Here is a 141,292-nt window from a genome sequence, read left to right as displayed (position 1 = left end):
CCTGGGAAACGTTTGCTCTTGAACAGAGCACTTTTCTGAGCTTTTGGAAGAGTCCCAAAGAGTTAGTATACATGATCCCTGCCCTCGAAGAGTTTACAGTCTCCTGGGTATAGGGCACTGTTGTGAACGCTGAGGAGAATACAATACAGTCAGTAGACACGATTCCTGCCCGAGAGGCTCCCCCGGCTTCTCGGTTCCAGGGCCTTTGCCAGTTTAGGTCTCAGCCCAGAATCGCGGGGCCCAAGAGGAGCTTCTCAGAGCCCCCTGGGCCTCCCTCTGCTCTTGCCCAATGCCTTTTCGCCGAGTTAAGGGAATGATCTAATCGCACATGGATTCAATTTCCTCGGCAGAGCCGTGGCTCCAAAACCCAGGAGAGAAGGCCCTGGGCCCGGCTCTCCTGGAGACAGGCCAGGCCCCGGTGCTAGGAGAGGACCCCGGGACTCTCTGACCATCCCCCGGAAGGCCACAGAAGCGGAGGGCCACCACAGGAATGCCCACCACGGACCCGACGGTGGGGGTGACCGCACCGACCCGAAGGAGGGGCTCTCGCCTCGTTCTGGAGAGCCGCCGCACCCGGGAAGGGGCTGGAAGGAAATCGCTGGCTGGGGACAACCGCCCCTACTTTGGAGTAGGATGGTTCTTCCGAGTTTTTCCTCGAGGCCAAGGCCGCGCTTGGAGCTCGGAATATTATTTCTTCCCCTTTCAAAGGTTTAGAACTTGGCTCCCGGCAGCCGCGAGGTCTGGTGGGGACCGCCCGAACCGAGGAAATTAAACACAAGGCCGTGTTTATGTAACACGGCGCTCATGTCGAGAAGGGAGGGGCCGGTCGGCTCCGAGTTCAGACAGAAACTCATTTCCATCCCAGAGCAGAATCGGCCTGGGCCCAGGAGGGCCCCAGCTTCTGCGAGCGGGGCAGAAGCCAAAGCCACAAGCTGTAGCCTGGGTTTCCCGCTGCCCCTTGGCACAAGCTTTCCCATACGGGAGGTCGTAGGGGAGGAGAGTGTTTTTTTGCTCCCCTCCTTTCTCTAGTACTCCGAGGACTGAACCAGCCTAGAAAACCACTCTTCCTCTCCCAATCGACAGGTTTCGCCGAGGCCCTGCTGCTTGAGGACCCTGGGGAGAGTACACCAGAAGCAAAACACACAATCCCTAATAACACAGCCAAGGAGCAGGAGCTGGGATTAGAAGCCAGGTCCTTCTGACTCCCAGTTCTATCCATTCCGGGCACGCTGCTTCTCACCCTTTTTCCCACCTATTCTCACACTTCTTTTCAGGTGGAAAATGACCCTGAATTCCCCGGAGGGGGAATTCCCCACCAGGAAGGGAGGGAGGCAAAGAGAAGACTCGGAGGCCCACATTTTTGAGCCGGTTGGCGGTCGGTCCGGGGCCTGAGATGGGAGAGTCATTCCCTCATTAATCACTGCCCTCCCTTCATTCGTGTTAAATATAAAAATGATTAGGAAAGATCCCCATCACGGTTAAAAAAATAATTAGCTGCTACATCATGTTGCGCCCGGTAAGACGGAGAGGAGTGATTAAATTAGGAATATTAAAACCCCATTAATCTGTGCTCAACTTAAGCTCTGCTTGTTCACCCCACTGGGGGCACTACTTATTTCTGACACGGAAAGAGATCTGAACCATTCTCCGGAACGAGGTCACTATCGGGAAAGATGTCAGGTCAGCAATTAGTCAAAGGGTGGGGTGGGAGGGGAGACATGCGCCAGGAACCGAGGTTTGCACGTGTCACGGGCCCCTCTTGCCTCCAAGTCATCAGAAGAGGAGGTCACTGCCAGGACATCAAGTGACCCCGGGCCCCCAGGCAACAGGTGCCCGCGGGTAGATTTTTGCCCGATTCCCCTCCGCCTATCGATGAGAATACGATATAACAATAAACAGGCACATTCCCTGTCCACAATAAGCTTACTGTCTAGAGGGGGAGACAGACACTAATATAAATAAGTAAATTACAGATATGGACATAAATGTTAAGGGGCTGGGGGGGCGGATAAATAAAGGGTACATATCTACCAACTCCGCTGTATTCTCCCAAGTGCTTTGTACAGTGCTCTGCACATAGTAAGTGCTCAATCAATACCATTGACGATGATGGGGGGGCGGGAGAGAGGAGGGAGGGAGTAGAAGCGGGAGAGAAGAAAGAGGGGAAGAGAAGGAGGAGGGGCAACTAGAGCCCAGCTTGGCATCTTCATTTCCTTCTTACCTCCCGCCATAAATCTACTCCAAGTGAGTGACATTTGCCGAGTGTATTTTCACGGGTCTCCATAATCCCCTCAGAATATTACGGCCGCATTACTTTATCTTTGGTTACATTAACTTCAATTTTCCTTATGAGTAAGTATTTGGCTAAAAATTAATATAGTGAAGTTGAAAAGAATCTTATGATAGGAAAAGACTAATTTCATCTCTGACTGCACAGATACCAGAGTACACTGGGGTTAATGTAATTAACTTACAATTTTAGCCCGGGTTGTGTACATACACTGAATCTCCCCGCTGGAAACGAGATTAGATTTTATTACACTATATATCCTGGTTATCTTCACCGTGCCTCCAAGATTACTCCCCACAATGACTTCAAGGCTTCTCTGCCGCAATGAAAACACAGAAACCATCTGGTTCTGTGAGCTCTGGCAGTTTATTTAAGGATTTAATTAAATGTTCTAAATGGAGAGCTTCTCCGAATTAACATTTTAAATGTGACTTATTGCAGGTTTAATATTGTCTTAATGCCAACCTGGGAAACTCTGTGGCCCAAGTTGTTGACTTCAAATGGAATTCATTGGGGGGAGTGGAGGGGGGCCTCCAAGGGGGACCATTAATTAATCTAAACAACTAATGGGGATTGGTTCTGACTTTTGATGAAGATTATTTACAGAGACAATTTGCGATGAATAAAGAGTCACAGTAGGCAAATACTTAATTGAATTTGAAAAAAAAAAAAGAAAAGAAAAAGAAAGTCTCATTGTGTTTAATATCAGGGATGCATCCTTTGAGTGAGCTGGGAAACACCGGGAATGGGGTGATTGCTTATGGCCTCCTAGCTGGGCGCTAATAACAGAAAGAATGGGTAATTGCATTCTCCCGCCTAATTCGCTGCCACGTGCCTCGGGACCACCATGGGGAAATTTTCTCAAAACGGAACTACCGGCGCGACTAGCCGGCCGGGCAGGGGTCTGCGTGCCAGGACGGTTGCCCCGTACCCCACCCAAGGGGGATCTGCTTCCCCGGTCCCACAGATCTGCCCTCTGGGAACCCTGCCGGCAGAGAAATGATGGCTCTCCCCGGGCAGCGGCCCACTCAAAGCCTCTGCTGTTTGGGTTTAAGGGAATTCTGGGGTTCCGGGGTTCCTCCCGGCGGAATTCTCCCAGTCTAGAAATGGCAGCCACGTGGAGCTGTCACTGTCGTGGGCGGGTTACGCATGATCCCACGGTCCTCAACCACGGCCTGACTCCAGACCCAGCGGCTCCTAAACCCACCTCACCCGCAGACCCGTTGCTTGGGACCTCACTTTCCGAGTCCCGACAAAAAAGAAAAATTCCTCTCTCTAACAATGCTGAAAACAGGTTTTCCTTTCCCTGGGATTTCATCTCCTCTGGCCAACACTGGTTTTCATTTTTGGGCCTGAAGGCAGCTCGGGGTTTCCCCACTAGTCTGCCCGACTCTGAGAAGAGACGAGGCTCCCGGGGCCCGGGGAGGAGCTTATACGGAACTGATGCCAGAGTCCCGACGACCCGAGGGACTGCAACCCGTTCACTCTCCTTCTCTCCGAGACTCCTGCTGACAAGAGAAGCCTATTACGTCAGGGAAGCCTCAGGGAAGCCCTGCGGCTCTTCTCCCAAAGGGAGGCTCCCATCAGCGATCCCTCACCCCCTGAGCTGGAGATTCGAATCCAAACCTAGAAGTCTCAGGACCAGCATCCCAGGAAAAGTCCAGCCACGTGTCCCAGAGGCCTGAGAGAACTCGGGCCCAAATGCAGATGAGATCGAGCGACGGGGCCCCAGGCATCAGCTAAGCAGAATTTTCCTTGCGGGTGCCCCTTCTGGTCGGAGTTTGGGATGGGGCTGGGGTGGGATTCTCACAGTCTAGTGTAATGAGGGAAGGGGGTACGAGAGGGAGGGGGACGGAAGACACGATGGTGTGAGAACACGTGAGAGGAGCCAGGGCAAGTGAGTGAGCCGGTGGGCCCACAGATTTTACGAGCCGGCCGGGGAGGCTGCCTTGTTTTACGGCTTTTCCAGTCCCTCTCTCCCGCCTGGGTCACCCCGCCCGGGAGGTCCTCGGGGTCCGGCCATGTGCTAAGGGGCACCAGGCAGAAGTCTTCAGATGTCCCCCAAGGGGCCCCTCCAGAAGTGGAAAGGTGGTCCCTCTCAGCAAGGGACTTCCAACCAGATTTTCACCCAGGATCCTTTTCCCCACCTTCTCCTCCGCCCTGGAGGAGATCCTCCTGCAACGACCCAGCCCGGCAAATAAGAGAGAATGACGCACTTAAGCACCTGGTACAGTACTCTACACACACTAAGCGCACAATAAAAACCATCAGTTCACTGACTGATTGACACTTACCTGCCACTTCTCTTCAACCGCTTGAGTTTCTTCGGTTTGAAGCCGCTCCCTCCGGGTCCTGGAAAAGCCCGGGGAAATTCCTCAGATCCCATGCCCAGCGCCTACACTCCGACATCCCCCCCGCCACGATACCTCAGGGATCCCTGCCGTCTGCCCTCTCCTGTGGGGCCCACACATTTTGCCATCTCTCTCTCCTCACCCCGGCTTAATGCTCAGCCACGGGGAGGGTTCGGCCCCCAGAGAGAATTCCCCGCCCAGCCGCCGATGCTAGAGACTGGATTCACGTCAAATCTAGTGGAATGGGAGAAAGGGTGGGGTGGTGAGAGGTCGGCACTCTCGGCCGGACGCGGAGGGGAGTGGGTCACCGCCAGAGGTCTTGGAGGATGGGAGAAATGTGTGTAGAATGATGATTTTAGCAGGAAGTCCTGGGGGGTGGACTGGAGAGGGGAGAGGCTGGAAGCAGAGAGGCCAGAGGGGAGGCTGCTGCAATAGTCTATCTGGGATGTGACCCCAGACCTGGCCCTGGGCGGGGCACAAGAAAGAGGCGAGTAAGCTGAGGGGAGATGACAGTTAGCACCCCTCCTGCCAAGACACTTTATAACTGTAATAAAAACTGTGAGATTTGTTTAGCGCTTATTATGTGCCAGGCACTGTTCTAAGCGCTGGAATAGAAGGAAGACAGTCATATTGGACATAGTCCCCATCCTCCATAGGGCTCAGAATCTTAAAGCTAATTTTCCAGATGAGGGAACTGAGGCCCGCAGAAGTGAACTGACTTGGCCAAGATTAGCCAGCAGTCAAGTGGCGGAGCCGGGATTAGAACGCAGGTCCTTCTTATGCCCAGCCCATGCTCTATCCATTAGGTCACGCTGCTTCTGGACTTGCCCTGAGCTGGGGAGAGGGGAAGGAGGATGCAAGATTCCCCCATCTGTGTCACAAGGCCCAGCCTCTGAATCTGCTGGGCAACCTTGGACGGGTCCCTTAACTTCTCTGGGCCTCCTTTCCCTCTTTCGTGAAAGAGGGATAAGATCCCCGCTCTCCCTCCCTCTTAGAATAGGAGCCCCATGTGGGGCAGGGACAGGGTCCAATCTGATACAGCTGTTTCAGGACTCAGGTGTTTGGCAGAATCAGCACTTAATAAGTGCCATTTTTTAAAAAAAAAGTGAGTTTACCCTGGGCTCACGGTGAGTCAAGCGGCTTTTAAACGTCCACAGAGGCAGAGCCCGAGATAAAAATCACAGTTCCCAGCTACCGTGGGCCGATTTTATCTGAGTCAGATCGGTGAGGATAATGGGAGGGTGGCGAGGAGGAGGAGGAGAACCAGGGAAGATGATGAAATCGCTTGTGCGTCCCTTTCTACGGGAGAAAAATAAACACCTTTCCCATGCCTGGCGCTTATCAAAATCCTTTGATTTTAATCCATTATTAAAGCCGCTGAAACATCAAACTGGGTCCCTTCCTGAACATTCTGTTTACTGTCTCCAGGGTGGGGGGGGGAGGAGGGGGTCCAGCCACCTCGGGAAAATGGTTATCATCTGCAAAACTTGAGGCCCAAAATAGCCCCGCCGTTGCTCTGGCAACTAGCATTTATTCCCCCTTTCCTCCCCCCCATGCCCCTTTGCATATTGCTGCATATTTCTATCATCTCTTTCCAGGCACAGTTCATAAACACGACTGCATAATAAAGAATGTTATCGCCAATGACTTACGGCCCAGCTGCGGCAAATAAGATATGAAGGGACGGGGAAATACAATTTCATGCCGCTAGGACAACAGATTGATTGGGTGTCCTTCAAATGTGATGCCACTTCTTCAAGGCGGTCAGAATTCGGAGCCAAAGTTAGCCTTCCCCCTCCTGATGGAACCATCGGGATGGGGGGGAGGGGAAAGTGAGGACTGGCTCTGCTCCTGCTCCTTCGGCAGATGGGGAAACTGAGGCCCAGGAAGGGTAAGGGACTTAGCCCCAAGATGGTCACAGAAGAAGTTGTACGAAAAGCATTTATTGAGCTCCTTATGGCCAGGAAGCTGACTCTGTTGAACTGTCCTCTCCCGAGTGCTTAAAACGGTAAGTGACTCCCAGCAAGTGTTCTGGGAGTCAGAAGGTCATGGGTTCTGATCCCGGCTCTGCCCCTTGTCTGCTAGGTGACCCATGGGCAAGTCACTTCACTTCTCTGGGCCTCAGTTACCTCATCTGGAAAATGGGGATTGAGACTGTGAGCCCCATGTGGGACAGGGACTGTGTCCAGCCCGATTTGCTTGTATCCACTCCAGCGCTTAGTAGAGTGTTTGACACATAGTAAGTGCTTAACAAATACCACAATCATTATTGTGGATTGAGGGGGGATTAAGACTGTGAGCCCCAGCTGGGACAACCTGATAACCTTTTATCTCCCCCAGCATTTAGAACAGTGCTTGGCACATAGTAAGCGCTTAACAAATACATTATTTTTATTATTATTAGATAACACTGAATCCATTTATTATACTGATTCACCCAAGCTCTTAGCCTAGCGCTCTGCACACAGTCAGCACTCAAATACGATTGACTGAATGATTATTCTGCACACAGTAAGCACACAAGTAAGCCTTCTTCTAGGCTGTTAGCACACTAGGGGCTGGGAAAATGCCTACCACCTCTGTTGTACCGTACTCTCCCAAGGGCTCGGTCCAGTGCATCGGACCATGGCACCGGCACGCAGTTAGCGCTCAATAAATACCACTGACGATGATGAAGGAATACCACTGACTGATTGGGGGCACACTGGATTAGGATACACTGTACTAGGCCCTTGGGAAACACCGAATTACAACGCGACACGTTGCCTGCCCACGAGGAGCTTCTGCTCTGAGTGGGGGCCCGTGGCAAGGCTGGCACCAGAGAAGAACGTCAGTCTCCTGCCCCTTGGGCCCCTGTTTTTCCCACTAGGCCACACTGCCTCCTGCCTGAACGGGAAGCGTGGTTACTTCCAACGTTGACCGCTCCTCTCCGCTCTGCTCCTTCCACGAATGGCCTTTTCAGTCCTTTGGGAACGGTACTTCCAGGATAGACTTTATAGTGCCGTGAACTGAACTCTGATGGATCACTCCATCAATCAGTGGTATCTACTGAGCGCTTACTGCTCCCAGAGCGCTGGACAAACGCTGAGAGAGGGCAATTCAAGAGAGTTGGCAGGCGTGAGCCAGCAAAATCTTCAGAGGGAAAGGCATTTGCCATACTCCCCTCACAGGCAGCCCGGGTGAGACGGATGAACGGAGTAACTGCAGGAAGGAACTGGACAATATACTCCTTCATCATTATGGTATCTGTTAAGCGCTTACTATGCATCTGGCACTGTATTAGGCACTGAAGTAGATAGAAGATCATCGGGACGGACCCATCGGTAGCACATTCCTTTGCCCTGGTACGCCGTTAATCTCTTGAAGGGGAAGGTTCCCTCCCAAACCTGGAGGGGGGAGTTCATGAGGCTGAGATGATTTTTAATTTTCTTCAATGTCAGCATGCGATGAATGAATTCTATTTATCTTTCTCACCTTGAGTGAATTAAAAAAACTCTCCAACTTTGTATTCTCCGGCCCATGGGGGTCTCTGAAGGACCACGCAGTTCATATTTAATTTTTCCCTCACCTAAAACCCGAAACCCCCCGACACCATAAAACATCAACATGGCACATCGGTGACTGGGGCCCGTAATGGATGGCGACATTAAATGCAGGGAATTGGAGCTGAAAAATGACATCCTACTTCTTTCCTCGTCCCTGCCCCGAGCTGCCCCCCACCTCCAATCCCTTCACACACGCCCCCCCCCAACCTTCTCCGGTCAAAAACCCGCTTCCTAATGCCACCCCAGGGGCCTGACCCCACCCAGGTCAGTCTGGAAGTCACTGCACCACTGGGCCCGGGGCTGCTCATTCCCAGCGGACAAAGCCCCGGTCAGGGAGGGAGTCCCCCAACCCCAGCAGCTGGGGGGCCCTGGGTCTCGACGACCTTTTAGAAACCAATGACTGCTGTTCTGTTGTTATCCATAATTGAAAAAGCGGCAGAGATGGGAAAATTTATAGCCGTGAGATCTACCTGAACACAACCGTAAAGCAGCCTGGGTGCCAGGAAGGGGGCTGAGGGGGAGGGGGAGTCTCATAGGAGGAGCAGTTTGTCTCTCTCTCTCTCTCTCCACCTCCCCCATTCTGGTCTGTCCACCTGCCCTGGTTGCCCTGAGGCCCCGAGACGATAGCAGATCCTACCGTCGGGGAGTTCAAGGCACTATTTACCCTGTCAGTTCTGAGCGCTCCCTGGTCCGGGATCGACCAACTGGGCCGCCCCTCGCCCTCTGTGTGCCGACACTCCTGCCAGTGGGCAGCCAAGGGGAAAATGAATTTAGCAAAGTCTGTGCCGGGCAACAGGGCTTTTGCCGGGTCGGTGCCCACGGTGGGATTGAATCCCCCGGGGTGTGATCGGGGGGCCCGGGTTGGGACCCGTCTGGGTGGGTGGGTGCCTGGGGGCCGCTCCTCCCCTGGTCCAGCTGGCCCCGGGGGCCTCCACCCATTTGGGGTGACCATCGGTAAGCCTCCACCAGCCACTGACCCTTGCTGTTGTTCCTGGGCCCCGAGCCCTCAGTTCGCACTCTCCTGCCCTCAGAGGGGCGGTGGGGTGGAGGCCCCTGGTGCCAGTTCTCTCAGCGCAGTCGACGAGTCGGCCACTTTCTGGTCAACCGAGCCATACAAAAAATATACTGAGCGCTTTCTGTAGCCTTGAAGACCTACATGGTCAGTTCCTACCAGCTCTGTTGTACTGCACTCTCCGAAGCATTTAGTCCAGTGCTCTGCACGCAGAAAGTGCTTAGTAAATACCATTGTTCGATTAAGTGTTTGCAGAACACAGGACTCCACGCTGGAGAGAATGCAACAGAACTCTTAGGCATGATCCCTGCCCTCAAGAAGCTTTCTGTCTTCTACGTGCAAAACACTGTACTAGGCACTTGGGAGAGGTCAATACACTTCGTGGACCTGATTCCTGCCGTCGAGGAGCTTACAATCTAGCAGGGGAGACGGATGCTAAGACCACCATTCAAAAGGGAACCAGAAAACTGGGGCAAACACCTCGTGCTGGCATTTTTGCTCCTTGAAGCCCAGTCTCCCCGGTGGGAAAAGAGGGGAGGGGGCAAAAGCCAAGGCTCCGGGGAGGCCCGGCGGACTCTGCAGAGTCCACTTTGGGACACAGGCCAGGAGGACGGAATCCATGGGCTGACCCCCCAACCCCCACCCCAGGCCTTGCTGAGCATGCTCAGTCGGCAAACCCCCTTTCCCAGGAGATGCTCTCCCGCCCTCCCCAAAGGCGGATATTTCCAGTTGATGTCCCTGGACCCCCCAGGTTGTCCCTAGGAGAATTACCGGGAGAGGGGGGCAGAAGGGGAGTGAGAAGGGAGGGAGGGGAGAAGGGGGGAGGGGCCTCCCCGCTGCCTCTTATTTCCTGTTTGTTTTCCACACTGCCGCGCGCCAGCACAGGGATTCGGTTGCCAAGGAGACCGATGTGGAGGTGCCCGGGGGCGGCCGCCCGCACCGTGAGGGTGAAGAATGTGTGTCATCCGTAACCCGGTGTGCTCGGGCGGAGCCGGGCCAATTACCGCCTCCCGCCCGCCTGTCCACCCCTCCATCCGTCCTCCCGGCCCTAGCGGCTCTTCGCCGGAGCAGGGGAGAATCCGGGGGGAATGGGGGGCAACCCGGAAGCGGCTGGATGGCGGCTCTAATCCCCATGACCAGCTCCCCCGGTCCCTCGAGGTCACTCGGGCGGCACGCTGGCCCCGTGGCATCACCCTCCACAGCCGCCCACGTCGGCCCGGCGGCCCCCCTGCGGCGGGTAGCCAAGGCAGGCCGGCAGGCGGTGGAGGCGCGGGGCCGCGCTCCGCTGCTAATTATTTCCCGTGATGAACACGTTATTACGGCTCACAATCGAAATAATCAATTTGGAATCGCCACTTTGATGAGTTAATGTGCACTTGGCGGGTGTCACTTGAGAATCTCGCCGGGAAGCACGATTCTATTTTTATCGTCGCGCACCACAGGGCACCCAGCGGGAACAGCAGGCGGGGCCACCACACGGGCACGCGCAGGCGCGTGTGCACACACACAAAAACACACTCTCTCAGGGTCTGAGGAACACCACGCAGGTACCCCGCACATACCCTGAGTAACACGGCAAGCACGCGCACACACAAACCCATAAAACACACTTTCTCAGGGTGTCTGAGGAACACAATGCATGTGCATACGCGTATCTCCAGTGAAACACGGCACATATGCGCGCGAGCACACGTGCACACAAAATACACTCAGGGTGCTTGAGAAGCACAACGTATGCACACACACGGATACCGCCCCCCTCCACAACTAGCTCTCGGTTGACTGAAAAACACACACCGTGTGCTCTCGCTCTCTCTGTCCACCCCCTTTCCCTCGAGTACCACAGTACCTCGAGACATACAACCCAACTGAGGAACACAGGTTCTCCCAACCTGTAATTTATTTTTGAGCCTGTCTCCCCTGCTGGACGGGAAGCTCCTTGAGAGCAAGGCCCAGCTGTACCAACTCTACCGTTCTCCCCAAAGCGCTTAGCGCAATCCTCTGCACGCAGTTGACCGGAAGCTCGAGAGCTAGGACCAGCTGTTCCAAGTCTATTGTTCTCTCCCAGAGGCTCGGTAGGACACTCGGCACGTATCAGGCCCTCGAATGTGGCCGATGGCCCGAGGAGGAGAAATAGAGGCTGAGAAGATGATGTCAGGGAGCCCTCCCGGACCCTCTCTTTGCCCGGTTCCCTCCTCGCAGCTCGTCAAGTCTCCCAGCTGACGGAGACCACGTGCTCAGCACGCCTGGGTCTCAGAGCGGGGAGAGAGGGCGGGCACCGGGCTCCTCAAGGCCTCCTCAGGGCGCCCAACCGGGCAGCGCTTCCCCATCTCCACCGCCATCTTCCTGGCCGCCCATTCCCTTCTCCCTCTGCTTCGCTCCACACCTACCTCCCTATATTTCCCAGCAGCCTCCAACTTGGAAAACACCCGGGGGGAGGAGGAGGAGGAGGAGGAGGAGGAAGGGAACCGTGAAACCGGTTCCTCCGGGTGAAAACGTTCGAGGGCTCAAAGGGGCTCGACCCACCCCTCACGGCGCGACATTTCCGGCAGCTTTTCCACAGATTTCGGGCTGCTCTCCCAAGGAGGACCCCCCGGCTCTTCCACGGGGGAGAGAAAACGGAGTCGTAAATCACCATCGTCGTTAAAAAATAATAATAATGATAACCACCAGAGTCCCCTCCCCCTGTCAGAGAGCTGATTTCTCTTTTAAAAATACCCCTCTGTGCCAGAGGCTCTTCAGAAAAGAGTTAATTAATATCTCTCGCTGCGGACTAATTCTCTCTTCAACACGTGGCTGTCATTTCCCTGTCATCAGAGGTGATTTACAACAGGGTTTAATTAAATTCTCCCGTATATTATTCAGGATCCTCCAAAGACAACGCCAAAGACAGCCGAGGTATTTAAGATGTCACCTGCTGAGACATATCATCGCCTCCTAAATAAATATGACAGTGATCAAACTTGGGCTAATTACAGTGACTTAGTTATTTGTTTGTATGTTTTAATATTTAATTGCTTTCGTGTTCATCCAATTACAAAGCCACGGCAAATAGAAATTAACTTTTTATCGGCGGGTCCCCGGCCCGGCTAACAGGACCTTCGGAGGCCGCGGGCGACGGCCTTGCGGGGGACGTTCTCGGCCGGGCCGGCCGGTGAGTCGGGGGGTGGGCCGAGGTCTGGGGGACCCTCCCGGCCCCCTCCCCAGCCCCCTGGGGCGGGGGGGTTTGGCCTAGAGGAGATGGAGGGACCACTGGACCTCTCCACTGGGTGCCAATTCGGGGCTCTTGGGTCCCTACCGCCATCCCGTGGCGGCTGCAGGGAGCTCGCCCACCTATTGGGATTTCTTTGGGCCTCCAGCATCTAGGCAGGAATAATCATCATAATCGCGGTGTTTCCTACACGCTTACTCTGTGCCCGGCACTTTACTGAGCACTGGGGTGGGTACAAGCGAATCAGGTTGGACACAGTCCCCCGACCACATGGGGCTCACGGTCTTAATCCCCATTTTCCAAGTGCGGTGACTGAGGCCCGGAGAAGTGCCTTGCCCATGGTTACAGAAGAGATTATAATGTGGGTATTTGTTAAGCGCTTACTATGTGCAGAGCAGTTCTAAGCGCTGGGGGAGATACAGGGTCCTCAGGTTGTCCCCCGTGAGGCTCAGTCTTCATCCCCATTTAATGGATGAGGGAACTGAGGCACAGAGAAGTTAAGTGACTTGCCCAGTCACACATCCAAATTCAAACCCATGACCTCTGACTCCCAAGCCCGTGCTCCTTCCACTGAGCCACGCTGCTTCTCAAGGCGGAGTCAGGATCAGAACTCAAGTCCCCTGACTCCCAGGGCCAGGATCTTTCCACTAGGCCACCTTGTTTTTCTGAAGAGCATATTCTGCTTTTGGGGTTTTTTTTCTGCTCACTGTGAAGCGCTTACAGTGTGCCAGGCGCCGTAATAAGCGCTAGGGTGGATATTAGCTAATCGGGTTGGATCCAGTCCACGTCCACGTCCTCACAGTCTTACTTCCCATTTTACAGATAACAAAAATAATAAGTGTGGCATTTGTTAAATGCTTACTATGTGCCAGGCACTGTTCTAAGTGCTGGGTATCTGGGGTACCTTGTATCTACAAGCAAAACGGGTTGGACACAGTCCATGTCCCACAAGGGATTCACAGTCTTAACCCCCATTTTATAGAAGAGGAAACTGAAGCCCAGAGAAGTGCAGTGACTCGACAAAGGTCACAGAGCAGATAAGTGGCGGTGCCGGAATTAGAACCCAGGTCCTTCTTACTCCCAGGTCCTTGAACTATCCACTAGGCCACGTTGCGTCTTCTCTTTCCGCTCCTACATAGACTGGGAGCCCAAATAAGCCCCAGTGGAATCCAGTGGTGGTGCCCAGGGATCTCTCATCCCGGCAGGATGGTATCCAACAAAAGAACGGAGCAAGTGGCTTTGGGATTCAGCGGGAAGCACGGCCCTGGGTGTGTCTCACTGATTGGAGATGAGTTGGACCAAAGGCCGGAATCTTTTTTTTTTTTTATGGTACTTGTTAAGCGCTTCCTGTGTGTCAAACACTGCTCTAAGCGCTGGGGCAAATATAAGTTATTCAGGTTGAACATAGTCCCCGTCCCGGATGGGGCTCCCAGTCTAAACAGTAGGGAGAACAGGAGTACTGAGGCACAGAGAAGTTAAAAGAGACTTGCCCAAGATGACACAGCGAGCAATTGGTGGAGCTGGGCTGAGAACCCAGCTCCTCTGACTCCCAGGCCCGGGCTCTACCCACTAGGCCGTGCTGCTTTTCCTTCGTGCCCCCGGCTAATTGTGGCTCCACCAACAAGAGCCCATTTACAAGACTGATTGCTCCCGGCAAAACATGGGGCGGGGGGTGTGGGGCGGGGGGAGTGGGAGGTGGCGGGGAGGGGGACCGTGACCGCTGCTGTTATTTTGTTACACTAATTACTAATAATGGTCCGTACCAGGAGCCCGGCTCCAGCCAATTCATTTTAAAAGCTATATAATAATGTTTAGGATAAGGAATTAATTTTTATAGCCACTGGAGCAGATTTACTTCTACTGTAATACAGATTTATTACAAATTAAATTTCCAGCACCAGCGGTTGATGTGAGGCGGCCCCGGACAGGGGGCGGGAGGGGAGATACACTCTCCCCGATGATAACTGTGCTCCAGGGCTTCCCCCAACCCACTCTCCCAAGTGCTTAGTACAGTGCTCCGCACACAAGACACGCTCAGTATTATTGACTGGGTTCAGATCCCTTAGACCGTGGGCCTCAACGGGGATAGAGACAGGGGCCAATCTGTCAATCAGTGGTATTTACTGAGCGCTATATGTGCAGAGCACCATCCTAAGTTTGGGAGAGTCCAGTGCAACAGAATTAGCAGACACGCTCCCTGCCCATAATGAGCTTACAGTCTAGAAGGGGGAACGGACACGAATATGAATCAACGTCTACCCCAGGGCTCGGCACGGACTGAGCGCTGCACGGACGTGCCCACCTCCACCCCTCATACCAGTAGGGTGGCCCAAGCCACCATCATCCACAGGGGCATCCCCTCTGCCAACCACCCGGCCCACCCCAGGGGAAACCTGTCCAGTCTCCCCAAAACACCTCGCCTGTTCTCACTTCCTCAGAAGCCCCCCCTCCGCCTTTCCCCTCCTTCTGGAGGAGGGGGAAGCTTGACACCCTCACAAAGGGAAGTGCATAATTACTGAGCCTTTTTTTTTAAAAGCTGATTATTTACCCAGTCAACTGGAAAAGCCCCCAGGAGTCTTCCTCCTCTGACAGGTGAGAGCGCACTCATAATTGTTTTCCAAGCGGGTATTTAAATTCTGACGTGTTGTGTAAATACATTTCCTAGGGAACAAAATTAAAAATTTGTTAATAAATCCCTCTGGGGAGAAGGAAAGGAAATAAAGAGATGCCGCGGATGCCTTAGGAAACGTGACCTGCGGGTGTTGGTGACCGGGCTCCCCCCCGGACCGTCCCGCCCCCTCATACTTCAGCTACTTTCTGGTAGCTATCGCAGAGGTGGAGAGAGAGGCGAATTTAGAGACCGGTTTTATTTTCTAAGTCACAAAGCTGATCACCCCCTGGGGCCCGGGGAGGGAATGGGACCAAGAGACATGGTGGCTGCTTCTGGTCGACGTCTTTAAAATAAAAATCAGGAGAAACGAGACCCCTCGAAGGCATTTCCGACTGGGAAAGCGTGGGGTGTCCAGGCTGGCTGGCACAATGACATAGGCGTGGAGCCATCATGACGAACAGTCAATTGATGGTGCTGACTTAATGCTTCTTGTGTGTGGAGCACTGTACTGAACACTTGCCCAAGTGACTTGTTCACAGGGTCATGAGGTCTGAGCACTGTACTGGGCACTTGCTCACACGCACCAAGTCAGAGCGGCCAGGTTCCTCAGCCTCTCCAGCAAGCAGCAGATATTTCAGCTCACCAGCGACGGTTATCCATCCCGTGGGCATGTGCCTTTGCTCACCCTTGTAAGCGGGGTGAGCTGGGTCCGGGGACTATCTGACAGGTGGCGGGTTCCACCTCACGCCCTCCCCCGTCATCTCTGCTGCCATCATGGAGAACGAACGAGACATCCCTGGGGCCACCTGCCTTCGCTCTCCCTGGCCGCTCCTCCGGGCTTCCCCGCGGGCTCAGTGTGCAGTGATGGAGTGGTCCAGAGGTAGTTAGGACAGGGAGGGTAGGCCCCAATCCCGGTCCAAGGAGGTCCGGTGAGTCTTGCGGTCCGAAACCCCCGTGCCCTGCCCAGTGAGTCTCTCTGGGCCACCCTCACCTCCCCCGTCCAGCAAGGCCCCTAACAGTGTCTTTTCCATTTGGGTTTTTTAGGAACTCAGGAGGTGGCACTGCCAACCCTGAAACCCACGGCGGAGCTTCACCGAGTTCGCGATTGGGTCACCTCTCCTCTAGGCTCATGGGACCACCTGTGCTTGTGTTCACACATACGTGTGCGTTGGCATCTCGTCCAAATGCACCCGAGGAAAGGACAGTCTGAAGATGGAGAGAGCAAGAAAGGGAGAGCGCTCCTGCGCTCCGATTCCGGCCCAGTGCTTAAGCCGACGGGAAGTACAAGACGGAAGTGACCTCGCGGGTACGGAGGGGATGGGAAACGCCAACCCGGAGCCTGATGGCCTGCTTCCAGCTGACGGAGACGGTGGCCGAGGTCACCGCCAGCCACCTGCTGAGCCTGCAGCATGACACCCGCCCAACTAGGCCTCAATCGGGGCACCGTTCGGGGGAAAGGGGAGTGGGCGGAGAAAACGGTAGTGCAGGAATGGAGGTGTCATGATGGAACAGGAGGGAAGGCGAGGGTCAGAGCCCCGGGAGGTGAAGCCAACCTCTCCCCGACTCACTTCCAGATCCCCTAAACTTGGAGGCACCCCTTCCCCACTGTCCCCCCCAAGGAAGTCTCTGCCAGCAGCAGGCTCAGTGCGGGGGGGAGGACGTGTCAGGGCACCCACCGCACCCGGCCCTCCACAATACCAGACCACTCTCCGCAGACCTCCGTGCCCCTCCCGCCCCCCGTGGCGCTGGGTGGACGCGGGACTGTCCCGTCTGAAACCAGACAGATGGCCCTCGCCTCGCCTGCCATCGTCTCCCCCGCCCGCTTCTTCCGCGCCCACCCTGAGTGCGGCCGCTGTGGCTGCCGGTGCAGAGGAGCCGGGGGCGTCTGTCCATCTGGCGGGCCCCGGGGATGGAGAGGGGGGCACGGGAAGGGCCCCCGGCATCCTCACGGCAGCGGACGGACGTGGCCGAGCCGCAGCCCATCGGAGCAGTCTCGGCAGGATCTTTTCTTCTTGTAATCCTCATGTACTACAGGAACATGAATTAAGCTCTGATGAAGGCGATATTAATTAATTACATGAAGAAGCACGTGGGGGTGGGGGAGGGAGGAGCGAGCCTGGGCTATGCAAATGACCTGCGCCAAGCCTGGCATAGACTTCTCACCGCGTCTTCCCCCCGATGTGGGGAGCCCACGGCCAGAGGTGACATCCGGGGGTGGGGGTGGCCTCGACCGGAGAGGCAGGGGGAGTCGGGACCCTCCGCCACTAAAGCAGGAGAGGGAGGAGGGACGAGAAAGGGAGAGAAGGAGCGAGCAGGCAACCTGCTCGGATGCGGGGCCACCATTTTCTCCCACTGCAACAGACGGGTCCGGACTCGATTCCACCGGCTCCAAAATGGCCGCTCGGAGCACCCCGTTCTCCCCGAGCCTCAGGACACCTTCAACGGTTTCGTGTGCCTTGCCGGGCCACCGGGCAATCGGGCTTAAATCTCAAAGCGCCTCCCCCGGCCCCAGCGCCAATCGAAGAGCGTATTTGGCTTCCGGGGACGGTGCGTGTCTTTGTCTGATACGGACTGTGTGACTGCCGGCTTCCACGTAAGTCGGTCATACGAGGCCGCGGCCAGTACGATAGCGGTCGCGGACACGCTCCCTACCTTCAAGGAGCTTACCTGGGGAGAGAGCGCGGAGGAAGCGGGCGGGAGATAAATTACGGATGGGAGGAGAATGAGGAAGGAGCGATGAATAGATGAGTAAATAAGGGCTTAAACGATACAAGGCGTCAATCAATATGAAAAAAAAAATCCCGGGGATCGGGTTTAGTGAGGAGGTAGTTGAGGGGAGGCTCTTTGTAGGGAGAAGGAAATGAATCAGGGAAAGCTTCCTGGAAGAGGAGGGAGAAATTGAAGAAAGCTCCACGATGACCTTGAACCCACTCTCCCTTCTCCGGTCCTGACCGTCTCTTCTGGTCCAAGAGGATGAGCGCGTCCTAGTCACCATGGCAATCGGGGAGGGCCATCATTTTCGTTCCTCAGAAAAGAGTAATGACGGCACACCTGCTGTGTGCAGGGTACTGTACTCAGCACTTGGGAGGGGCAACAGAGTCAGAAGACACGATCCCTGCCCTGGAGGAGTTTCCAGTTTAGCAGAGGGGACTGACGCTAGAGTAACTTACAGACAGGAGGAAGAAAGAGGGCCAGCCGTGCATTACCGCTAAAGTAATCAGGTATGTGAGATATGTGTGGAACTGTGACAAGGACTATGAGTGTCTAGGAGTCAGTCTGCAGCTTGTATTATTTTGAGAGAAATTAGGGCGTCGGGCCGGGAGAAATTAACCCATCGATCCAATCGATAATATTTCCTGGGTCCCTACTGAATGCAGTGCGCCGGACTGAGCACTGGGGAGAGAGCAACAGAAGCCACGCGTAGGTTCCTTGCTCTTCGGGAGCTGACAATCCAATGGGGTCCGGTCAAAACGTTTCATTTTTCTCGGTTTCAACCCTGCGGCACCACAAGAAAGGTCGTCCACTTGAGGCAGCGGGGCCTGGTGGAAAGACCCGGCCGGGAAGTCAGAGGATCTGGGTTCTAATACTGGCTCCGCCGTCCGCCTGCTGTGTGATCTTATGCAAGTTGGTTCATTTTTCCATGGCTTAGTTTCCTCATCTGTAAAATGGGGATTCGATCCCAGTCCTCCCTCTGACTTAGACTGCGAGTCCCACGTGGGACAGGGCCTGCGTCCAACGTGATTATCTTCATCTCCCCCGATGCTTAGTACAGTGCTTGGCACAGAGTAACTGCTTAACAAGTACCACCGTTACTATCTCTTAAGAGCATTCACGAGGATGTGTCGGTACCATAACAACGCAAAAACCCCAAAACTTGGCCAGTCGAGTGACATCTGCAAAATTATTTTATTTTTAACGTCCTGGGTGTGTCACGCTACCCAGCCATGCTCCCTCCCTTCGTCCCAGAAACTCCAAAATCCTCGCCACAGCCCAGACGGGGAGTGGCCGGAGAAAACCGATCGGCCTAGTTCCTTCTGTGGTTTAGTTTAACGTGGCCAGAGAGAGGGGCGACAGTTTCAGACAGTTTCTACGTCCTCCCCATCGTTCGGAATCGCCCGGTTGCCCGCTCTGAGTTCTGAACGTGGGGAGGGGAGGACAGGCACCCAAAAGACCTCAGGCCAGAAAATGGCCATCTTGGGCCCCGAGCGCAAATTCTTGGGTCTGGTCGGAGCCTGGGCCGAGCGCGGCTGGGGGTGCCGTCGAGGGGCACCGAAGCCTGGGCGTGTTTCTGTCCGTCCCGCCTCCCTCGGTGGATCGCCAGCTCCCGGAGGGACAGGGCCGCGGCCGCCTCCTTCTCCAACTCCCTCCGGCCTATAAGAGCACGCGGCACACCGCCAGGGTCCGGCTCCCGTAGCTGGCGGACGACGAAGCACCCCTTACTGATCCGGGGGACGGGTCCGGGTGGCCATCTCTCTCAAGCAGCCACCGCCGGCCACGAAACGGGGCCGGGGGCCGGTGGTGGTGGGGCGGGGTGGAGGGCGGCCTTCTGGGAACTTAAGAGGAGGCTTTTCAGGCAACAGATTAGAAGAGGGCTAGAGAGCGCACGTAAGCAAGTATTTCCAGAAAACCCCTAAATTACAAGTGTGGGTTTCGGTAATTGCTAAATTATACAGCTCTGACTTCAAACTCAAATCCCGTGCGCTTACCCAGCATTCAGGGCCGGGGGGCCGCTGACAGAGATCCCGGCGAGGAGCCGCGGGGAGGTACTGTTCTAAGCGCTGGGGTAGATACAAGGAAGCCCTACCGGGGAAAGAGGAAGGAAACGCTGGGCGGACAGGCAAGTGAGCGCTTGAGTGAGAAAGACACGGACGCTCCTCCTTAATCGGATCTCTATTTGGGTTAATCGTTTAGTGGCAAATCCTGGGAGCGACTGAACCCGCCGGAGGCTACTGTCTGAACCGTCTGCCTCTCCGCTTAGCTGGGCTCTCGTCGGAAAGAACTGCCGGCTGCCGGCTCCCGCAGTAACTTCTAAAGGGCTGACCGCATCGCCGCTCTTCATGTTTTACCCAAATAAAGTTGCCTTGAGGAAGCGTTCCCCCTGCCCTGCCGCCCCGCCTCCCTTCATTTTTCTAAGAAGATCTGAACCAGAGCTGAAGGGCCCTGGCTCCCACCCAGGAGTGTGAGGATGCTAATTATCTTCTCCTTTTTTCCCTTCTCAGCCAAACCGGATCTGAGGATAGGCCAGTCACAGCGGCGGGCAGGGGGAGAGGCCTCGGCCCCCCTCCCCAACTCCTCACCTGGAGGAGGGGAAGTTCCTCGAGAGACCCTTCCCCCGAGTAAACTCCCTGGGACTCCCTGGGAAGACGCAATGAGAGAAGTGGCACGGCTTGGTGGAAAGAGCCTGGGAGTCAGAGGACTTGGGTTCTAATCCTGGCTCCGCTGTGTGACCGCGGGCAAGTCACTTCTCTGAGTCTCAGTTCCTTCATCTGCAATACGGGGTGTCACTACCCGGAAAGAGCATGGGCTTGGGAGTCAGAGGTCATGGGTTCGAATCTCTGCCACTTGGCAGCTGTGTGACTTTGGGCAAGTCGCTTCACTTCTCTGTGCCTCAGTTACCTCATCTGTAAAATGGGGATTAAGACTGTGAGCCCCACGTGGGACAACCTGATGACCCTGTATCTACCCCAGCGCTCGGAACAGTGCTCCGTACATAGTAAGCATTTAATAAATACCAACATTATTATTACCTGTTCTCCCTTCTCCTAAGGGCCGCATTTATCCCAGGAGAAAGGCCTGGGGGCCCCCAGGAATCTACCGCCAGATACCAGCCTGCTCTGGACCCTGGCAGCCGGCTGCCGTTTCCCTTCAGGCCGGTCTTCTGGGATGAAGTTATTAATCAGCGAGACAGAAGCCTCCACTGCAGTTTGCTACGTGCCCCGACTGACCGATCAGCCTGAAAGTCGGCGATAAGCCTGGCTTGAGGAGGAGGCGACGGAGGGCAGCATGGCATTGTGGGGAAACACACGCAGCGGCTCTCGGGCGGTGATTACTCTCCAGGTAATTAGTTTTTAAATCAGGCAGACGTTTCAAGAACTACTCGTTCTGGGCGGCTTTAATTATTTATACTCCCTTTTTATTCTGATTATTGATAGCCTCCCCCACCTGCCCCCCACAAGGGAAGGGCTTTTCTCCTGTGGTCTGCCCTGTGGGGGTCTCTCTGCTCTGTGGGGTTCATTCATTTATTCATTCAATAGTATTTATTGAGTGCTTACTATGTGCAGAGCACTGTACTAAGCGCTTGGAATGAACAAGTTGGCAACAACTGCTCCTCTGAAAGAGCAATGGAGAGGGAGGGGCGGCCTCAAGGAGACACCTGAGACTCCCACCAATCAATCAACGGTATTCACTGTGTGCAAAGCACTGAAATAAGCGCTTGGGAGAGTGCCCTAGGGGTGAGCCCCCTGTGGGACAGGAAACTTGTCTATTTCTAATGGAGAGAAGCAGCTTTTCCTAGTGGACGGAACCCGGGCCTGGGAGTCAGAAGGGCCTGGGTTCTAATCTAATGAGAAGCAGCGTGGCTCGGTGGAAAGAGCACGGGCTTTGGAGTCAGGGCTCATGAGTTCGAATCCCAGCTCTGCCACTTGTCGGCTGTGTGACTGTGGGCAAGTCACTTAACTTCTCTGTGCCTCAGTTCCCTCATCTGTAAAATGGGGATTAAGACTGTGAGCCCCACGTGGGACAACCTGATTCCCCTATGTCTACCCCAGCGCTTAGAACAGTGCTCGGCACATAGTAAGCGCTTAACAAATACCAACATTATTATTATTATTAATCCTGATTCCGCCACTCGCCTGCTGTTCATTCATTGCATTTCTTAAGTGCTTACTGTGTGCAGAGCACTGTACTAAGCGTTTGGGAGAGTACACCTTAGGCGTACTTCATTTCTCTGGGCCTCGGTGACCTCATCCATAAAATGGGGATTGAGACTGGGAGCCCCATGCGGGACAGGGGCAGGGTTCAACCTAATTAGTTTAGCTTTTATCTACTGGCAGATAGTAAGCGCTTAACAAATACCATACAAAAAAATTTCCGTTGTGTATTTTTTCCCAGTGCTCAGTAAGCTCTTAATAAATACTATTCCTACTAAAGAGGAGACTGGCAGAGGAGCCTGGGAGGATGCATAGGCAGAAAAGCAAATGCGGGATTAGCAGAGTACAGAATTGGATGTGTACAAAAGAGAAGGACCCCATTTCTCCCTGACCCCCCAAATGCATCACCCAGGCCCTTGAGTCCTCCCCCTTAAGTTCTTGGATCCTCCTCTTACCCTCGTCCCTGAGAGCACTTAGTTCAAACCTTTACACTCCACTGTCTCTCCCTACCCCGGTTACTTATTTTAATTTGGATCTCCACCTCTACATAGTGAACTCCCTGAGGGCAGGGACTGTGTCTGCACCCAGACTACAAACTCCTTGAGCATGGGGGTCATGTCTACCAAGTCTACTGGCCTCTCCTAAATGCTCATTACAGAGGTCTGCAGAGTAAGCGCTCAATAAACGCTCCTGTTATCAACCGACTGACAGTATAAGTTGGGAGGACAGTAGAGAAGCAGCGTGGCTCAGTGGAAAGAGCCCGGGCTTGGGAGTCAGAGGTCGTGGGTTCGAATCCCGAATCACCCCTTGTCAGCTATGTGACTGTGGGCAAGTCGCTTCACGTCTCTGGGCCTCAATTCCTTCATCTGTAAAATGGGGATTAACTGTGAGCCTCACCTGGGACAACCTGATTACTCCGTATCTCCTCCAGCGCTTAGAACACTGCTCTGCACAAAGTAAGCGCTTAACAAATACCAACGTTATTATCATTACCTGAGAAGAAAAACTAATCAGGGAAGGAGGGATTTCAGAAGTGCTTTAGAAATGAGCTGTTAGCCCCCCACATACATACACAAAAAACCAAAATACCTCAATACGATGCTGGTTCCCTGTTGGCACGCCAGATAAATCGACAGTATTTAAATTAAACTTGCCCTTTACAAGGATACTCTTAGGCCCCAGCCTTTCCAAAAAGCGTAGGAAGATTTAAGATGCTTAGCACTTCCTTTTCACTCCCTCTGAAGCAGCCCGCCTGATTTCACAGTGAGATTAAAACCCAGTTCCGTTTAACACCGGCGAAGCACAGCTAGTTTAGCATATTTAGCATAGATAATGGCCGATCCGCCAGCCAGGGGCCTCTTTGCAGAAAAGGAAGTGAAAGATAAGGGCTCGGGGTGAGGACCCTAGAAGGGTGAAGCACCGAATTTACGTATGTAGATGAAATCCCCCCCCCCCAGAAAGGGTCGGACCCGAGATTTTGGCCCACGCCAAAAATGATTCAAAATCCTTCCTTATCGTTCCCACGACGTCTGACTCCCCAGCCCGGGCTCTTTCGGAGAAGCGGCGTGGCCCTGTGGAAAGAGCCCGGGCTTGGGAGTCCGAAGTCAAGGGTTCGAATCCCGACTCTGCCACTTAGCTGTGTGACTGTGGGCAAGTCACTTCTCTGGGCCTCAGTTCCCTCATCTGTCAAATGGGGATGAAGACTGTGAGCCCCACGTGGGACAACCTGATTCCCCTGTGTCTACCCCGCCGCTTAGAACAGTGCTCTGCACAGAGTAAACGCTTAACAAATACCAAGATTATTAACAGTGCTCTGCACATAGTAAGTGCTTCACAAATACTAACATTATTAACAGTGCTCTGCACATAGTAAGCGCTTAACAGATACCAACGTTATTAACAGTGCTCTGCACATAGAAAGCGCTTAACAGATACCAACATTATTAACAGTGCTCTGCACATAGTAAGCGCTTAACAGATACCAACGTTATTAACAGTGCTCTGCACATAGAAAGCGCTTAACAGATACCAACATTATTAACAGTGCTCTGCACATAGTAAGCGCTTAACAGATACCAACATTATTAACAGTGCTCTGCACATAGTAAGCGCTTCACAGATACCAACGTTATTAACAGTGCTCTGCACATAGAAAGCGCTTAACAGATACCAACGTTATTAACAGTGCTCTGCACATAGTAAGCGCTTAACAGATACCAACATTATTAACAGTGCTCTGCACATAGTAAGCGCTTAACAGATAGCAACGTTATTAACAGTGCTCTGCACATAGTAAGCGCTTAACAGATAGCAACGTTATTAACAGTGCTCTGCACAGAGTAAGCGCTTAACAGATACCAACGGTATTAACAGTGCTCTGCACAGAGTAAGCGCTTAACAGATACCAACGGTATTAACAGTGCTCTGCACATAGTAAGCGCTTAACAAACACCAACATTATTATGATTCTGATGATTATGGGGGGGGGGTGGGAGGTCCTCGACTGTCCCCCGACCTTCTGAGACCCCCCTCCCCTCAGGGCTCCCCTTCTCCGAGGGTCCCGTTGACACCCCACGTTTGTCTCGGAGGCCTTACCGTCGTGGGGGCGGCCTGGGGGGCTTCTGAGGGGAGCCGGGGTCTCGAGGACCATCCCGTCGTCGAGGCCCCATGGCCACACTCCCGCCTCGCCGCAAAGGCGTCTGGGAGGGGCGCCTCGATCCCGCTAGGCCGCAGGGGTCACGCGCCCCGCCGCCTCCCCGGGACTACAAGTCCCAGCATGCCCCGCGCCCGGCCGGCCCGCAGAGCCCTCCCCATTGGCTGAGGGCAGGCCCGGCCGCCGGGGGGCGCCATTTGGCAGCTCCACCCACTCAACCTGAGAGGGTGGACCGGTCCATTGCGGGAGCGGGGGGGGGAGGCGGGTGTCCTAGCTTTTTCCGTCCTACCCCCCTAATAATGATGTTGGTATTTTCCAAGCGCTTACTCTGTCATAATGATAATACTGTTCGTATTTGTTAGGCGCTTACTACGTGCAGAGCACTGTTCTAAGCGCTGGGGGAGATACAGGGTCATCAGGGTGTCCCCCGTGAGGCTCCCCGTCTTCATCCCCATTTTACAGATGAGGTCACTGAGGCACAGAGAAGTTAAGTACCAACCACTGTTCTTAGCGTAGCTCAGTGGAAAGAGGCCGGGCTTGGGAGTCAGAGGTGGGTGACGGGTTTGAATCCCGGCTCTGCCGCTTGTCAGCTGTGTGACGGTGGGCAAGTCACTTCAGTGGAAAGAGCACGGGCTTGGAGTCAGAGGTCATGGGTTCGAATCCCAGCTTCGCCACTTGTCAGCTGTGTGACGGTGGGCAAGTCACTTCACTTCTCTGTGCCTCAGTGACCTCATCTGTAAAATGGGGATTAAGACTGTGAGGCCCACGTGGGACAACCTGATTCCCCTGTGTCTACCCCTGCGCTTAGAAAGGTGCTCTGCACATAGTAAGCGCTTAACAAATACCAACAAATACAAATACCAACATTATTGTTCTGTGCCCTCAATGAGCTTATAGCTGACTAATTGATTCAGGGGGCTCTCTCTTGGGAATCCCCTGAAATAGAGACTGCCCCTCTAGCATCCCCTGGGCAGCAATCAACCAATGGAATTTATTCAGTGCTTACTATGTGCAGATTACTGTGCTAGGTGCTTAGGAGAGTACAGAGCAGTGGTCACCTGCTCCCAGCTGGTGTCCATTGAAATGTCTCTGGCAGGGTGGCCAAAGTACTTCCAGCTGGTCTCTGACAGGACTAAGTGGCCAGGGGCTGCCTGCCACGCCCCCCCAGCCGAGGCTCTTCCAAGGGCCTTCGGCGGACCTTGGAAGAGTTTTCCAAGTAGCGGGTCCAAGGACAGGGCCTGGGGCTCCCTCTTTTTCCCTGATAACCTGCTCTTCTGCCCTCCGCCCTATGGGGATATGAGGGGGGAGGGGAGTGGGATGAAAGGAGGAGGGAGGCACGAAGAGGAGATGATGAGAAGCAAGATGAAAGGGGTGGATGGTGAAGAGGAAGGAGGCAAGGGGAAGGGGGATGTCAGGGAAGCCCCCCTCAGCCAGCAGAGACTGAGAAGGCGGTGCCGCCTCGCCCGGCTCCCTCTACGGTGCAGGGGGTGCTGCCATCTGGAAGTCATTTCTTGTACCAGGCACAGGAAACCACCTTTGACCCAATAAAGTGGTTTCCCCGGACTAAGCTGGAATGGGGCCGGGTTACATTCAGACCGCCGACTCCTCCCCCTCCTCGTCCTCCCCGCCCCGCAGCCCCAGCCTGGCCTCCCCTCCACCATCCCCCGCCCCACTGGTTCAGCCTTGAGGAGCCAGGGGCCTGGTGAAGTGGAGGGGGATGCGACCAGTCAGCGGTCTCGGGGTGGAGGCCTGACCAAGCCGAGGCCCAGGGTGCAGAGACCTGGAGAGGTAGAGGCCCGGGGTGTGGAAGCCCAGAGCGCGGAGCCCAGCGAGGCGGAGGCCCGGGGCGGACCGTGGCTGAACGCTGACCGGGGGCAGCCAGGTCCGAAAGGGATCTCGAGGGGCCGTGGCCGCAAAAGCCCTCCGAGACTGCATCGTAAGCAATGGCTCCGCTCCGTTTCCCAGGGTCACCTCCACACACGCACACCTCCCCCGGCTCCACATCACCGGGCCAAGAGGACCCGGGGTCCGCCCGCCCCCCCGAAACCAAAGAGAACGGCCAGGGCCGCCGAGGACGATCGGTGTGGACAAACTCACCGGCTGGACAGCGCTGGCACAACCCGGGCCTCGGCCGCCGGGCCGGGGATGCCTCGGGCTCACGGTCCCAGCGGAGGGTCGGACGCGGGACCGGCCGCGGACGCCCCGCCAGACCCCCTCCGGTCACGGGAGAGAAACACGCCACCTGCAGGAGCCTCTCGGGTTGCATTTGAAACATTTATTTCGGGAAATACATATTAAACACTTTATTATTTATACAAAAAAAAAGACTAATTTGTCATGATGCGTATACCATAATCTCAAAGGCCTTTTGGCTAGATCTCGGTGAAATTTCAACCACTTTTCCCAAATTCGATTACAGAGAAGAAAAGCCCAGCTTCCCGCTTGGCCCTGCGGCTGCATTGTTGCCGTGCGTGAAAACGGGACCCGTCTCCCCCCACCCCGGCCCTCCCCTCCCACCCCCCTCCCCCATCACCGACGTCGGAAACCGAAGTCGACGTTTCAGTTCATACGCTTTTCTTTTTTTTTTGCTACAACATAGCAAGTCAGCAAGTAAATAGATTTCCTCAACTTACAGTTCGGAAAAGACTCTGAGACTTCTCGGGAGGGAAGAAGAGTCACAAATGGAATTCGGACCATCGCCCTAGATGGACACGTGCGCACACGGACGGACACGGACGCACACACACGCAAGCACGCGCCACAGGGCAGGAACTGGGCACAGCTGGGCTCCTCGAGCATCAAAACCAGGGTTGCTACACGTCTCCACTCCTGGAGTAAGCAGGAAGGAGACCCTTCCGGCCAGATCTTCGACGAGTTCACGCCCGCCCCCACGCCACACCATACCGCCGGCCCCGTTGTCCCCTACAAACTGGTAGGTCACTTCCTGACCCTGGCCTTTTCTCAGAGGGCCTTGGATGGGAGGGGTGAAGGTGGACGGGCGCAGGACACTTCCCCATCCTCCTCCGAGAATGTGGAGAAAAAGAACTCAGCCAGGAGGGGAGGGATTTGGAGGGTGGGGTGTGTCTCCTTACAGGGGAAGGTCAAGGGAAGACCTCCACCCCCCAACTTTGGCTCTCAAATTTGAAAACAGAATCCACACCCCGCACACAGAACTCTTCCCTGCAGAACTCTGGGGGCCACGTCTCCACTTTTAACCCAGCGCCAGAAAAAAAACTTTTCCCTAAAAATAGAAGATGGGGCACTGGGGAAGTCGGACCTGGAATGGGGGGTGGGCTGCTGAAGGGAGCACGGAGAGCTGGGAGGCGTGTTGTTGCGTGTGGTCACACATGGGTGGCATGCATTTGAGTGTGCAGAAAAAGGCGGGGGGGGAGAAGGAGCGGAGAAGGGGACGGGTCACCACCAGAATAAAGGTCAACGGCACAACGGCCCAGGTCAGGGACCGGTTCCCTGGTTCCGACGAGTGCTCCCAGACTACCCGGTTCGGAAGTCGCAGTGCCTCTCCCCGGGACCCGGCCCCCTAGTCCCCTGCCTGCCTCCCTGGGGGGTGGGCCGGAGGGTCGGCTTTCTAGGCGGGAACCCCGCCAGGGGGCCCGAGGGATGGGGGTGTGGGGAGGAAGTCTCCACGGGATTCCCGTGGTCCCGCAAACACAGCACAGAGCCAAGACTGCGCTGACTGGCTGAGTTAAGGCACTTCTCTCCCCGAACCGCAGGCGGCTGGCTTCTATGGTCAGGGTGGGGAGGCCCGGAGGCCGGATGGACCCGTCTTTGGGTTATTTTGTCTAGGGGGGCTATTTACGCCGGTGGGGGGAGAAAGGGAAAGGGGAGAGAGAGAAAACATGACCTCTGACAGTACATACCTGAAGATCGCAGTCCCTAAGAAGCCCTGGTCTGGGGCGGATGGAGGACGGGGTACGTGCCAACGCGCAGACACACATACACACACACACACACTGCCAACCGGATGCACCCATTCACATCAACCCACCCACTCACACCTGCACACATGTGCCCACACGCAGACACACACACCTGAGGCTATTTGGCACTGAGCACACGTCTCTAGACAGGAGAGCAGATACAGATCCGACATGGAACACGAGCAACAGCCAGGACGGACAATCCCACCCCCGACCCCCTTGGTCACGGAGAGGAAAGCGGGGAGGGGGTGTGGGGGCGTAGGGGAGAAGTGGGCTTTGAAATGAGCTGATGGGGTGGAGAGAGGGCGGGCGAGGGGGTCCCTCCGAGAGGGCTGGGTGCCCCAGGGCCGGTGGGCTCAGGCAGACCCGGCCGGGCAGACGGACCCTGCCCCCGCTCCCCCGTCCCCTAGCCCAGGCCCGAGGCGGGGTGGGGCTCTGCCCTCCTTGGCCACCAGCAGGTGCCCGCCGTGGGCTTAACTAACACTCCACGATGGGACGTGGGGTCTTGTCATTTGGTCAAGGGAACACTGGCAGCGTGGAAGGAGTGGGATGGGTGGGGGGGAAGGGGGAATCACAGAAGATAAGATGGGGGCGGGGGGCTTCTACATCTCGTGGGCCACCATCTTCTCCTCCACGCCATTGGAAAGCGCGCCGCCGCTGGCGCTGTTACTTTCATTCAGACGCTTGACCCGGTAGGCTTCGAAGTGGATGCTGCTGGTGATGTCCTTAATGTTCTGCATGTGTGTCCTGCGGCGGGGAGGGAGGGGTGAGGGGGCGACACCTCCGGGCCCCGGCGTGGGAAGGTGAAACCCGGCCGACACCCTCGCCCCCCACCCCTTTCGGCTGTGAGGGGCAAGGGGGATGCGCCTCGCGGGCGGCACCCGCTCCCCGAGAGTAAGGAGACCGCGCCCGGCCGGCCCGCTCCCCGCGCTGAGAGCTGGGGGGGCCCTGGGTCCCCTCTGCCAGGCAGAGCCAAAGTGCTACTGCTCACTCACCTGATGAGGAGGTCCCGCAGGTAGGCAAACTCACAGTGCGTAGTATTTTCAACTAGGGGAAGGAGACAGAGCCCTCGTGAGCCGGAGACCCAGCGCTCGGGCCAGGGTTCGCGCCGGCTTGTTTTCCCGGGGGGTTACCCGGCGTGGCCAGATTGGACACGGTCCCTGACGCCCAGGACGGGGAGTCAGGTTTACCTCCCAAAGGGGCGGGTGGGCAGAGAGGAAAAGTTAGACTGGAGGCCCCTTGAGAGCAGGGATCGATCGTGTGTCCTCCCCCCACTGTACTCTTCACCTACACTGGGGTCGTTGCTACGTCCTGCCTGCCTGGCCCCCCTCCCGTCCCCGCGAAGGGGTGTGCGGAAACCCCTCCCGACCCAGGGCCCCCAGGCCCGATTCCGAACCGAGGATATCCGCCTGGTATAGTCGCTACCTCCAGCCTTTCCCCAAACTCAGGCTCGGGGAGGAAGACCCTCAAGGCGGGGTGGCTCAGCTCCGGGGAGGGGCACTAACAGCCAAGCCCCTGCGGGACAGCAGAAGGCAGGTGGTGATGGTCCGGCCTGGCTGTAGTCAGCGGGTCAGGAGGACACTCAAATTCCCCTCTGAGTCTCTTCAGAGGCCAGTGGCAGGGCCATGCTGCCGTGGCCACCGTCCACCCTCCTCCTCTGGCCCAACCATCCACACCATTTATCCCCTTCCGACAACTGGCACCGACCGAGCGCTCAATAGATACGACTGAATGAATGATTAAACCAAGAGCAGCAGTGTGGCCTAGTGCACGGGCCTGACAGTGGGAAGGACCTGGGTTCTAATTCCGGCTCCACCACTGGTCTGCTCTGTGCCCTTGGGCAAATCATTTCACTTCTCGGGGCCTCAGTTCCGACATCTGTAAAATGGGGAAAGACTGGGAGGTGGACTGTGCCTGAGCTGGTTAGCGTATACCTACTCCAGCTCTTACTAGAGTCTCTGGAACACAGCACACACTAGCAGCGTGGCTCAGTGGAAAGAGCCCGGGCTTGGGAGTCAGGGGTCATGGGTTCTAACCCCGGCTCTGCCACTTGTCAGCTGGGTGACTGTGGGCAAGTCACTTCGCTTCTCTGGGCCTCAGTTACTTCATCAGTAAAATGGGGATTAAGACTGCGACCCTCACGTGGGACACCCTGATGACCCTGTATCTACCCCAGCGCTTAGAACAGTGCTCTGCACATAGTAAACGCTTAACAAATACCAACATTACTATTATTATTCTCTGGGCCTCAGTGACCTCATCTGTAAAATGGGGATTAAGACTGTGAGCCTCACGTGGGACACCCTGATGACCCTGTATCTACCCCAGCGCTTAGAACAGTGCTCTGCACATAGTAAGCGCTTAACAAATACCAACATTATTATTATTTTATAAAATCAAAAGCAGAAACAAAAACCTGGCTTTGGCTCCGTCCTTGCACCCAACAGCCACCAGGGGGCAGCCCGCGCTGCAGCGAGCGGCCACCAGGGGGCAGGCCGCGCTGCAGCGAGCAGCCACCAGGGGGCAGCGGCGGCCCGCCAATCCCGGGAATTCCGGGGCTCCGTGTCATCCATTCCCTGGCTCTCTCCCTTCTCTCTGGGGAAAATCCCCAAATTCAGCTTCCAAAAAAGGAACCTGAACGGGAACAATCTCTCTGCCAGGAGGGAGGGCCATCGATCAGTGGTACTAACTGCGCACTCGTGCGTGTCTGGTGCCGGAGGGGGAGGAGAGGGAGCCGCGGCCATGCCAGGGCAGCGGGTTGCTCCGGGGAAGGAAGGAGGGGAGGAGACAGCAGACCCTTTCCTTCGGCAAGGCGGCAGGGCTGCAGTCGGGGAGGAGGGGCTGGGCTATAATTGCAGAGGAAGGGGCCAGCTGGATAAGCGTCCACCCCCAACCTCCCCGCAGCAGTGCCGGCAGGGGAGAGCCGGACGGAAGCGGCCGCAGAGATACAAGTGTCCGGGAGCAGGACTCTTCCACGTGGCAGCGGTGGAAAACCTCCCGGAGGCTTTTGGAAAAGAAAATCCCTTGTGGGAGGGAGGCGGGCCGGCCGGGAGAAAGCAGGAAGGGCCCCTCCCCTCCGAGCCCCAGGGCGGTGATCGCCCCCTCACCACACCAAGGTCGCACCCCTCTGCCCCTTCCCCACGGGCTGCCAACCCGGAGAGGGGTCGAGGTCCCCGGATTTCTCCGAGAAGGCCCGGGGCGGCTCTCTGTGGGGACGGCGGCACCCCCTTCCCCCGACGAGCCCGAGGCCGACGTCCGACTTGCGGCCGGGCGCTGGCCCGGCCCAGCCGGGCAGTCGGGCCAATTGGTGGAGGGGGCTGAGCCAGACGAGCCCAAGCCCATTAGGCGCGTGGCCAAAATGAGGCGGGAGGGGAAGGGAACTGGGCAAACCGGGCACTTCATTCTGCACCAATTAATGCGCTGGCCTCCACTGGCCATGCCAGCCCACCTGCCGTGTCAGGAGCCTGCCTCCCTTCACCGGAGGTCAGCAGGGGTCTCGCCCAGGGCATCTCCCCTAAGGGGGCCTCTTGGGCAGGGGAGAACGGGAGCCTCTCTGGGTCTGACAGTCTCCTGCTGCTAGCCTGGACCGTGCACCCCCTCGGGAAGAACCAGTCGGTGCCCACGATCTGTGGAGGACTGTATCGTGTCTGGGGGAGTACTGCAGACACGTGGCCCCTGCCTTCAGGGCGCAGCCAACCCATCGGGGTGGAAGGTGGAGGGCCGGGGCGGGAGGGCGAGGAGGGAGGGGAGAGGTTACCTTCGATGGTGCCCCACTTGGTCTTCCTGCCGAGAACCCTCTTCCCGTTCACCTGGTATTCGTGGTCACTGCCGACCACCGCGAACGGGATCATCTCCTGGGGACAGAGGGCATCCCCGCAGGGGTCAGGATGGGGGACGGACATCACGCGTGTCCAGTTCCCCCGCTACTTCCGGTCAGCTGTCAGAGGCCTCTAAGATCAGCTCTCCCTCCACCCCCTGTCCGAGGGCTCGGTCCGCCCATCCAAGGCGCCCCCGCAGCCCCAAGCCAGAGTGAGTCGTCACCCGGTGCCAAGGGGGATCCACTCACCCTGAATTTCTCATTCACTATCCTGTCCTCCGAGTCCTCATCGAACTCCTTCTGGGGGTACACGTCGATGCCGTTGGACAGCAGATCCGCCGTGATCTGGGGCCGGCCAGGGGGCGAGAGGGGGGCGAGTGAGGATCCGCGGGGGCCCCCAAAGCCAAGCTCTACCGTGTCGTCCTGGACCCACAGACCTCAGTCCCGGGACGGCCCTCCCCCACCCTACTCTGGGCTGCGGTCCCAAGTCCGGCGACTGGAAGGTGCCCGGGGGGTTCCCCCACAACCCTGGTGGGGTGGTGGATGGGGGTATTCCTGGTCTGGCTGAGACAGTGCCGTGGTTACTTTCCCAATCGATGGAGCGGGACCCAGTGGACTGGGCAGAAATGTCACAGGACCGTGCGGGTCTAGGCCCGGTTCCTCCAACGGCCTGATACGTGCCCCTGAGCCATTAACCCTGTAGCCCTCAGTGTCTTCATCAGTAAAATGAGTATTCTACCACCCACAGACTTGGGAGAGAAGGGCACGGTGGTGGGAAGAGATGGGGGAAAGGGCAAGGGGCACACCAGCGGGGCTCAGGATAGAAGTACCCGCTGTTTGAAGTAGTCCCTCTCCTCCAGCGTCAGCGTGTCGGCTTTGGCGATCACCGGCACGATGTTGACCACTTTGCTCAGGCGCCTCATGAACTCTATGTCCAGTGGCCGCAGTCTGAAAGAGGACAGTCCAGAGCCCGTCACCAGCACGGAAGGTGCTCCCCGGGGAGGAAGCAGGAAGCAGCTCCCCCCGGGCCAGGGGACCAGGGAAGGGGTGAGGAGAGGGCCGACCCGCTCCGGGGCCATGGGGAACAGATGGCCCCGTCGCCAGCTCCCGCGGAGTCTGGAGGCAAAGCGGGAGGGTGGGTGGCTGGGGTGTGACCCTCCTGCTGCCCCTGCCGCCGCCCCCACCAGATGGACCGGCTCTCGGGCGGAAATGCAGTGCTGCGAGCGGACGCCGCTGGGGGATTTGCCCAGGAGCAAAGGGGAAGGAGGAGAGGAGGGCAAGGAGCCCCGAAAGCCAGTGCCTCCAGGCCTCGGGTAGGTAATTTCTCAGGGGACAGTAGGGACTCCCTGCTGGGAAAGACATCCACCACCCGCCCCCCAACTCCCCAACCCCCACGCCCTCCCCCAGCCCGGGCCCTACGTACGAGTGGCCGGTGGCTGGGATGAAATAGAGGCAGCAGTGGACCCGGGTGTCCGGGATCCTCTTCTTCCTGTTGATGTTGATCTCCTCCTGCAGGTACTTCTCGTACTGGTCGTTGATGAACCGCATGATTGGCTGCCAGCTATGGGGGGAGAAGGGTGCCTGGGTCACCACTGCCGGCCCGCAACCTCGGTCTGACCCTCCTCCACCTCCCATCCTGGCCGGGGGATGACCGGGGTCTGCACCGGGGCCAACTGGGAGTGGAGTGGGGCTTATAATAATGATCACGGAAGTATTTGTCGAGTGCTTACTATGTACCAAGCACTGTACTAAGCGCCAGAGTAGATACAAGGCAATCATGAGGGACTGACACAGGGGCTCACAGTCTAAGGGGGAGGGAGAACAGGTATTGACTACCCCAGTTTCGCAGATGGGGAACTGGAGTCACGGAGAAAGTAAGTGATTTGCCCAAGGTCAAAAAGCAGGCAAGGGGTAGAGCTGGGGTGAGAAGCCAGGTCCTCTGCTTCCTAGGCCCGGGCTCTTTCTATACCTTTGTTCATTCATTCAATCATATTTATTGAGGGCGTACTATGTGGAGAGTACTAAGCATTTGAGAGAGGACAATATAACACTAAACACTTTCCCGGCCCAAAATGAGCTTATAGTTGGCGGGGGGAGGGGGCTGTGCTACCCACTCCCAGGAACTAGAGAGGATAGGGCAATGGCTTGGGGGGCTGTAGTGGCAGGAACGCGCCCCGCCTCCATCCGCCCTCCTGCTGCTAAGGACCCTGGCCCGGACACCTGGGTTGGGAGCCGGGAGTCTCACCAGTTCTCGTTGTTGATGTGGTCCCCAAAACCCGGCGTGTCAATCACTGTCAGCTTCATGCGGACGCCCTTCTCCTCGATATCTGCAAAAGAAGCGGCAGCCCGGCACGAAGGGGTGAGGACGGGCAAGGACCCAGGCCTCTCGATGACTGTGTGGGGAGCGACGGGGGCAGGACCTCGTCGGGGGCCAGAGTCTCGGGCCACCGGAGGAAAGGGCAAGGGGCTCTCTGAGTCTGGGAGGCCAGGGGAATGGTCAAGACCAGCCTGGTGTAGTGTCGGGGTCACTTAAGCATTTAATCTGTGCTCTACGTACACTTGGGATAAGCAGATCAGACATCATCCCTGTCCCCAAAAGGGCTTACTGCCAAACAGGGAGGGGAGCAGGACTCTGATCCCCTTTTGACAGTCTGAGGCCCAGAGAGGTGAAGCGACTTGAGACTAGAATCCAGGTCTTCTAAATCCGCTGGCCCACACTGACCCTTATGGTCTCTACGGGCCAGAGGGTCACACTTCAGATGGGGCCGGCCCCCTCCCAGGCCTCCGAGTCATCCCCGAATGGCACGTGGATCCGTGGGTCTGAGCAGCAGGCTCAGACTCGGCGGGCGGGGGCAGAACCCCAAGTGAGCGTAGGGGGCACGGTGGGAAACCTGCCAATACCTTCGGCCCCCGGGGGCTCGCTGCGCCCCGGGGCCGGCACTCACCGTGGGTGATGGACTTGATCTCGATCGTTTTGGGGATCCGCTCCTCGGGCGAGGGCTGCACCGACTTCCGGCTGACTTTGGATTTGAACAGGGTGTTGATCAGCGTGGACTTCCCCAGGCCGCTCTGCCCTGAAAGGGATGGGGGGAGCAGGGAGACCGATCAGATAGGACCTCGGGGGGGGTTGGCGGTGGGGGTCTCCCCGACCAAGCCGTGGCAGGGATGGCAGCGCAAGCCTGGCGGGACTTGAGGGGTGTCTGGCTGTGAACCGGGCTCTCTGGACCCACCTAGGCCGGAACGTGGCCAGTCTGTCCTCCGGCCTCTGCCCCTTCGATGCCCACGGTTGCGGCCAATGCTGTGAGGGACCCTGGGTTCAGGGGTCGCTCAGGCGGCCCCACCCGGGCCCAAACCCGAGACCCCGGTGGCCAGCCTAACCACCCGCACAATTTCCCTGGGCCGGGCCAAACGGTCTGCTGGGGAAGGATGCCAGGTATCAGGGCATACACGCTTGGAATGCCACCCGACACTCGGGTGCCACTGGGCCTGTTGGTTGGGGGAACATGACAGGAGGCAGGGAGGGGCTGTGGGTGGCCCAGCCCTGGGGCGGGCAAAAGGAAGCTCAGCCTGGAGGCGTTAGGGGCACCCTTTCAGCCTGCATCTAACTGCCAGGCCCCCAGAGAGTGGCCCACCCACCCGTCGCCCCTTAAGAGATCAGTCGTGCAAGGACCCAGGGAGCAGCATCCTCTGCAGACATCACAGCTCGAGTCACCAGGTCCCCACAGGCTCCGCCGGCCCTGTTCTCTTAAAGCTTCGGGGCCACCGTCCCCATCGCCCCTCTCCCCTCTTCCCCCCAGCACCCCTTCAGGGAAGCAGGCAAGAGGGATGGCTCTCCCCACAGCACCTAAGTGAGCTGGGCCGGGATTACACCTCACAGCCTCCACAGCTGGCCCCCGGATGCCCGCATCCCACCCAGGACCCAGGGGAAGCGAGGAGTGGGTGGGGGCCACCGGGAGCCACCCGCCAGGAAGGAAAGGGTGCTTCTCCCCAGCCCTCTATCCTCCCCAGCTCCCCGGCTTGCCAGTTCCCCTCCCCACTCCGTGGAATCCCACGCTGACCCACCAGCAGTCCAGGCAACAAAGGCAGGTCTGTGTCTGGCTCCCCGGGCGCTGCTACTCAGAATGCCACCCCTGCCGTTTCAATACGCCCACCTCAGACGGAAAGCGCCTCATCGCCAGTTCATGAAATCCGTCCCAAAGCCCACTCCACGCTGCCCAGCAGCAGACCAGGCTTCCTTCCCCTCACGCCTACCAAAAACGTGTCTCGAGGTCTGCTCCCTTGCACCACCCTCTCCCTCTCCACCGTAAGATAAGATGGCCGGCAGTGGGGGTCCCAAGAGGGGGCGGGTTATTGCGCTGAAAAGAGAAGCTGAGGCCCAGAGAGGGCAAGCAGTCAGCTCAGGGTCACACAGCCGTCAGCAGCAGTGCTAAGACTAGAACTCCTGCCCCCTCCCAGCTGGGGCCTCCTGCAGCTTGGACATCAACCTGGTCCACAGCCCCGGGCAAAGCCAACTGCCATCTCGGGGTTAACGACTCACCCCCTGGCCCTCGCCACCTGGGGCGATTCAGCAAGTGGGGTCTTTGGGCCCCCTTTCCTCATGCCCTTCCTCACCAGGTGCGAAACCCAACCCCGTGATGCATCTCCCCAGAGGGGGAAGAGAGGGGGCTGGCTCCGAGGGGCATGGCGGCCCTCCTGCTCGGCCTTGGGGCCCGGCAGCCGAAAGACGGCATTTCCTGCAGGCGCCCCTGGGACCACAGACCATGCGGGAGGGAAAGAGGGAGAGAGGGAGGGAGCCAGCCTGGGGCAGCTTAGCTTCTGGGCCCAAATGGGAAACCAGGAGCCAGAGGAGAATCCAAAATCATTTTTGACAGCCAGGGGAGGGGGATGGAGGAGGAGAAGAAAGAAAGAAGAAAACGAAGGAAGGAGGGAGGTGGATAGGGAAGGAGTAGTGAGAGGCAGGGAGAGAAAGAATGTATGGGCATGGGGCTGTGGGTATGTGTGTGCGTGCACGGGGTTGGCGGGGGGAGGCGGTTGAAGAAATGCATTTGACTCCATTTCCACACTGAGGAAAAGGGAGCAGTTGGCATGCTAGTCCTGTGTTCCAGGAGACTGGATGAATTTTGAAGATGGCTGTTTGAGGAGCTTGAGGCGAATTTTGAAGGCGGCTTTGATTGGAGAGGTTCCCCCGTAGCACTCCCTCCCCGACAGGGTGGACTGTAACTAGGAAACAGCACCCTTCCGGACCTCTGCCCTCCCCGGTCATCAGGCAACTGCAGGACGGGGAGAAGGGATGGGGGAGGAGGAGGAGAGGGGGAAGGGAGAATGAAGGGGGCGGGGAAGGGAGGATAGGAGGTCAGACAGTGAGGGTAGAGGGCAGACAGAGGGTGGAGAAGGCCATGTGGGGGATGCCCGGGGACGAGGACCAGGGTCGGAGGAGCGAGTGGATGACTCACCGACCACCATGATGTTGAATTCGAACCCCTGCTTCATGGCTTTCCTCCTCATCTGCTCCAGGATGGCATCGATCCCCACGTAGCCAAAGTCCAGGGTGGTTTTCTCGGCGCGCACCGGGGGGACCTGCTTAGGGCCGGCATCTCTGGGGGTGTCTGCCATGCTGCTCATGTAGCTGGACGCCGCCTCGGCCGCTGCCGGGAGGGAGCGAGAAGGACCGTCAGAGGCGCCCGCCTCAAGGAATCCTACCGAACGCCCACGGGGCAGCAGGCGTCGCTCGAGGGACACAGGTCACAGGTGGTGTAATGTGAGGACGTCAGCGGGATGCACGGGAAGGTTCTCTGAGAAAATCCCACTAAGCCCACAGCTTGCGGCCCCGGAGGACCCCTGGCCCCCTATCCTCTCCCCAGACCCGTAGCATCCCCTTCTCGCTCCCCGTGAACACGGGCACTGCCTCCAAGCTAGAGCACTTGGTGGTGGGAAGCTGAAAATAAGGGCAACAGACCCGGAGTTGAACTGGAAAAGGTCAGGCTGGCAGGACCGGGAAGGGGGAGGGGTCGGAGCGGTAGAGGGAGGGAGGGAGGGAGGGAGGGAGGGGGATTAGGAGGAGCTGCCTCCCTGGCTGACCCATGGGGAGATAGGTGGCACCCCCTCAGCCCCAACCACCCCCGCTGGCTGCCAGTCTTTCATCCCTCCTGTCCCAGCTCCTCTGAGCCTGTCCCCTTGCACTCCCCTCCCAGCCCCCAGCCCCCTCAAGACTGGAATAAAGCATGCACACACCCCTCCCCAACCCACACACACAGACACTTGGGCCAGGTGACCCAATGGGACCTTCTACATCCCTCTGGTTCCAGCAGATTTAGAGACCCCCCCCTCCCTGATATAGATTTCCTCCTGCCTCCCCTTTCCCACACCCTTCCAATGTCTCCCTGCCCACGATCTCTCTCTCTCTCTCTCCGTCTCTCTCATATCCACCCCAGAGCCTCCCTCTCCCCTCTGAGAGGACAAAGTGCAGCGGGCTGAGAACTCCGAGGTTTAACAGCGACCACCCAGCGTGAGGCCCAGGCCCTTCTCAGCCCTCCCCTGGCGGGTGAGCCTGGCTTGGAGAACAGGGTGGGGGCGGGAGGAGGGAGCAAAGTGGGGGAGGGAGGGGTGGTCCGTTAATTGCAGGGATCCTTCCTGCGTGCGTGTGGCAGTCAAGGAGGGCAGATGGCACCTGGGCATCTGTGGCGTCTTGTGACCGCCTCGGCTCTGCGGACACACCACCCTGGGACTGCAGCTCGCTCCCACTTGGCCTGGGCTTCCGAGGCAAGATCGGCTGCATTCCCGCTCTCAAGCTCACCGTGAGGAGAGAGGTGACAGTGAAGAGAGGGCAAGAGGGCGAGAGGGCAGTCAGGGGGGCTTCTCTCAGCCCCACAAGCTCTAGGCTTCTGCTGCCCACTGGGCCTAGTTCTGCTCCAAATCCCCAGGGGCCCAGACCTCTCCTTTCCTTCCAGCTCGGCCCAGCGAGATGCCATGGGCCTCGGGGAGGCAGGGCAGGGCAAGTGGGAGATGGAGAGGGAAAGGAGGGTGGAGCCGAGGGGTCGGGCCAGGCGGGGAGACGGAGGTTTTGGCGCTGGTTTCAGGAATACCCCTCCCTCAGATTGCTCGCATCTTGAAATAAACAAAGGAACGAGAAGAGCGCACTGGGGGCCTGCTCACTGAGACGGGGCCGGCCGGCTCTCCTGGGCCGGAGGTTCAAACCCAGCCCACGTGACGCAAAATCATTCCCATCTGTTCGCGGGTCCGGCAGACATTTTCCCCAGAATCTGGGCGGGCGCTCTCTCTCTCTTTAAGACCCTTTCCCCAAACTGTCTTTCTGACCACCAGCCGGGGAGCCAGGGGGGTCTTTGGGCTGCTGATGAGAACAGAGCAGGGAGTACCAGGCTTGGGTCTGTCTACCCAGCTGGGCCTCCCTTCTCAGTCATCAAAATTCCCTTCTCAAACAGAAGTAATGCCAAACACAGGGCCACTCTGCCCCGACCCTTTGAGAGCACATCGCCCCATCGCCGTGGGTTTAGGGGGTTCCCTTTCACAGTAGTTACAGTATTTATTAAGCACTCACTAAATGTGACACACTATACGGAGCATTCTTAGCCCTAAGAGAGCGGTTCTTTGTCTTAGTCCCAGCTCCCTCCTCACTGGTACCGGCAGGACCCAAAATAGACAAAGAAACTTGGTTCATAAATCCACCAGTTACCCCTGCCCACGAGCACTCCCCCAAAACCCCCAGACTGCTGACCTATAATTTTGGCATTTGGTACTGTGCGCCGAACGCTGAACTAAGCGCTGGGGTAGAAACAAGGTTATTACTCACGCGGGCCTCCCGGTCTAAGAGTGAGGGAGAACAGGTATTTCAATCCCACTGTACAGAGTAAGAAACTGAGGCCCAGAAAAGTAAAGCGACTTGCCTGATGACACAGAGCTAGCAAGTGGTGGGGCCGGGGTGGGAACCCAGGTCCCCCTGACTCCCAGGCCCAGACTCCAATCACTGAGTCCGCCCATATTTCCAGAACCCGTAGGCCCCACACACAGAGGATACAGTCCATCCACCATCTGCCCACTTAAACCCAGCCAACAGTATGGCGGTCCCCTCACAGGCCCCCGGGCCCGGAGGGGCGTAACTGGGAAGGACAATCTCCAGCCTCCTGTCGCCCAGAAAGCTCCCCAAGGGGCGGTGAAAACCACACCCCCGACTTCTTCCGCTTTGCGGGGAGACCCACATCCATTCCTGACTTCCAGGCACTAAGGACCCTGTTGACCCTCGGCCACTTCCTGTGGGACCGAGGGCAGCCGGGAAAGCAGCTGGTGGGTGACCCGCTGCCCCGGAACCCTGACTCGGCACACAACCCTCCCTGTACGGGAGGACTGGGGCGACAGGACCTGGAGGAGCAGGGGAGGCTTCTGGGGAAAAAAGCACAAGTCGGAGAGTCAGGAGATCTGTCCTGATCCCAGTTTCACCACCTGCCCGCTGTGTGACCTGGGCCCGTCGCTTCACCTCTCTGGGACTCAGCTCCCTCACCCGTAAAACGGAAACGAGAGGCCTGGTCTTCCTCCTGGTTAGGTTCTGAGTCCCACGTGGGACGGGGACCGGGTCCAAACTCGTAACTCTATACCTATCCCAGAGCTTGACAGATACGACAATTTATTATTAGCGTAATTGTTATTATTTTTGAAGCTGTGATCACGTTCTCTCCACCATCCGCCACAACCGTTCCCCAAGGGGAGGATCGAACCAACACTAACCCAATTTGCTTGTATCCGCCCCGGCGCTTAATTCAGTGCCTGGCACACTTGCTTAACAAATACCACAATTATTATTATTAAAGCAAGTCCCGCGCTAAGAGGCGGGGGTGAGTCAAGAGGACCAGATGGGACATGGTCCCGGCCCCCAGGGCTCTCATAGTCTGAGAGGGAGGGATCTTCTCCCCACTTTACATATGGGGAAATGGAGACCCAGAGAGGTTGAGTGGCTGGCCCAAGATGACACAGCAGGGCAGAGGTAAAGCTGGGACTTGAAGCCGGGTCTCATTCACTCATATTTATTGAGCGCTTACTATGCGCAGAGCACTGTACTAAGCGCTTGGAATGTACAATTCGGCAACAGATAGAGACAATCCCTGCCCAACAATGGGCTCCTGCCTCCTGGCTTCACTCTCTCCCCACCAGGCCACACTGCCGGGACCCATGGCAGTGGATGTTTCTAGAGGCGGGGCTGAGCCAAGCAGGAGTCAGCTCTGAAGCTGCTGTTGTTCTCCTCTCCGACAACACCCCTGCATTCTTGTCTCCCACGGAGTTCCTCCAGGAGTCCTCGGCCGGAGCAGAAAGGGAAACTGGAGGCCTCCCTTCCCACCTATCCCCACCCCAGCCTCACTCCTCTCTCTCTCTCCCTCTCCCCCTCCCTCCCTCTCCACCCCAGCACCCCTAACCCCCACCCCCCTCACCCCCCAGCACAAGAATCCTCCATTTGCCATTTGGGGACTTTTGCACAGAGTGACAAATTCCTCTCCCCCTGTGCAATTCCTTCCAACCAGAATTAAATTAGGAGATCTCGGCCTTGTGAGATTCCCCATCTGGTTTGGGGAATGATCAGCTGGGGAGGGGCAGCCACTAGGATCCCGAGGGGCTGACTTGTACCGGGACCAAAGAGGGAAAGCACCCCTGTTCCCGCCTGGTCCTTGCAGTCTCTTAAAGAGGGTCGCACCCTGCTGTTAGCTATACTGCCTGAAATGCTCCCCAAAAGCTTGAAATTCAAACCTCGATAAAAACAAAAAAAAACCCTCTCCGTGGCATTCTGGGATGGCAGAAGTAGTTACCGAGCAACCACTGGGTCAAAGAGACAAATTCCCTACCAACAGGGAACTTCCACTCTTCAGGGGTTTGGGGACCTGGGGGCTCTCCCAAGTAGGACCCATAAACTTGTTTCCACTTCAGGGCACGAGCCAGGAGCCAAGAGCCTTTCAAACTGTGCACGGCTGCCAGGAAGACACATGCTTTGCGGATGAATTTCCAGCTGCCTGGTCGGTTCGCCCGCTTGCCCACAGCCAACTCCGGCTCGAGCCACAAGGAAACAGCTTGTCAACAAATGCCGAGCGGTTAGGGCACGGTCGCCTCGGGCCTCCAAGATGTCTGAGGTCGGGGAGGACAACAGTCTGGACTCAAGACTCACCGGCCTCAGCCTGCCAGGGGGAGCATCACAAGCGCCCCGACACCCGGGACCCCAACAATGGACCCGAGAGAGACCAAGGCGGCGGGAAGGAGCAGCGGGCTCGGTGGAGAGAATACAGGCCTGGAGTCAGGAAATCGGGAGGAGTTCTGCCATTCCGCCCCTGAACAGCTCTGGGATCATTGGCAAGTAGTCGCCTAACCCCTCAGCCTCAGATGTCTGCTCTCCCCACCTCAGACCATGAGACACGTAAGACCTATGAGCCCGGCCCATGTTTGAACCAATACCTTGGTTCCACCCTAGGGCTCAGCTTGGAGAAAAGCCTTCCTCAATCCTGGGAAAATAACAGGCATCCTCAGGACATCCGTGGCTGGGGGTGGAGAGGGAGACTGTCAGGAGTCAAACAGATCTGAAGAAGGGTCGAGCGGGTCAGAACCAGCAGAATGAAGTCCGGGTCCGGGCAAGGGTCAGGAAATACCCATACGTCCGGTACAAGGGAGATCAGCGCCAGCCTCATCCACGCCTGGCAGAACCAGATCCCGGGGCCAGAGTGGTCCATAAACTGCCCACGAGGCAACAGAAGAGTTCCAAAGGCTGCCTAGATTCCCACTGTCCCATTTAAGTACTGACTCACCCACGAATCCACTCTTCTGCATCCCACCTCCTCCTGTCTATGTCTGTCCTCTGCATCTGTACCCAGCACCAGAAGCAGAGAGAGAGTTGGGATCGGTTCCGCCATGATCTGAGAGCACGGTCCCAAGAGGGCTTCTGCTCAGCGGGCAGGGACCAGATGCTCCCTCTCTCTCCCCTGAGGACATCTGCTATGTGACTTTGTGCAAGTCACTTCACTTCTCTGGGCCTCAGTTCCCTCATCTGTAAAATGGGGATCAAGACCGTGAGTCCCATACGAGACAGGGACTGTGTCCAATCCGATTTTCTCATAACCACCCTAGTGCTTAGTAGAGTGTCTGGCACATAGTAAGTGCTAAATAAATACCATTATTATTATTATTATTATTATTGTTTTTGTTATAATCGAGGAAAAATGCATTGAGGCAGTGACTCGGGCTCAGTGCGGGAGGAATTCTTGGAGACAAGGGGGCGGACGGGCACCGACACCAGGAATTCTTCGGGAATCCGCTCCTCGGGGATGATCTCGGGTGGAGACCTGGCCTAGAGGCCGGAGAAAAGTACAGGACGATGTGTCCGGTTTCCTTGCAGGTCGCAGAATCTAACCGTCGAGTGGGGTGGCCGTGGGGATTTCCGGCCTGGTGCTACTACGGAAACACTTGATGTCCCAGGCCAGGCTTTCCGAGTTTGTAAATGGGAAATAAAACCACGGACACTATAATCCAAGATGTCCTTGGCTCCCTGCCCTCACTAAATAAACGCGACTGGACGGAGCTGAACAGTGTATGGGGGCCAGGGAGGGTCCTGAAGTGCTGCTGGGGAGAAGGGTGAGCTTGGGGAAACAATAATAGTAATAATGGTATTTGTTAAGCACTTACTTTGTGCCAGGCACTGTACTAACTGCTGAGGTGGATACAAACACATCGCGTTGGAAACAGTCCCTATCCCTCATAGGGCTCACAGTCTTAATCCCCATTTTACAGGTGAGGGAACTGAGGCCCAGAGAAGTAAAGTGACTTGCCCAAGCCCAAACAACACACAGCCCAAGCCCACATAGCAGACAAGTGGCAGACCCGGGATTAGAAATCATGACCTTCTGACTCCCAGGCCCGGGATCTATCCACTACGCCCAAGGGATCTTCTCCAAGAGATCTTCGCCTCGGAGTCCAGGAAGTCTTGGGCTGACTGTTCCGGACAACGTCGGCTGGATGGGGCAACTCTCCTCTGGCGGTCAGGTGGCAATGGGACAAACTTTCTCCTCTCGCGCAGATGGGGTGGGGGAGCTTCTCAGACACCCTACTGTTGTATTGTCCGCTTCGGAGGCTCCATTCGCATTTCATCTATGCTCCTGAGCCTTGGACAAAATCCAGGCTCCTCCCCTTCTCACCCTTTTCCCAAAGACAGGCCGGGCAGCCCCTTTTCTTTCTTTCTTTTCCTGTTTCAGCCAGTTTGGGCAGGGTGGGGCCGCCCACCTCCATCGGCGCCCTTATCTGGCTCCGGGCCCGAGAAAAGATGGTGCCTGCTCACCCGGAAAAGCTGCCCGGGGGCTCCCCGTGGATTCCCGTTAACCTTTCCGGGGGCAGTCCCTCCCAGAAGGTCCCCACCAAGCACAGAGTCAGGAAAGCGAGGGATCCCTCGGATGGGACCCCAAAGCACCCCAACCTGCAAGATGTCCCGCTCCCACCTCCCTCAGCCACCCAACCTCACCTCCCCCTGCTGCACAAAACCAATTTTCCCCTGCAGTTTTTGCGGGGGGGGCGAATCCAACCTATCTAATCAACCAATCGACCGATAGCATTTACTCTGCGCAGGGCACTGTACTAAGCCCTCTGGATACTACAAATTAGTAGACACGACCCCTGGCCTCAAGGAGATTAGCATACTGTGGGCAGAGCACCACACTAAGTGCTTGGGAGACTTTAACAGAGTTGGAAGACATGTTCCTTGCCCTCGAGGAGCTTAAAGTCTACTCTGTGCAGAACACTGTACTGAGCATTTGGGAGAGTACAACAGTAGTAGAGAAGCAGCGTGGCTTAGTGGAAAGAGCCTGGGCGTGGGAGTCAGAGATCGTGGGTTCTAATCCCTGCTCCGCCACTCGTCTGCTGTGTGACCTTGGGCAAGTCACTTCACTTCTCTGTGCCTCAGTTACTCCATCTGTAAAAATGGGGATTAAAAAATGTGAGCCCCACGTGGGACAATCTGATTACCCTGTATCTACCCCAGCACTTAGAACAGTGCTCAACACATAGTAAGCACTTAACAAATACCAACATTATTAGTCGTAGTAATAGTACCAACAGCACTTATTAAGCACTTATTGTGTGCCGAGCACTGTACTGAGTGTTGGTGAAGAATACACAGGTGGGAAAAGATATGTCCATATCTGTAATTTACTTATTTATATTAATGTCTGTCTCCCCATCTAGACTGTAAGGTCGTTGTGGGCAAAGGCTGTTGTCTGCTATGTTGTTGTATTGGACTCTTCCAAGGGCTTAGAATAGTGCTCTGCACACAGTAAGCACTCAATAAATACGATTGACTGCCTGACTGGGAGCTAGTTAACATCCCTGTCCCTCAGAGGGGTTCACAATCTAAAGATAAAAGGAGGGGAAGGGCTCTGCCCCCCCACCCCATGACCTCCACCCTCAAGGCAGTCCCAGCCCAGGAGGATCTTATAGTCTAGGAAACCAGTTTAAGACCAGTCTGCTCCACCTCTGAGCTGATCTTTCCTGGGGTGGGTGGTGTCACTCCAGAAACCTTGTGAGGGGAGGTAGGAGGGAGGGGGAACAGTGGGGAGTGGGAGCCAGAACTGAGAATCCCAGGGGTCTCTGTGGGGAGCGAGGCCAGGCTAGATTACCAGCAGGGGATGTCACCGGAGGGCACCACCTCTCTGGAGGGCACACACTGGGGACTTCCAGGTTGGTGAGGATGTGGAAAGAAACGCCGACCCCCAGGGCCACTCTGAGTTCCGTCATCGGGAGGTCGGGTGGACGAATGGACCAATGGACAGATGCCTGGAGCGGGTTTGGGGAGTTTGACTCATTTCCTCTCACCCCAGCGATTCCACTGGGGCTTCCTTCCTTCCAGCTGTTCCATCAGGGCGAGGGCGGGAGGGACGGAGAGGGAAAACCGAACTCTGAGACCCGACTACCAAGCTGAAACGGCACCAAGGAGGCACCCCCAACCCTGCTCCACATCCCCAAGGGGCACAGCGACGGAGGTCGAGAGCCCACCCCTCCCTCGTGTGAAAAGGGACCCTCCGATCTCAGCCACCCTTCCCGAGGCCCAGTCTGTCCGCTGCCCAAGAACCCCCTGCCAAGTGTACATCAACCCTGAATGTGTCCAAGCCCTGGGGATCCATGGGAAAGGGGCAATATGCTCGAGCACCAAAAGAAAGGGTGCTCTTGCCTGGAAGACTCCAGTGCTCAAATACTCTTTACAATGCAAAAGGGAGGTAATGTGATCTAGTAAGAAGAGCACCAGCCGGAAGGCAGGAGACCCAGATTCTAGTCCTCACACCGACTCTGGCCAGCTGTGTGACCTCAGCTGGTAACTTCCCTCTCTAGGGCCTTAGTTCCTCATCCATGAAATGGGGTTCAGATTCCTTTTCCCCTTCCCTGTGTTTTAGAGGGAGAGCTCCGGGCCACTCCCACCTGCTCCTGTTTCCTCTACCAGATACTCTGAGCCGCCTGGCCACGTCCCTTCCCACACAGGACCAGGGAAGAAGCTGACCAGCTGGGCCAGCCAGCTGGGTTTATGCGTGGGAATCTCTTGACGCCTTATTATTATTATTATTGTTATTATTTGTTAAGTGCTTACTAAGGGCCAGGCACCCCATTAAGCACTGGGGGAGACACGAGCTTATCAGTTCTGATATGGTTCCTTTCCCTCATATGGCTCCCAGGCTAAGGGGAAGGGAGAACAGAATTAATCCCCATTTCAAAGTTGAGCAAATTGAGGCCCAAAACAGTGAAGTGACTCACCTAAGTCCTTCAGCGGGCAAGTGATGGAGTGGGGTTGAGAGGTCTGGTCCTCTGACTCCCAGGTGCTTTCCATTAGGCATCACTGCTCCTCTCTGTCGCTGCCTCCAGCCTGGCTGGGAGCCTACATTACTCCCACCCCTATGAGGGGGTCTGAGAGCCCCATGAGGGAAAGGGGCCATGTCAGAGCCTGGCACATAGTAAGTGCTTAACAAATGCCATTACATTAAGTCATAATAATAGTAGTAGAGGAAGAGCTCTGGACCCTATAGGGGATGGGAAAAGGGGCAGGGGGAACCACAGGGCAGCTCCTAAGTGCTTAGCAGTTCTCTGCACACAGTGCGTGTTCAATAAATACAACTGACTGACTCCCCCAGTTTGGCTTCAGGACTCCTGATCTGGCAGCTCCCCCAGACTGGCACTAAACTGCAGACGAATCACGCCCTGCCTTTGGGTGCCAGGGATTTATCTCCGACAGAGACAGAGGACTTGCTGGGAGGGTGACAGGGCTCACACGGGGCTCACACTCTACAACTGCCTGGAGCGCGGAGGGGAAGGGAAAAAATGGGCCCGAGAAATCATGCTAATACTCTTTCCGGTTTAGAGGTTCCTCCTGGGGCCAAAGACTCGTTTTTAGGCACTTCGGTTTCCGCTTTTAAGGTTTTGTATGTCTATACTAGGCCAGTCACTGAAGTCAACTCGCTTCCGGGGCTTTGAAGTCCTGGTTTGACTCTGGGTTCTACAGAAGGGGGAGGATTATTTAGTTTAGGAGGGCTGGCTCATTAGCACTGGGAATGACACTGTCCAGCGGGTTACAACAACTCAAGGGTAGGTTAACTCACTTCCAGAGGATGCCCCCCCGGGAGTGAGGGGGAGGGCGGGCTGGTGAGAAGCCATTTAGGAGGGAAAGGGCAGCAGAGGGATTCCAGACCCCCACCTTCCTACCTTTTCCCCACCCCCCTCATTGAGCCAAGTCCTCACCCTGGGCTGGGAAGACTGATTTTCCAGCCAGGTGCCAAACCTCTGGCTTGAAAACTTCCTCCAGGGTGTTAGGTCTATACTGGCTCAGCCAACTGGAAGGGAAAGGACCAGTCCCCGGGCTCGGGCTTGGTCTCGGGCTGGGAGAAGGGGCCTTAGGGAAGTCTCCCTTCCTTTCTCCTTGCCCATTCCCCCACCCCCCAAGCTCCTCCTCCTCCTCACCCCCAGCGGGTAGAAGGCAGAGCTGTATTCATATGGTAATTTCTCCCCTAAGGAAGAGAGGGAACAAGGCGGCCCCTTCTCCTCCTCCCCTAAAGGAGCCTGGGGCCCCTCCTGCAGGAGCAATTTGATGCTTCTGCAACTGCCTGAGGCTCTTGGAGGCTGGAAACGGGGGCAGGGGCTGCCTGGGGTTCTTGGGCTGGGGGGGCGGGCACTGCACAGATTCTGCTTTCCTCCCTTTTTTCACTGGAGGCCTAGCTCACAGGGGGGCAGTGCCATTGATGACCCCTTAGCTTGCCCTCCCCACACCCTAGAGGACCAGCCGTGGGGCGGGGGACAGGGGAGAGATGAGGAAGAGGAGGGAGAAAACTCCCTCAGCCCAGACCCTCTTCTCCATCGACTCCCGGAGACCCCTCCCCCGGGGCATTCAACCCACACACACCGCCCCCCATTTCCTCCGCTGAAATTTGGCGATGTGGGGAGGGGGAGAGGGAGAGGCAGGGGCAGACTCTCCCAGGATTAAGGAAGGCAGGAGGCCTCGGGACGCGGAGGACCCCTGGGAAAGCAGTTCTTTCCGAACGGCACAGTTCCCACTGCACGAATTGTCCAAGACCTCAGACCGGGGGTGGTTGAGGGAGGGAGGGGTTTGCGCCTGGAATTGAGGAGGAAAAAAAATGGAGGGGGGCATTTTCCAGCCGAAAAGATAAAAACTGGCTTCTTCCATTGATGGAATTCCTTGAATCTTTGCAGAAACCCTCCCGCCTCCCGCCCCCCACCCACCCCTCCCACTGCCGGAGGGGAGACCCTGCAGGTCGCTTCTGCACTTGAATCTGGGGGCCGTTCTCGCCACACCCCTTTGGTTTTTGGCCTGATTTAAAGCCTGTCCCTTGCCCCTTCCTTTCCCGGCCTGTCAATCAATCAATCGTATCTTCTGTGCACTTACTGTGCGCAGAGCACTGGACAGTACAAGGATGGTGGACACGTTCCCTGCCCACGACGAGCTTTCAGTAGGAAACTAATACAGTCGATTGTCCTATAACGCGAAAGCGACGTTCGTGAAGAAGTTGGCGTTTAAGAAAACACACGAGTCTTTAGACGCCCGACACCCCTTCATCTTGTTGCGTTCTATCCAGATAGGTGGGCGTTGTCGCAAGAATGTCCCCTGATTCCCTACGGCCTTCTCTACAAAGTTTATAGAGGGGACGTTGCTCCCGCCCTCTTTGAGGTCCATATAGAGGACACACAGGCAGATCTCCTGCCCCTCAGGAAAGAACTGTTAAATTTTGGCGTGTGACTGACCTATCAACTCCCTGCCTGGAATACCCTCCCTTCTCAAATCCGCCAAACAATCACACTTCCCCCGCCTTCAAACTCCTACTGAAGGCTCACCTCCTCCAGAAGCCCTTCCCAGACTAAGCCCCTCTTTTCCTCAGCTCCCCCTCCCCCTCATCGCCCCGATTTGCCCCCGTTGCTTTACCCCCCTCCCTCCGCCCCAGAGCCCTTGTGTATATATGCACATATCTAATTCTATTTATTTATATTAAAGCCTGTTTACTTGTTTTGATGTGTATATCTATAATTCTATTTATATTGATGCTTGTTTACTTGTTTTTGATGTCTTTCTCCCCCCTTCTAGACTCTGAGCCCGTTGGGGGCAGGGACTGTTTCTATTGCCTAATTGTACTTTTCATTCATTCATTCAATAGTATTTATTGAGCGCTTACTATGTGCAGAGCACTGTACTAAGCGCTTGGGATGAACAAGTCGGCAACAGATAGAGACAGTCCCTGCCGTTTGACGGGCTTACAGTCTAATCGGGGGAGAATTAGACTTTCCAAGCGCTCAGTACAGTGCTCTGTACACAGTAAGCACTCAATAAATACGACTGAATGAATGCCTCCACCCCTACTCCCGGCAGCAAGGAAGGGGCTTCTCCTCCCCTCAGGCACAGCAAGGTTTAACCTGTCTCGGGGGAGCCGGGGGGCACTTGGGGGCTTCCCCGGCCCCCTCCCCCAGCCTTACCCAGCTCAGCCCCCGGGCAAATGCAAGCGCAAACGCGCCCTGTCCCCCGGCCAAGAAGCGATGGCAAGTCATAGCCCCGAGCCCGGATCCCTGCAAGCCCGCACAGGCCTGGGACAACCGGGAACCACCCAGGCCTCGGGGGGAACTCAGTCCGAGAGCTCCCCACCCGGGGAAAGGAGCTCCAACCCTCCTCGACCTCCCTGCTCTGGGACTGGAAGTCAGGAGGCCTGGGTTCTAATTCCGACTTGCCTGCTGGCTCACCCTGGGCAAGCCTCTCCACCTCTCTGGGCCTCGGATTCATCCTCTGCAGAATGTTGTCCTAGTTCTATTGCACTCTGCCAAGCGCTTAGGACAAGGTTCTGAATAATAAATATTTCTGGGTTAGGGCTTAGTCCAGTGCGCTGCACACAGTAAGCGCTCAATAAATACGACTGATTGGTCAGGGCTGCCTGGGCTCAAAGGGGGGAGAGAGGCAAATGCACCATCAATCTTCCTCACCTACAAGTGAAGTGGATTCTTGGGGGGGGTCTCCGTTATGGAGAGCTGCAAATGGCATCAATGAATTCCTGTTCTGTTCTCCCTAACTTCTCTCCCCCAACTGCCACTTCAGCACGCCCACTACCCACTTGTCTTCTATATATACACGGCGCATACTGCCATTACTTAGCTCAGGCTCACACAGGCCCTCCTCCTTCCTCCTATCTAAATTCTATTTCAGTCTCTGTCTCCCCTGCTAGACCGCAAACTCCTTGAGGACAGGATTACGTCTGCTCTGTTGTGTTCCCCAAGCACTTAGTCCGGAGCTTGGCCTTCAGTAGGTGCTCCATATTCAATCGATCATATTTACAGAGCGCTTACCATATGCAGAACACTGTACTATGCGCTTGGGAAAGCACGATACAACAGTATTGATCGTTCAGAGGGGTGGGGAAGAGAGACTTTTACTTAAATGAATGGCCCCTAGCTAGGGGCTCTCATCTTGATCCTTCCTTACACACTTCAGCTCTGGGGGACAGAAAATCCTAGGGTCTTTGGAGGATAGGGGCAGGCAGGGGATGGGTCTGTCACGACAGGGGATAGGTTTGTCACGACAGGGGCAGGAGCGAGGCCACATCTGGACAGGGGCAGAGCCGGGAGCTCTGCTCAAGTCAGCAGAGAAGAAGCATAGCCTAGTAAGTAGAGCACATGGCTGGGAGTCAGAAAGACGTTTAAATCCTGGCTCTGCCACTTGTCTGCTGTGTAAACTTGTGAAAATCACTTCACTTCCCTGTGCCTCGGTTCCCTCATCTATAAAATGGGGCTTAAGACTATGAGCCCCACATGGGACAAGGACTGTTTCCAAAGTGTCTCGGCACATAGTAAGTGCTTAAATACCTTTTTTTTTAAAGTCTCTTCATACCCTGAGTTTAATAAAAACACTCGCAGCCTCTTACATGCACAGGAAACAACAGAAAAACCGAAATCCACCTTTTTGATCGCTCCAACACTTCACTTCGGGCCCTGAGGCAAGAGGCCTTTGATATGTTTAAGGTGGGAGGTGGGGGGCGGGGACGCTCAGGAGCCTTTTAAAAGCTACTTTTCTTTCCTCCACCTCAATCAGGAAGTCACCGTTTGTGCACGGAAACCTCATTCGGCCAAATCCCTTCCCCACTCTGGGCCTCGGTTTCCATGTCTGTAAAATTGGTCACCACAAATGCTGCCTCCAATTCCTTTCAAAAGGGACACGGTGAGGACAAGGGAGATAGTGAGATAGGTAAACCTCCTTCCAGATTGGGGTTCAGGGCAGTCTCTCAGCTTCACCAATACAAAACCCACACGCCAGCTGACCTGTTTGTTTTTTTCCCCCAACACCAATTCATTCATTCACTCATTCTTTCATTCATTCAATCATATTTATTGAGCACTTACTGTGTGCGGAGCACTGTACTAAGCGCTTGGGAGAGTGCCATATAACAAACATTCCAATCCATCCACCAAGGAAAAATAATTAATCGATCAATGGCATTTGTTGAGCGCTTACTCTATGCACAGCACTGTATTAGGCACTTGGGAGAGTCCAATATAACAAAATTAGCAGATACGTTCCCTGCCCATAACAAGTTTACAAGTCTAGAGGGGGAGAAATTAGCAGACTATTCTAGATACCTTACATATATAGAACTCTTTTCTTTTTTCCAAAGCCCCCCCTATTTCCTATCTTGTTTCTCATACCAGTAGGTTGTGAGTCGGATGTGGAACAGGGCCACTGTCTGATCTATTTTATAACCACCCTAATACAATTACAGTGTACAGTAAGCACTTCACAAATGCTATCATTATTAGAATTTGTCCTCACAAGCTCCCTGTGAGGTAGGAGAGGCAGGTACTATTATTCCCATTTTTCAGTTGAGGAAACTGAGGCCAGGCGAGGTCGAGTGACTTGCCCAGGCCCAATGGCAGAGATGATTTCAGGGAAGCACCATGGCCTAGTGGAAAGAATGTGGCCCTGGGAGTCAATCAATCGTATTTATTGAGCACTTACACAACTCTCACGTTCCAGGATGTACATACTACGACTGTGTCTCTAAGTGTTTTTTAATATACTAATGCTAGTATTTAAGCTTTTACTGTGTGCCGAGCAATGTGGTAGCGGCTGGGGTTGACGCAAGAGAAACGGATCCATTCCAGTGCCTACTCAGGGAGGGAGGCGGTGGGCATTTCATCCCCAATTCATGGATGAGAAAACAGGGATCCAAGGAGGTTCAGTGACTTGCCCAAGGCCACGTAGCAGATGTAACTGGCAGAGCTGGGACTTAGGATCCAAGTCTCCGGACTCACAGTCCCTTATTCTCTTCAGTGGGCTCACTGCCTCGGTGCTGTTTTTACACGTCTGGTCGCCTGTAGCCTGCCTGTATCCACGGTTACCCTGCTATACATGCAATTATTAATTCTGACTACTCTATTGGGAAATATTTTTATACCGTCCAGCCTGTTAAAGTGTCAACTCTTTGTAGGGAGAGGCGGGGGCGGGGGAACAGGACCTATCCATGTCTTTGTCTAGCACAGCATGCAGCGGGTGCTCAGGAAATACTATGACTATGCTAGTGCCTTCCAATCAATCAATGGATTGTATTGTGCGCTGACTACATCCGAACACTGTACTAAACACATCGGGAAAGTACAACAGAATTGGTGGACATGATCCCTCCCCACAAGGAGCTTACAGTCTACAGACGGCCATCACACATACAGTGTGACCAGCGGATAAACACAGGAAGACTCTGGAAGCTTCTGTCTCCCTCTCTCCCTCCCCCTTTCTCTCTTTACATTTCTCCTTTCCTCTCTCTCCCTCCCCCTTTCTCTACCTCTTTCCCTTTCTTTGTACCTTTCTCTCCATTTCTCTTTCTCTTTTCCATTTTTCTCTTTCTCTCTCCACTTCTCTCTTTCCCTCCTGCTATCTCCCCTACCATCAGCCAGGGAGGTCTGATTTATTCCCCTCCACACTTTTCCCCGAGGATGACTGCATATGTTTACTCCCCTAGTGAAAACAGAGAGAGATAAGGCTGGTATTTGTGCAGCTTTGTGGTTTGTAAATCAGCCCCTGTGTGAGCGCCTCCTTCCATCCAGTTCCCCCTCTCTCCCATCTCCCGCCTGGAGCCAGCTCCTTTGTGCCTGTGTTCTCCTCCTCCTCAATGCTGTTTCCTTGTCCTTCTTGTTTATGTTTTCCCTGTTCTCCATCTGTTTCCACCCTGTGGATCTGTCTCTCCTCTAATCCGGGGCTCTCCCTGGCCCCCGGCCTACTCTGGCCACCAGCCTACAGTCTGTGTAGCCATATTTCAGGCCTAGCAGGACCCTCCCCCTGGCCACCAGCCTTCTCCCCTCAGTGGCCCTGGCTAGACCAGCTCTGTCAGTCAATCAGTCAATCGTTTTTAGTGAGCACTTACTGTGTGCAGAGCCTGGACTGTTTGGGAAAGTACAGTATAATTCCCTGCACACCAGGAGCTTACAGTCTAGAGAGGGGGACAGACATTAGTATAAATAGATAAATGACAGATATGGACATAAGTGCTGTGGGGCTGAGAGGGGGGATGAATAAAGGGAGCAAGGCAAGGCTACCTGCTGAAGAAGTACTTGCTGAAGTCAGAAGAGAGTGGGAGAAGAGGAAAGGGGGGTTTAGGGAAAGTCTCTTGGAGATGTGACTTCAATAAGGCTTTGAAGGGGCGGGGGAGAGTCCTTATCTGTCAGATAAGAGGGGGGAGGGCGTTCCAGTCCAGAGATAGGATAGGGGCCAGAAGTCAGCGTGAGATAGAGGAGATAGAGGTACAGTGGGAAGGTTAGCATTAGAGGAGCAAAGTGTGCAGTCTGGGTTGAAGCGAGAAGAGCGGTGAGGTGAGGTAGGAGGGAGCAAGGTGATTAACTGCTTTAAAGCCAAAGGTGAGGAGTTTCTGGTTGATGGGGAGGCGGATGGGCAACCGCCTGAGGTTCTTGAGGAGGGGGGAAATATGGCCCCTATTGCACTGTACTATTATTCTGTACTCTCCCAAACGGTTACGAAACGCTCGATATATACACCATCATTTGATGGCTTGATCGGCCAACTGGTATTTTCCAAAATGAACAGTGCACCAAGAGGTAATTTAGTCCAATCCCCTGCTTCCAGGAAAGCCTTCGTTTAGTTCTGTGGGGTTGGAGCTGCCGGCATCTGTTTCAGATTCCCACAATGGTCTGTGAAAGGGGGTCTTTGCAAAACAGACGAGTAAGGATCTAAAGTGGGAGGAAAATCGATCCGGGGAATGTTGGCATTCCTTAGGAGAGTGGGAAAGTCCCGCTCAGGCCTGTCCTCGATCCTGAGCTACCTGTCATGCCTGTGGCGGGCAGGAGTCCAGGCCGGGAGAGTTTATTTTTCGTTCTGACGCGGCTCAGCTCTCCAGACCCTCCCCAACATCAGGTTCTGTCACCGAGTCCCGACTGGGAGGCGGACCTGGGGCTCCACATCAGGAACCCCCTTCATCTCCCCTCTAGACTGTAAGCTCGTTGTGGGCAGGGAATGTGGCTGTTATATTGTACGCTCCCAAGTGCTTAGTACAGTGCTCTGCACACAGTCTCAATAAACAGGACCGACTGACTCCCCTCCTCCTTCTCGCCTGGCAGAACGCTCTCCTCAACCATTAAACCCTTCTGATGCCACCTTATCTAAGAGGTCTTCCATGATTCGTCTCTCATCACCCCACCCTTTATCCCCCACAACTGCCACCCTACCCTAGGGAAGCAGCATGGCCTAGTGGCTAGAGCTCAGACCTGGGAGTCAGAAGGACCTGGGTTCTAATCCTGGCTCCACCTCAAGCCTACTGGGTGACCTTGTGCAAGTCACTTCACTTTTCTGGGCCTCAGCTACTTCATCTATAAAACAGGGAATAAGACTGTGTCCAACCTGACACAGTGCTTAGTACAGTGTCTGGCATAAAAGCGCTTAACAAATTTTAAAAAACTACCACTTCAACCACTCTGTGCCACCTAAGAACCTAAATTCTCATAACCCCTGCAGTTAGTCAAGGAATTGTGATTATTGAGGGATTACTGTATGCACTAGAGAGTACAAGAGAATGTAACTGTTTACTGTTGTACTGAATTTTCCCAAGTGCTTAGTACAATGCTCTGCACACTATAAGTGCTCAATAAATACGACTGAATGAATGAATACAATATAAGAGAGTTGGGAGATACCTTCCCTGCCCACAAAGAGATAACAGCTCTTATGCACACATCTTTTTAGGCTGTCACTCACCTTCATTTATAACCTTTTAAGGGTGTGTCTCCCCTGCTAAACTGTAAGCTTCTTGTGGGCAGTGTCCGTGTCTCCTGCATCTTCGGTACTCCTCCAAGTGCTCTGCCCACAGTAAGTTAATCAGTAAATACCACCGCTTAACTGATTGATTGACTGCCTGACTTACTCCTGCATGCCACCAGCCCACACCAGGCACGCTGCTGGTAGTGCTACCCTGTCCTCGAGTGAGCATGTTATACCTAATTTTTTTTTATGGTGTTTGTTAAGCACTTTATGTGTCAAACACTGTTCTAAGCGCTCAGGCAGGTACAAGTTAATTAGGTCAGACACAGTCCCAATCCCACATGGAGCTCACAGTCTGAGGGAGAACAGCAACGTGGCCTAGTGGATAGAGCCCAGCTCTGGGAGTCAGAAGGACCTGGGTTCTAATTCCAACTCCACCACATGTCTGCTGTGTGACTTTGGGCAAGTCACTTAACTTCTCTGGGCCTCAGTTACCTCATCTGTAAAATGGGGATTAAGACTGTGAGCGTATGTGGAACAAGGACTGTGTCCAACCTGATTAACTTGTCTCTATCCAACCGCTTGGTACAATGCCTAGTACACAGTAAGCACTTAACAAATATCATAATAATAAGAAGAAGGACAGGTACTTAAAGCGAAGGTCAGAGCAGGTTTCTGTGTTGTTCATTTCACGAGTTAAGGTCTTCGGCTCCTTGACAACCTGGATCCCAAACGCTCTAAGATCAGAAATGAGCTTACTCCCTTCTCTCAGTCACATCAGATCCAGGATAACCCCTGATAAAAACTCCTTTAGTGCCCGGATTCAAAGCGGGTACCCTGAGTTCAGAGAGGGGAGGGGCCTTGCCCAAAGGCACACAGCAAATCAAGGACAGAGCAGGATTAGAACCCGCAGAACTCTGAAGTCTGTTGCTCCCTGCTTTGGACTCCCTACCTAACCCAGGAAGAGGTGCTTTCCCAGTGGGTGTCCCAACTAACTACTACCAGCAGTTTCTGGGATGATTCTCCCCCTAACCCTAAAAAAGGGGAGGAGCTAAGCAGGACTGCTACACAGCAAAGTGAGTCAGAATCAAATTTCCACCTTCCTAAGAAAAATGGATTTGAGATCAAAGGCAATCCCTCCAGATCCTCCAAATAACAATAATGAGGGTATTTATTAAGCACATACTACTTGCCAAGCACTGTGCTGAACGCTGGGGTAGATACTAAATCGGAGCAAATGCAGTCCGCATCCCACAAGGGGCTCGTGTCTAAAATGAGTAACATCCCCATTTTACAGATGAGAAACCTGAGGCCTAGCAACGTTAAGGGACTTACCCAAGGTCACGTAGCAGGCCAGGAGAAGAGTTGGGACTAGAACCCAGGTCTCCAGACTCCCAGGGCTGTCTTCTTTCCACTGGGTCACACTGCCTCCTTCAGAAAAGCCCTCGGCTTGAAGCTGCCCCACCTCCAAAGACTGGGAAGCAATCCATCTCAAATCAGGCACTGTATTGAGCACCTGTCTACCCAAACAGCAGAATAAACCCGACGAACCACATAGCTTCCTCTCCTTTCATGAGTGCCCCCAGGGAAGCCTCACTGAGCCCCGGTTGCTGCAGGACTTGTGGGGGTGGAGGGGGGGGACGACAGAGCTGGTCATGGACTCAAGAGATGGGAGGAGACTGGACTGGAACGTGCAGGAGAGCCTGAGATGGGACTCCCCTTTCTTACTGTATCTACCCCTAAAATGCCCTTTTGGCAAAGAAGATGGAACCTCTGAAGTAGCAAGTGTTTAGTTCCTTTAAAAAAAAAACAACAAACCCCGGCACAAAAATAAAAACTGACTTCAGAGACGAGAGACCTGACACTGTAGAAAGGTGGATTGACGAGGAGGGGGCGAGGGGGCACATTGAAGGGGAGAACACTCAGAGGGGCAAGACTTTTGTCTTCTCCCCGGGAAACACGGCCCGGCCCACCCTGACCCCACAGCTGCTGAACAGCCAAGCGTTTCAGAACAGGAAGTGAAGGTTACTGTGCCCAACCGAAACTTGGAGGGGGTGGGGAGGGTTTGATCCACCAGACCGTTTGGGGTGTGGGGGAGGTTAATGGGGTGCATCTGGCCGGCACTAAAGAATCCCAAGTGCCCCTGGGACGACCCACGAAATGGACCGTAAGTAGCTTGTGGGCATCATAGGGACATGAAGGAAGAGGAACCCAGAGAGTCGTTGAGGGAGGGTGGGGGAAGTTCCCCACCCCGCCCCCCAATCCACCTGCCCCAGGGCCAGGGCCTTGAGGGGCCCAGCGAACACAGGTGCCTTGCACAACGTTGGGGCCTGAAGAGACACCGGGCAAGGCAGTGTCCGGTGCCCTAGAAGGCCGGGGGACGGGCCGGGTGCCCTAGAAGGCCGGGGGACGGGCCGGCTAGAAACTGGGGGACTGACTTCCCAGCGGTCAATCCTCTCACCACTGAGCTTAATCCAATCAATCAATCAGTGGAACTTATTGAGCGTTTACTATGTGCAGAGCACTGGACTAAGCACTTGGGAGAATACAAAAGGGGTAGAGGGGCTTGTAGGGAGTTAAGCCAAGATGGCTTCGGTTGAGAAAAAGAGGGGCCCGGTTTCAAATATACACATTGTATTTGTGCCCCATGAAGGTTCAGGGACAAGCAACAATCGGCGTCCTTTGGGGCGGGAAGCGCTGAGTTCCTAATAGGTGGTTGGGGTTTTCATCTCTCCCTCTTGGCTCTCCAATCCCCGTGCCAACTTGCACCAGCCGTGCCACTTGATGCCAAACCGAATCCTGCCGGATCGCCGCCAAACAGACCCTCAGGGTCCCCCTGTTAGCGCTCCCACCACTTCGGGTGCGGGCGACCATCTTTCAGGAAAGATCTGGTCCCGGGAGGGGCACCCCCTCGCCCCTTCGTCCCCGGCACCTACTGGCCGTTCACTTTATCCCTCGACAAAGGGAAAGCATTGGGACTTCTTCCTTCGGGGAGTGGGGGGTTCCAGTCACCGGGCGCATAGTGACAGTGAGTCACAACGCGGGCTTCAACGCAGGCTGGCATTTCGGGAGCAGATGGCGTGGGCGAACCCGCCTCCCAGGCTGCATTTTTGGGTACAAAGTGAGGCTCCTGGGCCCGGTCCCCGCCATGGCTCCATCCTGGGCTGGGAGCCTCGGAAAGCCCGGGTCCCCAGGACCCGCTCCACAACGTCTCAGCCCCAGTGTGACCCACCGCACATGGCGATGGTGGAGGGAGCAGGTAAGGTAGTGCCACCCTCGCCCAAGGTTACTTTCGCCTCCCGGGCACACTCCTCCTTCCCCCCTCAGGACCCTCTAAGTCCTCCTGCCCATCACCCGACTTCCAAAGTTTTCAGAGGGCGGGCGAGGGGGAAGAAACAAAGGTTGCCCACAGGGCTCGCGTCCTCTTGGTTTTTCTTGGTTCATTCATTCATCTGATCGTATTCATTCATTCATTCGATCGCATTTACTGAGCGCTGACTGTGTGCAGAGCACTGTACTAAGCGCTTGGAAAGTACAATTCAGCAACTGAGCTACAACTGGGCATCCCCCGTCAACTCCATTCAGTGAGCGCTTTCTGTGTGCAGGGCACTGTACTAAACGCTTGGATAGTACAATTCAGCAATAAGGCTACAATTGAGCAGCCCCCATCGACTCCATTCATTGAGCGCCGACTGTGTGCGGAGCACTGTACTAAGCGCTTGGAAAGCACAATTCAGCCACTGCGCTACAACTGGGCAGCCCCCGTCAACTCCATTCATTGAGCGATGTGTGCGGAGCACTGTACTAAGCGCTTGGAAAGTACAATTCAGCAACAAATCGGTTACGAGGGTCCGGGTTTAAACCCCCCCCACCCCGCCCCCCATCTCCCTTAGGGGCGAACCTTTCATCCCACCGGCGGAATGCGGGCTGCTAAGCGCGGCTTTTCTCCGTTAAAAAGAACGAAAACTGGAGAGGGGCGAGGGAGCTTCCGACCCCCCGGGAAGGGAGGAGGAGGAGGAAGGAAGATCCGGGAGGAGAAATCAAACGTCCGAGTCCGGGTGGCCAAATATTTAGAGAGAGGTGTCCGGGGGCGCACAAAGCCCCTTTCTTTGGGCCCGGCGGCGGCCAAGGCCGCAAGGACCGAGCAAGCCCCCCGGGCCGCCCCCGGGATGGGGGTAGGGGGTCGGGGGGCTCTCCCACCGTCTGGCGGCTCGCTCCGAGCCCCCCCCCCCCAGGTCCCTGGCCCGGACCCCCGGACGCCCCCCGCCCCCCTCCGCCCGAGGTCGCGGCGAGGACCAGCTGCGGGAGCGAAGAACAAAGGCGGCGGGGGGGACTCACCCGGCCCGCTGCAGCTCGGGATCCTGCGGGAGACGTTGGAGGGAGGGAGGGAGGGAGGGAGCGAGGGGCCGCCCCCCACCCGCCCCCGGCCCGGACCCGCCCCCTGCCCCCCGCCCCCTCACGTGGGCCCGGGTCACGTGGGCCCAGGCCCAGCCCGCCACCAAAGGGGGCTTTGTGGCTCCCCAGCGGGCCCACCCCCTCCCACCCCCCCAAATCTTCCCCGGCCCAAATAGGGGGCGGGGAGAGACCCCCCCCCACCCTCAAGCCCGCAGCAGACGAAAAGCTGTTCACCTGGAAGGCCGCCTGCCCGAGAGCTAGCGCCCAAAACCGACCCATCACCCCCCCCCCCCCACTCTCCCATCCGCCCGCCTTTTTAAAAAACACACACACGCAAAAACGGTATCTATTAAGGTCGTACTAGGTGATAATAATGTTGGTATTTGTTAAGCGCTTACTATGTGCAGAGCACTGTTCTAAGTGCTGGGGTAGATACAGGGTTATCAGGTTATCCCACGTGAGGCTCACTGTCTTCATCCCCATTTTACAGATGAGGGAACTGAGGCACAGAGAAGTGAAGTGACTTGCCAACAGTTACACAGCTGACAAGTGGCAGAGCTGGGATTCGAACCCATGACCTCTGACTTCCAAGCCCAGGCTCTTTCCACTGAGCAATGCGCACTGTACTAAGCGCTGGGGTGGACGCAAGCTAATACCGAAGCGACGGGGCTCAATGGATAGAGCACATGGCTGGGAGTCAGAAGGTCATGGGTTCTATTCTCCCCTCTGCCGCATGCCTGTTCTTGGGCTTCTCTGGACCTCAGTTACCTCATCTATATAACGGGGATGAACCCTATGTGGGACAAGGACTGACTACCCTTTATCTAGCCCAGCGCTTAGAACAGTGCTTGGCACATAGTAAAGTGCTTAACAAGTACCATTATTATCAGTTTGGGCACAGTCCCTGTCTCACAAGGGGCTCACAGCCTTCAACCCCATTTTACAGATGAGGGAAGTGAAGCACGGGATGTGAAATGACTCGTCCAGGGTCACCGAGTACACCAGAGCCGGGATTAGAAGCTGGGGTCCTCTGACTCTGGGGCCCATGCTCTATACACTAGGGTACACTGCTTTCCCACCGGCTCCCGCCCCATGTGGAGCTCAGTTCCGTCCCCTGACCCCGACCCGGGGTTGAATGGGGGAAGGGAGGGCTCTGAGATAACAGTAATCCGGCAGCGGAATCCCCCCCCGACCTCACCTCCTGGCCCAACCCGGTGTCCTTCCACCTGACCCCCCGACCCCAACTGCCTACCTTCTCCATTAGAAACTCCAGTTTTAAGTGTGTGTGTGGGGGGGGGTGTCAAGGTGAGACAATCAGATGGGACCCAGTTGCTCACAATCCAAGGGGGAGGGAGGGTGGGTATCACCCACATTTACAGTGGGAGAAACTGAGGCCCAGGGAGGGTCGGTGACAACCAAGGTCACCCAGCAGGGCGTCAGTGGGGCTAGAGCGGGATCCCTGAGCTCACTTAAGACTTCCCAGGCCTCCCCTCCCATCACTTCCTTCCATAGAGTCCAGTCCTTAAGGCTGCAAAGGCCCAAAGGGGCAGGACAGCATCTTCCGGCTGGACCCGAGGAGGTTCGGCTCCTCAAAGTTCGATCTTTCACTTCCTCAATCGATGGAGCTGACTGAGCACTTACTGCGGGCAGCAGAGTACTGCAGTAAGCACTTGGGAGAGGACAATACCACGGAGCTGGTAGACGGACCCCTGCCCACAAGGAGCAGCATGGCCTAGTGGAAAGGGCAACGGCCTGGGAATCAGTGGCCCTGGGTTCTCATCCCGGCTCTGCCCACTGCTTGCTGGGACACTTTGGGTCACTTCACTTCACTGTGCCTTAGTTTTCTCGACTGTAAAGAAGGAGGGTTCAATTCCTGTTCTTCTTCCTTCATCGACTGTGAGCCCCATGTGGGACAGGGATTGTGTCTAAACTGATTAACTTGTATCAACCCCAGCACTAGAACAGTGCTTGACACATAGCTAAGTGACTAAAAAAAAATAACAATAATAAGGAAACGACACTCTACAGTCTGGAGTGTCCCTGGTTTGTCGCCCCCGGAGTTTCATGTCTCAGTGTGAGACGTCTGTGCGTGCTTTCCACCGATATGATGATTTCCCCCGATATAATTGCCACCCCACCCCCAAGGATCTGGAAATGAGAACTGCCCCTTGCTGGTCTAGAAACTCCCAGCAGTCGATTCCCTGACTACCAAATTCAGTGCTGCAGGGCTGGGCAGAAGCGGGGGGGGGGGAACTGTCCCATAGGGAATTGTCCACCTCACCCAACCCTAGACAACCTTCCTCCCACAGTTGGCCAGTCCTTCACCAGTACTAACTGAGCACCTACTACAAGCCCGAGGTCTGTACTAGGGGACTTGATAGCATACAATGGATGGGGGTCCCTGTCCTTAAGAAGCTTACAATCAAATGGGGGAGGCAGACACAGGCAGCGAACACACAATGGGCGCAAGATGAAAAATAGGGAAAACTGATAATCAAAGTAAGCAAGAGATGGGTAAGCAAATGGATAAATGAAATAAATACACCCATTTTTCCATTAGTGCTGAGGGTGGCTGATAGGATGACAAGAGGAAGGGCAGGGACTTCTCAAGGAAAGAAAAAGCTGTTTCTAAGAAGGCTCTGAAGGTGGGGAGGGGATGCAACTCTGTGCAGGCGGAAGGATAAGGGCAGTGGGTTTTTTAATTTGTTTTTTAATAGTACTTACGCACTTAGTATGTGCCAGACACTGTACTGAGCACTGGGAGAGATAACAAGGTTGGACACAGTCCCTATCCCCTATGAGTCAAACAGTCTTAATCCCCATTTTACAGATGAGCTCACTGAGGACCAGAGAGGTTAAATGACTTACCCAAGGCCACACAGCAGACAAGTGGCAGTCTGCTAATTGATTGACTGATTATTATAGTACTTGTTAAGCCCTTACTGTGGGTGAATAACTGTTCTAAGTGCTGGGGTAGATACAAGTTATTTGTTAGTTAGACCTTAGATACTAAGGACACAGGTTGGGGGCAGTAGCCCTGGGGAGGAGAGGAGAGAGGAGATTGCAGGAGGCTGAAGTTGGGAGAGCCGGGGCATCTGAAGGGGAGGGGGAGTCCCAGGCCAGGGAAAGCACACTTCCCCCTTTCAAAGCCCTACTGAAAGCTCACCTCCTCCAGGAGGCCTTCCCGGACTGAGCCCACCTTTTCATCACCCCTACTCCCTCCCTCTGCTCTACACCCTCCTCCCTACCCCATAAGACTTGTGTATATAAGTACATATTACTCTATTTTATTAATGATGTGTATATATCTATAATTCAATTTACATTGATGCTATTGATGCCTGTCCCCTTTATTGTCTGCCTCCCCCCTCCTAGACTGTGAGCCCAGTGGGTAGGGATTGTCTCTATTTGTTGCTGAATTGTACTTTCCAAGCGCTTGGTACAGTGCTCTGCACACAGTAAGTCTAATAAATACGATTTAATGAATGAATGAGTGAAAGGGGTAGGACCTCTGCCTCAAAGTGTGGGGAATGGGGGGTTGGTTCTATCCAGGGGGACTGTGCACAGGCCCAAGAGGGGTGCTTCACCCCAGCTTGCCAAGACCTCATCACAATCATCTGAGCATGATTGTCGATGCTGCCTAGAATGGATTTACCTGACCACTGGCTCCTCTGGACCCCAGAGGGAGCACAGCTGGGGGTGGAGGGAGGGGGGTTGGGAGTGTGTGAGCATGGACTAGTGAAAACAGCTGGAAACTGCAAGTCAGGACACCCTGGATTCTAGCCCATGCTCCACCTACCATCAGCCAGCTGAGCGACCTTAGGCAAATCACTTCACTTCTCTGGGCCTCAGTTTCCTCATCCATAAAATGAGGATTAAGACTGTGAGGACTGTAAGTCCCATGTGGGACAGGGATCGTGTCCAATCTGATTAGTTTGATCTACCCCAGCGCTTAGTACAGTGCCTGGCACATAGTAAGCACTTAACAAATACGATTTTAAAAAAAGGTACGATGGAGGTCGGGGGCATGTGAGTGGGGGGGCACCAACCAAAATAAATACCATGCTTTGCTGATTAAAAGCCTGTGGAAATTCTGATGCAAGATAGTTAAGCTGCAAATTTGGGACTCCCACTCAAGGGTGTTTGCTGAGAGGATCCAAGGGATGGAAAGCAGCCCGGGGAGGGCTTCCCCAGGGCACAGCTCTCCGAGGGAGAGAAGGAGAGCCAAGGGGGGTGGGGAAAAGGGGAGAGGGTGTGTCCTGCATCCGTCTGCTTGCAGGGCTCCGGGGGTTCACACCCTTCGGGTCCCCGGCTGCCCCAGGAGAGGGATCGACCGGCTAAGCTGCTCTGGATCAGGACTTCGACAAGCAGAGTCCCAAACGAGTCAGTCAGTCAGACAATCGCATTTATTGAACACATACTGTGGGCAGAGCGCTGCCGTAATCTCTTGGGAGAGTACAACAGAACAATAAACAAAACACATTCCCTGCCTACAGTGAGCTTACTGGCTAGACTGGCAGATTTGGGGTTTTGGTGGGTGTGAGCCAAAAAAAGCCTTAAGGGGTCCAGGTTGAGACCAGAACTGTGCTGGGGCGAGGCTGCTCGCTGGTCGGACAGAGCTGGACGGAGCCGGACCGGAGAGCCGGAGCTGCACGCCCCACCTCCACCCTCCAAACAGAGAGAGAGGCTTCATAAATCTCGGCAGGACGGGGCTCTGGGCAGGCATGGAATGCGACCCTGAAACTTCCAAGAGCGATGGGGGCCTCCTGGGGATGCCCCCCCTCAAGGCGGGTGGAGGCAGGGGCAGCTGGGCCACGTCTGGCTTCCATCAGCCGGAGCGGGCGGTCCAGACCCTCGTGCCGAGAGCGTCGCCGGGGGAACAAACTGGCTTGGCAGGGGGAGCGGTGGTCCCCGCTTGGCGGCCGCCCAGTCAGGCCGAGGGCTCCCCGGGTCCCTGAGGATATCTTCCTGTAGACGCCCCCCCCGACCACTTATTTATTTCCTTTTTTTAAATGGAATTTGTTAGACGTTTACTATACGCCAATCAATGGTATTTAATAATATTTACCGAGCGCTTACTATGAACACTGTACTAAGTGCTTGGGAGAGTCCAATATAACAGAATTAGTAGACACATTCACTGCCCATAATGAGCTGACAGTCTACAGCTTACAGTCTTACAGAGCCACGCACTGTACTGAGCACTAGGGGAGATAGAAGCTAATCATGTTGGACACAATCCCAGTCCCACATGGGGCTCACAGTCTTAATCCCCATTTTGCAGATGAGGTAACAGAGGCCCAGGGAAGGGAAGTGACCTGCCCAAGGTCACACGGCAGACAAGGGTCGAAACCAGGATTAGAACCCAGGTCCTTCAACTCCCAGGCCCGAGTTCTATTCGCTAGCTTCCTCTCCCTATTTTTAGGGTCCATCTCCCCAGCTAGATTGGAAGCTCCTTGAGGGCAGGGATGGTATCTCCTACCTCTCTTGTCTTCTCCCAAGCTCTCAGTTGGGGGTTCAACCCAGAATAGAGGAAAAACTATTCATGGGTTGATTGACTATCTCATCCCAATTTCCCTTTCAGCAGGCCATTTTAAGGACCCTCACCCCTTCCTCGGGACTTCCGAAGCCAGCCGAGCTTGATCCTCCCGTGGGGTGACCCTTAGCCAGGCCCGGGACTCACCCAATTCCACCCCATGGGTTGGGTCCGGTTCCCTAGCCCACCCAGGTCTGGTCTAGTAGTGGACTCGATTGCCCAGTAGGCCTGAGCTGGACCCTTGGGGAGCTTCAGGCCAGGGGTGACCCAGATCCCCAGTTTACTCCAGACCCTTCCCAGGGCTCGGCCCTGCTCGTGCACATCCCGAGGCAGGGCCCTGCTTCCGGCTGGAGGTCCGAGTCCAGAGGTGGTGGTGGACCTCCAGGGCATGCGGGTCTCCTGCAATCCCCTCTGCCCTGGTTGGGGCTGAGAACCAGCTGGTATTGCCAGAATCACTAGTACTAGTGCAGTTTGAATAGATCCATATCTCTCCCGCATCCTCCCTGCTCCCTCCCCCACCAGCTGCCCCAAGAGCCCTTGCCGGGGCGGGCGGCTGTGAGCCGGAGAGGAGGAGGTTGGGCTGGCGGACGGGCTCCCCTCCAGCTGAGCGGGGGCCCAAGGCCCTGCACACAGGATGCGGCAGCAGCTGGCTCCAGTCAGCGGCCAAAAAACACCCCCACCTCACGGGGCTGTGGCCCTGGGCCTGGGGGAGAGGGCGGGTGAGGAGGAGTTGATCTGGGATCGAACAGCAACCCCCACCGCGCCCCCCTGCCCCCAGTCTCAGGACCCCATATTCCCCCTAAGTGTTACAATTAGGCGGTAAGCTCCTTGAGGGTAAAAAAAAACACTCTGTGTTTTGCGTCTGTTGCACTTTTCCAAGCACTTGATACAAAGCTTTGCCTTCCCTGGTCAAAAGGGAAGCAGTGTGGCCTGGTGGACAGAGCCCAGGCCTGGCAGAGGACCTGGGTTCTAATCCCAGCTCCTCCAATTTGTCTGCTGGGTGACCTTGGGTAAGTCAGTTCACTTCTCTATGTCTCAGTTTCCTTCTTTGTAAAATGGAGATGAAATCCTACTCCCTAGTTAACCTGTGAACCCCATGTGGGACAGGAACAGGCAGACATGCTGCCCTCGTTATCTTCTACCACCCTGGGGCTCATGACAGGGCTTGACATAATAATGGTGGTATCTGTTAAGCACTTACTAAATGGCAAGCACTGTACTAAGTGCTGGGGTAAATACAAGATAATCAGATCCCAAATGGGGCACACAAGTCTAAGCAGGAGAGGGAACACTTATTGAATCCGCCCTTTCCTCTCCACCCAAACGGCTACCTTACTATTACGGGCTCTCGTTATATCCCGGCTAGACTACTGTGTCAGCCTTCTCTCTGACCTCCCTTCCTCCTCTCTCGCCCCGCTCCGGTCTATTCTTCACTCCGCTGCCCGGCTCATCTTCCTGCAGAAACGATCTGGGCATGTCACTCCCCTTCTTAAACAACTCCAGTGGTTGCCTATCGACCTCCGCTCCAAACAAAAACTCCTCACTCTAGGCTTCGAGGCTCTCCATCACCTTGCCCCTTCCTACCTCTCCTCCCTTCTCTCTTTCTACCGCCCACCCCGCACGCTCCGCTCCTCGCCGCCCACCTCCTCACCGTCCTCGTCTCGCCTATCCCGCCGTCGACCCCCCGGGTCACGTCCTCCCGCGGTCCCGGAACGCCCTCCCTCCTCACCTCCGCCAAACTGATTCTCTTTCCCTCTTCAAAACCTTACTTAAAAATCACCTCCTCCGAGAGGCGTTCCCAGACTGAGCTCCTCTTCCCCCTCTACTCCCTCTGCCATCCCCCCTTTACCTCTCCGCAGCTAAAGCCTCATTTTCCCCTTTTCCCTCTGCTCCTCCACCTCTCCCTTCCCATCCCCACAGCACTGTACTCGTCCGCTCAACTGTATATATTTTCGTTACCCTATTTATTTTGTTAATGAATTGTACATCACCTCGATTCTATTTAGTTGCCATTGTTTTTACGAGATGTTCTTCTCCTTGACGCTGTTTAGTGCCCTTGTTCTTGTCTGTCCGTCTCCCCCGATTAGACCGTAAGCCCGTCAGGCAGGGACTGTCTCTATCTGTTGCCGACTTGTTCATCCCAAGCGCTTAGTACAGTGCTCTGCACATAGTAAGCGCTCAATAAATACTATTGAATGAATGAATGAATTTTGCAGAAGAGGTAACTGAGGCCCAGAGAAGTTAAGTGACTTGCCTAAGGTCATACATCAAACAGGTGACAAAGCCAAGATTAGAACCCAGATCCTCCGACTCCCAGGCCCTTCTTCTTTCCACTAGGCCACTCTGCCTCACAGTAAGCACTTAAGTACTACTATCATTATTATTATCATCATCACCATTAGTAGCTGAGTGCATTGCATGCAGTAGGCATCCAGTAAATATCATTATTACTGCCAGGTCTTTTACTTCAGTTGGATTCTCCCTAGTGCCCAGTACAGTACTCTGTTACCAGGCGCTCAGTAAATACCAGTGATTGCCCAGAGCGCTTGGGGGAGTCTAGTAATATTGTGTTTTAAGACATAATCCCTCCCCTCAATGGCCTTGCCATCTAGCTGGGGAAACAGACACTAAAGTACAGGGCAGAGGAAGCAACAGAGAGTAGAGAGAACCATAACTGGGGTACTTAAGCACTTAATACTAATGATAGTGTTTGTTAAGCGCTTACTATGAGCCAAGCACTATTCTAAGCGCTGGATATGTGCTGAGCACCATATTAAGCACTAGAGTAAAGATATGTCTATAACTGCTGCCAGAGTGGAAAGGGCGGGTGGAGGAAGGGGTGAGTATCCAAGGGCTTGGGTGATGAGGAAGTGTTTGAGCGGCAGTCGGGGGTGGGCAGGGGATTCGGAGTGGGAAGATGAGAGATTAATCAGGGAAGGCCTCCTGGAGAAGGTGGGCTTTCGGAAAGGCATCTAAAGACATTTTACACTTGTCCTTTCTCCTGCTATTGGTCAATCCTTTTGGTCCGTCCTCCTCCTCTACCTAACTCTAAGCCCCTTAGAGGGGCAGGGACAGAGCATTTGACTTCTGTTATCCTCTTTAAGGTGTTCAGTACAGTGCTCTACACACAACAGGAGCTGAGCCAGCACCAAAGGAGGACCAGGAAAGGATGGGAGCTGAAGGCGATGGGTCGGACGGTTAGGGCCGGCCCGGGATCTCCCTGTCCGGGGTAGGGGGGAGAAGGGGGGCTCCCGTCCAAGACCCAGCTGCCATCTGTCTGGCTGAGATTTTCCTCCTGACAGGCCTGTCCGAGAACGGCCCGTGAATGTGCAGTCTTTCCAGGGAGAGGCCCCCGCATCTTCCGGGAGTCCCGGGGGGGAAAGCGGGGGCATTGCTATGGAAACCACAGGGCTGAGTCGGGGGCCGATTTGGGGGCAACAGTGACAGTAGAAGACCAACTGACCACTGGACACTGGCTCCCTGTCCCCTGTGGGCCCATCCCTTAGTGGAAAGAGAAGCAGCGCAGCCTAGTGGAAAGAGCGCTGAACTGGGAGTCAGGAAACCTGGGTTCTAATCCTGACTCTTCCTCTTGCCTACCGCCCCCCCCCCCTTCTTTTTTGTAATATGTCTATTTGTGAGGTGCTTGCTATGTGCCAGACACTGTACTAAGCGCTGGGGTAGAGACAAGATAATCAGGTTGGACACAGTCCATATCCCACTTGGGGTTCACAGTCAATCTCCATTTTATAGTTAAGGTAACTGAGGCACAGAGAAGTGAAGTGACTTCTTCAAGCGGCAGAGCAGGGGTTAGAAGCCAAGTCCTTCTAACTCCCAGGCTTGCAGTCTACCCACTGGGCCACGGTGCTTCATGCTGTTTGCCTGCTGGGTGACCTTGAGCAAGTCACTTGGTTTCTCCATTTCCTCATCTGTAAAATGGGGATAAACTACACCATATCCCTCCCTCTTAGACTGGGAGTCCCGTGTGGGGTAAGGACTGTGTCCGATCTGATCATCTCATATCCTACCCCAGGGCTCAGCAGAGTGCATGGCACAGAATAAGCCCTTAGATATCAAAATTATTATTAGTAGTAGTATTACAGAGAGAAGCTGAGGAGGGAGATGGCTTGTAAGGGGCTGACAGAGACCTCTATCCTCCCCAGGAAGCTGGGGGAAATGGGTGCTCTGAGATGCCCTGTGGACTGTGAGATCCTTGAGAACGTGTCTACCAACTCCGGTGCACTGTCCTTTCGCAGGCACTTAGTCCAGTGCTCTGCACAAAATAAGCACTCAATAAATACTGACTGAAGGCTGCTGCCACATTTGGCTACGCCAAGACCCTGCTGTGTGACACGGGTCAGGCTGCTTTACCTCTCGGGGCTCCTTTTCTCTATCTGCAAAATGGAGACGACTCATCCCTTCCCACCCAGCAGGAAAAGTGGGATCGAATTTGAGAAAAGCCCACTGAACTTTTGGAAGAAGGGTGCTTCCGGAAGCCGAGACGGCATTGTCGATGATGCGGTCCTGGGCTGAATGACTGCTCTTCCTTGGTTTGGAGCAGGAGGAGCAGGAGCAGGAGGAGAAGACTGCCAGTGATTCTGGTTTGGGTTTTTTGGGGGACAGGGAGGGCTACATGGAAAGGGGAAGTCAAAGTCCTTGGGAAATGACTGGCAAGGAATCCCAACCCCCACCTTCTCCCTCTCTCCCCCTTGCCCCGGAGCTGGGTCTTGGGTTTTAGGGAGGGCCTTAGCCCCTAGGAGAGAGAACAAGCTGACTTTCTGGTGCAGCTCAAGCCTACAATTAATCCCATATCTCCCTCCTCGTCCCTCCACCTTCTGTTCTTCCTCAGAACAGCTGGTCTGCAGAAGTTGGTGAAATTAAATATTCGGGACGGCTCCAAGCCACCTCGGTGGAAAAAGCTCCTTTCTGTTCTGCACAAGGCAACCCCGCCCCCTTCCTCTGCTCTCTGTTGCTGCCCCCCTTCCCTTCCCAGAGAGAAGGAGGGGAAAGAGGAAGGAGGCGGAGGAAGAGGAGACATAATTAACTCTTTCATTGACTCGGACTTCCTGCAGCCTTCTCCCTCCTCAGGCACTGCAAGGTGATCTGTGTATTTGTGCGTGTGGTGGGGCGGGAAAGCAGTTGGACAGGGAAGCAGCGTGGCCTAGTGGATAGAGCCCGGTCCTGGGTCCTCATCCCAGCTTGGCCACTTGCCTGCTGTGTGATCTTGCCCAAGTCGGTTCACTTCTCCATGCCTCAGTGACCTCATCTGTAAAATGGGGATGAAGACTGTGAGCCCCACGTGGGACAAGGACTGCGTCCAACCTGATTAGCTAGGATCTACCCCAGCACTTGGTACAGTGCCTGGCAAAAAGTAAGCGCTTAACAAATACCATTTTTTTAAAAATGGGCAGAAATCCAGGAGCGGCAGAGGAAGGCGGGGGCTGCGCTTACACCTGTGCATCATAGCCTCTTCCTCCCCATGCCCAGATTGGGTCACCGGGACTTAAGGAGAACAGGCCCCGGAGCTTCTCAGCCCTCCCTGGTGCTGTCTGTCCGATTGCCCGTCTGTGGCAGGGACTCCGAGACAAGGGGATGGGAATCGGGCAGCCTCAGCTCTCACCTTGCCTCTCCTCCCAGCTTTCTCCCCACTTCACACCCCCTCACACTCTCCCTCCTATCAGGTGATGACTGTATGTGTGTTTGGAGGAGGACCGGATGCCCCAACCACTTCCTGTGGTATTTCTTCCCCCCTTCCTTCAGGTATGGCAGCTGTGGCTTCAGGGCCAGTGGTGTTACTTGGAACTTCTCGGTGACTCAAAGGGCTCCAGATTTACCTTAAAAACCGAAGCCAAGCAGCCAGCTTGCAGACCCTCCGGACAGTCAGAGCTTAATCAATCCACTGAACGAAATTCTCTGAGTCCCAGCGTGGATAACACACCCACACCCTCCCGCGCGTTCTCATTCACAGCCCCTGGCCAGCACCTCCTCCTTAACACAAACACATATTTCGCCCCTCAAACACTCTCACAAACAACTCCATTCACACCCCCGGCCCACAATCGCTGGACCCTTCCTGCAGTGCAGCAAGGAGACAAATTGGGCCAGTGGTCCCTGAAACTCAGCTCGTAGGCAGAGAGACGAGGGTCTCCCCTCCCCCAGTGGGGCCTCAGCGAGCGGAAGACCTTAATTAGGACCATACACAGGGAATCCAAGAGTGAGTGTGTGTGTGTGAGAGAGAGAGAGTGGGTGTGTGAGAGAGAGAGAGAGAAACTAAAGGCCCGTCCTCTAGTCTGCAGGGAGGGGGGCAGAGGAAAAGAGAAAATTCGGGGGAGATCCGAGCATCAGAGGCCTGCATCATCATCATCATCATCAATGACATCTATTGAGTGCTTACTATGTGTGGAGCACTGCACACGGAGTGGTTGGGAGAGTACAGCGCAACAGAGTTGGCACCCAGAAAAACCCCACAGGAACCCGTGGTTTGACACTCTCCACTGAGGGGCCGACTGGACCCTTTCTTCTTTCCTATGACCGAGAGCGAGGGGGAAGGGGACTCTGCCTTGGTCGGTGGCAGCAGAATCCTCCTGGGGACACCCCCCCCATCCCCTCTCTGAGCTCATTTCCCTCCCGCCTCCTCTCTTGCCCTTTGGTGTCACTCCAGAACCGGCCCCATGACTAAACCGCTGGCATCTGAGTGGCCCTCACCCCACGGCGGCCAGGCTGTACCCCCGCGGGCAGGGAGGGAGAGGGGCTCGCTCTCTCGGACGCACCCTCCCCTTGGGCAGCATCCTTCGGGCCGAAGGAAGGCTTGGCTCTCTCGCGTGATCCGTCCTCTGGCTCTCCTTCCCCTTCTCTGCCAATCCCATTGGGCTTCCTCAAGTCCCCGGGAACCGGGAATAATCACAAATTTGACATTCCTCAGGGGTCAATCTCCCCGTCTTCCTGCCTCGGGGTGGGCTGGCCACTAACCCAGCCAAGACAGACACGGAGGCCTCTCCCACGCTTCAAGGGCCTTCGAGGAAGGTGGATCCCCTTCTCCAGTCGTGGTTAGTTAGGACAGTCTGAATTCGGCCTCGTCGTCATCCCTCTCACTGCAACGATAGCCCGTTTTCCCCCTTGTTCTCCAGAAAACTTCCCGGTCCCAGTATCTCCTTCTCAACTTTGCGCGGTGCTCTCAGCCCTGCCCAAGAAAGACAAGACGAGGGGAGCCAGATCAGACCTCACCTGCCGGGGGCTCCAGACTCTCCGGTCAGCCTCTTGGCTTGAGGCCAACTGGCCCAAGAGGCCTCCAGTGGTCTCCCACCAGAGCCCCGTCTGGTGCCTGGGGATGGGGGAGCTGCCCCCCAAGGGCTGAGACCAGGGGAGACCAGACAACCCCCCTCCATCCCCACAGCAATGAGGTCATTCCCTGCCCTCCGCCCCAAACCCGGTTCCAATTCCCAGCAGGCTCGGAGGCAAGAGGAAGCGAGTTCAACCAGAGTTTGTCTAAACACGGATCCGCTTGATCCCACAGCCGGGTGGCACCCCGGCCTTTCCGGCAGCTACAGGAAGCGCTTCCCTCGGCTGTGGGGTAGCCAGGCTGCGGACACCCTGAGCCCACCCCAAAACGTGACTGACAACCCACAGGGGTTCCTCAGGAAACCATGTGGAATCTCAAGAGCCGTTGCCTGTGTCCCTGGTGTCGGGGGGGGGGCAGTCTCTGACTCCCCAACTTGCTCCAGAGTTGTCGGCATTCCCGTTCTGGGAGCGGGTGAGCACGGGCCCTGCTTCCGAGCCGTGGGATTCGGCGGAGGGGGAGCTGCCCGGGAAAACGGCAGACCGGAAGGGGCGTCCGATGCCCTACCCACGGCCGGGGGTAGAACAGTCGGTCACCAGATTGTCCCTGCAGGGCCGGGCCTGTCGATGGTGGGTTAGTCTAAGTGTCCACTTGGAACGAGAGCCCTGGGTGGGTCGGGGACCAGGTCCCACTTTGGTGCTTGGCATATATAACTACCACTTAAATGTCATTGGAAAACGAAAAAGATGGGGCACTGGGCTATTCAAGGTGAGGCCTACCCCCCACCATCGGGAGATTCTCCCAGGGCCCTCCCAAGGTGCTCTGGCACCTCCGCTGCCCCCTCCTCCGCCCCCTCCTCCTGCCAAGAGAGCGGCAGCCTCGGCCGGTGGGACGCCAGGCCTGAGCCACGTCCCGATCAGGAAGACCGATGGGAAAGCAGCAGAGGGAACGGGGCCGGCTAGAGGCCGGCACTTGCCCTCCTCCCCCGTCCCTCTTCCCTCCTGCCCGGTGGGCGTGGGCCGGAAGGGCAGGGGAGAGGGGAGGTACCATTGGCAGCCCGGCTGCTGTGGCCATGGCCCCCGGCCGGGGCGGGAGCGGGAGGGAAAGAGTTCCGCCCTCCTGAGTCAACAGCCCACCGCTTCCTGCCCCCCACCACCCCCGGGGTTCAACCTGCTGAGCTGAAGGCCTGGGGGGCACAGGCTGGCGGGGAAGGGGGGCGGGGGGGCGTGGCCGGCCCTGCCCTTTCCTGCCTCCTCCGCAGAACAACTCTCCCACGGCCTAGCAGCTGGCCGGGGCCGGCCTGTCCTTCCCCGACAGACTCCCTGACGGACGGACTCTCTGACAGGGCAGGCGGGCCCAGGGGTGGGGAGCCAACGGGGCCGGGAGTCCGGAGTTTTGGGTTCCGGTCCCACTTCTGGTCCTTCTCAGGCAAGCCACTTAACATCTCTGGGCCTCAGTTTCACCATCTGTAAAATGGGAATAAAAGTCTTGCTGCCCTTCTTTAAACTCCGAACCTCAATGTTGGACCGGGATGGTTTCTGATCTAGTTACCTTGTCACCCCACCAGGGCTCAGCACAGTGCTTAGCGGACAGTAAGTGCTCCCCTCTAGTCTGTCAGCTCACTGTGGGCAGGGAATGTGTCTGCCAACTCTGTTGTATGACGCTCTCCAAAGCGCTTAGTACAGAGCTCTGCACAAAGTAAGCGCTCAACTGATACTGATTGATTGATAACCACCGTAACCACCTAAACTAAACCGGCCTGCTCTTGGGCACTACCCAGATCTCCAAGCACCCCCCAAGGTGCCCATCTCCCAGAGCTGGGCTGCACCTGGGATCTCGTCTCCCCGGGACGGAGCTGGGGCACCGAGCCCAAGATGCTCTGCCCTCCCGGGGTTGGCGTTCCTAGACGGGTTGGCCCCCAGACCTGGGTGTAGGGGGATCTGGGGTTCAGCTGAGAGAAGCAGCAGCAGCCTGCACTGTCTCCCTGACTCAGGCCCACAGAACCGAGAGCAGCAGCAGGAAGTGTGAGTAAGTGATTCCTCACCCTTCTTTTTTTATGGTGTTTGTTGGGCTTTTTGTGCAGAGCACTGTACTAGGTGCTTGGGAAAGAGCCACCGCTAAATGCGGCTCCCGTGGGGCTGGCTGGCACGTGCCTGTAGGTGTGGAATGAGTCAAGGGGGCAGGATGGCAGCCCTGCTTTTGGCTCAGGCCCCCGCTCCTGAGAACTCAGTGGCTCCCAGGCCGGGGGCAGCACCCCCTCCCCCAGCCCTGGCTCGGGAGGTCTCCGCCTCCGCTGAGAGGGGTGGGATTCACCGGCTCCCCTCTCTAAATGCGGACCCCTACCGTGGGCCGGGAAGCCCATTCCCAGTGGCCCTCGTCCTCCCTCCCTGGCCCAGCCCGGCCCAGCCTTTTCTACCCATGAGTCAGGACGACGCAGAAGCAGGTGGAAAGTTTCCATCCGGGGACAGGAGTGAATCGGAAACCGCCCCGGGACAGGAGTGAGGTGGCAGTGGTGGCTGAGGGGTACTCCTGTCCATCACCTCCCCTCCAGGGGCCCCCAAACTTCAGCCCTCGAGGACCTCGGCAGTCCCCAGAACTGGGGACCAACAAGGTGCTCTCTGCCTGGCCTCCCTCCCTCCCTCAGCAGAACCAGGCCCAGGAAAGTGGCCCAGCCAGGGCCCTGGGAGCCAGAACCCCGAGGAGAGGTGGCCACGGATCTGGAGATTCGGGAGGCATCTACCACGCCATGCCCCCTGCCCCCTTCCGAGTGGAACGGCCCCACCGGGCTTGGGGTCCCCTCACTGATGAGTGGCTTTTCCTGAGCACTTCCCGTGGACAGAGCGCCGGGGACAGTCCGATACAATATACCGTCGGTAGATGCAAGCACGTCCTGCCCCGGTGGCGCCCGGGCCCCATGAGGCAGGGGCATCACCAACAAATGCTGCGGACGCCCCACCCCTGGAAGCTCATAAAGGGGGGCTGGATTGGGGACAGAACCCAATTGCTCCCTATGTACACAGACGCAGGAGGGTCTGCCGTTTAAATATCCCCCGGGAGACCTCCGGCTCCCTCCCGTCCAAGGCCCGGATCCAAACCAGCCTTGAACCCTGGGACCGGCACTGCCCGGCCGGGTTCCCAGACCCTGCCGGCCTGAGGATCTCTCTTCCAGCAGCACCAAATTCCCTTCCCAAAAACCTCCCTCCCCTCCCCAGCCCGGGCCCCCTCCCTCCTCAGGGGACTCCTAGGGCAGTTGTCAATCTTTCCAGATGATCTCATGTTTGGCCCCTACCTCGCCTACACACACACACACACACTGGGGCTTCCGGGCTCTTTCTCCCTCTCTCTCCCCCCGCCCCCGGCCCTGTCCCTCTGACGTCCTTCTGACCTCCCGCTCCCCAGCCTGCCCACCCTCTCTTCCAACTCCCAGGCTCAATCCTGCTCAGAAACAAATAATGAAGGCCAAACGTGTCAGCCGCTTCGAAGGGAAGGACTCCCCCCCACGCCCGGTCCCTTCCTCTTCTCTCCCCGGCCCCACCCCCGGCCCGGCTCTGCCAGGGGGCAGTCCGACTCCCAGCCGGCTGGTGGGGACTGGGAACGGCTCCTCGTGGCCACTCCACGCTGCCTCGGCCTCCTTCCTTATCTGGGGGCCGGAGCTCTGGACTCTTACCTTCTCTAGGTCCGTCCGGTCCCGGATCCCTCATCCCCCAGGCCCACAGACTGTCCCCAGCCCCCCAGCTCCCTGGGACATGTGGCCCCTGGTCTCTCCCCAACCCGGCTCTAACGGCGGCCCACCTCTTTCTTCTCCGCCATCTCTGCTCCGGATCCGAGAGGGCTTGGGCAACCCGGGGTCCAGCTCAGCCCTCCCCCTCCTCTGCACTTTTTTGCTGCTGTTGTTGAATGGTATCTGTTAAGTGCTTACTACTTGCCAGGCACTGCACTAAGCAATGGGTAGATACAATGCAGGGAATATCACTGTTTACTGTTGTATTGTACTTTCCCAAGTGCTTAGTCCAGTGTTCTGTGCACAGTAAGAGCTCAATAAATGCGACTGGATGAATGAATGAAGACAAGGTAATCAGGTTGGACACAGCCCACGTCCCACATGGGGCTCAAAGTCTTCGTCCCCGTTTTAGATGAGGTAAACTGAGGCCTGAAGAAGTGAAATGACTTGCTCAAGACTACACGGCGGACAAATGGCAGACTAGGGATTAGAGCCCAAAGTCTTTGACTCCCAGGCCTGAACTCTGTCCATTAGGCCGCCCTGCTTCTCTACTGCTTCTTTCGTCACACCGCGCTTCCTGCCTGGACTATCAGCCCTCCAGGCCCTAGTTCTCCCCCAACTTCACAGTCCTCTTGCGATCCCACCTCCTCTGGGAAGTCTTTCCCAGTCACATCCAAACTGCTGCTTGGAACGGTGCTCGGCATGTAGTAAGCGCTTAACAAATACCATCATTATTATTATTACCTCTGCACTCACAACCCTCTGCAGCACTTTTGCACACGGCCACTTTCGGACTACGTCCCTGAACCGATCGGCGGTAACAGAGCGCTCACCGTGTGCAAGCACTGGGCCAGCGCTGGCCAGAGTACAGTACGATAATCGTTCGATCACTCGTATTGATTCACTTATTCATTCATTCGAAAGTTCGGAAAGGGAAAGTTCGGAGCGCCTGCTGTCACTTCCCTCAAGACTGGGAATGATCCGGGAGAGGGCTACCGTCTCCGAGCAGCATCCTGCCCTCAGAGGGAAGGAGAATCCGGGGAGACTCGGGGGGCCGGGAGAGCGGGAAGGAGGGAAGGGGAGAGACTGAAGGAGTCAGAGGAGGCGAGCCCTGTCTTGCCACCAGGGGGCACGTCTGCCTTCCACATGCCGTCTTTGGGCCAGCGGGGAGGGGCCCGAGGGGACAGAGGAAGGTCCTTCCTCTCGGACAGCTGGACACGGGGACGGCGGAGAGCAGGGGGGCTGAGGGAATCACCTGCACCCGCCTTGGCACCCTGGTGCCATGGGCCAGCGGGGAGTGGCCCAAGGGGACAGAGGGAGGTCCTCTCGGGCGCCATGGGCCAGCGGGGAGGGGCCCAAGGGGACAGAGGAAGGTCCTTCCTCTCGGCCAGCTGGACACGGGGAGGGCGGAGGGGCGGAGGGATTTAGCACCCCGGCGCCTGTCACAAACCCGCCTGGTTCTTCCCAAGCCTTCGGGTCCGGAGTCCCTGTGGCACGGGGATGGAACGGGTTGGGGGGCGTCAATCAATCCGTCAGAGAAGCAGCGTGGCCTAGTGGATAGAGCCCAGGTCTGAGAGTCTGAAGGACCTGTGTTCTAATCCCGTCAGTTTTGCATCTGTAAAATGGGGATTGAGACTATGAATCTCATGTGGGACACGGACGATGTCCAACCCGATTAGCTTGTATCTCCCCCAGGGGTTAGTACAGTGCCTGGCGCATAGTAAGCACTTTACAAAAACCATTTTAAAAAAAAAATCAACTTTATCTAATGAGTGGCAGAGCATTGCACTGAGCAGTTGGGAGAGTACAAGACATTACAGTACGTAGGCGCGATCTCAGCCCACAAGGGGAGACCGATACTAAGATAAATTACTGAGAGGGGAAATGACAGAATGTAAGATTATGGTACATAAGAGCTGTGGGACTGAGGGTGGAGTGAATATCAGGCACGTGAGGAGTACAGCCCCAAGTGCTTAGTACAGTGCCTGGCACATAGTAAGGGCTTAACAAATATCATTATTATTATTATTATTGAGTGCATAGGTGACGCAAAAGGAAGGGCAAATAGGGGAAAGGAGGGCTTAGTTGGGGAATGTCTCTTGGTGGAGATGTGATTTTAGGAGGGCTCAAAAGGTGGGGAGAGCAGTGGAACATTAGATATGAAGGGGGAGGGAAACCCAGGCCAGGCAGAAGATGTGGGTAAGGGGTCAGAGGGAGGACAGATGAGAACGAGGTACGGGGGTAGGTTGGTGTTAGGGGAGCAGAAGGTGTGAGCCGGGCTGCAGTAGCGGAGCAGCGAGGTGAGGTAGGAGGGGGCTTGGAGTCAACAGTGCCAGCGAGCTGCTGGTGAGGGGTTTCCGTCGGGCTTCACCCACTAGTCCCCGGGAAAGGCCCCGGAACTCCGCTGGTAACTAGCTGGGGGAGGCTGGGGTGGAGCCAATTCCACCGCACTGGAGGTGTTGGTCAGTCCTATTTATTGAGTGCTTACTGTGTGCACAGCACTGGCCTAAGAGCTTGGGAGAGGACAACATAACAATATAACTGACGCATTCTCTGCCCTCAGTCTAGAGAGGGAGACAGACATTAATGAAAATAAACAGTTACAGATGTGTACGTAAGTGCTGTGGGGCTGGGAGGGGGGATAAATAAAGCAAGCAAGTCAAGGTGACACAGAAGGGAGAGGGAGAAGAAGAAACGAGGGCTTAGACAGGGAAGGCCTTCTGGAGGAGATGGGCCTTCAGTAAAGCTTTGAAGGCTGGGGGCAGGGGGGAGAGAGGGATGGTCTGTCGGATATGAGGAGGGAGGCCGTTCCAGGGCAGAGGCAGGACATGGGTGAGAGGTCGGCGGCAAGATAGACAAGATGGAGATACAGCGAGAAGAGATAGACAAGATCGAGATACAGTGAGAAGGTTAGCATTAGAGGAGCCAAGTGTGCAAACTGGTTGTAGTAAAAGAAGAGTGAGGTGAGTTTGGAGGTGAGGTAGTAAAATGCAGAACACTGTGTTGTGGGGAGTGGGGGGAATTGGGGAGGTTTGGATGACAGTAAAGAAGCGTGAGAAGCAGCCTGGCATAGTGGATAGAGCACAGATCTGGGAGTCAGAAGGTCATGGGTTCTAATCCCAGCTCGGCCACTTGTCTGCTGTGTGACCGTGGGTAAGTCACTTCACTTCTCTGGGCCTCAGTTCCCTCAGCTGTAAAATGGGGATTAAGACCGTGAGCTCCTCGTGGGACAGGGACTGTGTCCAACCCTATTTGCCTGTATCTGTCCCAGCGCTTGGTAAAGCGCCTGGCACACAGGAAGTACTTAACAAATAACACAATTATTACTATTATTATGAGGAGGGAGGGCGTTTCAGGCCAGAGGCAGAACGTGGGTGAGACTGAAGTACAGTGAAAAGGTTAGCATTAGAAGAGCAAAGTATACGGAAGAGGGGAAGTCCAGCCTCCACCGAGCCTGCCCTGCCCAGCTGCCTCACGGAAGAGGAACCTGCCCCATCTCCGGCTCCCCTCAGGACATGTTAAGTCCCATAAGCTCCTCGCTGAGGTCGGGGACGGAGCAGGTCTCGGGACGGAGCAGGTCTCTCCGATCCAGTCCATACTTCACTCTGCTGCCCAGATCATTTTTCGACAAAAACATTCAGGACGTGGTTGCCCATCCACCTCTACATCAAGCAAAGACTCCTCACCCCTGGCTTTAACCCACTCAATCAACTTGCCCCCCTCCTACCTCACCTCACTACTCTCCTTCTCCACCCCAGCCCACACACATAACCTTCTCACTGTACCTCGATTTCGTCTATCTCACCGCCAACCCCTCGCCCACGTCCTGCCTCTGGCCCGGAATGCCCTCCCTCCTCAAAATCGATAGACTACTCTCCCCACCTTCAAAGCCTTATTAAAGGTCCATCTCCTCCAAAAGGCCTTGCCTGAGCCCTTCTATCCTTTTCTCCCACTCCCTTCTGCATCGCCCTGACTTGCTCCCTTTATTCCTCCCCCATCTCGGCCTCAAAGCGCTTATGTACACATCTGTAATTTATTTATTTCTATTAACACCGGTCTCCCTCCTCTAGAGGGTAAGTTCATTGTGGGCAGGGAATGTCCCTGTTTATTGTTCTGTTATACTCTCCTAAGCACTTAGTACAGAGCTCTGCACACAGAAAGGATTCAATAAATACGACTCAATGAATGAATGAGAGAATGAATGTCAAGCCAAACCACGAGCCCCGGGTGGCGGCCACGGCATAAGACCATTCATCCGCTCAACCAGGTATCTCTATCCGTCGGCTAAATACCCCCACGCTCAACTGTGTTTCCCCCCACCAACCCCCTAGGGCTGGCTCTGCCTAGGGCGGAGGACCAGGAAGAGGAAGGTCAGAAAGGCCCAGGGGCTTGCTGGAATCCCCGCACGTCAATCTGAGCTGGACGTTCTGCACGTTTACCAGCCCCCCCTTTTCCCAGCCAGCGAGGCAGTCGGCTCTCTGGAGTAGAAAAGTCAGCCCGCCTCAGGACGGCCCGGACCCGTCCGGTCCATCCCGGGGTAGGAAAACACCCGTAGGGCCGCAAGAAACCCGTCTCTGTTGACTGCCTGGGAGAAATCACCGCTCAACATTTGCTTGGCATCTTTCTAGAGCAAAGCTGGGCGACCCAAACTCCGGGAAGCTTCAACTCACCTCACCACAAAACCTCCATCAGTCCACCATTTCCTGCCCCTTCGACGGCCTCCGCCGTGCCTGGGTCCGCCTGCTAAAGGAGGGGGGTGGGTGATGGGTGCAGAGAGAAAAGGGAGAGGTGCCAGGATGAGGGGGAAAGGATAACCTCAGCTTCGGAGGGCTCTGGGGTTGGGGTCGGCGGGAGGAAGACGAAGGGGAGGTCATCTGGGATTTAGGAGAGGAACGTGACCACACTGATGTCTACTTTGCGAACCGGTTCTTATTTCAGACCCTGGAGCCGAAAGACAGGTGAGAAGCAGCATGGCCTAGTGGAGAGAGCCCTATCCTAGGAATCGGAAGAACCTGGATTCTAATTCCTGCTCTGCCACTTGTCTGCTGTGTGACCTTGGGCATGTCACCTCACTCCTCTGCCCCTCAGTTACCTCATCTGGAAAACAGGGGTTAAGACCGTGAACCCTAAGCTGGACATGGACTGTGTCCAACCTGTTTATCTTGATCTACTCCAGTGCTCAGTAGAGTGTCTGGCACATTGTAAGAGCTTAACAAATATTATTCAAAAAAACAATAATAAAGACAGTTTGTGGCTGTCTTCTCTATTCTCGTTGCTGCCTCATCCCAGTTGCAGAGCCAGGAGGAAGGTTAAAAAAAAGACAGGGCAAGTTGGGCGTGCCCTAAGTCACACAGCAGGCTTCGGGGGGCAGAGTTGGATCTAGAACCTGGGCCCGTGGTTCCCGGCCCTGGGGTTCCATCGGCTAGGCTGCTCTGCTTACTGTATCCACTTCACAGACGAGAAAATTGAGGCCTAGAAAGGGCAAGCAATTTGCCCCAGCTCACCTAGCAAGCTAGGGGCCAAAAACCCCCGTCTCCTGACCCTCGGCCCGGGGTGCCTTCCACCGGCCCATCCCACCTGCCAGCACTATGCCTGTCATGCCCCTGTGGGCACATCAGGCACTGCCCCTCTGCAGGGAGCTGAAATTTAAAAAATCGCTCTGCATGAGGCTAGGGTGGGTAGAGGAGATGGCGGGGGGCTCTCCCACCTCCCCAAGTGACCCCCACATCCTCACCCAGTCGGTTCCCCCAAGCCAGGAAAACACCACCCCAGACATCAAAAACAGGAAGTAACCTGAGGCTCCAGTCCTAGATAGAGATCTGCCCACAGAACAGGCTCCGCACAGAACAGGCTCCGTCGTCATCCGCTCTGCTCAGCCCCAACCCCCTGCCGCCCCCGAACGGGAAAGGGCACATCCCACCGGGGGCCAGAGAGAAACGAGGCCCGACCTAAATGAAGGCAGGCAGAGGGGAAGACTCGCTCGCTAAGAACCGGAGGGGCGGACCACGACTCGGACCCTGAAACGGGGACGGGAGGGTGCGATGTCGCCGTTCCTGGAGGTGGGGGAGGGCTCCGTGAGGGGGCCCTTGTGGAACAATTTCGCTATCAGCTCTTCGCGGGTTGGCCAGTTGGTGCCCTGCCCCCTGGGTGCCCCCCACCCCCGCAGAGGAGGGGCGGCGGCTGGGTCTCCCCACTTCCTCTCTGGGGTTGAGAGGGCTAAAACTTGCTCTGGGCTAGGGGATCCACAAAGGCAGCGGAGGATTCCCAGAAACGCAGCAGTGTCCTTTGCCTGGACCATTGTCTGTCTCCAAACTCCTGAGTCACAGTGGGCAGGGCAGGGCAGGGCAGGGCTTCCCCCCCAGTGTGCCAAGGACACACAAACACGCAAACACATATACACACACACACCGCCTCTCCCCCTCCGGCCACCGCCACCCAGCCTGAGGTGGCAGGGTCTCACCGCCGGCCGGCCAGGGGCCCACTATCCCCTCCGTCCCCCTGGCAGACACACGCCCGTGTCCCGCCCACGACCAGCCGAGCAGGTGGGCCCAAACCCTCCCCGTCCCGCCCGCCTCGCCCCCACGTCGCTCTGCTCCATCTCGAGGCTGCCCCGGGGCCGCCCACCCGTCCGTCCGGCTGAGCTGGAGCAGCTGGGAATGCGAAGGGCCCGGGGAGGGCCAGGCGGGTGGGAGGGAGTCAGGGAGGCCCCGGCTTAGCGCCGCAGCATCTGGTGTAACCCGAGCCCGGGATTGGGGGGTGGGAAGCTGGGGCAGGGGGCTCCTCTCTGCCGCTCCTCCTCCTCCTCTTCAGCGAGGCACCGCGAACAAAGCAGGGCTGCGACTTGGGGCCTGGGAGTGCCCGGAGTGGTCCAGAGGAGCTGGCCAGCCAGGGCACGGGCCAGGGCCTAGGTCCCTCTTTCAGAGCACCCAGTGGACTGTAAGATCCCTAAGAGCAGGAATCACGTCTACTAACTCTATTGTGCTGCCCAAGCATTTATTACACTGCTCTGTACGCAGGAGGTGCTTAATAAATACCATCAACTGATTGCCAGTGCAAGGCACCTGTGGCCTCGGAGCCCCGGGCTGGCCCAGAAGGGAGGCACCCGTCGGCTCGTAGCAGCCCGGTTCTCCTGCCCGGCGGGTTGTCGGCGGGGGATGGCGCAGAGGGATGGAAGCATTGGTTCCGGCTGGGTGGGTGAGGCCGGGGTCCTTGAGCTCGCTGGAATGGCGGACGAGGTTCAGGCCCGAGGGGCCGGGAACCCGCACCGCGCTGGAGGAGCCGGTGCCCGTGCCCTCCTCCCCACCCGCCGGGGCCCCGCCTGCCGTCTGCAGTTTTATTTTAGTGTCTCCCCCTCTAGACTGCAGCTCGTTTTGAGCAGAGAACGTGTCTGTTAGATTATTTAGACGCTCCCAAGCACTTAGTACAGTGCTCTGCGCTCAACAAGCACTTAATAAATATCACCGACTGACCGACAAGCGAGCCGGTGGGCGGAGGCGGCCCATCGTGAAGCTCATACGGGCGTCGGACGGGTCCCGCCGGCGGCCAAAGTGACCGCAGCTCGTGCCCCTCTTCCTCCACCGGCGGGTGGTTGTCCCAGAAGTCGAGAAACCCCCCGGGTGTTGCGCAAGGCAGCCGGGCCTGCGGGCATCCTGACCGTTAGCTGACTGGCAGGGGAAGCGTAGACCCCCACGGTGGCCGAGTCAGAGTTGGCCTCTGCCCAGCCCGAAGAATGCCACGGTCAGCTTAGGGGCTTCCGGCTTCCCACCGCGCCCATCAGGAGAGCTACGTGGACACGCTCTCCGCCCCCTCCCCCGGTGCCCACTTAGAGGGGCAGGGCTGGCCTGGCTCGGAGCGGGGCGGGTCTGGCCCCGGATGGGCCCCCCGGCCTCCCCCCTTCCAACCACCCCCAACTCCGACCCTCTGTCAGCCTGGAAACTCCGCCCCACCCAGGTCCGATGCCCACCCGCCGATCGCCCAGGGCGAGGTCCAAGCCGGGCACCACACCGCCGGGGGTGGAGAAGGCTGCGGGAGGAGGAGGAGGAGGAGCTGGGGGAGGAGGTACCCCCCGCCACGGCCCCCCGACCCCCTCGGGGAGATTTGGGATGGAATGCGAGGGCGGCTCCCTCCTCCTCAAAGTCCCTTTTGTCTGAGTCTGCCGGTCCGGCTGTCAGGGGCGGGGGGGAGCAGGCGCTGGACAGCGGGGCATTGTGACGGCCGCGGTTTGGACTGTACCCCTAGCTGTGCCCACAAAGCCCCGGGCCTTTGCAGACAGCTGAGATTTGGTGTGGTGGGGGGGAATCAGAGGGAATGGGGCAAGGGGCCGACGATGACCAGGGTTTCCTCGTTTGGACTCTGGCTGCCGCTGACCACCCGCCACGGCTGCCGGGTGGTGCCAGCTAAGCCATCCCTCCCCGCGTTTCCCCGAGCACAGGAGCTGGAGCTGCTAGCAGGGCAGACTGGGCCCTGGCAGGGGAGGACGTCGCAGGCGACATTTCCTCAAAACGTCCCCACGGGCCAGGCACTGGGGTGGTTCCGGGATGAACAATCAATCAGTGGTATTTACTGAGCGGTCACTGTGTGCAGAGCACTGCATTAAGCCCTCGGGAGGGGGCAATATCTGACCCCGGTCCCTGTTCCGCACGGGGCTCGGGGATAGGATCCCCGGGGCCCCTCGTGAGACTACGCCGGCCCAGATGACACCGGCATGCCTGACGACCCTCGGGGGTGCCCAGGGCGTCGGGCCCACCCTGCTGAGGGTCCCCCAGCCCGCGGGCAAGCGGTACAGCGCCGGGGGCGAGCGGTACAGCGCCGGGGCCGGGCGGTGAGGTGGAGGCGGGAGCCCTAGGGGCTGCCCGAGCCACCAGCCCAGAGTCTCCCAGCCCCAAGCTTGGCCCGGTCACTGGTCACCGGGCGGCGCCCGGAGGGGAGAAGGCAGAAGAGGCCGCCTCCACGCCCGCCGCGTCTCCCGGCCGTCCGGAGATAACAGAGCGGCCGGTCCGGGGAGCCAGGAGTTCGGAAGACGCCGCCTTATAAGGAAGTTTGGCTCAGCCTGCGTGGGCTGGCGGCGCCCGGAGCCCAGAGACGGGGCAGCCCCTTGGAGTCGGGCTCCCCGGGGTTGGTCGGGCTCCAAGTTCCCAGGAGGGATCTCTCTGAGGGCCTGGGGGGGGGGGGCCAGTAGCCCCCGGGGAGGAACGGGGACAGGAGAGGTGCCCACTTTCCTGGCGGGCTGTTGGGGGGACAGGCTGGGTAAATGAGGATGTGGAGATGTGGAGTCTTAAGAAAGGAAGGACGGGGTTGGGTTGGGGGTCGTCCCCATTCTCCGGGCCCCCCATCTTGCCGCTCCCCAGAGTCAGGACCCAGCAGCAGCCCCACGAGCCCACCGTAAAGCAGAGACACAGAGGCAGGCAAGCAGGCCAGAGGGGGGCCCAGATCCCCGCGCGCCAGGTAGCCGAGGGCCGGGAGGAGCCGATTCCCCTCCCGGGGGAGAGGAGGCAGGGCCCAAGCAGCAGCCGAGGAAGCGGCCCACCCAGGGAAGGTCCGTCCACGGGAAGGAGACGCTATAAACTCCTCGAGGTCAGGGACGGTGCACCCTGAAGGCGGCGCTCCATCCCCGACCCACCACGCCGCACCACCCAAGTACCACCGCCCCCGCTCCCTCCTCCCGACACGGTGGCGCTCTGTATTGATCGTCGCCCCTGACGTTTATGTTTTTAACCTCCTCTTTCCTCCTCCCCGGTTTACATTTGGACTGGGAGTCCCTTGGGGGCCAGGGCCTCTCTCCCCTCTGGGTACCACCTTCCCAGAGTCCGGTACAGCGCCGCACACGGTCGGCCCGTGACAGACGCCCATCACCGTCGCTCTGTAACCAGGAGCTCGGCCCGTCCCAACGCTGATGCCGGCGATGGGGCTGTGTGGGCCAAAGGGCGTTTCGAGGTGGCGGGGGGTGGTGGAAGGGGGACGGGGCCGACATGACCTGGAGGAGGGTGAGGGGAGAAGACGAAGGCCCGGGCCACGGTCTCGAGCCAACTCCCCAACTCCCCTGCCCCAGGAGTGGTCACTGGCCCTTGAGGGTGGGGCGGTGGGACCGCATCCCAGCAGACCGAGCCGGGCTGACAACTCTGCCACAGCCACCGCCGCCGAAGGGAGGTGAAATCCACCCAGAACGTAACCCGGGCCGCGGCCCATGAGAGCCGCTTATAGGGAGGAAGCTGTGCCCCCGACCCCCTGCACTTGCTGGGAATCCCCTACCTCCGGGCTTCTACTCAGGGACACAAGGACGCCCGTGGTCCCATGTGACCAGTGCTGGCCTCGAGGGCTGGAAGGGACAGGACGGGAAGTCACGGGAAGCCTCGGAGATTCTGGAAGGGACCTGTTGCGGGGAGGGCAGGTGGCAGGGGATGCAGGGCAGAGCAGAGTTCGAGGCCCTGGAGACTTAACGGGCCAGAGAAGACCCTGCGGGACCTGGGTGAGGAAGGGGAACGGCATGCTAGCCTTCTGGACCTCCATTCAAATTGGGGGAGTGGCTGGAGGGAGTGGGGAGAGCTCCTCTCGATGCTCCGAGCCTGCTTCCCACCTAGCTTCCACCCCTGCAACTCAGGCCCCGGGGCCCGCAAGGCATCCCAGAGCTGCCCAGACCCGGTTCGAACGGCACCCAAAGTCAGGACACGCTTGCGGCCCGATCGATAACAACGATAATAAACAATCGGCGACCGGTGCCTTCCCTTCAACCCTTACTCCGGGACCGGCATCGTGCCGAGCGCCAGGCCACAGAACAGGGGAACTATAGGATGGAACACGGCCCCCCACCTCACCCAGGGAGATGGGGAGACAGGGATCTTCTCCCCATTTGACAGCAGGCCCGGAGAGGAGAAACGCACGGGCCAGGGTTGCCCAGCGGGCCAGGACCAGAACCCGAGTCCCCTGACCATCAGCCTCGTGCCGCCGTCCCCTCTCTTGGGGCGCCACCGGCGGCCCCCCACAGCCAGCCCTGCCTCTATCCGCTCGACCCCGCCTCCCGCCCCAGTCCCCGCTACTCACCCTCGTGACGCTTGGGCAGCGCCTCGGGCTCCACGGGCGCCTGGGGCTTGAGTTCGGGCTGAGACGGCGCGGTAGGGCCGGGGTCTGAGTTCTCCGCCGTACGTCCGGGCGGGGCGGGGCCCTCCGGCGGCAGGGGTGACGGCTTCGGGGCCGGGGCCTGGGCCTCGGCCCTCCTGGCGGCCCCGTCGGCGGCCTCGGGCTTGCGCGACGGCGGCAGCGGTTCGGGGATCTTGGAGGCCGGGGCATCCATCCTGCGTGGCCCCGGCAGCTCCGAAGCCTTGACGAGGGTGATCTCCGTCCTGCGGGGGGGCGGCTCCGGCGTCCGGTGTCCCGGCGCCTCGGCGCGCTTGAGGCCGAAGCGGGACAGGCTGGCACTACCGGCGCCCTCCACCTGCTTGGAGGAGATGTCGATGGAGATCTCTGTCCGCCGGGACACGGGCTCGGCGGACTTGGGCCCGGGCGGCTCAACCCGCCTCAGCGCCGCCTTGGGGGACCTCTGATGGGGGACGTCCACATGGCGGCCGAGGGGCTCGGCGGGGGGCTTGGCGCCCGGGTCCTGGAACTTGTGCGTGGAGCTGGCGACGGCCGTGCGCAGCAGGGGGGGCTGGGTCCGCCGCGGCAGGCTGGACGAGTTGGGGGCCTCGACCTCCTCGACCTCAAAGGACCTCTTCAGGGCTGGAACACAGGACAGCAGAAGGGGGAGGGCAGGTCAGTGCGGGGCCCGGACCCTTCCCAGACTTTCCCCTCTCCGTCCCCGACTGTCCCTGAGGTGACCCGACACAGGCCGCACAATACCCGACTCTCCCCTCTTCACGCCTAACTCTCTCCTCCCATGACCCAGGAGGGACCATCCAGCATCTCTGACTCTCCCCGCCCGACTCTCCTCCCTGCGGTAATCTACCACTGACCCTTCAACACCTCTCGGTCTCTGACTCTTCCCACCCTAATGTGGCCCCTCTGACACCCTTGGCTCCCTCACCTGATCCAACACGGACCGCCCGACACCCCCGCCTCTCTTCTCTTCGTCCCCGACTCTCCCCCCAGTGACCCAGCACGGCTCATCCCACGCTCTCAGCTCTCCCGTCTCCATCTCCGACTCTCTCCCCGAGTGACCCGACGAGGACTATCCCACACTTCTGACTCTCCCCTCCCCATCCCTGACTTTCCCTCAGTGCCCCTACAGGACCACCCCACACGCCAGTGGAGACGCTGCGTTCTCTACGGGCAGCATCCCGCCCTTCCCTCGGCCACCTGCCGCTTGGCACCCGAGCCCACCGCCATGACTATCGCCGAGGCCCCGGGGGGGCCGGAGGGGAGGAGGAGGTCCGCTTCTGTGCACCGAGGGGTAGGGACCAGCCCGACCCCGGCACACATCGGGGGCGCGTGGTGGCCACTCTCTGTGACGACAAGTGGCGGCTGCCATTTGGCCCAGCTCCACCCACACGGTGGGAGCCCGGCAGCCACGGCTCCCGCCAAATGCACCTTGGGTCCTCCCCCCACGAGGTAACCCGCCCCTCCCCAAGCAAGGACGGCGCAGAGCGGCGGCGACAGGAGGGGGTTTGGGGGCGATGCCTGGGAGAAGAGGCTGGCGGCCACCACTGGGAAACTCAGCAGAGAGCATCCGGCCATACTGGCTTACCCGGAGGACAGAGGAGACCGCCACCATGGTCCCGCTCTGGGCTGGGGGTGGTGGGGGGTGGTCAACACAGGGGCTACCGCACTGTGGGCAGCAAAGGGTCTCTTGGGGTTGTGGGGGGCAGGAGATACTAAACCCTCCTTCAGCTACCCTTCTCAGGGCTTCCAGGCCCGTGGACACCACCACCTCCACTCCCAAACAGCCTCTCCATGTCCATCGGAACCCTTGGCCCCGGGGCTCCCGGCCATCCACCTCCTCCTCTATCCCATCCTGCCCCAGCTCAACCCGCATCCGCCCGCTCGGGTCTCCCCCAGGCCAGCGCACGGCCCGTGTGGGTCTCCTCTGGGTATGGGGCGTGATGAGAAGCCACCACACGCACAACTGGGCGGATGAGGCACGGGGGCCACGGGGCGGCTCTTCTCCACGGGGTTCGTTCATCGGAAACCTGACCCCCGCATGACCGGAGAACCGACGATACTCCGCTCTGCCCCCTGCCTGGAACTCTCCCCAATCCCCACTTGAATCACTCAATGCCCAACGCCCACATTTTTGAAGCCTCCAAAAAAGTCACACCTGCCAGGAGGCCTTCCCTGACTAATCCTCACCTCCCCAGGTACACCATCCCACAGTGTCATTACCGCATTTATTAAGCACCTACTGTGTGCTGAGTGCTAGGGTAGACACGAGGCTAGCCCTGCCCCACATGAGGGGGCTCACAATCTCTCTTCTCTCATTTTCCAAGTGAGGAAACAGAGGACCAGGGAGGTGAAGTGACTTACCCGAGGACGTACAGCAGGCCGATGGGAGAGCTGGGTTTAGAACCCAGGTCTCCCAAATCCCTTTCCTGAGCAATCGTAAGCCACCTTCATCGTTCATGTGTATATCTGCCTATTTATTCCATTGTGCTCTATTTATTTATTCCGTTTATTTATTCCTTTTTGGCTTACTTTTGTTTTCACCAGTTCGTGTGTGTTCTCTCCCTCTCTCCCCTAGTTCTTATGTTTACTGTACAGACACAACCCAGGCCTTCCTGTCTCCTGCCCTGAACCGTCCACTCCTCAAGGTCTGGAGCGGAGTCTCCTGCTTTTATCGTATGGAGGACACGGAATGCGGAGCACCGTACGGGGCACCTGGGATCGTACGAAGCAGAAGACGTGCGTGCTCCCAAGGGCCTGGTACAGGGCTCGGTGCCCATTGGGTTCTCAAACGACGGAGAGGACGCGGAGGATCAAGTCTAAGCCTCTGGGTTTCCTCATCTTCAGTCCTCAGTGGATACACCCACAGCTGGAGGCCCCTAACAGGCTTGGAACATTTCATCACCACCTGGTGAAACATTTAGTAGGGGCCTTGCTAAGTGCTGGAGTTGAATCTAGGTTATCCCGTGGGACACGGGCCCTGGCCCACGAGGAGCTCCCAGCCTGATTGGAAGGATTGCCTGCTCTGTCTCCACCCCCTTTCCGTCCTCCTCGGCCTTCCCTTGTGCCTATCTCCCTCTGTTTGTTGAAAGTCTTCCCTAGGCCAGGGCGCTCTGAGGAGCCGGGCGGAGGGCGGGGGGCCGGTGGGGGGAGTGGAGGGACGGAGGAAGAGCGAAGGCTTTCAGGAAGCCAACCGGTCCAAAAGAGAAAACGAGAGGACTTAAAAATAGCTGAAGCCGAAGAAAGCCAGGCAAAGGGAAGTCGGCAAACAGCGCGTGCCCCTCTCGGGCCCGGCTCCCGGCGGCTCCCGGCTTCCTTCGGGGAAGCGAGAGCTCGATAAAGTTCAATCCAAAGCAAGGCCACCGGGAAGGCCTGGATACAGGCACGGGGGTGGGAGCGGGGGATCCGCTCCAAGCCAGCCCAGGATCTCCAGCCTTGGGCAGAAGGCCCCGGCTCAGGTCCCGGTTCTCGAACAGCCCGGGACTTCGGGAGGCGGCCCCGCTCCGGTCCGGTTCTCGGCCAGCCCGGGACCTCGACAGAAGTCCCCGACTCTAGACTCGGTAGCGTCTGCAACTCCGTATTTTGAAGGATGGCACGGGACCAGTGGGACAAGGCAGTGTCAAGAAAGCATTCCTCTGCCCGCAACCCCGACCCCCTTCCCGCCGCTCAGCTCGGGCCTGCCCTCTGCCCAGGGGTCCAGAGCATATGCCAGGAAGTGAGCCTGGAGCTGACCCCGTGACAGGAGAGTAGCGAGGTCGGGCCGGCAAGCAACCTTGCCCAGAGACCGCATCTCTGCTCTCCTTCCCTCTGCCCTTCTTCCCTCCCTCCCTCCGTCCCCTTGATTGCTCCTCCCAGAGTGCCGGGCTCAGCCCCACGCAAATCCGAAACCCTGCTTCATTTTGGCATCCGAAAGACACGCCACTTCAGGTCGCCGAGTGCTGGGAATCACCGGCACCACCGGCCCAGGGTAAACAAAGGCAAGAACCATCTGGAAACCGGGCTCTCCTCCGGCCCAGACTAGATTCCCTGGGACCAGTACATTTCAGTTTCGTTATTTATGAGGTGACCGAGGCCTCGGACCACCTGACTCGCCCGGGGGGTCAGAGGGGGTGGCGGGGTGAGGCGAGAAAGTATTCGACCATGGAATATTTGCAAGCGCCGGAAGGGAGGATTCTCCTCGCTACCTTATGGGAGAGTGAGATTCTGTGCTGCCGGTGAGACAGGAACGAGAAAGCAGAGCCTCTGTGACGATTTTCCAGAAGAACCCTGAGAAACCCCAGAGGGTCTCCTGGTCACCTGGGGAACCAGAAAAGCTGCTCTCCTTTCTTGGTCACAGATGGAACCCCAAATCTGATTTCAGGTGCAGAAGGAGACCCACAAGCCCCCAACTGGACTCCAAAATGCCTGCTTAGCCACAGAAAGGCCAGGAGATGCATAGCAGTATTCAATGTCTGCCTGAAAACCCTGCAGATAGCTTTGCAGTTAAGAATAAATTTACCAGCCTGCCCACCACCCCAACTTCGCCTTCCTGCCGATTCATTCGGTCACTGACTGACTATAAATCTGTCAGGCGATGGGACTTACTCTTTGGAGACTAGCTGGAAGTTGGGTGGGAGGGGGCCCAGAAGGGGGTCTTGCCTGGTCATTTTCGCCAATTTTCTAAGATGTTGGATGGATCCTGACCTCTTGGTCCCCCCCGTCCAGAGGATGACTGCAATACCTTGCTGGGGAGGCTGACCGGGTCAGGGAGAAGTCCACACCACAAACTCAGTCACTCCCTTCCTCAATCAATTCGTCATACTTACTGAGCACTTATTGTGTTCAGAGCACTGTACTAAGCATTTGGGAGAATACGATATATCAGAGTTGCTAGGTCCCCATATGCTAACAGTGAGCTCACAGTCTAGAGAGGGAGACAGACATTAATATAAGTAAATTACAGATATGATAAATAAATTACATATACGTTCACACATCCCCTGAAGGGGGTCACCTTCCTACAGACTCTGCAAATGAACACTCCCCCCGCCCCCCGAGCCAGTTGCTTCACTCCGGCCTCCAAGATGACCCTGTTGCAGCCCATCCTCTCGCCAGCGCCTGTCAACACGTGACCTTTGGCTCGGCCGGCGGAAACAGCCCCCCAGGGAGTCGGGATCGGGGCATCAGCCGCCACTCGGCACCCAGGCCCCATGAAGATATTGTTGTGTGGTACTCTCCCAAGCGCTCGATACAGTGCCCTGCACATGATAATCACTCAATAAATACGACAGACTGATGGATTTAGGAACCGTCACCCAGAGACCATCGCTCCCAGAAACGCCTGCTTCCCCAGACCCCGGACACCAAAACGCACTGTCTGATCCGAGGCCATTTCTGGCAAGTTCCGGGGAAGCCTGACAAGCGTAGCCCTTTCCCCGAAGCGTCGGCCGGGCCTCCGCAGAGAACTGATAATGACGACGGTATTGAGTGCTTACTACGTGCCAAGCCCTGTGCTAAGCACCAGGGGTAGGTACAAGATCATCAGATCAGAACCAAGTCTCTGTCCCAGAAAAGACTCCCAGACCTAGCCAGGTGGGAGAGCAGGTTTCGTTCTCATTTCCCAGCTGAGGAAACGAACTCGCTGGGAAGCTGAGTATCCAGGTGTCCTGGCTCTCGGCCCCGGGCTCTTTCCACTAGGCCTCGCTGACACATTATAAAACACCACCCTTCCTCCTTCCAACTTCAAGCCAATCCCCTGCATTTCAGTCTTAGCCTCTGAACCGAAAAGCTCTCAGCTCTTCCCCAAGTTCCTTCACTTTGGGGCTGGCTTCGTTGTCTAATCAATATGGTACTCTCAGCTGCTTTAGCTCTGGCTTTTTTTTTTTTTAAATAAGGGTCCGAATTCTCCCACTGTCAGTTTCCCCTCCCAGAGCAGAGGCAGTAGACAGGAGGATATTGTGAAGAAAACAACCGCCCCCATCCCCGTCCCGTCCCCCAAAAGGTGAGGAGTCAAATATCAGGGGCATCCGGTGCCGACGGAGGCCCCGCCATCAACTACCCGGAACCCAGGGGAGGAGGCAGCTGGGACTCTGTGGCCCCAGGAGGGCCGGCAGATGGACTTGGGCTTAATTACAGAGGGGGTGATCCCGGGCGGCCAGAGTTCGCCCTAGGTCAGAGCGGGACCGGGAGGGTGGGCCGGCTCTCCGCCCCTGGAGTCCGAGAGGCGGGCCGGGTTTAAGGCTCCTTCCAGGTTCCCGCTCCGTGCCCCACCCCTCTCCTCTACCCAGACCCCAAGGAAGGGCACGGGGATTGGGGGTGCCCGGGTGGGGCTCCTGCCCGCCCTGCACACCTCCAGATGGACACCGACAAAGACGCAGCCCTAGTTTGATCAACTCCCCTACGCGACAAGCATCTCAAGGGCAGGGATGGGGCCTACTGACGGTACTGTGTGACTGTGGGCAAGTCACTTAACTTCTCTGTGCCTCAGTTCTCTCATCTGTAAAATGGGGATTAAGACTGTGAGCCCCACGAGGGACAACCTGATTCCCCTATGTCTACCCCAGCGTTTAGAACAGTGCTCGGCACATAGTAAGCGCTTAACAAATACCAACATTATTATTACTGAACTCACCCAAGCGCTTAGCCCAGTGCTCTGCAACCAGGAGACTGGAAGATCCGTAAGGACTGGGATACTGTCTCCTAATGCTCTTGGACTCTGCCGAGCGCCCAGTACGGTGCTCGGCACCCAGTAGGTGCTCAGTCAATATGACTGATCAACATAACCTAATCACCCTACAGGTTATGTCAATGGCCCTTCCGACCCAGTCGTCTGTCCCCAGGGCAACAGGATGTATGGCGGCTGTCCAGACATTGCCCACCTTGGCTAGGAGCCCATCCACCTGCATCCCCTCCCCTCCCTGGCTTTCCCTCCGGTGACCCATCACGGACCGCCTGTCCACAGATTAATCCTGATCCCTTCTGGGCCCGCGAGAGCCGGCTTGGGGGCCGTGTCCCGAAGCCTGCTCTGCCCTTCTGAATGCTCACTGGGGGTGGGGAGAGTTGAAAGAGACCCCTGACCAGCCCGGCCCGATTTTTTTTATGGTATCTGTTACGCGTTTATCATGTGCCAGACACTAATAAGCCCTGGGGCAGGTACGAGATCATCAGGTTGGAAACAGTCTGTGTCCCACATGGGGGCTCCCAGTCTTAATCCCCATTTTACGGAGGAGGGAAGTGAGGCCCAGAGAAGCGACTTGCCCTAGGCCACACAGCGGACAGGCGGCGAAGCCGGGATTAGAACTTGGATCTTTCTGGCTCCCAGGCCCGGGCTCTATCCACTTGGCCACGTTGCTTCTCTTCCCATTGGAGGCATCCTCGGGAAGAATCCTTCTCAGTAGCGGTCTGCCCTCACCCGTGAGGAACAGGCACCGTGTTAGACTAAACTATTCTGAGCCGCCCCGTTCTCCGTGGTATTTCCCGGTGGGTGCTCATTCATTCTCTGGGTCTCCCCCAGCTCCCCCCTTCAGCTTCTTCCAAGGGTCTCCTCCCACCGCCCAGAGGAGTTCCTTTCTCGGCTACTGATAACCTCTGACCCGGGCCTGGGCCCTTCCCAGCTGAGGCCCTGCCAATCATCACTGACCCCGGCAGAGGAGCCCGCCCAGGGGCCAGACTCCCACCTTCCCTGGCGCTGCCGGGTTCCGCCCCAGCCGGGACGGCCCGCCGCCACCCCCCACCCTCCCCTGGACCCCTCCCCAATCCCCACCCAGGCACGCCGGGCCCCCTCCCGGAGGGCCTGGAGGGGGAGGCTTCCTCGAAACACCTCTGTCATTCGAGAAGCAGCGTGGCGTAGCGGATTGAGCCCGAGTCAGAAGGTTGTGGGTTCTAATCCCGGCTCTGCTACTTGTCTGCCACGTGACCTGGGACAAGTCACTTCACTTCTCTCGGCCGCAGTTATCTCATCTGGAAAATAGGAAGTGAGACTCTGAGCCCCACATGACACAGGGATTGTGTCCAACCTGATTTGCTCGCATCTACCCCAGCATTTGTACAGCGCCTGACACAGGGTTAAGTGCTTAATAATAATATTTGAGCGAACGGGCAAAGGGGCGACACCCAAGGTGAAATCAGACCACTGGCAAGAAAGACTCAAGTCAGGGTCCGGATGGAGGCAGGGGGACCTGCGGGGAAGAGGCTGGGGCCCAGAGGCCGCAAATCTGGATTCCAGTCCCGCCTCTGCCACTGGACCGCTGTGGGACTTCAGGCAGGTCACTTGGCCTCTCTGGGCCTCAGTTTCCTCATCTGTGAATTGAGGATAAGTTACCCGTCCTCGTTCCCTCTTAGACGTTGAGCCCCGGGTGGGGCTGGGACCGGGTCCCATCTGACTGTCCTGTACCCACCCCGGTGCTCGGCCCACACAGCTGGTGCTGAACTGACACCGAAATAATGGAAAATTGATCCCAGAGGCTCCTCCTGTCCGACTACTGGGTGCCGCTCGTGGCTGGAGGCCGGGGAGAAGGCGGAACGGAGTGTGAACTTTCTGGGCCCCTCCCTCCCCGCCCAGTTCTCCTCTGCATCCAGGTGCTCGCTCGCTTTCCACTCTACAGCCCCACCAGCTCCAGAGAGTCCTGTGGGGAATCGTAAATCACTGTCGGAGGGAGAGTCAAGGCTCAGCGTGCTTAGCTAAATCCCGACCCGCCCAGTTCCGCAGCCACGCCGTCGTCTTGACGCTGTTTGGCTACGACGCGAGCCGGGTCTGACCCGACCCGCTCCCCTGAGGACCCCTGGCTAGATCCCACGCTTCGGTGGTACCCTACGACACAGAGAGCGCCCTGGTGGGCAGGAGGCTACAGGGAGTCCGCCCCAGGGTCCCCAGGCCCAACCACAGACCGTGCTAAGATGTGTCCGGCGCCGCGCTGCCCCACGGTGACGCAAAGGTCCCGTCTACCGATGGACCGACACGGGGGCCCCATCCACGCCCCGCCGCAGCCGTCTGACCTGGAGTTCCTGACGAGGACCTCGGGGGTGTCCTCGGCCGGCCATCTCCACATCCTGGGTAGTTCTGAGCTTGCATCTACTTCGACGATTACTATCACCCTTGCTCCGCTGTCAGAGCCCAGAGGAAGGGGAAAGCACTAATTGGGCAGGGAGGGTTGGCTGCTTTGCCTGCTCACTGGTTTGCAAGCCTCTTGATCTTGTCTATTACCCCCACCCAACTCCCCCAAGCGTCGAGTTACGGTGCTCAATAAATGCCACTGATCGACTGATGGTGAACCACCAAAGTCTCCCAGGCACTTAGTACGGTGCTCAATAAATATCACTGATTTTGACTGCCGGCGAACCGGTTATCACACTCTTCTAATCGGTCGGTAATAGTGATTGAGATCCTGCTGCGTGCACAGCACTGGTCTAAACACTTGGGAAAGAACAACAGAGTCGGCAGCCGTGACTCCTGCCCCCATTCTACTTCTGGGGTGCAGAGCACTAGACTAAGCCCTTGGGGGAGAGTCCGGTAGAGTTAGTCGACACAAACCCTGCCCTCAAGGAACTGCCAGTATAACGTGGGTGATATTAGACACTGAAACAATTTAGAGATGGGGGAAGACTTGTATATGACTTAGCCCTTCAGAAATAAGGTTTCTCTCTCCAATAATGAAGCTATCAAGTTTAGCACCCCTCGCGGGCCGTCTCCCAGGCTGCTGGTCAGAAGACCTGGATTCTAAACCCCCTCTGCCACTCGTCTGCTGCATGACCTTGGGCAAATCACTTCACTTCTCTGTGCCTCAGGTACCTCAGTGGAAAATGGGGATTAAGATTGGGAGCCCCATGTGGGATAGGGACTGTGAGCTTGTACCTACCCCAGAGCTTAGTACAGTGCCTTGCATAGAGTAGGTGCTTAAGAAATACTATTTAAAAGAAAAAAGAGGCAGGCACCTATTTGCAAGTCACTTTTCCACACACACAAGCTAATGTTAACGCCGGCTAACCCAGGGTGTCCTGTCCCGGGCACGGATCCAAGGGCCGGGAGCACCCCATCTTCCAAAGGAAAACACGCCAACCTCCCACCGGCTCCCTCAGCCCGCGCGGTAGGAGGAGTTCCCTTCGGACGCTCTCGGGTCCAAGGCGTTGGCCCGCAAAGTTTTTCCACACGAGCTGAGGGAGCCACATGCTGTCTTTGGAGGAGGAGAGCTGCCCGCTGACCCAATGGGCCAGGTGGCCAGCCGGGAACCGAGCTGCGCTTCCAGACCCCGGGGCCCGGGAAGGCAGGCGGAGGGTCGATTTTGGAATCCAGCTCCGGGGAGGGTGGGAATCCAGCCCGCTTTTTCCCCTGTGCTCTCAGCAAGCCAATTAACAAGGCCTGGGTCAGCGGCCCCTTAATGGGCGCCCCAGGCCAGCAACATCTGCTGGAGTGAACCCCGGGAGGGGAGGGGTAGGGCGGCCAAGGAGGCGGGGAGGGCAGAGAGAGCACAAAGGGCGGCCTGGGTACACGTGTCCCAGGCACACGCGGCAGCTCCCCGGTCCAGGGCCCAGGTGGCGGTGGCCCCGCACCCAGCTTCCAGCTGGTCTGCCCCGCCCCGCCCCGGGTCTGCGGTTTTCCATGCCCGCCCACCCACCCTCCATCCGGCTGGTCGGGCGGCGGAAGCGATTGGGGATTTTGCTGGGGCGGGGGGGCGAGTAAGGAGAAGTTCTGGAATGAGAACGGGGTGGTTTTGTTTTGATTTTTTATGGTATTTGTTAAGCGCTTCCTATGTGCCAGGCATTGTACTAAGTGCTGAGGTAGATAAAAGTTTATCAGTTGGATTCAGTCCCTGTCCTACATGGGGCTCACAGTCTTAATCCCCATTTTACGGAGGAGGTCGCTGAGGGCCTGAGAAGTGAAGTGATTTGCCCGTGGTCACACAGCAGAAAAGTGGCCCAAGAACAGGGGGATTAAAGGGAAAGAGAGGGAGAGAGGGAATATGTGTGTGTTTGGGGGCTGGGGGAGGCAGGGAGAGGAGGAAGGGCACACCCTCCCTGATCTTGGGCCCTGAGGACTCCCGTCTCCACATTACATTAGGGTGGGTGGCGCCATCACGTAACACTGCGGACAGGGGGGTTCATTCGTGTCCTCGCTCGGGTCACGTGGACCCCAGGGCTCAGACCCCCGTGTCCAAGATGTCCAGCCAGGGGCCGGAGGGTGACTCTTCTCCCTCTCGTCCTTGGGATTGGGACTAAGCCAGCCCCACAAGCCCAGGGAGTCGGGGCCCGGAGCCAGGCTTCTTGGGCCACGAGCTCCACTGAGGGGCTGGGAAATCAGAGGGTGGGTATCGGGAGGGGGCGAGGCCACGTGCAGGATGGGCGAGGGTGGACCCTGGGTGCTCCCCCAATCCCACCCCAGGGGTGACCACAAGAGTGAAGAGTGACAGCTGCACAGATAGGCTCGGAGAGAATGGGGACCCTCCCCCAGGTCGCCCAGTGGGGGAATTGGGGCCTGAAATCCAGAGTCCGGGGGGGTCCCTCCATAGTTTTCGTTCACCTTCTTATTTACCCTGAGGGGAGGGGCTGGGGGAACAAGGAGGGCTGGCTGGCAGGCAGGCAGGGACTCCCTTGAAGCAGGTATGACTGCCACAGCCAGGTCACCCCCCCAAGGCCAATCGGAGACCTGAGAACTGGACCGCAGAGGTGTGAGGGGCCCGGCCATTCCCTCTGCTCGGGAGAATCCACGCCTGCTGCCTTGACTTGCCCAGCCTCCTTGGGTCCTCGGCACTGCATCTTCTCATCTGGTCAGAGGAACGGGAGCCCCGGGTCACGGGGCGGGCGTAAGCCCCGGGACGGACTGCGGCACCTCCCCTTCGCCTGGTTTCGGAAGCTTCCGGCAGCACATCCCCCACCGCCCACCCCCCAGAGAAAGTGAGCAACTTAGAGGACAAGTGATGTGTGTGGGGTAGGGAGGGCGCAAAGAGGGGGGGCTTGCGTGTCAGGGGGCTCCGGCCCACCTTAGCTCAGCCTGCGGAGCTGCGGGTTCGGCCGGGGGCCGGAATCCTCCCAAGAGGCCCGGAGCAGGTGCCGAGGATCTCCCTTGCCCAGCTGGGATCCGGCTCCACCGTCTCTTGGGGACGGAGGGCAGGGGGAGGGCATCTCGCTGCTGCCGCTGCCAAACTCTCCCTGGCACCGTTCCGTGCTCCGCCCGCAGGAGGGGCCGAGGAAGCCCCGCAGTCCGACGGACCACTCGCCCCAAACCCAAGCCAACGTCCGCTCCGTCCTATGTTGCCCTGCCAACCCCCGTGCCCCCAAGCTCCTCATTTCGAAAACCTGACCGCACCGAACATCGGAAAGATGGTGCCAATCCGGCTGTTCCCGCCGCCCGCTGCTTCGAGAGCCAGTCTCACCTCTAGTAAGGCCGGGCTTACTGCCCAAGAAATTAGCTGTTGGTGGTAATTGGTGGGCGTTCACTAGGTGCTGGGAGGAGGAGGTTGGGCACGGTCCTTGTTCAACTTGGGCCTCCCAGTCTAATTATGGCGCTGGGCTCTCTGGGGGGCATTTCTCAACGTCAACAGTTGGCATGGAGAGCCTCTGGGGGGAGGGTACTCTCCTAAGCACTGGAAGTAAAAGATACGGTGCCAACCCACCCAGAGCTCACAGTACCTAACCGGAGACGGTAAGGTATAAAGTGACAGATAGACCGTAGTTTTTATCGAAGGGAAGCAGCGTGGTCTAGAGGAAAGAGCTCGGATCTGGGACAGGACCCAGGTTCTCAACCCAACTTTGCCACTTGCCTGCTGTGTGGCTTGGGGAAGTCACTGCACTTCTTCGGGCCTCAGTTTCCTCATCTGTATAACGGGAATTCAGGACCTGTTCTCCCTCCTACTTGGACCACATGAGCCAGGGAGTCTGACCTGATAATCTCGTAATTTACCCCAGAGCTTAGTACAGTGCTTGGCACACAGTAAGCAGTAATACAAGAATCACAATAATAATAATAATAATCATGATTAAGGCGCAGAGGTGGCTGCTGGGATATTACAGGGAAGATGATGGATATTGATGGGGGAGGAGGGAAAGTGTCCCAGGTGGGCTTTAAGGGCTGGGAGAAGACAAAGATGTCATAGAGGCAGCGTGATATCTATGCCCCGTCCCCTCAAAAACACCCACCCAAGGGACAGGGGACCCTGCCTAATTCCCACTTGGGTACTCTAACCCACCTCTTAGTCCAGTGCCCTGCCCACAGTCAACACTCAATAAATACTATTCCTGTTACTTCCAATGTGGAACCTTCTCTAACCCTGAGGACCAAGCTGGGCACTCAAGGGTGCTCAGCAAATAGCCAGGATGGACTGGGGCCCCCTCAGCAGCCCCTCTAGCGGGGGCAGGGACAGGAAGCGTGAGGTGTGAGAACTGGAGAAAGGTGTCATCCACCAGGTAACACAGTACCCAGCTCCCAGTCTCCAGGACACCGCAGTAGGCTTGAAGGCAGCCGGGCCCCTCTCTGGGGAAACTGACGAATCGTTGGCCAGGGAGAGAGAGACGCCCGAGGGCTGCTGCGGTCCCCGCCCGCCAGCCTGGCATCCCGCCACGCTCTCGCCGCTCCCCGTGGTGGCGTCACTGCCCTGGCCTTGCCCGGCATTCACAGGATGCCGTCGTTCAGCCGCTCCGCCCCCCGGGTGCCCGGGATCTGTGGGGGTCGAAGTGGCCCGGGGTCATGTCCAGGACGAGAACCACCGTGGTTCCGGCTCTGGGGAGGGTGACCGGACCGGGATCCCCATGGGCCACGACCTCACTAAGGCGGGGAGCTTGGGGGAAGGGGCCAGGGTCACCCGGCTGCTTATTGGAGGACCACCTCCACCCCTCCAAGCCGACCATCTCCCATCGCATCAAAGACGCCGGCACCGGACGACCCGAGGAGACCTCTGTTTGACCCCAGCAAGTCAGTCATCCTAGGAAGGGCCTGGCCATGGCCGTAGGCCACACAAACTGGCTTTCTGGCATGTCCTCGTGGGTCTTAAGACAGGCAAACACATGCAAAAGATACATAACGTGCCAGTCTCCCCATCACATTCAACTCTCTCCCCCCGGCCCTACCCACTCTCTTCTCCCACCGCACCCCGGCTCACATTCTGCTCCCTCTCAAGCTCAACTTTGCCCTCTCTCAAATTTCGAGCCTTTGCTCCGTGCCCTGGCTCTCGCCCTTCCTCCTGCCCAAAACTCTCTTCCTCCTCCAAGCCGCCAGACCGCAGTTCTCCCCGCCCCCAAAACCCTTCCAAACTACCACCTCCTCCACGGGGGCTTTTCCTGATTCATTTTTCTTGCCCCCTCGTGGTCACATCCTCCCTACCATCATCTCGGCGCTTCTGTAGACATCAGACATACTGCACTATTTGTGTATTCCTTCCTCCTATTTACAAGCTATTTTAGGTCTCTTCACAGCTAGACTGTAAGCGCCTCGTGGGCGGGGATCGTGCCGCCTTCTCCTACATGTCTTCCGAGCTCTCAGTCCCCAGCTCCGCCCACCCTAGGTGCTCAATAAGTACAGGGTTGGAACTTTCCTGGTTTCTCCACGGGAAGCCCTTTCCCCTCTGCCTGCAAGGGGGCTGGAAGACAGGGAAAGGGAAGGCTGAAGCTTCTCCCAACTGTCCATCGTAATCGGCCCCAGACCGACTGGGTCATGGGTTCAAATCCCGGCTCGGCCATTTGTCAGCTGTGTGACTTTGGGCAAGTCACTTTACTTCTCGGTGCCTCAGTTACCTCATCTGTAAAATGGGGATGAAGACTGTGAGCCCCACGTGGGGACAACCTGATTCCCTTGTGTCTACCCCAGCGCTTAGAACAGTGCTCGGCACATAGTAAGCGCTTAACAAATACCAACATTATTATTATTATTATAACACCAAGCTCCAAGCCCACCCTCCGGGATGGCTGGAGGGACCAGGCTCCGAACACCGGATCCCCGCAGCCCGTTGGGGTCCGGAAACCCTTCTCCCCAGAGGATCTGTCTTCCAAGGGGCTTGTCGGGGCATCCTCTTTCTCCCACACCGGCGGGGGGCTAAACCTCTGGGTCTCTGGGACCAGTGACGACGGGTAGACACATGAGGCCGGCTGCTTAAGAGTCCTTTATGCCCACCTCTCCCTTTGGAGTTTAAGCTCACTGAGGACAGGGACATGCCCTCTCGTTTTACTCGTACTTTCCCAAGCGCCTTTATTTCTCGGGAATGGTAAACGGTATGTGTTAAGTGTGTACTATGCGCCACGAACCGTACTAAGCGTTGGGTCAGATACAAGCTAATCAAGTTGGGCACAGTCCAGGTCCCACATGGGGTCTACCGTCTTAACCCAGTTTTTTTCAGGTGAGGTAACCGAGGCCCAGAGAAGTGAAGTCACTTGCCCAAGGTCACACGACGGACACGGGGAGGAGCCGGAATCAGGTCCTTAGGACTCCCAAGCTCTATCCGCTAGGTCACACTGCTTCTACTGGCACAAGGCACCGCACCCGGAGGCTGCTCAATAGTGTCACCGCTATTACTGAGACCACCCTTCCGTGTGACCCTGCCCCTGGATTCGCCCAGCAAAGCCCAAGGCCTAGGCAGGCCTGGGACTCATGGTGTGATGCCAGCCCTCCCCCAACCCCCACCCCAAACTGGGATCTTCCTGCCCCAACCGTGGGGAGGGGTCCGACAAGCCAATGAGGGCAAGGACACCCCCTTTCCTCCTGCCCCCGTCACCAGAGCCCCAGGGGGTCGGGGCGTCCAAAGTTGGCAGAGTGAGGGGCAGGACAGGAGGAGTGGGTAGGGATGACGCCCACCCCGTGGTCCCACGGCGCGGGAGGGTGGTCCCGGCCCGCGGGCCTATTGGGAAGCAGATCGAGGTCCCGGGGATGAGGAGCTCAATTCGGTGGAATCCGCATGAAAAGGAGACGTCGACAGGGCCGGTCCTCGCCCTGCTCTGCACTGCGCTGTGCGCTGCGGCCCCTCGGAGGGAGGCCGACGGAAAGGAGCCCGCGGCCGTCAGGCCCAGCCCCCGCCCCGGCCCCGAAACTCCTCCAACTACGCAGTGTTTCTCACTGCAGCTGCTCCTTGGGGCCCGCTCCTATTTATCCCTCGGCGACGGGAAGGCCAGGCGCCCCACGCCCAACACACACACGAAACCCACGCAGGACACGCACCCCACCCCCGCACCGAGCTCGATGGCGGGTCCCCTCGGCGGGAGAGGAGCGGGAAAAGGCGCAGCAGGGTTCCCGCAACCGGGGGGGGGGGGGGGGGGGGGGGGGGGGGAGGGACACGGGGGTCTCGTCCCGGTCCAAACGGGGGTTTGGAAGTTGGGAGAAGGGAGTCCGGGGAAAGAAGGGGGTTGCGAGGGAGAGGTGGCCCCGGGCCAGGACCTCCCCCCTCCCCAGGGGACCGTTCCCGTTGCCCGCAACGGAGAAGAGAAAGTCCGGCATCGAGAAAATCCGCATCTAGGCCGGGGGGGGGGGTTGGGGGAGGGGGCGTCCGGGTCCGGCCCTCAGTGCGGGGTGCGAGGTCGGCTCCAAACTAGCCCCCCCGCCCCCAGCACTGCGCTCATTTGCATATATTTTTATTACCCTATTTATTTTGTTAATGAGGTGTCCATCCCCTTGATTCTATTTATTGCTATTGTTTTTGTCCGTCCGTCTCCCCCGATTAGACTGTAAGCCCGTCAATGGGCAGGGACTGTCTATCTGTTGCCGAACTGTCCATTCCAAGCGCTTAGTCCAGTGCTCTGCACCTAGTAAGCGCTCCATAAATACTATTGAATGAATGAATTGGGCAGGGACTGTCTCTCTTGCCAAACTGTCCACTCCAAGCGCTTAGTCCAGTGCTCTGCACCTAGTAAGCGCTCCATAAATACTGTAGAATGAATGAATTGGGCAGGGACTGTCTCTGTTGCCGAACTGTCCATTCCGAGCGCTTAGTCCAGTGCTCCGCACCTAGTAAGCGCTCCATAAATACTATTGAATGAATGAATGAATGGGGCAGGGATGGTCTCTCTCCGTTGCCGAATTGTCCATTCCAAGCGCTTAGTCCAGTGCTCCGCACCTAGTAAGCGCTCCATAAATACTATTGAATGAATTAATTGGGCAGGGACTGTCTCTGTTGCCAAACTGTCCACTCCAAGCGCTTAGTCCAGTGCTCCGCACCTAGTAAGCGCTCCATAAATACTACTGAATGAATGAACTGGGGAGGGACGGTCTCTGTTGCCGAACTGTCCACTCCAAGCGCTTAGTCCAGTGCTCTGCACCTAGTAAGCGCTCCGTAAATACTACTGAACAATAAAACGCGGCGACCGGACAGTGCGGGGGGAGGAGGAGAGACTGGGGGGGGGGGGGGAGGGCGACTGTTTGAGCGTCTCCATATGTGCGCAGTTTAAAGCCTCCCCCCGGACACCCACCTTCGAAGTCCGAGATGATCCCGTCCAGCTGCGCGTTGACGGTGGGGTCGGCCATGGTGGAAGGGGGTCGGGGGGGGTCGGGTGGAGCCCCCGGCCGAGGGCCGAGCCCGAGCGGAGCCGTGAGGACCGGCCTGGGCCCCGAGCGCCCGCTCAATGAATGGGGGCCGAGCCAGCGCGCCCCTCCCCCTCGCAGGCCTCGCCCACCCCCCAAGCCACGCCCCCTGCCCCCTACCTCCGGCCCTATTGGTCGCTGCACCCGTCCGTCACGGCCGACGCGGGGGCGGGTCCCCCCAAGAGGGGGGGTGGTCACCGGGAGGGGGGCCCCCAGCCTCCCAGCGGCGGCCCAGATGTGGCCTGCCTTTGCCAGAGAATAATAATAACGTTGGTATTTGGGAAGCGCTTACTCTGTGCAGAGCACTGTTCTAAGCGCGGGGGGAGATGCAGGGTCAGCGGGTTGGCCCACGTGGGGCTCACAGGCTTCATCCCCGTTGTACAGAAGGGGTAACTGAGGCCCAGTGAAGTGACTTGCCCACAGTCACACAGCTGACAAGTGGTGGAGCTGGGATACGTTGGTATTTGGGAAGCGCTTACTCTGTGCAGAGCACTGTTCTAAGCTCCGGGGGAGGTGCAGGGTCATCAGGTGGGCCCCCGTGAGGCTCACGGGCTTCATCCCCATTTTAATAATGATGTTGGTATTTGGTAAGCCCTTACTCTGTGCCGAGCACTGTTCTAAGCGCCGGGGGAGATGCAGGGCTATCAGGTGGTCCCCCGTGAGGCTCACGGGCTTCATCCCCATTTTAATAATAATAATGATGTTGGTATTTGGTAAGCCCTTACTCTGTGCCGAGCACTGTTCTAAGCAGGGAGATTCGGGGTCAGGTGGTCCCGCGTGAGGCTCACCGACTTCATCCCCATTTCCCAGATGAGGGAAGTGAGGCACAGAGAAGGTGACTTGCCCACCATCACCCGGCTGACAAGTGTCAGAGGCGGTATTCGAACCCATGACCGCTGACTCCCCAGCCCGGGCTCTTGACATCGAGCCACGCTGCAGATGCAGGGCCGTGGAAGCCCCGCCTCCCCATAATAATAATAACATTGGTATTTGTTAAGCGCTTACTATGTGCCGAGCACTGTTCTAAGCGGGGAGATACAGGGTCAGGTGGTCCCGCGTGAGGCTCACCGACTTCATCCCCACTTCCCAGATGAGGGAACTGAGGCACAGAGAAGTGAAGTGACTTGCCCACAGTCACCCAGCTGACAAGTGGCAGAGCCGGCATTGGAACCCATGACCTCTGACTCCCAAGCCCGGGCTCTTTCCACTGAGCCACGCTGCTTCTCTCTTAATAGTGATGATGATGGTATTTGTTACACCCTTCCCAGGTGCAAAGCCCTGTTCTAAGCGCTGGATCCAAAGCCGGGCCCAGGCCCGGCCTCTCCGCCCTCAAAGGGTGAACGTGGCCCCAAAGTTGTTTTTGGAGAGGAGAGTCCGGGGGCTGCCAGGGGATGGGATAACAAATAGGCAGCTGGGGGCGAGAGTCCACCCCCCAGCCCCCCCACCCACAGCCGGCACCCCCTCATCCCTCCTTCCACATCCACTCTCCCCGGCTCCTCCCCTGCACACACACCCGTGGCTTCGTGGCAAGAGCCTGGGTTTGGGGGTCAGAGGTCGTGGGTTCTAATCCCCCCTCCACCACTTGGCAGCTCTGCGACCCTGGGCAAGTCACTTCACTTCTCTGGGCCTCAGTTCCCTCATCTGGAAAATGGGGATGAAGAGTGTGAGTCCCACGTGGGACAGCCTGATTACCTCCTATCTACCCCATTGCTTAGAAGAGTGCTTGGCACCTAGTAAGCCCTTAACAAATCCCATCATCATCACTCTCTGCAGCTCCCACGCCCCACAGTCCTGCCTCCATCTCCTCGCCCACCCTGTGCCCCTCAGCGTGGAACTTCCTACCCCACCTCCCTGCCCAGATCCGCCAGACCCGCGGGCAGAGCTGCAAGACTCTCTCCCCACCTTCAAACTACTCCGACATTAATAATCATCATCATAATTGTGGAATTTGTTAAAGATTTACTTTGTGCCAAGCGCAGTCCTAAGCAATCGCACGGTACTAACCACTCGGGGGCAGGGGAAGGGGGAAAGGAAATCAGGTTGGACAGTCCCTGTGCCTCACAATCTGAGGGGGGAGGGAGAAGAAGTATTGAAGCTCCTTTTTACCAATGAGGCCCAGAAAAGTGAAATGACTTAAGGTCACAGAGCAGCCGAGTGGCAGAGCCGAAAGGAAATAATAATGTTGGTATTTGTTAAGCGCTTACTATGTGCAGAGCACTGTTCTAAGCACTGGGGTAGATACAGGGTCATCAGGTTGTCCCACGTGAGGCTCACGGTTAATCCCCATTTTACAGATGAGGTCACTGAGGCACAGAGAAGTTAAGTGACTTGCCCACAGTCACACAGCTGACAAGCGGCAGATGCGGAATTCGAACCCGTGACCTCTGACTCCCAAGCCCGGCCTGTTTCCACTGAGCCACGCTAGTCCTCCGACTCCCAAGGCTGGGGATCTTTCCTGTGCTTAGAGCGGGGCTTGGTACGTGCTTAACAAATATAATTGTTATTATTTTTTATAATTAATAATTATTATTATTATTTCCACACCATGCTGCTTCTCTGTAGAATTTATTAAGTGCTTTCTCTGTGCAGAGCACTGTACTAAACATTTGGGAAAGAACAAGAGTCGGTGGGCACGACCTCTGACCTCAAGGGGCTTACAGCCAAGCAGACGCCAAAATAAATTATTGGGGGGGTTGGCAACAGAGTTTAGGGAGAGTACCTAAGTGCCGGGGGTGAGGAGCGGAGGAGGAGCGAATATATCCGAATGATGGGAGAGATGATGGAAGTGGGGAAGTGGCAGAAGGGGCGGGGAAGGGGTGGGAAGATAAAAGATCGATCAGGGAAGGGCCCAGCGCAAAAGGGCCTTGAAGGTGGGGAGCGGAGAGGGAAGTCTGCCGGATGTGAAGGGGGAGGGAGTCCCAGGCAGGACAAGAGCAATAGGTCAAAGCCCCCATAAAATCCCACCTCCTCAAACAAACCTTCTCTGATTAACTCCCTCTCTGCTGTTCACAATAACTCATCGGCCACCAGCCCTTCCACACTTATCTATTGATATTCTTCCTCAAAACCTTAGGTGGGTGGGGATATATATATATATATATATATATATATATATATATAATGAATACATGTACATTACTCAGTCAGCCCCATATGAGGCAGGGACTGTGTCCAACATAAATATCTTGTACCTATCCCAGGGATTAGTACAATGGTTGGCACATAGTAAGCGCTTAAAAGAGAAGCGTGCCTGGGAGTCAGAGGATCTGGGTTATAATCTCGACTCCACCACTCATCTGCTTTATGACCTTGGGAAAGTCACTGCACTTCTCTGTGTCTCAGTTACCTCGTCTGTCAAATAGGGATTAACACTGTGAGTCCCATGTGGGACACGGACTGCGTCCAACCTGATTGGCTTGCATCTACCCAGGGTTTTGTACGGTGCCTGGCACGTAGTAAGAACTTAAATACCATCTGGTGGGGATAGCACGGACCTGGGGGCCGGGAGCCCCAGGTTTTAGTCCCGGAGCTACCTCTGACCCGCTGGGTCACCTGGAGCAAGTCCCGCCACCTCTCTGAGCTCCAGTTTCCTCATCCGTAAAAGGGAGATCAGATGGCCGCTCGCCCTCCCTCTGAGCCTGGAAGCCCGCGGGGGATGGGGACCACCCCCAGGCCCCGGCCCGGCTGAAGAGATGGTCTCACCAGCCAACTCCGAGAAGGGCGGGCTCACGTGGCCGCCCGCGTGCTCCACGGAGGCAGCCGGCTCGGCCTGGGCCCGTGGGTCCGGGTGGAGCAGCGACACCTCAACGGGAATGCGCTGTTTTGAACATAGAAGGGAATGTGGGACTCTCCTCGGCCTCCCCCCTCCTCGAGGTACCGGGTGGCCACCGCCGCCACCACCTCCTCCTCTTCCTCTTCCTCCTCCTCCCGTCCCTCCCCGCTGCCCTCGTTGTGCTTCAGATTTTGGGAGCTATTTTCAGCCGAGCGAGTTTGCGGAGAAGGAGGCTGCAAAACCACAGACATCTCAGTTGCTCCCACCCCGGCCCACTTCGGATCTCGGGTTGGACCAACGTCGCTGCCCTCCTCGGGCCCGACCGCGCCCTCCCATCCCTTGCCCGCCCTGGGGGCCCTTCCCGGACCGTTGCGTCTGCCCGGGGATTCCGCAGCTCCCTCCATCCACCCATCCCGCCAGCGTAGACACATCCACGGGAGGGATGAGCTTCTAGTGGGCAGGGCCAGCCGCGGGCAAAATCGCAATCTGAACCAGAGTGGCCCTGGGTGACGAAAGCGTGGTCTGACGTGCCCCCCTCTGCACTACGGGTGCCCCCGCGGCCCGGCCTACGGTCTCCGGAGCGAGGTCAGATGGGGCAGGGGGCTGGGACCGGCCTCCGGCCACCAGGCTGAACCAGCCGAAAAGACCCCTGGAGGGTGAGGGGGTGGGCAGATCGGGGGTCCGGTGAAGCAGGAGGTCGGCTCTGGGACCTGTCGGTAACCACAGTGACCCTAGAGGGGTCACCCGCTGCCCACCCCGGTGCCCGGTCCTGCCCTGGGAGACCTCAAGCGAGCCACCACTGGGCCTGTGCCGGCCGGCCCACACCCCTTGAACCAGGCCAGTCTCTCCAAGCACGAGAGCTGGTCCAGGCTGACCAGGCCTCAGTCACCCCCCCAGGGCCGAGCCCAAGTCCACCAACAGGAGGGTACCCTCCTTCCTTCCCACAAGAGGAACTGCCGGGCCCGGAGCCAGGCCCTGGAAGGTCCTGCCACTCTGAGGGGGGCCCTGTGCCTGGGAGGCTCTGCACGGGATGCCCAGTCCACCTCAGGCCTCCAGGCCATTCTGGTCAGACTGGACCAATTCACCCCTCTGCTGGTCAGGAATTGCTACTTGGATCACCACCATCATCATCATCATCACATTACTGTTGTTATTACCACGTGGTGCCAAGCACCGGAGAAAATCCAAAGTGACCAGATCTGTCCCACCTGGGGTTTGCAGTCTAAAATTCTAATTGTGGTATCTGTTAAACGCTCACTAGGTGCCAAGCACTGTACCGAGCACTGGGGTGGGTCCAAGATAGTGGCAGAGAGTAGAGAAAAAGGGGGAGCTGGATATCCCCCAGGCCAATCTGCCCGATCGCTCCCTCGCTGGGGCCAGGGGAACTACCGAGAGATTCCATCTTCTCCTAGAATGCTCCTTGCCCACATGTGGGAATGAGCCCGGGGCTCGGAATCGACTCCGGATCACAGAAACCTGGCCCAGGTGACCCGTGAGGCCCCTCCCGGTCAGAGGTGCGCAAGGGGTCATCGGGGTCAGCTCCCTGCCTTCCGGCAAATGAACACCTAACCTACCCAGACAGGTGACTGCCTCTTCTTCTTGGTTACGCTATCAGAACGCTTACCTAGTGCCAAGCCCTGTTAGGAACACTGGGAGTGAAAGGGGATTATCAGATCAGACACAGTCCCTGCTCCATGCGGGCTCACCAACAGGGAGGGAGGGAATGGGGGAGAGCCAGTGTCTTCTTAGCCCCCTTTAACAGAGGAGGAAACTGAAGCCCAGAGAGGAACTATCTGTGTGTTTTGTTAAGCGCTCTGTGCCCAGCACTGTACTAAGCGCTGGAGTGGATACAACATCAACAGGGAGGACAAAGTTCCGGGCCCACATGGGGCTCCCAGCCTGGGGGGGGGGGGGCGGGGGCAGTACATTTTCCAAGACCACCTTCCTTCAGTAAATTCCGTAGATTGATTGATTGAAGTCCCTCCCTTCCCAAATACGCCAGACCACAGTTCCCCCCATAATCAAAAGCCCTCCGGAAAACCCACTTCCTCCGGGAAGCCTTCCCCTGTTAATTTCACAGCACCCAAATCCATTGAACGCCTTCCGCCAACCCTACTATTCCGGAATGCTGGCGGCCTGCACCGAGGGGGTACTCAAAAAATGCCGATGCAACTACTACTTATTGAGCGCTCATGTGCACAACACTGTTCTGAGTGCTTGAGAGAGTACAGTATAATAGAAACGAGGCAAGAGGTCCCAGCCCTCAGGGGGCTTATGGTGGGGGCTTATGGTTCAATGAAAACAATCAATCAATGGTATTTACTGAGCGCTTTCTATGTACAGACCACTGTACTAAGTGCTCAGGAGAGTCTAATACGAGAGAATTAGCAGACACGTCCCTCTGCCCATAACAGTCTAGAGACGAGTTACCATCACCCCAAGTTCTCCCCTCAGGCCAACGTCACAAGCCTTGATCCAACTCTGGTGGCCCTGGAGCATACCAGATACCCTTCGGCCACTCCCCACGAACACCCTCAGGTCCACACACAAACACAAGCGCACACGGGACCGGGCTTCTGAAAACCGAGAGCCCGGGATGAAGGCAGAGGAGCGTCCGCCCTGCAGGTCGGCCTTCCCGCAGCCGGGAGAGAACAATGTCCGGCTCGGGCGCAGCATCTGGTCGGGAAGTAGAGCCGATCCCGCCCCTTCCTTCCTGCCTCGCACCTTGCAGCCAGGGACCCACCGCCCCCCGAGGGCCGGGAAGCTCGGAGAGAAAGGGGGTGGAGATTCAGGCTCCCGAGCCCGACCCGTGCCATCCCATCCCAGCCCCCTAGAGACCTCCCTGACTCCTCAGAGCCCTAGGGTGATTGGACAGCCCGGGAGGTGGGATCCAGGAGGTGCTGACCGGGCCACCGCCTTGCCGGGCCACTCGGCCTGAGGGTAGGCGCCCTTCCCCCAGGGTGTCCCTTGAACCCAATACTCAGGGTGCCCCAGGGCCCACGGGAGCCCGCCTGGCAGGGAACGAGCGAGAGCAAGGGGTTGTGAGGATGAGGCTAAGAGGAATGCTGCCAATATAGCACTTAAAACTGAAATCAATCCAGGGGATTTAGTGAACGTCTGATTGCAGAGCACTGTACTGAGAGCTCGGGAGCAAACCACAGGATCGCCAGATCCACTCCCTGACCTCGAGGAGTCCCCACTCTAATGGTTTCCCAGGATTCCGGGTCTGGAAAGCCACAGGGCCGTGTACCCCAAAGAGCACCCCCGGCTAGAAAGCGCAAGCCCTAGGGTGGGTGACGGCAAAATAGAAGAGGGAAGTCACTTGCAGCAGCCGTGGTAAAAAAGCAGGAAATTATTTTAGGAGAGCACGCCATTTGAGGGATAAGAATTCCACTTGTCCCCGAGCACAAGACATAGAGAAAACGTGTGCACCAGAATGTGTCTGGGGGCCCGGTCCATTCGGGATAACTATAGCAGAGACCATGACGGAGAGGTAAAAGAGTGTTAGCCCCACATGGGATGGGACTGTGTCCAACCTGATTTGTTTGTATCCGCCCCAGCGCTTAGTACAGTGCTTGGCACCTAGTAAGTGCTTAACAAATACCACAATTATTATTATTATTATTATTATTAGAACACCACATTATCAAATATGATGAATAACAACACTACTCCTGCTAATCCCAATTGATGTCATAGTCATTATTCACCGCTCGTTCTGTTCCAAGCCATGGGCCGAGCATCAGGGTAGAGATGGGATGACCCCGGTCTAAGAGGGAGGAAGGAGAGCAGGGATCCGATCCCCATTTTACAGAGAAGGAAACTGAGACCCAGAGAGATTCGGAGCCTGCCCGATTCCCTCGGCTGAGCATTTCATTCATTCGATCGTATTCATTGAGCGCTGTGTGCAGAGCACTGTACTAAGGGCTTGGAATGTACAATTCAGCAATTGAGCTACAATTGAGCAGCCCCCATCGATTCCACACCTTTGGGAGCCGGCAGGGCCATAGAGGGGATGGGTCGGGGGAGCGGGCAGTCTCTCTTTAGTGGGGGCGGAGGTCACCCCCAAGGGACACAGCTGATGGTGGGGAAGGAGCACAGGAGAAAGAACTGGCGGGGTAACTCTCCGCATCTGCCCTCAGGATGGCCCCACCGGCAGAGGTCTGCCCCGTTGGCTGCGGGTCCACCGGCGGGCCCAGATGGGTGCCCCCTGCAGCCTCGGGAGCCCCTCTTCCAGCGAGAGGCGGGAGCCGGACCCAGATCCCGGTCCTGCCCCGCTGGGCCGAGCCCTCAAGCGCGTCGGGAGCCGAGCTTTCTGCTCCTTCTCAGCCGGCAACAAAAACAGGTCCCGCTGCCAAAGGTGGGGCCAGAAACATTCCCGGACCCCCGTTTCCTCTCGCTTCCACAGTGCGCGTGTGCGGGGCTACGTGCCTATGTGCACTAGTGCGCGGGTGCATGTGACTCTGTGTGTCTGTGTGTGTGCACATGCTTGTAGATGTGTGTGAGCATGTAAGCGTGGGGCGGCACCCAGAGGGGAGAAGGGTCCGGGGAAGGGGCGAGGTTAAGAGTCCCAACCTGCGGAGAGAGGACGTTTGCGGATATCCCCGGTAACGAGGGCCCTTCCAACGCAGAGAGCGGGGGTCTGCGCACCCCAAACTGGGCTGCTGCACCCTCGTCTCCCTCCCAAAGGACGGGAGAGGGACAGTGCCTCCTTCGGCCTGGGGGATGGGGCTGAGCTCTGGCCGGCCCTCACGCGGACACCCACCCCGCGTCCCTCTCCGGCCTGACCCGGCCTGACCCGTTGAGCGGCTGAGGAGGAGGCCTTTGCGCCTGATATCTGCTCCAGCCCCTCTTTCCTCCCTCCCGCTCCCGCCCTCCTTTTCCTTTGGTAAACTCCAGTAACCCTTGCACTGCCGGGTTGTTGGCATCCAACCTCTCGGGCGGCAGTGACTCATTTCCTGTACAGGAGAGCACAGCAAGCGCACACACACGTGTTGGGGGTGGGGGCAAGGCATCTTCTTCTGGATTGGCTATTGCTGGTGTGTGGGGTCTTGTAGACCCTGGGAACAGGACTCCCCACTCTGCCCTGCCCTGGGAGTTAAAGGCCCAGGGCCCGGAGAAATCCACCCCCTCCCCGTTGGGTCCGCCAGAGAGAGACCCGGGTGGAGACCGGGGAAGAGGCCGGGTCCTGATGCCCCATTACAGCCGGGCACCTCAAGGGCTGCTAAGAGGGCTACCTCATCCCAAACCGCTCTCTCGGCCTCCCTGCCCTCCAGGGCCTCCGCCTCACCACCCAACCCCGACAGGTCTCTGAGCTGGGCAAGAGCAGGGACCCCCTCCCCTCCAGGGCTCCCCCCGGTCCGCTAGCTCTGCGGTAGGGGAGGCTCTCTTGCCAGGGCCCAGGTTGAGGTAAAAACAAAGGCTCAGCAACAAGGGATCACAGCTTTCTGAGAGGAAGTGCCTTGAGTATTCCACAGGCATGGCACGCAATAAAGGCTCTCCGTATGAGGATACGACAGGAGTCCCTCCATACGACATACGACAGGAGTCCCAAGATGGGATGGAGATGGCGGGGTGGGTTGGGGAGCCAAACTCAGCACAAACTTTCAATCCTTCTACAGGCCTGGAAGGTGGCGGGTGGCTGTGTACGCGTACGTATGCGTAAACGTTCAGTACGGTGCTCTGCACGCAGTAAGCGCTCAAGAAATATGATTGAATGAACAAAAACATGCGTGTTAGCACGTTTGCATGCATGTGTGTGTTTGTGTAGTATTATGATGATGATTATATGGCAGAGGACCCACTCCTGTGTCCCCAGCAGCCCCGGCCACTGCCCATTTTGCAGATATGGTGGCAGACCCACCCCACTGCCCACACCAGGAGAGAAAGAGCCCCATTCTCCGGGCCGGTGGCCGAGGCTCGGAGAAGGAGACGAGCCGTGTGGGCGATGGCGGTGGGGCGGTCTGCGCTGCTTCAACCCTGCCGAGGAAACCACGGTTCATTCCCCGCCCCCGGAGCTCAAAGCCGCAGGAGCCCCTGACCTGGCCTAGCCCCCTCTCCCCGACCCCAACCCTCACCCTCCTCCGTTATCGAGGCGCCGGCAGGAGGGGCCCCAGACCACTCTAACATCGGAGGTCCGGGCTTCCCACTGCCCCCCAACCCCACATCTCTCTAACACAGTCCCTGGTCTCCCTCCTCCTTAGACTGGGAGCCCCATGTGGACCCTGATTTACTCATTCATTCATTCAATTGTATTTATTGAGCACTTACTGTGTGCAGAGCACCATATTAAGCGTTTGGAAAGCACAATTCAGCAACAAATAGAAACAATCCCCGCCCACCAACGGGCTCACAGTCTAGAAGGGGGTCTGATGGTCTTGTGTCTACCCCAGCACTTAATACAGTGCTTGGCACATAATAAGCGCTTAACAAACACCACAATTATTCTTACTAAGCGCTTGGGAGAGTCCAGCAGAAGCAAGACACCCACTGTCTGTCCCCATATTGCTCCAAATGTAAGGCCTGCCATGCATACTTGGGGGGGGGGCCCTCCTTGCGGTGCTCGGCGCATAGTAAGCGCTTAACTTATACCGCAATAATTATTCTTAAGCAATAAGGAACGTCTACCGGAAGCAAGACATCAGCCGCCTGCCCCCAAAGCGCCCCCAAAGTCACGCAGGCCTGGCAGGAGGATAGATGCGGGGTTTAGATTGCGAGCCCATTACTGGGCAGGGATTGTCTCTGTTGCCGAATTGTCCATTCCAAGCGCTTAGTACAGTGCTCTGCACATAGTAAGTGCTCAATAAATACGACTGAATGGGGAAGCAGCGTGGCTCAGTGGAAAGAGCCTGGGCTTGGGAGTCAGAGGTCATGGGTTCGAATCCCGGCTCTGCCACTTTTGTGACTGTGGGCAAGTCATTTTTGTTTTCTGTGCCTCAGTGACCTCATCTGGAAAATGGGGATGAAGACTGTGAGCCTCACGTGGGACAATCTGATGACCCTGTATCTCCCCCAGCGCTTAGAATAGTGCTCTGCACAGAGTAAGCGCTTAACAAATACCAACATTATCATCATTATTATTATTATTAAGTGTCCTGTCCTTGCCTGGTGCGGATTGGGAATCTCGCACTGCCACCTGCTGGCCAAAAGGCGCCTTGCGCTCGATTCCCCTCCAGAACTGCCCCGGGGGCGATGGGGAGGGGTGCGGGGGGAGGTAATAATAATGTTGGTATTTGTTAAGCGCTTACTCTGTGCCGAGCACTGTTCTAAGCGCTGGGGTAAATACAGGGTCATCAGGTTGTCCCACGCAGGGCTCACAGTCTTCTTCCCCATTTTCCAGCTGAGGTCACTGAGGCCCAGAGAAGTGAACTGACTTGCCCCAAGTCACACAGCTGACAAACGGCGGAGCCGGGATTAGAACTCACGACCTCCGACTCCCATTCCCGTGCTCCTTCCACTGAGCCACGCTGCTTCTCTAGTATCTACCCCAGCGCTTAGAACAGTGTACTGCACATAGTAAGCGCTTAACAAATACCAACATTATTATTATTACAGGGTCATCAGGTTGTCCCACGTGAGGCTCACAGTCTTCATCCCCATTTTCCAGATGAGGTCCCTGAGGCAGAGAGAAGTGAAGTGACTTGCCCACAGTCACACAGCTGACAAATGGCAGAGTGGGGATTCGAACCCATGACCTCTGACTCCCAAGCCCGGGGTCTTTTCACTGAGCCACACTGATCAATAACTGCACTAAGCACTTGAGAGCGGGGGTGACAATACAATCAGATGGGACAGTGGCCCCACAGCACTTACGTATATATGGATAAATCTATTATAATTCTCTTTATTTAGAATTGAATCGTTTAGACTGTGAGCTCGTCATCGGGGAGGGATGGTCTCTATCTGTTGCCCAATTGTCCATTCCAAGCGCTTAGTACAGTGCTTTGTACATAGTAAGCACTCAATAAATACTATTGAATGAATATTTATTTATATCAATGCCTGTCTACTTGTATTGATGTCTGTCTCCTCCTCCACCCACCCAGATTGTGAGCCCCTTGTGGGCAGAGACTGTCTCCCTTTATTGCCGTACTGTACTTTCCAAGCACTTAGTACAGTGCTCTGCACACAATCAGCTGTGTGACTTTGGGCAAGCCGCTTAACCTCTACGTGCCTCAGTTACCTCATCTGTAAAATGGAGATTAAGACTGTGAGCCCCACGTGGGACAACCTGATTACCTTGTATTTCCCCAAGTGCTTAGAACAGTGCTTGGCACAGAGTAAGCGCTTAACAAATACCATCTTCATTATTATTATTAATAAATGCAACTGAATGAATGAATGGGACAGAGCGACTGCCCAAGTCCACGAGGGAGCGAGAACCTCATTGTACAGGTGAGGGAACTGAGGCACCGAGAAGCAAGGCACCCCTCCTCAGCCCCATGGGGACTCTCCAATACCGTCTGTCTTCCCGGGCTCTTCCTCCAACTGCCCCTCTTTATTCAGAATCGGGGGGGCGGGGAGGGGGCGTCTATCTGGGTCTCTCCCAATAGACCATAAGCCTCCTGGGCGCACGGATCCTGCCTTCTGCTCGCCCAAGCACTGTGAGTTCAGCGCTCTGCATTCAGTTCATGAGCAATAACTACTGTTTATCTATCTTGAATAGATGGAGTCAATCAACCATTTATTGAGCACTTACTGTGTGCAGAGCATCGTACTATGCACTTGAGAGAGTACAATATAACAGTAATCAGACACCTTCCCTGCACACAACACACTTACGGTCTAGAGGGAATTTACCAAACTCTGTGCTGAGCACTTTGCTGGGTTCAAGATCATCAGCTGGGCCGCAGTACCCGTGCGGCACAGAGGGAGAGGGAGTAGGGATCTTATGCCCATTTGACGGATGAGGCAGCTGAGGCCCTGAAGTTCAGTGACTCGCCCAAGCTCACCCAGCAGGCCAGAGGGAGAGGTGGGACTAGAACCCCCGAGGCCCTGACTGGCTGGTTCAGGGCTCCCGGACCAGGCCCAGCTTCTCTGCCGCAGTGACGTCCCCGGGGGGGTCCTCGGGGGTCCTCGGCACCTCTGGCAAACCCCAGCGAACCCCTCCTCTGCCCTCCAGACAGGTCTGGGGCCCACACAGGCCAACGCCTGAAGAAACCAGCCAGCCCCGCAGCCCGAGGTCACTGGCGCGCTTAGAGCTGTCTCGCCATCGGCCGCTGCCCGTTGACCCAGCTCCGTCGCCTCTCCTCCTCCCGACGGTTCCGTCCGCCATGCGGGCACGCACACCCACTGGTGCACACGCATGTACACGCATATGCAGTGGCCCCTGCCAGCGGGGCTGGAGCGGCTGCCCTTCTGACCGACCGGCACAGCTCTCGGCTCCCAGAACACGCTCCCAAACCAGGACGCTTCCTCGGGACTCCCCGAGGAGAGGAGCCTGCCTCCAGTGCCAAAAAAGGGGAGCTGCTGGGGGGTGAGAGGGGGGCGGGGGTGACCGAATTGCCGGCCCAGTCGCAGGCAGAGAACTCCCCAGAAGCCCTGGGCTGGCACCCCTGCCCCCAGCAGGGGGTCTGGCAGGGCAGGCCCCAGGCCCAGTCCCCAGCCCAGGTGTGCAGACCCCGACTCGGACCTGTCCTCAGCCCAGGCCCGGTTCCTGTGGCAGTTTCCGGCCCGCTTCGCTTCGGGCCCGGCCCTCCGCTCGCTCAGGGAACCCCGGGGTACTACGGTCACCCTCCCCACCCCAACCTCCACCCCCAAAAGGATTTCTCTCTCACCGGGCTAGAACCCCCTCGCCCCCCGACTCGGCCCTAGCCCCAAGCAGATCCCCCAGATTGGCTCTCTGGGGGAGAGTGGGTGGGCAAGCGAGCCTCCCCAGAGCCCGGGCCTGGGGAGCAGAGAGGCTCCCTCCCTCCCTCTTGATCCGAGCTTCCCAGGAAGGGAGAGAAGGGCTATTTCAGGAGTGGCTGGGTGGGCGGGGGGAGAACGACAGAACACGGAACAACCTTGAAAACTGCCTTTGGCCCTGCTGGCCGCCTGGCCAGCCAGATACACGCAGATGACCGACCAACCTCCCAACTACAAAGGATCCTTAAATCCAAGCAGAATCCGCCTCTCTGACCGCCCCCCACCCCCTCCTCCGCAGTTAACGATCTGAGGGGAGAGACAGAGACAAGCAGAGACGGAGAGGGCCGGGGGTGGGGAGAGAGGGGGGAGAGACAGAGAGAGAGAGAGAGAGACAGACTCAGGGCCACAGAGAGCCAGACAGACATAAACCAAAGCCAGACCTGGAGACCTGCCCCACACCCCTTTCTGGAACGACACTCAGAGAACCTACTGGGATCCAACAGAAAAGGGGGGGAAAAAAGCGAACCTTTTTTTTTCTTTTAAATGGAGTAAAACCGGAGCTCGGCCGCTCCCGTTCACGTGTGAAAACCGTAAGTCCGGGGAAGGAGGGAGGGGACGAATAAGAAAGAGTCGTTGGCTTACCTGAAATCCGGTCTCTCTCCATTACTACGGGATATATTTAGCAGCTGAGTGTCACGGCCGCCCCTGTTTCGGGAGGCGTCCCCTTTCTCACCCCCTCCTCCCTCCCTCCTCCCTCCTCCCCCCTCCCTCCTCCTCCACAAAGTTCTTTGTCTGGTCTAATTTCTTCAATCTGTTGCAATCATGAATGCATCCAAATTACCACATTTCCATGTGCTGATCATATGTTTGTGCTCCAAACTGAAGCAGCATTGTCTCTTTGAAATAGGGGAGAGAGATGAAGAAGAAGACAAGAAGAAGAAGAAGAAGAAGAGGAGGAGGAGGAGAAATGAGGAGGAGGGGTGGGAAGGGAGGGAGAGGAGGCTGGACATGTGACCTGAACACTCCGGCGGCCCCCACAGCCCACCCCAAGCAGGCAGGAGTCCCGACAAGTCCGATTTTCCGTGAGACCGTCTTAAAGCGACAGCGCTCGGTTTCCGCCGGTGGGGATCCCCCCGCCTCCCGGACCCCGCCCCGCAGCTCCATTCGCCTTTCTTCTTTTTAACATCCACTTGGAGATGCTTAACTTAGCTTCTTGGAAACCGACACGCGGAGTCCAATTCCTGGCAGACTTCCCGAGGCCTTTCATTTTCCCCCACGGAGCGAGCGGGCCTTACTGTGAGCTCCTCGGGGCTCCTCGGGCCTCCTCGGGCCTCGGCTTTCCCCGGGCCTCGGCCTTCCCCGGGCCTCCTTCCCGCTTCCTTGGGCTCCCTCCGTCACTCCCTCAACCCCCTGCTCCACACCCTCCGACTCTTCACTTTGGCCGGGTCCAACCCGCCCGGCCTGGGGGATGGGGGCCACCGGCCGGGGCCCCGGGGCGCCCTGGAGGGGAGGTGGCTTCGGGACAATCGCCCTTGCCCAACCCTTCTCCACGGATGCCCCAATTCTCTGCCTGGCAGCTCTTTGGGGGCTCCTTGGGGATTGGCAGGCGGGGCCTTGGAGGAAGCTTCCTGCCATGTGGCTGTGAGTCACTCCAGTCCGTCTGTCCCCCTGGAAGGGGAGGAGAAGGGGTAGAAAAAGAAAAAGGGAGAGAGAGAAAAGGCCCAGGGAAGGCAGACAAACTGTGTCCCCAGGCAAGCCACAGGCTCCCTGGGCCAAGGGTCCTGACCCCTTCGTGGCCCAGGAGAGGGTGAGGGTCCCCAGTGCCCTCCGGCTGCCCCATCCTCTCGCTGTCACTCAAGGAGACCCTAGGTCAGACGCGACCCCAAGTAGGGGGAGGGGACTGCGGGCACATCAGTTGTGCGCACACACATACACACACCCACACACGCATGCGGCACCCTGTCCCCTGGGTAGCCTGAGCTCTCTTCCCTCCTCATGCCTGCTCGCTCCCACTAGAAAGATCCCTCAGTCCGTCCGAGAGCACGCAGGGCACAGAGACGCAGCCCGGGCACAAGGTATCGGCCAGCGGGGCCCTGAGGGGTGGTCCGGAGAGGTACCGAGAGCCCAATCCGAGCCCCTGGCGGCCCGCGTGGACACTGGACGGGCAGGCAACCGGGGCATCACGCGTGTTAGGCGCGGCACGTCGAATGACCCAACGACATCGCACGCACTTCAGCAGAAGTCCGCCCGAGTCCCGACTGGACCTAGCGGGCTTCGGCCCGACGGGACCCCGGACAGAGAGGGGCCGGACTGGCTGGGAACCGGCCGGCCAGCCCTCCGGGGGACCCCCTCTCACTGCGGCCGGTCTGCCGGGCTCCGTTTGGGCTCCCTGGCTTTGCCCGCTCCCCCCTCCATCCCTCACCTGCCTCCCAGGGCTTCGGCCACCACCTCGAGACAGATAGCCCTTAAACTCACCTCTCCTGCCCTGACCTCTGACCCCACCTGCAAGCCCTCATCTCCTCCTGCACCGTGAAGCTCTCCACTTGGGCGACCCGCCAGCCCCTCCAACTCGGTCCATCTCCTCCGCCAGACCCACTCTCCCCCCTAACTCCCCCGCTTCAGACGGACCGGACGCCACCCCGACATCCCCCTCAAAGCCCCCCGGTCCTTGGGTTCTCACAATCTTCCTGCGCACCATCTCCCGGCTCCCTCCGTTCCTTCTCCGCCCAACTGTGGCCAGCTCCGGATGGAGCGTGACTAGGCCCCGTTACACGGTCCTCCTGGCTCCTACCCTGGGAGCACCCCGCAGGCCCCTCTGCCTGCCGGTTCCCTCTCCTAGTCCCCCATCCCCACCCTATGCCCCCAGCTGCCACACGCGTGTATCCCAGGAGCTGCCGCGGCCCCCGGGCCCAGAATCACCTCCAAGATGGCCCAAAGGAGAATGTGGCGTTCACCTGCTTGCCCCATGGTCCAGCCTCGAACCAGGCAAGCCTCTGGCTGGCGCTCGTGGCCTCAGAGAACACGGAAGATCACCTGGAAGGTACACGCACACACATGCACACATGCACACACACATACGGCTGTAACCTCTACCGCAACGAACCGCTGTTTTCCAGGACCACCCAAAGGTGGGTTACCCAGATCCCCGTATTTGGGGAAGGGGGATGTGGGCCGACGGCTCCTCTGGGCCAGGAAAAATGGCTGGCTCCTTGGAAGGGGGAGGTGGCCGGACCGGGTTGCTGATAGGGAAGTTTCCGATCTCCTGGGTCCAGGCTCTCCCTTCCCCCACCACCCGGACCCCACCGGTCTCCACAAGCCCAGGAAATGGAGAAGTGGCAGTTGAGGGACGGTTTCTCCATCACTTTCCCCCTCCCCAAAACCCTGCATCCGGAGATCCGACTCTCTCTTCTCCACTGTCAGAGACGAGGGGACAGCGCAGCCTCCCACACCCCTCCCCAACCTGGCCCACGCTCCCCACGCCCGTACCTGGTGCCGAGTGCCCGGAGAGACGCCGCTGCCCCCTTCTCCAGCCCCGCCACCTGCCGCCCCCCAGCCACCTCTCCGGTCCCGCCCCTTCAGCCTTCCGCCCCTTGCTGCCCTTTGTCTCCCCTTCCCCTGCCCAAGGTCGCGAGTCCCGAGACGGATACATTTGGGCTCATCTCAGCCCAAGGGAGCCTGGGGTTGGCTTGTTACTGTGTCCGAGCCGGGCGGCCTGTTTCGCTGGGGGAGGTTTTCATTCTTCAACGGAATGAACGGACGCCACAGAACCTCCCTCCCCCAGCAGACTAACCCAGGCGGTGCTGAATCCGACTTGGGACTGTCCCCGGAATCCATCGCCTGGGGAGAGCTGAGGCGTGCACAAGGAAAGGGGGTTCCAGAACCTAGCAGATGGGGCGGCTGCAGTTGTCCCAGGTCGCTGGTTAGAGAAGCAGAGGGGCTGAGGGCTTGCCCTGCTCAGCAGGACTGGCCCTTGGCAATTGGGTGAAGGGTTTTGGCATCTCGCTCCCTGGGCCTGCACACATACGCACGCATAAACACAGGCAGGGAAGATGGGATGGGCAGGGCAGCCAGGGAGGGTGAAGCAAGCAGGTGAGGCCAGAGGGTCAAGCAAACAGATGGTGCCAGTGTCAGCCTGGACATGAATTTCCCAAGCCTGGAGGCTGAGGGATGGGAATTGGGGAGGGAAGGGATGGGAGAGGAGACACCAGAAGGAAGAATCAGGGCCCCAGAGGAGGCTGGAGGGAAGATTTTGTACTGTGTGCACGTGGTCCCTTCGGCGGCGAAAGTAGCTGGCCGGACGGAAACCCGGGGAAATACATCCAAAAGCCTCGGGGCCTTGGGGTGGACCCTGGCCAACTGCCAATAGGGCAAAGAACCTGCCCTGGCCAGTAGCTCGCCAAAGGGAGAGACCGGATGGGTCTGAGCCATCCGCCCTCTGTCCAACCTGCTCACCGCACCTCCATCTTATCCCTCTTGCCACCGACCCCTCGCCCTCGCCCTCCCTCGAGGCTGGGACTCCCTCCCACTTCCCATCTGACAGACCACTGCCCTCCCCACTTTCAGAGACTTACTGAAATCCCATCTCCTCCAAAAGGCCTTCCTCATTTCCTCTCCTCCCTCTCCTTTCTGCATCATTGCCCTTGAGCTTGTATCTGTCCCCTTACAGCACCTGAGAGTCACCCCCCACAGCACTCCCATCCATCGCCATAATTCATTTATTGATATTAACGTCTATCGCCCCTCTAGACTGTAAGCTCCCTGAGAATGGGGAACGCTTCTACCAACTCTATTGTATTGTGCTCTCTGCACACAATAAGCGTCCAAAAAATGCCAGAAATGGATCAATATGCCGGTCCTCCCAGCTCATTGGCCGCCTAAGCCGGGGCGGCCAACCACGTGGCTCCACCCCGCATCCAGTGCCCAGCCCTCCTGCCCCCCGCCCGGCACGGCTGCGGCCCCAGACTCCCTTCCGTCCAGCAAGCATACCGTCCACCGGCACCCAGCCTCCGTCCACCGCCGCGGCTCCTGCCGTCGAGTGCTGAGGCTCAGAAGCGGCCCCCACGTATATGGGGACCCGGTGAGGGGGGGGCAACACCTTCGGCTCTGGCGCGAGCCAGGGAAGGGGGGTGGTCCGCTCTAGGTTGGGGTGGATACGGTCGCACAGACTTCCACGAAAAGTTCCAGGAGACGCCATCACAGGTCGCCACATGCGCGGTGAACCAAGTGAGGTCACGGGGGTGTGGCTTTCCAGGGTGAGGGGCACCTCGGGGCGCATAGTCAATGGTTAAGCACTTGAAAGCGCCTGCACTCCCTGCCTCCCGCCCCTAACCCTTTCTCCTGAGCTGGACACAGTGCCCGCCTGCCTTCTCAAGGGCCAGGGCGGTTCTGGAGTGACCCACTCTGGGCTCAAGGTGACTTCCATGTGTCACTGTGGGCACGCACGGTAGAACGTGATACCATCATATGGAAAGGAAGGAGGCGGCAGGTTCTCCCACCTTGGGGCAATCCCAGTGTCTGAAGCCAAGCCAGCCCTTTGGCCACTTCCAGACCAGGATCGGGTCTGCGGGGCAGCTGGTGAGGCCGCAAGTGCCCCACCCACGCCCCTCCGTCCCCCCCTTGGGCCCCCGGGACCCAGGAACCCGTCCAGACGAGCACCTACCTTGTCCTGTCATGTCCCCGAGCCTCCGAAGGGATCCGCTGGAGCGCCTCGTGATCCCTAAAGTCAACAAGGCAGAGGTCACGCTTCTGGCTGAGCTGACGCAGCATTTCCTGGGGCCTCTAAGGGGGCCAGGGTTCGTCGTGGTTGGGACCGACTGGACCCCCGTCCTCCCACCCTCCTGGCTTCAGCTCGCCCTCCCCCACGGCCCCGCCCAAGACCAGTGTCCTCCTGCCCAGCCAGGAGCCTAGATCCGGGCCACCACATGCTGAAGGGATTCCAGTCACCGGGTCCATGCCGGGAATCCCCAGTGGGTCGGTTCCTCATTAAGGGCAGCCTCGGGGTCCATGTTCTGGGGAGCCGTGAGGCCGGTCGGGCCTCCCGGTACACCTTGGAACCACCCTAAACCTCTGGACCTGCCCCACCCACCCAACCTCCAGGTGTCCCGGCTACAGGGAATGGCTGGTCCCGGCCCCTACCCCCACCATCCCTCCAGACTTTGGAAATCTTAGGGTCCAGCCGGCCTGAATCACAAGGGTTTCAAACCAGGCCTGCGACTCAGGGGCAGCTCCTTGTTTGTTTTATGGCACTTGTTAAGCAAATATTGTTCTAAGCTCTGGGCTAAGTCGATTTGGTCAGACCCAGGCCCTGTCCTGCACAGGGCTCACAGTCTGAAGTGGCAGGGAGAATCCCTGTCCCGCAGGAGGATCACAATCTTAAGTGGGAGAGAGAACAGATATTGAATCCCCATTTCACAGTTGAGGCAGTTGAGGCCCAGAGAAGTGAAGTGACTTGCCCAAGGTCGCACAGCTAGCAATCGGCATAGCCAGGATGAGAACCCAGGTCCTCTGATTTCCAGGCCTGGGCTCTTTCCACTAGGCCACGCTGCTTCCCCTGCTCCTGGTGGCCGGGGCACCTTTTGTCCCGCTTTCCCAAGCCCCTAGGACGGCGCCCTCCGAGTGGGTGTGGGAGACCCTGGAGAAATCCTGTGACGGCCTGCCTGCGTGGCAGGGCTGACCCCGGACGGGGGCACGGCTCCGTAACAGGCCCCTAGGGGCCCTCTTCGGAACAAAGCGCAGAGCTCCTGTTCATCCTTTAATCCGGTTTCTAATTAGAGCACTTACTAAGTGCCTCTCCGTCAGAAGAGCTGGGGTCGATCAGGAGGACGGGCTCGGAGCCCGTCCGCTCACCACCGTGCACAGATCTCACGGTCCTCCACACGGTTCACGGGCTGAGGGGGAGGGAGAGTAGGACCTCATCCCCATTTTACAGATGAGGAAACAGACTCAGAGAGGGGGCGTGACTTGCCCCACGCGACGCAGTAGGCCAGAGGCAGAGCTGGGACTGGAACGGGGATCCTTTTCCTACCCCTCTAGACTGCAAGCTTCTTGGGGGCAGGGCAGGGAACGTGTCTACCTCCTAGTTATAGTGGGCTCTCCCAAGTTTTTGGCACGGTGCTCGGACCACAGTAAGAGCTTAATAAATACAACTGATTGATTGATTCATTTCCCTCTGTGCAAATGCTGTGGCTCGGCTCTCCGCACGCCCACCTCATCGGCTCCGGCTTCACCCACCCTGGCCCCCCATCTCTCCATCGGCTCCGAACCTCCGACCTCCCCATAGGCCCCGGTTCTGGCCATCCGGGCCTCGGGGGTCGAAGACTGAAGTCTTGCCTAGCCCGTTGGGAGGGGCTCCGACCTCCGCCTGCCTGCCTCCTGCAGTGACTTGCAGGAGACCCCTCGGGTTGGGGGTGGGGGTTGGGGGCTTCGAGGCTGAGTAGCGTCACCAACAGCCACCTCCTCGGGACCCGGGGCTCAACAGCCTCCCTCTAGACTGTCGGCCCATGTGGGCAGGGAATGTCTGCCTATTGTTCTACTGGACTCTCCCAGGAGCTTAAAACAGTGCTCTGCTCACAGTAAATGCTCAATGAATGCCTTTGACTGACTGACCTGCCCAGGATGGGGCTCAGAGCTCTGCCCCCAAGGTAGCCCCCGTTCACCAACCCCTGGGGGGCCGACTGGCCAGCAAGTGCCCGGCCCCGATGACCAATGGGGTCCTGGGGGAGGTGGAGGGGCAACCCCTTCTCCAGGTAGGGACCAGTGAGGCCCACGCTTCTTCCACCCTGGCCCCACCTCGGTCCAGCTGGCACTCGCAACCACAAGGTACCAATGGGCCCCTTAACACCAACACCTTGTTGTGGGGGGGTGTGATAAGGAAACCTATATTTGAGGAGGGAGTGAGAAGAGGTGCTCCCCTCCCCACTCCACCCAAGCACCCGCTCGAAGGTGTGAACCTGTGGCAACTGCCGGGGCGCTGGACCCTGGCCTTCCTCCCTCCACCCGTCCTGGACGCTCGGCCTCCGGGCGGTAACCTGGCAAGCCCGCCTGCCCTGTGTTCCTCCTGCTGGGTGCCAAAGAGGGCAGAGGCGGGACCGATGTGGTGCAACAAGGCCCCGGTTTCAAAGAATCAATGGCATTTATTACTTTTTTCTATGGTATCTGTTCAGCGCGTCCTATGTGCCAAGCACTGCACTAAGCACTGAGGTAGACCCCAGCTCATCAGGTTGGACTCAGTGCCTGTCCCACAAGGAGCTCACGCTCTTAAACCCCGTTTTATAGAGGAGGGCGCTGAGGCTCGGAGAAGTGAAGTTCCTTGCCCAAGGTCACCCAGTACATGAGTGGAGGAGCCGGGACGAGAGCACTTATTGAGCACTTTCTGCATCCAGACCGCTGGACCAAGTGCTTGGGGGAGTCCAATACAACGAAGTTGGTGGCCACGTTCCTCGCCCACAAGGTTTTCCCGTAGGGCCGGACGTCTGCTCTCTCCCCGGCCCTGGCTGAGCTCCACAGAGCGCCCATATTCCCTCCGGGGAGCTTGGGCTCCGGCCCCCAGCCCGGGTGAGGGGCGGAGGAGAGCCTGTGTGTAGCTCCATAGAGGCGGGTGGTTTCTTTTTCACGTGGGGCAGGGCTGTGGCCACCACTGTTTAAACAACCCCGGCACAACCCAGGCCTCCTCCGGCACCTCTCTCCTCTCAAAGGTGCCTATTCACGGCCGCGTTCAGCATCCCAGTATCTCTCACCCGCCCCCGACGGGCGCGGGGGGGCCTTCTCCTTGCCCTCTGGGCACAGAAAGCAAGGCCCAGAGAAGGACTTTCTCCAGGTCACCCAGCAAGCCCAGGTTGAAGAACCCAGGCCTCCTTCCTCATGGCCCTGGGGCCTGCCTTTGGCTCCTCCCCACCACGCTGAAGACAAAAGCAGGGGCTCACTGGGGTGGTGCGGGGGTGAAGCCATCTGACAGGAGCCTCAGGCCTTGGGGGGAGGTGAGATGCATCACGGGATACACTCGATCTCATGGCTTTTGGCTCCAGGACTGAAGTGAGCGCTCAATTAATACCATCGAGTGATCATAGCGACGGTAGAAGTGGCAGCCCCTAAGCACTCGCTAGGTGTGATACCCTGTACTAAGCACCCGGGAGGCACCAAAGAGCAAAAAGGCACAGGACTGAGAGTTAAAAGACCCGGGTTTCGCCCTCGGCCCGCTGGGTTACCTTGGGCAAACCACTCCCCAGCCCCGGCGCCCCCCACCCTCGGCCTGCTCGTCCATCGAACCGAGCCATGTCGGCGCGGTGGGGGTGGGGAGAAACCAGCATGGGTGTTGGGTTTCTGGGGCCGGCTTGTGTTCGATTTACACTGTTTATTTTCCCCCGCCGAAAGGACTCGTGCTCCACAGTGCCAGCCTGTCTCTGGCACGGAGAAAATGCAGAACATTTTCCGTTTTTAAGAGAAGGGGGGGGGGGGGAGAAGCACAAAATCCCAAACCCCCAAACCCCGCAAACCTCAAGGCCCACGCCCCTGGCCAGACAAGGGAGGCTTTCCTTCCCCTCCCCTCCTCTCCCCTTGCCCTTGGCGGAACCAGGGCCGACAGCGGAGGGCTGGGGCGGGCCAAGGGGCGGGGGGGGGGGACTTCAGCGGCCTAGAAGAGGACTGACACCCCACTTTGCCACCCAGAGAGCCTGCTGCTTCTAACCACAGTTTTAAAATAGAGCAGGAGGAGGAATAAGAGGGAGGGAGGGAAAGGGGGCCCTCGGCAAATGTTCTGCACCATTCCGGCCCCTCTTTTCGGCAGGCCCTCAGAAGGGTCTGGAGAGAAGTCGGGCGAAGGCCTAAGGAAGCCCCGAGGCATGCCCTGGATACCACAGCTCAGGGCTGCAGGAGCACTGAGTCACGGAGCCTGGCATGGAGCGGAAGGGGCTGCCGAGCAGAGCCATCCGCTGGGGATCCTGCTGGGCGTTTGGTGCTTGGCACAGGGCTGGGTCCTGCCAGCAGCAGCCCCGCCCCCGGGGGTGGGACCCACTGAGGGGGAAGTGGTGACAAGGGGCTCCTGGAAGAGGACGCTGGTGCCCCAACTCAGGGCTGGAGCACAGGAAGCCCTCCCTGATTTATTCCCCACGATGCCCCTCCATCGACCCAACAGTCGCCCTTAGCGCTGATGTATTATATTCCTCTCCGCTGCACTGATGGCCCCTCTAGACTGTAAGCTCGTTATGGGAGGAACACATCTGCTAATTCTGGGGTACTGGGCTCTCCCAAGCGCTTAGTACGGTGCTCTGCATAGAATGAGCGCTCAATAAATACCATTGCTCGATTGGTTCTCTGTCGATAGATTTGCTTCTCTCACCCTGATACAATTGCGCCATTTGGTTTTTATGGTATTTATTAAGCGCTTAGTATGTCCCAGGCAGCGTACTAACACAAAGGTACGTACAAGCAAACCAGGTTGGACCCAGTCCACGTCCCACATGGGCTAACCAGGTCGGACAAAGTTCCCTAAAGGGGAGAGAGAGAACAGGTAGTGAGTGAAAGCCTATTTTACAGAGGAGGAAAACGAGGCCCAGAGAGATGACTTGCCCAAGGTCACCCAGCAAGTGACGGAGCCAGAACTAGAAGCCACATGCTCTGTTTCTCAGGTCCTGGCTCTTTCCGCTAGGCTATCGGGCAGGTCCAACAATCCCCTCCCCCAGTTCAGGCTGGGCAGCCGCCCTGGGCTTCCTCCCAGGTGCCTCTTCTTTTTTATGGCATTTGTTAATCACTTACTATGTGCCAAGCACCGTTCTAAGCACCAGGGCAGATACAAGCTAATCAGGTTGGACACAGTCCCTGTCCCACCCTGGGTTCACAGTCTTGATCCCCTTATTCCAGGTGAGGACACTGAGGACCAGAGAAGTGAAGCGACTCGCCCAAGGTCCCATAGCAGACAAATGGAAGAGCCAGGATTAGAACCCAGGTCCTTCTGACTTCCAGGTCCGAGCTCTAGCCACTGCTTCCCAGGGACAGAAGCATGGGTACACACTGGGATCCTTCTCCCCCTACTTGTACGCACACATACACACGCGCACGTGCACAATTTCTAGTAGTCCTCCACCTACTGGGTGCAGAGTGGGGAGGTGGAATGGTTGGTGGGGCAGGGAGACCCCTCAGGGAGCAGAGAAGAGAGGTGGGATGGGTGGCAGGACGGGGGGAGTCCCAGGCGGCGGCAGGCACAGCTTCCGGGAGGGAGGGAGGGGCGGGCAGGCCGTTCGGGCCCATGACGGGTGGCGTTCCTGACTCAGACCCTGGCCGGGAATCCTGGCAATCCCAGGATGTGGTCACCAGGCTGCTCGGTGGCCCCAGACACCAAGGGGGGGAAGGGGAGGTGGGGCAGGGGGAGAGGGGGAGGTATTTGAGGGGCTGATTGTGTCAATCCGTGAACGAGAGTTAATAATAATGTTGGTATTTGTTAAGCGCTTACTATGTGCAGAGCACTGTTCTAAGCGCTGGGGTAGACACAGGGGAATCAGGTTGTCCCACGTGGGGCTCACAGTCTTAATCCCCATTTTACAGTTGAGGGAACTGAGGCACAGAGAAGTTAAGTGACTTGCCCACAGTCACACAGCTGACAAGTGGCAGAGCTGGGATTCGAACTCATGACCTCTGACTCCAAAGCCCATGCTCTTTCCACTGAGCCACGCTGCTTCTCAGCGAGTTCTCAGAGAGTACTGAGAAGCCACGCTGCTTCTCAGAGAGTTAAGCACACAGGCTGGGTGCCCGAAGGGAGTGCAAGTGGCTTGGGGGACGGGGGGCACGTTTTGGCCGGGGGGCGCTGGGAAGGGGGTGACGTCCACTCTGCTCTCCAGACCCCAGGGCTTCAATCCCGCCTCTGCAACCTGTCAGCTGTATGACTGTGGGCAAGCCACTTAACTTCTCGGTGCCTCAGTTACCTCATCTGTAAAATGGGATTAACTGTGAGGCTCATGTGGGACAATCTGATTACCCTGTATCTACCCCAGCGCTTAGAACAGTGTTTTGCACACAGTAAGCGCTTAACAAATATCAACATTATCATTATTATGAAGGATAGACGCCCCGACAAGCTCGGACGTGAGGAGACAAGGAGAAAACCTTGGCAACAGGGAAAATCTTGCTTATCCCACCGCTGCCCCTCGCCCACGTCTTCCCTCTGGCCAGGTACTCCCTCCACCTTCACATCTGGCAGACCACGGCTCTCCCCATCTTCAAAGCCCTTCTCGAATCACGCCTCCTCCAAGAGGCCTTCCCTGCCTGAGCTCTCTTTTCCCCTACTGGATCTACTGGATAACGGGACCCAGCAGGGGGCTCAGAGCACCGGGGCCAAAGGGGCAAAAATCCTTCTGACGCCCGGACAGGGGTTGAACGCCCTCCGAACAGCCTCCCGGCTGCCGATAACGACTGGCACAGCCCGCGGCCGGAACCGACACACCTGCTGTATAAGCTCTGGCTGGAACACGCGGCACTCCCTTCCCCTTTCTGCACGTTACTCTAGTGTCCGTCTCCTCCACTAGACCGGAGGAAGCTCCTCGAGATCAGGGATCGTGTCTCCCGGACTTTCCGTAGCCCTTAGTCCAGTGCTCTGCACACGAAAGAATGTAAAGCTCTCTGAGGGCAGGGATCCTGTCCACTAACTCGACTGTCCTCTTCTCAGAGCTCAGTCCGGTGCTCTACGCCGAGTACATTCAGCTTCTTGAGGGCATGGGTGGGGTCTACTGGCTCTCTAGTAGTCCCCTAGGTGCCCAGCACAGTCTCTGCTATAAATACCACCGTCTGCTTGACGAACTTCCAAAGCAGAAGCCAGTGGTTCTGTGGGACAGGGATTCTGTGGGGTAGCTTATATCTACCCCAGCGCTCAGTACAGTGCCTGGCACAGAGTGAGCACTAAACAGATACTATTTAAAAAAAAAAAAAGGATGAGAAAGCCAGGAACCCAGGAGGGCTGGACTCTCCCCTGAGCCCCTTATGGGGTCAACTCTGCCACCCGCCACATGGCCCGTGAGCTTGTTGTGGGCCAGAATGTCTGTTGGTAAATCGTATTCTCCCAAGCGCTCAGTATAGTGCTTTGCACGCCGTGAGCGCTCAATAAATACGACTGAGCGAATGGCCTCCCGGGCCTCCATTTGCCCCTCAGTTGGGGTGCTCTCAACAAAGTGAGGGCTCAATAAATACAACTGATTAGGCCCCTGATAGGCACTCTCCTTAGTGGCGGGGCAGCAGAGGAGAGAAGCTGCCCACCTGCACTCTGTCGAACAGACAAGTGCGGGCGTCGTTTGAGAGGCCCAGGGGGCCGAGAGGGGTTCTGGGGGACCGTTCCCAAGTCCAAGATTTCCGAAGCCACCAGACCCCCATTGGGTGGGGACCGGGGCCCGCGGGCCGCGGGAGGGACTGAGACTGCTGGCTCCCGGCCGCTTGGCTCAGTTGCCCAGATATGCCAGGTATATGCCCGCGTGGCCCTGGCGGGGCAGCAAGGGGGTTGGGAGGGGCCAGGGGCCAGCTGGGGGCAGGAAGCCAACCTGGACAGGAGAGGTGGGGCTGGGCCTCAGGCCTCGGGCATCTGCGGCCCCCCATGCCCAGACCCAGGGGAGGGTGGACACAGCGGACGTGGCCCCGGGCGCTCCCAACTGCCCTTGAAACCTGGCTGGACGCCACACACACCGGCCATCTCCAGCCTTCCTGGCCCGGACCCACCTGCCACGCCTCTTCTTTCTCCCCGAGAGGGCTGGCCCGGGGCCCAGGCGCCTCTCTGTGCCACTTGGCAAAGTCAACTTTCAATCTCGGGGTAGGAAACTCCCGTCGCCCCCTTCCTCTCTGGCCAGTTGGCCCCTCCTGGCCCCGCCCTCACCCCGCTCCTGCCCCCAGCCCCATTACAGCGCTCACCTGAATAAGAGTATTTCTTCATACTGCCGCTGCTGGGCAAGGGGCATGGGAGGTGAGTTCGGGGGGTTGGCAGCTCCAAAGGTTTCTGTTAATCCCAGGAGGGAGGACGACAAGGAGGAGGAGGAGGAGGAAGAGGTAGAGGAGGAGGAGTCTGTCTGTGGGCTCCTACCTGCAAGGCGAGGCCCTTGCTCCTCCCCAGCCGGGCCCGGCCCGTGCCTGCCGTACTCTCCCGGGTCTCCCCAGTCTCCCGGTCCCCGTCGTCCCCACCGTCCTCCGCTTACACCTCGCCCGATGAGCGGCGTGCAGGACGGGCCGATCCATCGAGGCGGCGGGGGCCGGGGCACGCAACTCCGCAATTCGAGATTCCCCTTTCCGCTCCCCGGCTCCATCGTCGGCCCAGCGGAGACTGGTGGCCCTCGGTCGCCGGCACCGGCCCCGTCCCGGCTCCGCGGCCCCCGCCCCCTGCCCGGGACCCCCCGGCCCCCCTCGCCACCACCGATGGTCCGTCTCTCTGCAGCGGCGGCCAGGTTCAAGTTCAAAGTGCGGCTGGGCCGGGCAGGCTGGGGGCCGGGGTGGCACGGGGGGAGGAGGCGCCGCGGGCCCCTGCACCCGCCCCAGCCCGACGGCCCACACCCACCGCTTCCAACCCAGTCTTGTTTCGATCAATTAGTGGTCCTTACTGAGCGCTTACTGTGTGCACAGCATTGCACTGAGAGCTTGGGAAAGGACAATACAAATGAAGTTGGTAGACACGATAGCTGCCCGCAAAGAGCTGACCGTCTGCTGTGTGCAGAGCACTGTACTGAGCGCTTGGCAGAGTACAATATAAGAGTTGGTGGACACGATCCCTGCCCACAAAGAGCTGACAGTCTGCTGTGTATGGGGCACCGTGCTAAGCACTCGGCAAAGGACAATACAATGGAGTGGGTAGGCCGGATCCCTGCCCACAAGGACCTGACAGTCTCCAGTCTCTCAGGCCCGGGGGACTAATTCCCCGCCCCCAAGTCCATACGACCTCCAGGTAGTACCCCAAGAAGGGCTGGGGCCCTCCCTCCCCCTAGGACTCCATTATCGTTGAGAATTCGGGTCTCCTTTGACCTCGTAGTAACAGCACTGATGGCATTTACTGAGTGCAGAGCACTGTACTAAGAGCTGGGACAGAATACACCGCTCCAATCCAACCAGGACCCTGGCCCTCTCCTCCGTCCCCCACCCTTCTCCTTGCTCCTCTGCAAGTCACTCAACCTCTCCGCGCCTCAGTTTCCTCGTTCTATTCCCAAGCGCTTAGTACAGTGCTCTGCACACAGTAAGCGCTTAATGAATACGATTGAATGAAAGGAACGCGATCCAATGGGATCCCCAGTCTCTCTTCATCTGAGATCGTGAGTTCCACGGAGGATGGGGGTTAGGTTGGATCTGACTATTCTGTAGCTATCTAACTCATTCGTTCATTTGATCATATTTATTGAGCGCTTACTGTGTGCAGAGTACTGTACTAAGCACTTGGGAGAGTGCAGAATAACAATAAACAGAAACATTCCCTGCCCATAATAAGCTTATAGTCTAGTGCTTGGCACATGAGTGCTTCATTAATATTATAATCAGGGTTCCTGGGGTTATTCTTCAGAGGGGGAAACTGAGGCATGAGATGAAGAAAGGCCTTCCCCGGGGGGACGCCCTGTCCACGTTGACTGAGCCTATAAGAGGTGAGAGGCAATACGGCTTAGTGAATAGAGCTCGGGCCTGGGAATCAGAAGGACCTGGGTTCTAATCCCAGCTCTGCTACTAGTCTGCTGTGTGACCTCGGACAAGTCACTTCACTTCTCTGGACCTCAGTGACCTCTTCTGTAAAATGACCTCCCAGCCCCATGTGGGATGTGGACTGTGTCCAATCTGATTAGCCTATATCTACCCCAGAGCTTGGTAGATATAAGATTAACAAATACCGTACAAACAAAAGGTGGTCTTTTAGGGTCCACTAGGAACCTGAGGAAGGAAATGGCTTCCTGAGAGGGCTGTGGGAACTACCCTGTCCCCTAAGGACAGGGAAGCGTGTGCCGGCTTATTCCCGGAACTGGCTTACTTGCTTGCTTGCTCTCTATTTCCTCCCCACCCTCTCCTCACTGCGCTACTTCCAAACTGCCAGATTCCCAAGGCTCCAAATATTCAAAAATGAATCATACCCACTCCCCTCCCCTTCCCTGTCCCCGCAGGGCCCAGTCTTCCCGGATCAGATAGGATGGGATGGGATCGAATGGAGGCTTGGCCCGATTAGCCTGGCTTCCTACATTCCCCCACTCCTCCCTCGGCCCCCCAACCCCCTTTTCAGGTCCTTAGTGGGAGTGTGATCGCTGGCTTCCACCCCACGGGGGGCACGGAGGAGGGTGAAGGGGGAGAAGTCTCGCAGGGGCAGGGACTGGGGGAGTGAGGAGTGCCTCGAACTCACCACATCCCCCCCGAACACACGCACCCATGGTCCTGCCCCCTTGCTCATGCTGGAGATGGTTTTCCCAGCTGGCCGACCCCGCACGGCCTCCCCTGCTCACTGGCCCCCCGGTTGGGGCTTGGAGGTGGACTCATCCCCGACTCCCCAACCCTCTGGCACTCGGACAGTTGGGCAACCGGACCCACGCCCTCTCTGGGGGCTGCGCCCGAGGCAGGGCCCAGGTCCCAGACCCCAGGGTGGGGGAGAATGGCAGGCGCTTCACCATGAGATCCCGGGTGTGGGACTGGCTCTGGGTCTGACTTAGCCTCTGCCCACGCCAGGGCCTGGCACAAAGCAAGTGCTGACTAAATACCATCACTGGCAGTGGCGGTGACGCATCAGCTCCCTGGACAGGTTAGGGGCGGGGGGAAGGGGGATGGGGTGGGCGCGAGGGGGCACCGAGAAGGCTTCTAACCCAAAAGTGGCAAGGAGAGGGGGAGTTAGGGAGAGCCATCTGTCCATCCGCCCGCCCGCAGCTGGCTCTTCTCCACAGTGCAGCGGGATGGGGAAAATCCCTGCGGCCTTCCAAGAGGAGAGCAGTGGGAAGCCTTGGAACGGGCTGGAAGGCCCCACCCAATCCCCCCCGCCAGACACGCCTGGGAAGAGGGGCCGGGAATTCCCATCGAAGCCCAGCTCCCCAGCTAGAACGGGAGGGATCCGTCGGTTTTCACCTCAGTCCCATTTCCCCCAAGATGGTGGAGGTCTGGTCACCATGGAGACGGCGCCCCGGGACGTAGCACCCGGCTACCAGCCAGCAGCTTGCCAGACCCTCTACCCAGGCTGTTCTGTAGGCGGTAATTATAGCAGTGCTTCTTAAGCACTTTCTAGGTGCCAGGCGCTGTGCTAAATGCTGGGGTAGACACAACAAGAGCATCGGGTCGGACGCGTGGGGCTCAGAGTCGACGTAGAAGGGAGAACGGGCACAGTCCCCATTTTACGGGAGAGGAAACTGAGGCCCAGAAAAGGGAAGCGACTTGCTTAAGGTCACAAGGCAAGCGAGAAGCCGCGCGGCCTAATTGGAAGAGCAGGGGCCTGAGAGTCAGAGGACCCGAGTTCTAATGCCAACTCTGCCACTTGTCTGCTGTGTGACCTTGGAAAAGTGAATTCACTTCTCTGGGCCTCGATTAGCTCATCTATAAAATGAGGATGAAGTCTGGGAAGCCCACGTGGAACATGGACTGTGTCCAACCTGATTAGCTTGGATCTACCCCAGAGCTCAGGACAGTGCCCGGCACAGAGTAAGTACTTAACAAATACCATAAAATAAAATAAAAAGTGGTGGGGCTGCGATGAGAACCCGGACTCTTCCCACTAGACCACTCAGGTAGCCCGCAGCTGACCAGGGCCCGTAGGCCTGCGGTTAAGAAATACAAAACAACAATTATCAAAACGGGGTTGAGGCTGACCGCAGACAGCAGGAGGAAAGAAATGTAAAATACTAAATGGAGAAGCAGCGTGGCCTAGTGGAAAGAGCCCGGCCCCGGGAGTCAGGGGACCTGGGTTCTCGTCCCAGTTCCGCCAAGTACCTGCTGTGTGACCTTGGGCAAGTCGCTTCACCTCTCTGGGCCTCAGTGACCTCATCTGTAAAATGGAGACTAAATCCTCCTCCCACCACTTCGGAGTATAAGTTCCCTGCGGGACAGGGACTGTGTCCAACCTGATAAACTCGTGTCCACCCCAGCACTCCGAACAGCACTTGACTCGCACTAAGCCTTAACAAACACCATTAGCAAACAAATTTTAAAAAGCTACAGCAAGAGGAGGAAAGGAAGAGGAAACCTTTCCTCTCCGTCCAAACCGCTAACACGCTGATCCAAGCCATGGCCACGGCATTCATTCATTCAATCGTACTTACGGAGCGCTTACCGCGTGCAGAGCACTGTACTGAGCACTTGGGAAAGCGCAAGGTACTCTGCTCAATAAATACGACTGAATGAACACCACAATAAACAGTGACATTCCCTGCGCACAAGCGAGCTTACGGTCTAGAGAGGCATCAGCCTCGTCTCCGGGCCAGACCTCGGGGAGGGAGGAGAGCAGGAAGGAGGGGCTCACCTGGTGATCTTGTATCTACCCCAGCGCTTAGAGCAGAGTGTGACACACAGTAAGTGCTCAGCAAATATTTTTTAAAAAATATTTTTTAAAGGTGTCCAACTCGCGACACCAGAGGGCGCTGGGACCCTCGGTCTGCCTCGCCTGTGGTGACTGAGCTTCATCTTCCTCCTACTGCTCTGACCCAAATTTTACATTATTATTATCATTATTATTATTATTATCATTATTTATTCCTGCTGCCCAGAGCCAAATCATAATTATTATTCCGACTGCCTGGGGGCCACAGGGCCCAGCTGCTGGGCAGGAGGGACCCGCAGAAGCCTCGCCTGATTTAACACTGTCATAATAATGTTGGTATTTGTTAAGCGCTTACTATGCGCAGAGCACTGTTCTAAGCGCTGGGGGAGATACAGGGTCATCAGGTTGTCCCCCGTGAGGCTCACAGTCTTCATCCCCATTTTGCAGATGAGGTCACTGAGGCACAGAAGTAATAACTTGAAGCAGCGTGGCTCAGTGGAAAGAGCCTGGGCTTCGGAGTCAGAGGTCATGGGTTCGACTCCCGGCTCTGCCACTTGTCAGCTGTGGGACTGTGGGCAAGTCACTTAACTTCTCTGTGCCTCAGTGACCTCATCTGTAAAATGGGGATTAAGACTGTGAGCCCCACGTGGGACAACCTGATTCCCCTGTGTCTACCTCAGCGCTTAGAACAGTGCTTGGCACATACTAAGCACTTAACAAATACCAACATTATTATTATTATTATTATAGCTACGATCATCTTCATCGCCATCATCAATAGTATTTACTGACTACTTTCTAGGAGCAGAGCAGTGTACTAAGTGCTTGGGAAAATACAATCCAGTGGAGTCGACATCCACGACCAAGGGCTGAAGGCAGGTGGGAGAATCTCCCTCAGCAACTGCCTGGTCACAGCACGGCAGGGCAGCCTAGTGGAAAGAGCCCGGGCCTAGGAGTCAGAGGTTCTAATTCCAGCTCCGCCACCTGTCCGCTGTCAGACCTCGGGCAAATCACTTCACTGCCGAGGGTCTCAGTTTCCTCATCTTCAAAATGGACATTAAGTACCAGTTCCCCCTCCTGCTCAGGGCAGGGACTGTGTCTGACTGGATTATCCTGTATCTAGTCCAGCACTCGGCATTTAGTAAGGGCTCACTATCGGCTAAAATGACTATTATTATGAATGGTTTGGGGTCAGCAGGAAACGCTGCCGCCGTGGCCCGGGACGCACGTGCACACACACGGCCCAAAAACTGGTGGCCCGTGACACTGATTTCTAGCCACTTTCAGAACTTCTGAGCCAGGCTACTGGGAAGAAACCACAGGAAAAAATGTCGCAGACAGCCCAGAGGAAGGTGCGTTCACCAAGACACGGCGACACCCTATCAGATCCTCCCTTGGGGCCTCAGTTTACCAATCTGTAAAACGGGGGCTAAGCCTCATGGGGCAGTTGGAAACTGGGTGAGCGGGGATCTGGTCCTGGATCTCAACCTCGCTCAACGGTGCTGACAGGCCACCCGACGGACAAGTGCACGAGCCTTGGGAGAGCGGGTTGGCGGGCAAGGCCCCGGCCCGGAAAACGGACGACGGATGTCCTGTACTTACACCTCTGCTGTTGCGCGGCAGGGCCCGGGTGTCGACCGGTCTGGGAGAAAGACTTCTCCGTCTTTCAGGAATTCCAGGACTGGCGGGAAGCCACTCTTGGGCCATGGGGGCAAAGGTGGAGGATTTACAGCCGGGGTGGGGACGGAGGAGGTGAGGGATTTGCAGGGAGGAGGACGGAGAAGATGGAGGGTTTGCAAGGGTGGGGACAGAGAAGGCGAAAGGTTGGCCAGGGTGGGGACAGAGAGGTGGAGAATTTGCAGGAATGAGGATGGAGAAGGTGGAGGGGCCTGCAGGGGCTGGGACCGAGAAGGTGGAGAATTTGCAACAGGGGTGAGGATGGAGGTCGGGGGTTTGCAGGGGGGAGGATGAAGATGGTGGGGGTTTTGCAGGTGCGGGGATGGGGAAGCTGGAATTTTTTGCAGGGGCAGGAGTGGAGACGGAAGTGTCCTGCCCGGGAGAGTTTGCAGGACAATCCCCAGGGGTGAAACTGAGCCCCTGACCTGCTGACTGAAGGCAACTCTGCATTGCTTGGTAGGAGAAGGGGGGAGAAACGAGCTCCAGTCTGGGGTAGGGGGAAGAGAGGGGAGAAACGGGGTCCAGCCTGGGAGGAGGAGGAGGAAGGGGGAGAAATAAATGAGCTCCAACCTGGAGGAGGAGGAAGGGAAGGAACGAGCTCTACCCTAGGAGGGGGAGGAGAAATGAGGTCCAGCTTGGGGGGCAGGAGGGAGAGGAAGGGGAGGAGAGGAGGCAGGGAGAAAGGAGCTCCAGCTTGGGGTAGGGGGAAGGAAGGGGAGAAATGGGGTCCAGCCTGGTGGGAGGGAGAAATAATGAGCTCCAACCTGGAGGAGGAAGGGGAGAAACGAGCTGCACCCTAAGAGGGGGAGGAGAAATGAGGTCCAGCCTGGGGGCAGGAGGGAGAGGAAGGGGAGCAAGGGGAGGAGGAGGCAGGGAGAAAGGAGGTGCAGCCTGAAGGAAGGGGAGAAATGAGTGTGGGGGGGAGGTGGGGTCTCCTCAGGCCCCCCAGACCCCCTCAGGGCGCCTGGGGCTGAGGAGCCTCTGCACACGGCCCGCTTCCCCCATCCCGCGCGCGCGGGGGCCGACGGGAGGGCGGTACGAGGCGGCCGCGGCCTGGGCCGCCCCCTAGCGGCGGGGCCGGCTCCCCCTCCCAGCGCCCCCTGGCGGCCAGACGCGGGAGGCCCTGCCGCCCGGCGCTGCCCCCGCCGCCGCTCCTCCCTCCCAAAGCCACCGCGTCTAAAATAAATAATAATAATGTTGGTAGTGGGTGAGCGCTTACTATGTGCAGCGCACTGTTCTAAGCGCGTGGGAGATACAGCAGCGTGGCTCAGTGGAAAGAGCCTGGGCTTCGGAGTCAGGGGTCATGGGTTCCACTCCCGGCTCTGCCACTTGTCAGCTGGGTGACTGTGGGCAAGTCACTTCACTTCTCTGTGCCTGTTACCTCATCTGTAAAATGGGGATTAACTGTGAGCCTCACGTGGGACAACCTGATTGCTCTGTGTCTACCCCAGCGCTTAGAACAGTGCTCTGCACATAGTAAGTGCTTAACAAATACCAACATTATTATTATCAGGTTGTCCCACGTGAGGCTCCAAATCTTAATGCCCATTTTATAGATGAGGTAACTGAGGCACAGAGAAGTTAAGTGACTTGCCCACAGTCACACAGCTGACAAGTGGCAGAGCCGGGATTTATTGGTATTTGTTAAGCGCCTACTCTGTGCAGAGCACTGTTCTAAGAGCTGGGGGAGATACAGGGTCATCAGGTGGTCCCACGTGAGGCTCACAGTTAATCCCCATTTTACAGATGAGGGAACTGGGGCACAGAGAAGTGACTTGCCCACAGTCACACAGCTGACAATGGCAGATCTGGGATTCGAACTCATGACCTCTGACTCCCAAGCCCGGGCTCGTTCCACTGAGCCACGCTGCTTCTCTAAGGGAGGCACACAGACGGGTTCCTGGCCGGAATCGCTTTGGTTACTCAATTCCGGTGTCCCCCACCATTTTGCATTTCCCTCTCGGCTCCCAGGGATGACGGATCAAGCTGAGGAACTCAGCAGCCGGAGCTTGGGGGCTGAAGATTAAAGCAG

General features: G+C 57.3%; 1 protein-coding gene across 6 annotated transcripts; it reads right to left on the bottom strand.

Moving 5' to 3' along the window:
• Window positions 1-26,797: 26,797 nt before the first annotated feature.
• SEPTIN9 (septin 9) lies at window positions 26,798-133,446 on the bottom strand. Of its 6 annotated transcripts, none has more exons than XM_029056815.2 (12): window positions 133,195-133,446; window positions 124,807-124,863; window positions 88,012-88,686; window positions 37,751-37,942; window positions 35,243-35,371; window positions 34,543-34,624; window positions 33,721-33,858; window positions 33,128-33,245; window positions 32,547-32,642; window positions 32,238-32,334; window positions 29,476-29,527; window positions 26,798-29,227 (listed from the first exon to the last, which is right to left on the bottom strand). In XM_029056815.2, exons 1-12 carry the CDS (start codon window positions 133,412-133,414, stop codon window positions 29,083-29,085), a joined length of 2,001 nt encoding a protein of 666 aa, XP_028912648.1. In that variant the 5' UTR covers window positions 133,415-133,446; the 3' UTR covers window positions 26,798-29,082. The 6 variants fall into 6 exon arrangements, with proteins under 6 accessions (XP_028912648.1, XP_028912649.1, XP_028912647.1 ...); XM_029056816.1 differs by lacking the exon at window positions 133,195-133,446 and adding an exon at window positions 133,026-133,062; XM_029056814.1 differs by lacking the exons at window positions 124,807-124,863; window positions 133,195-133,446 and adding an exon at window positions 124,134-124,437.
• Between the last annotated feature and the right edge of the window lie 7,846 nt (window positions 133,447-141,292).

The sequence above is a fragment of the Ornithorhynchus anatinus genome, unplaced genomic scaffold (genome assembly GCF_004115215.2).
Source record: "Ornithorhynchus anatinus isolate Pmale09 unplaced genomic scaffold, mOrnAna1.pri.v4 scaffold_264_arrow_ctg1, whole genome shotgun sequence".
Taxonomy (NCBI): Eukaryota; Metazoa; Chordata; class Mammalia; order Monotremata; family Ornithorhynchidae; genus Ornithorhynchus; species Ornithorhynchus anatinus.
This window is presented reverse-complemented; position numbering and strand designations above follow the sequence as displayed.

Excerpts from the sequence above, each read along its gene's own strand:
- SEPTIN9 (XM_029056814.1), bottom strand. The coding sequence starts at position 124,422 with ATGCGCCCCGAGGTGCCCCTCACCCTGGAAAGCCACACCCCCGTGACC. Across the intron at positions 33,859-34,542 it reads CACATCAACAACGAGAACTG|CTGGCAGCCAATCATGCGGT; the intron begins GTGAGACTCCCG and ends CTCCCCCCATAG. Across the intron at positions 33,246-33,720 it reads ATCCCAGCCACCGGCCACTC|ACTGCGGCCACTGGACATAG; the intron begins GTACGTAGGGCC and ends GTCCTCTTTCAG.